Source organism: Schistocerca americana, chromosome 7 (genome assembly GCF_021461395.2).
Source record: "Schistocerca americana isolate TAMUIC-IGC-003095 chromosome 7, iqSchAmer2.1, whole genome shotgun sequence".
Lineage (NCBI taxonomy): Eukaryota > Metazoa > Arthropoda > Insecta > Orthoptera > Acrididae > Schistocerca > Schistocerca americana.
The window spans coordinates 109469035-109613213 of record NC_060125.1 but is presented as its reverse complement, the minus strand read 5'-3'; the positions used below and the strand labels follow the sequence as shown (position 1 = coordinate 109613213).

At 42.6% G+C, this 144179-nt stretch overlaps 1 protein-coding gene across 1 annotated transcript; it reads left to right on the top strand.

Moving 5' to 3' along the window:
- The first annotated feature begins 28752 nt into the window (after positions 1–28752).
- On the top strand, positions 28753–142869 carry LOC124622747 (zinc finger protein 771-like). The gene is made up of 6 exons (XM_047148536.1): positions 28753–28800; positions 72026–72610; positions 80833–80979; positions 118556–118942; positions 142387–142607; positions 142677–142869. The coding sequence occupies exons 1-6, from the start codon at positions 28753–28755 to the stop codon at positions 142867–142869; spliced, it is 1581 nt and encodes a 526-aa protein (XP_047004492.1).
- Positions 142870–144179: the final 1310 nt, after the last annotated feature.

Here is a 144179-nt window from a genome sequence, read left to right as displayed (position 1 = left end):
GTGCCACTCGAAGACTATGCACTCGAAGACTATGCACTTGAAGATCAAACATAAAGCACCCAGACTAACGTGCCGCTGAACGACGCGTCTAGTAGAGTACGGATAGCAGCGTAGCCCATCGATATATATCGAGGATAGCAATCCCAGCAACGGAGACACATGCCGACGAAATGACATCCCGCCGCACATAGAAGGTATTTCAAACTCAGGCTCGACAAACTACAACAGGCGAGATTTTGTTCCCCTTGCGAATCAAGTTAAACGGCACACCACGCCGCTGTCCACACTATTAACCGTAAAATCACGGCCCGGTCTTCCCATCGGGCCCCACTCGGCGTCCAGACGCAAACAACCCCAGTCGAGCCGGACTGTCTTCACGCCAAGGCAGCCACCTCTTACCTCTTCACACGCCTTCAGCTAAGCCCCGGCCAGCGATCACACACGGAAACAACCGCTTAACGCCAAAGCGCCTTCTGACTGAAAACTCAGCACTGAGATCGATACGGACTTGGAAATCAGCGAGCACCGTAACACCTCCTACCAGACTGTAGAGGCTAATGGCGCTAAGGCATGAAATCAGTGCTGCAGCCCAAGCCACATCCTGTCTGGACTACACAGGTACAAAACAGTCAGCCACTCTGTGCATCCACCTGAGCACGCAGCCTTGTAATGGAGGCATGTGCATCGCATTATAGTTTAACTCAACAACCTTAACTGCAATGAAACAATATCTTTTTGATGATGACTATTGGCCTTTAACTAAGACTGATTTTTGCTATAGGTAGATATGTGTATGATGCAAATTTGTCAGTAACTGTTTCATAAGAAAGGTCTAAGTCTATTTCAGTAAGTGTCATATGCTACCATCATAGACATGGGAGCAGTTGTCATACATGTCAGTTGAATGGAATGTTGTGAGGGTTAATATTAAGTAGTGCTAGAAGAATCTTATGGTGTGTGATGTGTCTGTGAATGTGGAACAAAAATAGCATAATATGTGTGTAGACAACAAATTTATTCCACGACAAGGGAAAACCGAAAACACAATAATAAACACCGCAATGATTGAGTTAGAGCAGCCCCTGGAACTGCAGTCAGCAGAGCCCTTGACAAAGCTGAGGTTAGAATGCTGTGAAGCAGAATCCCTGAATATTCCAGTTCCAGAGTGGGGCTGAAATCCTGTTGATGGTGAACCAAATGGTTTAGTATCATGTTATCAGTGGCACTGAAGTCCGAGATGAGACTCACTTGAGTGCTTATAGGGCCTGAGGTGGCTAAGGAATATGCTATGGCTATGGCACAATGTGACTGGTGTGGTATCATCGTTCAGCTACCGATACCAGGTAGCATTGCTATGTTACTGTGGCATTTGCAACTATTTGTAGGGGCAGTTCCTGGGCTCCCAAGCCCTCTGGTACTGCACATGTGCTAAGAACGCCTGTCCATGGGCTGTATGGCAGGTGACCTGTAGCCGCACGGCAGTAGGCACCATGGTGTAGGCGATGGTGATACCACACTCTTCTACCCCACATGATGCCCCACCATGGTGCTGGGGGAGACCTGGACTGAAGGCAGCGCAAACATTCGGACCAAGAGGTGGGGCTGTAGATAGCCAACCTGCGTTCTAGCACTCAGTATGTGAGCATCCTGAAAAACCGGAAGAAAAACCAGAATGCACCTCCCGCCTGTTCAGGTGTGAGCATGCCCACAATGGCATAGGCGTATCCACCGCCATGGGCACCTCAGCAGACGACAGTGAATAGGAAGGTGGCTGCAGCTGGAATGGAGCATCCGTGGTGGTAACAGCAGCGGTGGATGCACGACGGAGGTACTGAAAACTGGAGCTGTAGTGTCTGAGGCTGTGACAGTGACCGTGTTTGAGGTGACACGGATTTTAAAGCCTGCAGCAACAGCTATGGTGGTTGCAGTGTGGGAATCCTGTTGGTAGAACCAGGCAGGGTATGAAATCCACATTCAATAATGGCTGGGAGAGACATAGTCTGCTGGAGCATCTTCTGGAACAGAAATGTCTACATCAAGACTGGGAATATAGCGAGGGCGCCGCTGATTCTGGTGTCTGTTATGACTACATCCCGAGCCATAGGATACTCTGACCACAGATACGACAATTGTTAGAAACCCTGAAATACTAAGCCTGGAATTTCGAGGAGGATGGGGTAGAATCAGGGAACATGCAGCATAGTCCTGTGAGACCTGACGTGTAGAAGTTCAGTTGGCAACTTATGTCTGCGAGGTGTCCTATAGTATTTCGATAAGAACAAGAGTAGAGAATTTTCCTTGCAGTGCGACTGCCATAACTTCTACATTTGCACCTTGAAGAAGCCAGGAATCGTTCTGCTTCACCATCAGATTGTGGGGAGAAAGATGCTGAGCAGACGTGAGTGATGCCGTCGGACTTACAGAAATATGCAGATTCTCCTGAAGTCAGTTGTCAGCCACTGTGAAATACGATGGTGGTTGGTAATCGGTTCTGGCAGAATATGGATGCCAAAGCTCCTATCGAGCCGGTTGAAATCGTGGAATTTAGAGAAACCACAAAAGCAAATTTGGAAAAATATCCAATACAATAAACCACTGCCAACCTCAAAACAGCCGTGCGAAATCGACACAAATTTGTTGTCAGGGGGCGCCTGGTCGGGACCATTCGAAAAACTGTCGCTGAGAAGCAGGCAAGTCTACAGAGCATTCCTTGCAATGCGAGATCATGTGATCAATATCCTTGTCCATGCCCAACTAAGTACTGTGCTGCCTGAAAGTTGCTTCATATGGACGATGCCCCAATGTCGGTTATGAAGTAAACCCAAATCCTACAGCTACAAAGACGATGGGGTCAGTACACAGATCTGTTCATTGATGTGTGTAAAAGTACAACTCCACTTTGGATAGAACGGGTGTCGTGCTGAGAAAACCAACGCCAAAGAGACGGACTTGGAAATGACTTCTCTGAGGGCCAGCCAGCCTGATTTATTTATTTAGCGTATGGCTCATAACATCACAGTAAAAATTACAGAAACAACACGATTTAAAAAAAATCACATATGTATAAACAGAACAATAGATAACAGTTTGTATATAAGGACACCACCAATTGTAAATTTACACTCACAGAAGAGCAATCACAAGCAGACGTCCAGCTTAAATAATACGTATATACTCGATTGCCTCTTGGGTCGCCATTAGGAAATCCTGTGGGTCACCCACATATGCCCTCAGTGGGCATTCCTGCACGATGTGTTTGACCGTCTGTCTCTCAGCGCCACAGTCGCAAGTGGCCGAAGGAAGTTTACCCCATCTGTGTAAGGAGTCGGCGCATCTCCCACAGTTGGTTCTGATGCGATTAAGAGTTGACCAAACTTTGCGATGGCAATCAAATCCTCTGGGTTTACTAAAGATGTATGGCATACTGTGGCAGTTTACTGCTGTTCTGCTCTCCCATTCCTCTTTCCATCGGTCATTTACTTTAAAGTTGGTTTGGTGCAGAACCTGTGCGGTCTTTAGTGGAGGGTGCCTAGACCGGAGTCGGTTTCCTTGGATGTCGTGAGTATCTTCATGGATTTGTAACTGGGGGTTGGTCATGATTTTTTGAAATCATGAATGAACAGCCGAAGGAGCCGGAAAGTATCTTGATCAGTGGCTGTGGCGATTTGATGATGGCCAATCGTAAACTTAACCACTGTGGCCTCCTCGATCTGGTCAATGTGAAAGCAAGCCTCCTCGGAGGAATCAAATTCCGCATCTGATGCAGATAGTGTATCAGCGTTGGAGTGCTGGTGATAAAGCTACTTACTGCTGGTATTTACAAACGCAAGTGCTGACTGCCAAGGCGTTCTTCTCCAGTCGACTGTAATTCACTTGAGCTTTGCTAAGCTGTTTCCATGTGAAAGCAATTGGATGGCTTGCAGCACTGTCCTTGGGACGGCACCAGTCTAATGCTGTAAGAGGAAGCATCCACCATGAGGACCACAGGTTTCATAGGATCAAAGTGCACTAGAAATCTGTGACTAAGATAGATATTTCAAGGTCTGGAAAGCCATATCTTGCTCATGCAATCAAACGAAAGGAGCATTTTTTGCTGGAGAGCATGTAAGAGTGCTGAGATCTGGGCTGCGTCAGGAATGAAGCGAAATTAATAAGACATTTTGCCAGAGGGCAGCTTGCATATCAGTGACATTATTCGAGGAAAGGAGCTTTTGAATAGCTTCCAAGTGTTTGGCAGAGGAGTGAACACCGTGGGCATCGATGATGTGACTGTAGTATTCGATATGGGTACAGAAAAATTCACATTTCTCCCGACTGCATCTGAGTCCTACCTGAGTCCACATAATTAGAGGAGGAGGGCACCTTTGACTTCATTTTCTCAAAAAACGGTGGTATGACTGCTGGAACAGAAGTGCTACCAAAGAGGAGACACCGATCCTGGAGCAGTATGACGTGAGCGCTGATGACAAGGGAGTTGCAAATAGGCCTCCTTGAGATTCATCTTCGAGAAGAACACGCTCCATTGACTGTTCAGGGCGATGGACGGGGTACAAATTCGTGACAGACTGCGCATTGATGGTGGACTTAAAATCTGTGCGAATGTGAAGTTGCCCATTGGGTTTTCTGACTGTGATGACAGGTGACGCCAGATGACTGGTGGAGATGAGAGCGATACCCCCACGTCCTGCATAAATCTCAACTCTGCCATAGATCCCTCCTAAATTATGTGGAGGGCGTCTTGTGCTTTGAAAAATCGAGGATGGGTGGCGTCTTTCAAGGTGATGTGGGCACAAAAGCCTCTCGCCATACCCAGAGAATCCTCAAAAAGCTGGTGGTATTTGTTACAGAGCTTCATTGCTGTCATGGAGCACATGGGTATTGATTGTTATCACTTTATCAGAGATCTGGAGGCCAAAGATGTCAAAGGCGATGAGGCTGATAATATTAGGACTGTTGTAAGAATGAAGCACTGTGACTGGAACTATCATAAATGTAACTCAGTACTGCGTCTGTAGGAGGAAAGGACCTAGGATGGCGATGCGATCTCCATTGTACCTGGTGACAGCCTGTGTCGGAGCTTCGTGCTGTGCGGAATTGAGCTTTTTTTAACGTGCACTTACTGGTCATCGTCAGAGAAGCCACAGCACCCAGTTGGAATTGGACATCCTGAAAAGTTTCTTTGGCTTACATACAAAAACAGAGGGACACTGGTTGACGACCAACAACATGGAACGATTCCTGCCTAGTGGAAAAAATGTAGAAGTTCTGAAGCAGGAACGACTCGTCAGTAATCGAATGGTTCAGGGTGCGACATTGTCGACGTCGGCCTGATGGTCTTGTATTGTCTCAGAGCCATGGCTGACTGTGGGAAAAGGCGGGTCCCACAATTTCTGCCGTGGGCATGCCGTATGTTGACGAAAGAGTTCACGATTGAACAGCCGGGTGTTAGTGTCCAACGGGCACAATATTTCGGCAAGCGACCACGTTGTCATCATCAAGTCCACTGTCAAACTGACCGCCGAGGCGTGGCGCCGAGTTTTTATCTCCTCCGCCCCCCCCCTTCCAGGTGAGTACTGGGGCAACCTGTGTGTGAACGCACTCTCCATTGTTGCCAAATTTTTTCAAGATGGCAGTGATGACTCATCCAATATGGCGGCGTGTAGACTTGGCAGCAGCACATGACATCATCCAAGATGGCGGATTTTGGCGGGAAAATAAGGCAATTGTGCTATGTCCACTAACCTAACCCTCCAGTAAAATGTCGAGAAATTTGAATTCAAACAGGATAATGCATGCAGAACCGTACTTGCCTTTATTATTATTCATTATCATTTATTATCAGTTATTATTATTTATTATTATTTATATCATGCACGTGTGTATGCAGTCCAGCTGGGTTAGTTCACATCTCAACCACCACATAGCGCCACCATGATGTCATTCAAGATGGCGGATTTTGGCGGGGAGAAAGCCGACTGGGACACATCCACTCAAGTACCATTACGACCTTACATGCTCCTGCACATTCAGTCTTTGCTGAGCTGTCGTTGTCACACCATGTTCATGTGTTCGATCATCGAGATGAATGTGGGTGATATTGCAGCATTCAGTAGCTGCATTTCATGTAGACTTTCGAGGGAGGACTGTAGCCACAGTTCACTACATGAGGTGTGGAAGCGTATGATACTGGAGGAGTATTGGAGGAATAAGTACAAGAATTTTGTTCAGTAGATTTCGGAAATGCAGAGGGATGGAGCCAGGATGCATCCTGTAACCAGCATATGCTCATGCACATGCACAAACTGCAGAGATATTAACCATCAAGCATTCACTCTTCCAAAACGCGTCAATTCGCTTTGGTCTAAACGTATTCGTATACTCTGTATACACCATTGAAGACCATCCTGCAGAATGTGTTCTATCAATGAGTTATTGGTGTTTGACCATGATGAGTTTAACAGCTGTGTAGTTTGCAAGCATACAGCCGAGGACTGCCTCCATAGCCTCCTACATGTGTAATAGAAGTGCTCATTAATGCTCAAACATATGAACAAAAATACTGTCCTCCAAATAAATTCTTTGCAGCGAGATGCTATAAAAATGCATTACCCATCTCATGGAAACATTTGCTAGTGTTGGAACTGCTTGCCATTTCTAAAGTGTATGTATAAGCTCCCAGCCCAGAAGAGACGACTGCCTCTCATCCAGCAGAGTGAAGAACTGATCTAGTTCACGAGTTCACCGCTAGAGTACACTTCGATAGGTCATGTGGTCACATCATTCAGCCAATAGGAGCACAGCATCATGATGACATAAGTGTATATATGGAGGACTCGATCTTTGTTCCAGTCAGTCAGTCAAGATGAAGCGTCACTCGCTGCAGCAGTATAGGAGGAAGAAGCAGCAGAAAAGTAAGTCCCAAAATTATTATTATTATCATTATTTCTGTGCCAACGGCATATTATACTTATGAATATTCGTCTTTGTCCTGTAGCTGCACCCGTGACATGAGCATCAGTAGGTTCCAACTTGTCCCAGTCCTGTCCTCTAGCTCCACCCGTGGCGTCAGCATCAGCAGGTTCCAACCTGCCTCGGTCCACTCACGTGAAGACCGCGGACTCGTCCACGCAGGATCCTGTAGCGCAGCTTCTCAGCATGCTGGAGCAGGATAGCGAGGTGTTAATGTCGGTGCCGGAGGCTATGCTTGATGGAGCTCCACAGTACTGGGCTCCTACATATGCACCATCCATTGATCATCGGCCAAGAGACCTGCCACCATCAGTGCAAGAACAGCAGGCTAACCGCGCTGGTGTGGATGTCGTCAATGAGAAGATACCGATCGCCAGTGCACCTCAACCTTTATTATTCGCCTCAAGCTATGTATTAACAGTTAGTGCTTCAAAATGTCTTCATGTAGGACTTCAAGTTTCACAATATGCTAGCTTGTCAACTGTTTTAGTGCTGGAAAATGTGCTCAAAAATATTAAAGCGAAGTTTTCTGACTACAAGTGGCATGAACTGTGTCGTGTAAAAACAGAGATCAAGAAACATATGACTACCGAATATTATCCATCCCGCTCCTACCAGGACATGTACTGTGGCACTCTAACTGTGAGTATTCTATCAATGTATGATGATGCTACACTAAGAATTAAAAGTGCGGACGGTTCAGGTATATTCATGCAGCATTCGACTGTTGATAACTTGTACAATGTAGACATGGCTGTAACTACTACGATAGAGAGACTAAATAGGTCGTGTCCATATGTTCAAGCAGTATACAGTAATACCATTAACTGGCTTCACACTTGCAGCATCCACATAGAAGATATAGAACATTGTTTTAGTACTTGTATAACACCAGTGCCCAAGTCTTGTGCTATTCCGCGGTGTTGAAAATGTTTTAGTCAGATTTACTGATGGAAAACCGGACTATTGCAATGCACCAATAACATTACGAGATGTACGTGCTGAATTTGAAGTGTACAAAAAGCAGCTATTTTGCAAATACTGTACTTCTGATGAAACCTTTAAAAAACTATCATGTAATTTTTTCTCATGCTGATCATAGTTGTAAATAGTTTAATAAATAAATACATTTATAATATTAAATTTGTAGTTGTGATTTTATTTGTCAAGACAAAATGTTACCTACGTTAATCCATACGACACCTTTCCCTTTAAATATACCACCTGGAGTTCATTCTGTAGTGTAGCCGTTGTAGCTCAGTTGGTAAGGTGACTGCGCTATAAGGCTACACACACAAATATTGTTTATCGTATAAAAGCCTATTGCACGCCAGGACCTAGCACAGTAGGTATCATGGCAGGCTGGGTGAAACAACCTCACCGCGTCCTGTGATGGTGACCAAGACCAGAAGACCAATAAGAATGGACCACTCCTTCCTGACAGCATACGAGCGATAATTGTAGGCCCTTCCAACTGTGGTAAGACAAATGTCTTCATGGCTCTGTTAATGCACATAGAGTCCGCTTGGAGCACCTTTTCGTCTTCTCCAAAACACTCTTTCAGCCCAAGTACCAGTTAGTGAAGAAAATATTTGATGGTGTAGATGGTGTAACGTACAGAGCATTCAGTGAAAGCGACGACATCCCCGTACCTGAGGAGGTAAAGCCTAACACTGTCTTCATATTTGACGATGTCGCTGTTGAAAAGCAAGATAAAATCCGTAAATATTTGTGCTTTGGCCGTCATATGGGTGTTGATGTATTTTATCTGAGTCAGACGTATTCCAGGATGCCAAAACAGTTGGTGAGGGATAACGCCAACCTCGTTATAGCATTCAAACAAGACAGGCTCAATTTAAAGCAAATTTACCATGCTCACGAAGGAACCGACATGTCATACAATTAATTTGTAAAGATATGCGTTGATTGTTGGAACCACTCACAATAATGGGTTTATCGTTATTGATAAAACTCGCAAACTGAATGACGGTAGGTATAGCCGGAACTTCCAAGACTTTCTCCATATATAAACGTGCAAAATAGCTTAGTTCGTCAGTCGACACTACAGCGTGGACAAATTCGCACGCATGGCGCATGCTCAGTCTGAGAGGTTAGGTGTGCAGAGACAGAATGCTCGCACATACACCGATATCAAATTTCACAGTCTTGAGGCGAGACTCGTTAAGGCTGTAAGGGAATTAAAGCACACTCAGAAATTTCTTGCGATTAACCAAAACCGGATAGAGAACAGAATTTGCGCAAATGAGCGGCAGATAGAAGCCGAGGCTGTTGTTATTGAAGAAGGTAGTGTAGAAAACAAGAAAAAGAAGAACAAGAAAGCATATATAAAACCACGTTATATTCAGAGCTCTGATTAGTATTCTTGGAGACGTAGACAAAGCATAAAGTCATTCAGGCGCGCAAAGCAATTCAACATAAATTACGTTTGCTGAAGTTGGGACTTATCGATCGCGAGCAAACACTAAAATAAAGCACAACACTAAAAGATAGCAGAATTCACCAACCCGTATCCACCCATTAAGATAGATAGAACATTTAGTGTCAGCAGGGAGAGACCGTACATGGTAGGCTCTCAAACTATAAGCTTATCCCATAGCACAATATGCATCGGGGATACAGAGTTTAAAAGCTCGCCTGGCTTGTTGTTGTTGTTGTGGTCTTCAGTTCTGAGACTGGTTTGATGCAGGTCTCCATGGTACTCTATCCTGTTCAAGTTTCTTCATCTCCCAGTACCTACTGCAGCCTACATCCTGCTTAGTGTATTCATCTCTTGGACTCCCTCTACGATTTTTACCCTCCACGCTGCCCTCCAGTACCAAATTGGTGATCCCTTGATACCTCAGAACATGTCCTACCAACCGATCCCTTCTTCTAGTCAAGTTGTGCCACAAACTTCTCATCTCCCCAATTCTATTCAATACCTCCTCATTAGTTATTTGATCTACCCATCTAATCTTCAGCATTCTTCTGTAGCACCACATTTCGGAAGCTTCTATTCTCTTCTTGTCTAAACTATTTATCGTCCATGCTTCACTTCCATACATGGCTACACTCCATACAAATACTTTCAGAAACGACTTCCTGACACTTAAATCTATACTCGATGTTAACAAATTTCTCTTCTTCAGAAACGCTTTCCTTGCCATTGCCAGTCTACATTTTGTATCCTCTCTACTTCGACCATCATCAGTTATTTTGCTCCCCAAATAGCAAAACTCCTTTACTACTTTAAGTGTCTCATTTCCTAATCTAATTCCCTCAGCATCACCCAATTTAATTCGACTACATTCCATTATCCTTGTTTTGCTTTTGTTGATGTTCATCTTATAACTTCCTTTCAAGATTCTGTCTATTCCGTTCAACTGCTCTTCCAAGTCCTTTGCTGTCTCTGACAGACTTACAATGTCATCGGCGAACCTCAAAGTTTTCATTTCCTCTCCATGGATTTTAATTCCTACTCTGAATTTTTCTTTTGTTTTCTTTACTGCTTGCTCAATATACAGATTGAATAACAAGAGGGACAGGCTACAACCCTGTCTCACTCCCTTCCCAACCACTGCTTCCCTTTTATGTCCCTTGACTCTTATAACTGACATCTGGTTTCTCTAGAAACTGTAAATATATTTTTGCTCCCTGTATTTTACCCCTGCCACCTTCAGAATTTGAAAGAGTATTCCAGTCAACATTGTAGAAGCTTTCTCTAAGTCTACAAATGCTAGAAACGTAGGTTTTCCTTTCCTTAATCTATCTTCTAAGATAAGTCATAGGGTCAGTATTGCCTCACGTGTTCCAACATTACTACGGAATCCAAACTGATCTTCCTCGAGGTCGGCTTCTACCAGTTTTTCCATTTGCCTGTAAAAAATTCACGTTAGTAATTTGCTGCAGTGACTTATTAAACCGATAGTTCCATAATTTTCACATCTGTCAGCACTGCTTTCTTTGGTATTGGAATTATTCTATTCTTCTTGAAGTCTGAGGGTATTTTGCCTGTTTCATATATCTTGCTTGCCATAAGGAAGAGTTTTTCATGACTGGCTCTCCCAAGGCTATCATTAGTTCTAATGGAATGTTGTCTACTCCTGGGGCCCTGTTTTGACTTAGGTCTTTCAGTGCTGTGTCAAACTCTTCACGCAGTATCGTATCTCCCATTTCATCTTCATCTACATCCTCTATCATTTCCATAATATTGTCCTCAAGTACATGACCCTTGTATCGACCCTCTGTATACCTGTACTCCCCTCCACCTTTCCGTTTTCCCTTCTTAGCTTATTGCTGGGTTTCCATCTGAGATCTTGATATTCGTACAAGTGGTTCTCTTTTCTCCAAAAGTCTCATCAACTTTCCTGTAGGCAGTATCTATCTTACCCCTAGTGAGATAAGTCTCTACATCCTTACATTTGTCCTCTAGCCATCCCTGCTTAGCCATTTTGCACTTCCTGTCGATCTCATTTTTGAGACGTTTGTATTCCTTTTTGCCTGCTTCACTTACTACATTTTTGTATTTTCTCCTTTCATCAAGTAAATTCAATATCTCTTCTGTTACCCAAGGATTTCTACTAGCCCTCGTCTTTTTACCTACTTGATCCTCTGCTGCCTTCACTATTTCATTCCTTAAAGCTACCCATTCTTCTTCTACTGTATTTCTTTCCCCCATTTCTGTCAATTGTTCCCTTATACTCTCCCTGAAACTCTGTACAACCTCTGGTTCTTTCAGTTTACCCAGCTCACATCTCCTTAAATTCCCACCTTTTTGCAGTTTCTTCAGTTTTAATCTACAGTTCATAACCAATAGATTGTGATCAGAGTCCACATCTGCCCCTGGAAATGTCTTACAATTTAAAATCTGGTTCGTAAATCTCTGTCTTACCATTATATAATCTATCTGAAACCTTTTAGAATCTCTAGGGTTCTTCCATGTATACAACCTTCTTTCATGATTCTTTAACCAAGTGTTAGCTATGATTAAGTTATTCTCTGTGCAAAATTCTACCAGGCGGCTTCCTCTTACATTTCTTCCCCCCAATCCATATTCACCTACTACGTTTCCTTCCCTTCCTTTTCCTACTGTCGAATTTCCGTCACCCATGACTATTAAATTTTCGTCTCCCTTTACTTCCTGAATAATTTCTTTTATCTCATCATACATTTCCTCAATTTCTTCATCATCTGCAGAGCTAGTTGGCATATAAACTTGTACTACTGTAGTAGGCGTGGGCTTCGTGTCTATCTTGGCCAGAATAATGCGTTCACTATGCTGTTTGTAGTAGCTTACCTGGACTTCTATTTTTTTATTCGTTATTAAACCTACTCCTGCATTACCCCTATTTGATTTTGTATTTATAACCCTGTATTCACCTGACAAAAAGTCTTGTTCCTCCTGCCACCGAACTTCACTAATTACCACTATATCTAACTTTAACCTATCCATTTCTCTTTTTAAATTTTCTAACCTACCTGCCCGATTAAGGGATCTGACATTCCACGCTCCGATCCGTAGAACGCCAGTTTTCTTTCTCTTGATAAAGACGTCCTCTTGAGTAGTCCCCGCCTGGAGATCCGAATGGGGGACTATTTTACCTCCGGAATATTTTTCCAAAGAGGACGCCATCATCATTTAATCGTACAGTAAAGCTGCATGCCCTCGGGAAAAATTACGGCTGTAGTTTCCTCTTGCTTTCAGCCGTTCGCAGTACCAAAACGGCAAGGCCGTTTTGCTTAGTGTTACAGGGCCAGAACAGTCAATCATCCAGACTGTTGCCCCTGCAACTATTGAAAAGGCTGCTGCCCCTCTTCAGGAACCACACGTTTGTCTGGCCTCTCAACAGATACCCCTCCGTTGTGGTTACACCTACGGAACGGCTATCTGTATCGTTGAGGCACGCAAGCCTCCCCACCAACGGCAAGGTGCATGGTTCTGGGACGCCTGGCTTAATGAAGCTAATCATCTTAAGGCTATGAAAAAACTTAAACTACTCTGCAGATGATCGCAAAGACTATCATGAAATACTTTACTTGACTGATCTGTATAAAAATCCTTACAGAACACTGAGAAAGCCGGAAAACTCTAAATACACGACCATTATACAACCTTTACTGAATGAACAACCTAAAAGCATCGGTGAGGGTGTGGACTTCCAGCGTAAAGGAGTGAGCAATCAAGTCCCGCAGTATATATATTACGATGACCCAGATGAACTAATAGACAGACTTCGACTGTTGATGGCTTCGGCTGCTGCGGGCAATACAGCTCATTTGAATGAGGTTGTTTTGATAATCTCTGAGCTTCGAGAGAGGGGTATCATCGAATAAGTGGGAGACAATAGTTCGAGTATTGCACAAGCCAGCACGCAAAACATACCCTCGCAGGCACGTTATTATTAAAGGACTGGATGACTTGTGGCAAGCTGATCTTGCTAGATATGAGTCAATATTCACATGATAATAATGGATTCAAATACGTTTTAATGGTTATTGATACATACTCTAAATTCGCATGGGCATTACCTGCGAAAACTAAAGCTGGTAGAGATGTTGCTTCGGTGTTTGAGGATTTGCTGCAGACAGGAACGAATCGATGCCCGGACAATCTTCAGACCGATCACGGTGGCGAGTTTCACAGTGAACACTTCAAGACTGCTATGGAGCGGTACGGGATACGTCACTAATCCACGTTTACCCACCTGAAAGTTAGCACCGTGGAGCGTTTGGACAGAACAGTCAAAGTTCAAATGTGGATGCGGTATAATCTTCAGGGTTCGTACAAGTCGCTAGATATCCTTCCACACATAATTGCACGTTATAATCGAACCAAACATAGTACAATAAAAGTGAGACCGATCGATGTTCGCGATAATTCACTCATGGACCCTCGCAAACAGAGGCTCAATGTAGGCGACTTAGTACGTATTTCAAAACAGAAGACAGCGTTTGAGAAATCGTACTTACCAAACTGGTCCGCGGAGATATTCACAGTATCCAAAGTGCAGAGAACGAACCCTATGACATATATCTTAAAGGACGGCAAAGGTGATGAAATTGCAGGATGCTTTTACACGGAGGAATTGCAGAAGAGTTCTGAACCAGATGTATTTCTCATCGAATGCGTGATAAGACGTCGCGGGAATAGAGCGCTAGTTAAATGGTTAGGATTTCCATCATCAGAAAACAGTTGGTTGGTTGGTTGGTTTGGGGAAGGAGACCAGACAGCGTGGTCATCGGTCTCATCGGATTAGGGAAGGATGGGGAAGGAAGTCGGCCGTGCTCTTTCGGAGGAACCATCCCGGCATTTGCCTGGAGTGATTTAGGGAAATCACGGAAAACTTAGAAAACAGTTGGATTGACGCCGACAAGTTTGTATATAACAGGGAGCCTAGCCCTCTATCTCCTCAGTAGCGTACCATGCACGAAGGAGGCACATCATAATAAGAGGTGGAGGTGGGATTCTCGACAAATTGCCTGTTGAATTACACATCCCTGGATATAACTTCTGTGGGCCTGGAACAAAGCTTCAGAAACGCCTGGCACGTGGTGATAAAGATATTAACCTACTAGACGAAGCCTGCCTTGAGCACGACCTCGCATAAGCAGAAAATAAGGATCTCTCAGCACGCCACGTCGCCGGCCAAATATTATCAGATAAAGCTAAGCAAATAAGGCGAAGAAAAGATCTCCGGATAGGCCAACGCGTTGCTGCATTCGTGGTTGATAAAACAATGCGTGGAAAAATTAAGTTGGGCTTGGGGGTGATGAATTTCAAACGAATTATCAAAGCAGCGCGAACAGCTTTGAGGGTGAAGAACAGTAAGTACAAGCCCGGTTGCTTGAAAAACTGTATTCTCACTTCGATGTGTGCAGCTAAACGTGTGCTGAACGGTGGGACCAAGAAGAAGAACAAGACTTCAATTAAACCGCCTAGGGTCCTACCACTACCAAAGACTTCAGGTGGAATTATCCTGTTCCTCGTTCCAGCCCTTGCAGCCTTGTCCGCTGTAGGTTCGCTTACAGGTGGGGCCGCAGCTGTCGCCAAAACGGTGAAAAACGCGCAGAATGCACAGGCCCAACTAGATCAAGCCAAAAGACATAATCGTGCTATGGAGGCAGCGGCCATCGTAAAAGGTCTCTACTTGAAACCATACAGGAAAGGACTAGGTCTTTTCATAAATAAAAAAAAGTCCGTTAGTTTTCCTACCTGATGGAGCGCTCACGAATAAAGATCTAGTTAAAATTGTTAAAGAAAAACTTCACATTCCCGCATTCCGAGGGGTCTTTATGCGCGATACGTTACCGAAGACCATGTGGAGGACTAATGAGTGAGGAATTGTAAATTTAGATGTTGCTGGTGGTCCAGGGACCGATTCGGTGGCGTATGTTAAGAAAAGTGCAAATACAGTGCAGTATTTCGATTCATTCGGGGATTTACAGCCACCTGAAGAATTACAACGCTACTTCACCAGAAAAAGTCGCGTCTTCTACAATTTCCGGCGATATCACCTGTGTGGGCATGTCTGCGTTATGTTCCTCATTACAGCGACGGCGAACCCCCAGAATGCACGCTATGTTTAGACCGAGAAGTCCCGAATGTGCGCTTTCTCCTATCCTCGTCAGAGCAGGTGTGCGACGTGTAAAAGAACTGTCATTGAACGGATGGCCATCATTTGATGTTTAGATGCAATGTCGTACACTCTGACTTTAAAAGAGCGAGGGTGCAAATTACTTTCCACCAATTGATTTAATTGCAGGGGTGTGGAGTATTGCGCTAATTGATTTAGAGACTTATAACAGCATTCCATATCACAAAGAGCAACAATAAACTTCATCTTGAAATTGACGGCCGGAAGGAGATTCTACAAATACAACCTGGTTCCTATGATATTGATGATTTAGACGAAGTCTTAATACAGTCAGGAAAACGTATTGAACTACAGGCCAACATTAATACCCTTAAATCTGAAATACGGACAAATAGTGCTATGATAGACTTGACACAGAAAGACTCAATAGGTCCACTGCTAGGTTTTCAAAAGGATCGTGTTTTGGTGAATGACGCCAGTAAATGTTACACATCGGATCAAGCTGTAGATATACTCCCAATGAGCACAATCCACGTTGAGTGTAATATTGTCACAAACTCATACATGAACGATAAGTTGATTCACTCAATTTACGGATTCTTTCCTACAGTTGGTACAGGGTATAAAATAGTTCAAGCCCCCACAAATGCTATATATCTCCCGGTGACAGTTCAGACAATGGACTACCTAGAACTGCGTATTGTGGACCAGAATAATCAGCTTGTTAACTTTAGAGGAGAAGATATCATTGTACGCTTGCACCTAAGGCGAGATGGGAATAAGGTATAAAGCTAGCACACCGAGCTCACAACCCATCAGTGCATCGCGGAAGGGCAAGGTGATAACACGCCTTAATTACGAATTCCTCATTTCAGCAGGTTTAAGACCGCAGAATGACGTCGCTCAGCGTAACTCAGTCAGTAGAGTATGATAACCGAATTATACGTCATGAATACCACTCACACAAACCCTACGCTTCAAGCACATTTAACAAAAATGATGAAATCAGAATTGTTATCCAGCGTCAGGAAACAGTAACACTGTCTTGCAAGAGCTTCCTCTATCTGGACTACACATTTAAGAAAGCTGACGGGGCTGCGGTAGCGCTCCCGAAGCTCATTCGAAATGCTGTAGCATTCCTGTTTCACGAGATATGTTATGAACTCAACGGAATAGAAATTGACCGCACATGGAATGTCGGTATTACATCAGACCTTAAGACATACGTTTCAGCCTCACCCTCTGATTCAGACAGCTTGGAAAATGCTGGGTGGTTCATAGATGCGCCGCATTGTGAGGGGGGACACAGCCGATTTACCACGTGCGAACCACTAAAAGTGCTTATGGGTTATTTTGAGGATATGCAGCGAATAATTATCAATGCTGAACAGGAACTTGTTTTGGTACAGAGTGCAAGTGACGTGAATTGATTCTCTCAAACAGCTGCAGAGAATGTTCAAATCAAACGTAATAGCATAGCATGGAAAATGCCTCACATCACTGTTGCCGACGAGGAGTGCTTGAAGCTCTTAAAAGTTCTGAATGCTGGCACCTACCTAGCACTAATCTTCCGATCATGGGAGCTTTTTGAATACCCAGTACTACCTACAGCAGCCACACATACTTGGGCTATTAAAACATCAGTGCATTTGGAAGCACCTCGATTCATCATACTCAAATTTCAAACTCAAAGGCGTGGTAATGTATCATAGGACTCAACTGAATTTGATCACTGCAAGTTAACTAACACCAGAGTCTACTTGGATTCAGAATACTACCCATATGAGAATCTACATCTACAGTGGGACAGCAATGTATACAGTCAGGCATTTGACATGTATGTAAGATTCCAAGCATCTTACTACGAAGGCGTTGAAAATAAAGGATGCCTACCCAGTTCACAGAGTTTCAAGAAGCTAGCAACAATAATCGTGATTGGCTGTTCAAAACAGAATGAGATAATTAAATTAGGGCCTGTAGATGTACGAATTGAATATGAATCTTCAGCAAACTTCCCTGATCAGACTTTGGCGAAGGCTCTCGTTCTGCATGATCGTCTTGTTAACTACTGCCCAATCACGGGTGTAGTGCAACGAGTTGTATAAATTAATAGACACTCTGCTAGCTGTAAGGCAGATCATGATGTTACCTCAAGGTGTGAGGATCGTAGCTGACGTTCAAGAATTTTATTACGATGAGTGCAAGCAATTCATAATTAAAGACTGTGCATTAATAGCATTCACGCAAAGTGATGGAGTAATAGGAACATTTGCTTCAAGAGGTGAATCTCCGAAACCATTCAAAGATGTCAAGTGCAATAAGACGCTTAGAAGCGTGATGTGGTTAACAAGATTGTATCATGGAATTCACTGGGATGACCCTGGCAGGTCTTATAAAGATTAGGTGCAAGTGCTGCGAGTATTTGATCACAAGGAGACAATCATCTACGTTAAAGTCGATGAGAAGATTACCTGGCTGCGTCTAATCTTCAAGTATGCGGCTATTCGGAACCTGGAATACTATGATTGTCCACCTCTCCTTCAACTTAGACGTGAACGTGTGAAGAAGAAAATAGTGTTGTGTCTGCGTGTGAAAATGTAAAATTACTTTTAAAATGGCTCACAAATAAATAAATAATTTTTTTTTCTCCATACGAATTCTAGTTGTTTTCTTTCTGTGATACCTACATCCATAGAAGTAAGTTTATTGGTGATACTGTGCGTAAAGCGGATTTCACTGGAGCTGTCTGAGCCAGTCTACCTGCGTCCACCTTGCCTGCTCGGCGATGAAAGTGACAGGACCTGAAAGAGGGCAAGTGGTAGGGCCCTCTTCATCAGATGTCTGCCGTTTAAAGTGACAGGACCTGAAAGACAGTGCTGTTGTCTGTTTGTGACCAGCGGACGAAGTCCAGGACTCGTCATTTTGAATTCATTTCTGTCTAAAGCAGTAAAAACATTATAGGTCTCTCTGCAGTGCACTTGGCTCTATCACTGTTTAGTAAATAATTATCATTTTTTTAATAAGAAAGAATGATCATGATTGAGGGTGAAATTATAAGAACATTCGAGATTTTTTTACATTAAAATAAGTAAGTTTATTATTGAATTCAGAATTTTTTTACAGTGTTTGCGAAATATCAGTACAATCATTCAGGTTTTTTTCACACTATATGAGTTTACAGATACATTATTTCTTTTCAATAAAATATGAAATTTCTGTTCTTTTGCAGATACGTGTTTTACATTATTCATAAGCATTGTGCTGAGATAAGCTAATTACACTATCTTACAAGGTAAATAATAGTATCGCTAGTGAAGTTCCACCAGAAAGACTTTTTTCTTTTTCTAACTAAAGGCAAACGTATTTTTACTTCGAGTTAGTGGCTCTGAAACATTATCCACTACAAGGACCAATTGAAAATATATTTCATTCAAATAAGTTGGTCTAAAAATTTTTTTCCCACTACAACAACCAGGTGAACGTATATTTGTTGTTATAAATATTTGTTCCAAAAGAATAAACATAATGAATTTAATTGATGGAACTCACATACTTAAAACTAGTTCTGACTGGATGGATAGCGGCAGGCGAAACCTACAAACTAAAATCTGTAACAACTACTCAGATCGAAGGAGATATGAACTGCACAAAATTGTATTTCCTTCCTCTTCATTATAAAAGGTGGAAGTGAAAGTGTAAAATTTTATCTTTTTGCTCATATTTACATAAACTAGTAATACTCGTCAAGAATATATATATATATATATATATATATATATATATATATATATATATATATACAGGATGAGTCACCTAACATTACCGCTGAATATATTTCGTAAACCACTGACGAATCGATTCCACAGACCGAACGTGAGGAGAGGGGCTAGTGTAATTGGTTAATACAAACCATAAAAAAATGCACGGAAGTATGTTTTTTAACACAAACCTACGTTTTTTTAAATGGAACCCCGTTAGTTTTGTTAGCACATCTGAACATACAGACAAATACGTAATCAGTGCCGTTTGTTGCATTGTAAAATGTTAATTACATCCGGAGATATTGTAACCTAAAGTTGACGCTTGAGTACCACTCCTCCGTTGTTCGATCTTGTGCATCGGAGAGCACCGAATTACTTAAGGATCCAAAGGGAACGGTGTTGGACCTTAGGTACAGAAGAGACTGGAACAGCACATTACGTCCACTTGCTAACACCTTTTTATTGGTCTTTTTCACTGACGCACATGTACATTACCATGAGGGGTGAGGTACACGTACACACGTGGTTTCCGTTTTCAATTACGGAGTGGAATAGAGTGTGTCCCGACATGTCAGGCCAATAGATGTTCAATGTGGTGGCCATCATTTACTGCACAGAATTGCAATCTCTGGCGTAATGAATGTCGTACACGCCGCAGTACATCTGGTGTAATGTCGCCGCAGGCTGCCACAATACGTTGTTTCATATCCTCTGGGGTTGTAGGCATATCACGGTACACATTCTCCTTTAACGTAACCCACAGAAAGAAGTCCAGAGGTGTAAGATCAGGAGAACGAGCTGGCCAATTTATGCGTCCTCCACGTCCTATGAAACGCCCGTCGAACATCCTGTCAAGGGTCAGCCTAGTGTTAATTGCGGAATGTGCAGGTGCACCATCATGCTGATACCACATACGGTGACGCGTTTCCAGTGGGACATTTTCGAGCAAAGTTGGCAGATCATTCAGTAGAAACGCGATGTATGTTGCAGCTATTTGGGCCCCTGCAATGAAGTGAGGACCAACGAGGTGGTCGCCAATGATTATGCACCATACATTTACAGTCCACGGTCGCTGTCGCTCTACCTGTCTGAGCCAGCGAGGATTGTCGACGGACCAGTAATGCATGTTCCGTAGATTCACTGCCCCGTGGTTTGTGAAACCAGCTTCATCGGTAAACAGGTAGATCTGCAACGCATTCTCTGTTAATGCCCATTGACAGAATTGCACTCGATGATTGAAGTCATCACCATGTAATTGCTGATGTAGTGACACATGAAACGGGTGAAAGCGGTGACGATGCAGTTTGCGCATGACACTGCTTTGACTCAGTCCACCGGCTCTCGCAATATCCCGTGTACTCATGTGTGGGTTCATGGCAACAGCAGCTAACACACCAACTGTACCCGCTTCTCCTGTGATGGGCCTGTTACGGACCCGTTTGCATGCTACGACCATACCTGTGGCATACAGTTGGCGGTAGATGTTTTGCAATGTGCGGCACCTTGGATGCTCTCTGTCCGGGTACCGTTCTGCATACACCCTGCAGGCCTCAGCTGCATTTCGTCGACACTCGCCATAGATGAGTATCATCTCCGCCTTTTCAGAGTTCGAATACACCATGGTCACAGTTCCTACAACACTACACTATCACAGACGTCTGGTAACACGGTGTACTACAGTTGGTCTGCGTGCGGAGACGAATGCAGAATAACAATAGCAGCAAGCGCTACATGCGGACACTGCGACAGCTAGACCAAACCACAACAGTGCACTACAGCCACACTCGTAAACACGGTCGTCATCGTAAACATGTCCCTGCAGATGCTGCTCGCCGACCGTGGCCCGTGTTTGTTACAACACGCAACTGAACGTCGGAGGTTTCATCCGTCAACTTTAGGTTACAATATCTCCGGATGTAATTAACATTTTACAATTCAACAAACGGCACTGATTACGTATTTGTTTATATGTTCAGATGTGCTAACAAAACTAACGTGTTCCATTTAAAAAAACGTAGGTTTGTGTTAAAAAACATACTTCCGTGCATTTTTGTATGGTTTGTATTAAACAATTACACTAGCCCCTCTCCTCACGTTCGGTCTGTGGAATCGATTCGTCAGTATTTGATGTGGTTTACGAAATATATCCAGCGGTAACGTTAGGTGACTCACCCCGTACATATATATATATATATATATATATATATATATATATATATATATATATATATATATATAAAGACTTTTTTAATAATTTTATTTTGGTTTTCTGTTCTTTAAATTTTTTTGGTGTTTTTAAGGTTTTTTCTGTGGTAGAATAAATAATATTTATATTTACACACAGACACCCTTAACACAGGCTCGCACACATTCAAGCACTCAGACATACACGGAAGCACACAAGCTGATACACACCACAAAACACTCTCATCTAGTATTTACACTATGATAAAAGGGTCATACTGCTACTCTGCAGACACTCTCGCCATGTCTCTCTCCCTCTCTCTCTCATTATCTCTCTCTCCCTCTCAATCAGAGTCCCCCACCCCTTCTCTCATCACAAGTGAGTAGTGTGAGTACGGGCGAATTTCAATGCCTTTTATTGACAAGAGGCGAGAGACCGATTTTAAACTGCTTCACAGTGTAGACCTCGTGCGCTGTCAATCGAATACTTGTTTGCCGTACCATATGCGGTGGCTGCGGCTCAACACCGTGACCATCACCACGTAGGCATTGAAGATAGTCTTCGATAAATAGGGCTCTCAAGGCCATCCGCTGTACCCCCTTAGCCCGTCTCTGAGTGGGACCTTCCAATGTGCGATATGCATACATTTTGTACCAAAGACCTACAAACTCCATAATCGGCAATCCATTCGACTCGTCTTTCATGAGACTGACAACCTTCTTGTATTGTGGAACAGTACCATAAGGATTATCGGCTGCATAAGAAGACGTGTCGATTTCATTGCCGTGGTACCTAATTACTTCATATGGATCGCAGTTCTTCACCCAATAGATGAAACTATCTGTATCCATATGAAGTAATTTATGATCTGCGAAATGAATTTCCACTAACTCATAATGAAAACGGAACATGTGGAGTTTGGATAGGTCTAGTATGCATATCCCCACATAGATAGGTTTAATAAACTCTACTGCACTTTTAGCCATCTCCACAGTAACAATGTTCTTATTTAAAATGGTGACCCATTTAAAATTTGGTCTGGCAATGCATTTTCGTACGCCATAACGCCCATCCCTTTGCGTTCTAATAAAAATTTCACATTGTTCCCTAAAATTCTCCATAGTTTTACCAAAAATTGAATTATTCATTAATTTATAAAAATCTTTCCCAAAGTGAGATGACATGGAAGTTCTCTGTCTCGTATTCAAATCAATATACTCCTTCAACCAGGGGGACTGCTTGAAGGAGATGGCCTGGGTGATTTTAACCAGCTCCATACCCAAGCTGAGGCATTGCTGGAGGTTATGATAATGAATAATGTACCTCTGCTTGTCCCCCAGCGTTGTCATCAGTTTCGGTGTGGAGCCTCCTCGTGGAGCTAGTTGCTCTGGACACAGCGACAAATCGGTATGAGTGTCATGCAAACTAATAGGGTTTGTGAGTTCTGCCTCCACAACATACCCTATACCAGAATTGGTGGCCATACCCCCCCTGATTTTTCCACCTAATCCCTTGTACTCATCTTCGGACAGCCACCTAAACTCGCCAATCAGCAACGATTGCTCCATGGTGTGCCCGTATAAATAATTGACATCTAGATACATTATGTAACTTGAGTCAAGGGATGCTTTGAACTTGTCACCCATCCATGCGTTATTTGCTTTTGCGTGTCTATGAATACAATGGCAAAGCCCCCCATGGATCCCCCGTTCGTAGAAAAGAAGCATGTCAGGATCAGTCAATAATTCCATACTGCACTTCGTTTTGTTGATTATCGCGTCCAAAGGCAACCCAGGTGCTGTGTAATAAAAGGTGGGGTCCAGAGAACTTCTCGAAAACGTCCACACGCAAGCGCACATCTGTGTCCATGTAAAGCCATGCATACCCTCCTAAATTAAAAATACTGAATTCCCGCCAGACCTTCACAGCATGCTCATACTCTGCATTCTTTATGGCGTCGTCTGTGAGGTTGCTGGAGATTGCAGTTATGTCGGATAGCCTGGTTTCGTTGAGTTTGGCCATACTATCCACATACTCATATGGGAAAACTCCTTTCCTAGTTGTTGTTGTTGTGGTCTTCAGTCCTGAGACTGGTTTGATGCAGCTCTCCATGCTACTCTATCCTGTGCAAGCTTCCTCATCTCCCAGTACCTACTGCAACCTACATCCTTCTGAATCTGCTTAGATTATTCATCTCTTGGTCTCCCTCTACGATTTTTACCCTCCACGCTGCCCTCCAATACTAAATCGGTGATCCCTTGATGCCTCAGAACATGTCCTACCAACCGATCCCTTCTTCTGGTCAAGTTGTGCCACAAACTTCTCTTCTCCCCAATTCTGTTCAATACCTCCTCATTAGTTATGTGATCTACCCATCTAATCTTCAGCATTCTTCTGTAGCACCAAATTTCGAAAGCTTCTATTTTCTTCCTGTCCGAACTATTTATCGCCCATGTTTCACTTCCATACAAGGCCACACTCCATACAAATACTTTCAGAAACGACTTCCTGACACTTAAATCTATACTCGATGTTAACAAATTTCTCTTCTTCAGAAATGCTTTCCTTGCCATTGCCAGTCTACATTTTATATCCTCTCTACTTCGACCATCATCAGTTATTTTGCTCCCCAAACAGCAAAACTCCTTTACTACTTTAAGTGTCTCATTTCCTAATCTAATTCCCTCAGCATCACCCGACTTAATTCGACTACATTCCATTATCCTTGTTATGCTTTTGTTGATGTTCATGTTATATCCTCCTTTCAAGACGCTATCCATTCCATTCAACTGCTCTTCCAAGTTCTTTGCTGTCTCTGACAGAATTACAATGTCATCAGCGAACCTCAAAGTTTTTATTTCTTCTCCATGGATTTTAATACCTACTCCGAATTTTTCTTTTGTTTCCTTTACTGCTTGTTCAATATACAGATTGAATAACATCGGGGAGAGGTTACAACCCTGTCTTACTCCCTTCCCAACAACTGCTTCCCTTTCATGTCCCTCGACTCTTATAACTGCCATCTGGTTTCTGTACAAATTATAAATAGCCTTTCGCTCCCTGTATTTTACCCCTACCACCTTTAGAGTTTGAAAGAAAGTATTCCAGTCAACATTGTCAAAAGCTTTCTCTAAGTCTACAAATGCTAGAAACGTAGAATTGCCTTTCCTTAATCTTTCTTCTAAGATAAGTCGTAAGGTCAGTATTGCCTCACGTGTTCCAGTATTTCTACGGAATCCAAACTGATCTTCCCCGATGTCGGCTTCTACTAGTTTTTCCATTCGTCTGTAAAGAATTCGTGTTAGTATTTTGCAGCTGTGGCTTATTAAACTGATTGTTCGGTAATTTTCACATCTGTCAACACCTGCTTTCTTTGGAATTGGAATTATTATATTCTTCTTGAAGTTTGAGGGTATTGCGCCTGTTTCATACATCTTGCTCACCAGATGGTAGAGTTTTGTCAGGACTGGCTCTCCCAGGGCCGTCAGTAGTTCCAATGGAATGTTGTCTACTCCTGGGGCCTTGTTTCGACTCAGGTCTTTCAGTGCTCTCTCAAACTCTTCACGCAGTATCGTATCTCCCATTTCATCTTCATCTACATCCTCTTCCATTTCCATAATATTGTCCTCAAGTACATCGCCCTTGTATAGACCTTCTATATACTCCTTCCACCTTTCTGCTTTCCCTTCTTTGCTTAGAACTGGGTTGCCATCTGAGCTCTTGATGTTCATACAAGTGGTTCTCTTATCTCCAAAGGCCTCTTTAATTTTCCTGTAGGCAGTATCTATCTTACCCCTAGTGAGATAAGCCTCTACATCCTTACATTTGTCCTCTAGCCATCCCTGCTTAGCCATTTTGCACTTCCTGTCGATCTCATTTTTGAGACGTTTGTATTCCTTTTTGCCTGCTTCATTTACTGCATTTTTATATTTTCTCCTTTCATCAATCAAATTCAATATTTCTTCTGTTACCCAAGGATTTATTCTAGCCCTCGTCTTTTTACCTACTTGATCCTCTGCTGCCTTCACTACTTCATCCCTCAAAGCTACCCATTCTTCTTCTACTGTATTTCTTTCCCCCATTCCTGTCAATTGTTCCCTTATGCTCTCCCTGAAACTCTGTACAACCTCTGGTTCTTTCAGTATATCGAGGTCACATCTCCTTAAATTCCCACCTTTTTGCAGTTTCTTCAGTTTTAATCTACAGGTCATAACCATTAGATTGTGGTCAGAGTCCACACCTGCCCCTGGAAATGTCTTACAATTTAAAACCTGGTTCCTAAATCTCTTTCTTACCATTATATAATCTATCTGATACCTTTTAGTATCTCCAGGGTTCTTCCATATATACACCTTCTTTCATGATTCTTAAACCAAGTGTTAGCTATGATTAAGTTGTGCTCTGTGCAAAATTCTACCAGGCGGATTCCTCTTTCATTTCTTAGCCCCAATCCATATTCACCTACTACGTTTCCTTCTCTCCCTTTTCCTACTACCGAATTCCAGTTACCCATGACTATTAAATTTTCGCCACCCTTCACTATCTGAATAATTTCTTTTATTTCATCATACATTTCTTCAACGTCTTCGTCATCTGCAGAGCTAGTTGGCATATAAACTTGCACTACTGTAGTAGGTGTGGGCTTCTTATCTATCTTGGCCACAATAATGCGTTCACTATGCTGTTTGTAGTAGCTTACCCGCATTCCTATTTTCCTATTCATTATTAAACCTACTCCTGCATTACCCCTATTTGATTTTGTGTTTATAACCCTGTAGGCACCTGACCAAAAGTCTTGTTCCTCCTGCCACCGAACTTCACTAATTCCTACTATATCTAACTTTAGCCTATCCATTTCCCTTTTTAAATTTTCTGACCTACCTGCCCGATTAAGTGATCTGACATTCCACGCACCGATCCGTAGAACGCCAGTTTTCTTTCTCCTGATAAGGACGTCCTCTTGAGTAGTCCCCGCCCGGAGATCCGAATTGGGGACTATTTTACCTCCGGAATATTTTACGCAAGAGGACACCATCATCATTTAATCATACAGTAAAGCTGCATGCCCTCGGGAAAAATTACGGCCGTAGTTTCCCCTTGCTTTCAGCCGTTCGCAGTACCAGCACAGCAAGGCCGTTTTGGTTATTGTTACAAGGACAGATCAGTCAATCATCCAGACTGTTGCCCTTGCAACTACTGAAAAGGCTGCTGCCCCTCTTCAGGAACCACACGTTTGTCTGGCCTCTCAATAGATACCCCTCCGTTGTGGTTGCACCTACGGTACAGCTATCTGTATCGCTGAGGCACACAAGCCTCCCCACCAACGGCAAGGTCCATGGTTCATGGGGGGAGTGACGAGTTGAAACTTTTCCTCGTCGGGAAATGCAGCTCGAGTGATATGCATATCCGCTGGAGGTAGAGTTTCAACAAGTTTCTATAGTGGTGCCTGCATAAAACGTAGCGTATCAAGGAAGCGCAGCGTAATTCTTGACGTCATTCGTTTGGAGAATGAAATATATTTATCGACGCTCTCAGATAGGACACTGACCTGATCATTCTCCAAACCGAAATCAGCCAAGTGCTCAACTAGAAAGTGAGCGTCATACCCACTTAAATTGTGGAAGTAGACGGGTATGTGCCTAGGTAATTGGTACTTCAAATTGCATGCGTTGTGAGCTGTGCTGCAAAATTTCCCCGTAAGAAGGCAGTGATCCCTACGAGTAGTTTCCGCTTTTCTGTCTAACGGCAGCCCACAAATATGACAATCAGTGGCGTTATTATATAAATCTTCATACTCCTTCGAATTGGTCATAGGAACGTTGCCACTGTACAGCATATCAACTGCCCGTGAAAATTTTTCAAGCTCAGAGGGCAACCAAACAGTAGGATTATCCTCGACATAAGATTTGTATTGGTTAAGGTTCGAGTCATATGATGATACAATTTGGTACGCTGCCGCATATGGTACGTGTTTCTCTGTAAAGGTAGTGTCTGAGGTCGTAGGATCGCCTTCACAGTGGGCCACAGGAGCGAGGAGGCATTCAAAGTCGGCGTACGCTACAAACAGAGAATGCTCCTGGTGGTAGGCATTCCTAATCTTTACGAATTTATTTTCTTCGGTAGGTATGATGACATGTATCGCATCCTTGGATGTACAGTCTACTAGATGCATAGCTAATAACTGTTCAGAGGAGAAATAATTGAGGCACCTTAAACAAATATTCTTTTTATAGATATCTTTTGATAGTTGGGTGGAAAGGAGTCAGGACATGTCCTTGATCCAAACATAGTGATAATTGTCACCTTCAGAAAAGAGAAACATATTTACATGCTGCTCTCGCTCACCGGCAAATTTTGAGAAATGGAGGGGGGCGACTACAATATGCTTGTCTTGCTAATCTGACTTGCTTTTGTTCTTCTTCTCCAGGCCATAAACGTGTACCGATATTCTGGTATTCTGTGCCTCAAATTTAGGTATGTCCTGGATCTTGACAGGGAACTCAATACCATCAAAGTTATAATATGTGTTAATATCACTGACTTTGTAACTTGTTGGACGATAAGGGCAATCTCTGTAATTGTAGTTTCTTTTGCAAGCCGGGATTGACCATGCAAAACATGCCTGATCTTTTCTACTTTGGACATTAATGCACGCCCTCTTGTTAGCTATATCTTGAGGGAGCTTAATATAGCTAGACCTCCATTTAATGGATCGTGGACATGTATATGGATGTCCAGGAGTAGAATTCAGCTGAGTGCCTTAGCTGAGCTGTTGAATTCCATCTTGGAAAACTGGCCCAACATGACACTCAAGGTGGATTTACGAGACCACTCAGTGATTGATGTGCTCTGCGTTATCACACCATATTCCCCCCAAAGATAATGGATGCTGATCTCTCCATCACCAGACTCGACTTTGGGGGGATACGATAACTCAATGCATAGAACTGAACTGCATTTAAAAGCGGGATAACATGGATTATCGACTGCCTTGAGGAGCTCCATTTCTAGGACAGGGAGGCATGCATTTAAAAATCCAACAGGATCCCGGTACCCCCTGGTGGGTTTTCGATCCTAGTGATCGAGATTCGCTCCTCAAAGGTGTCCACAATCGCCGAGTACTGCAACGGAGGTATGATGTTACCGACCTGATCTACCTGACTAAAAGGGCAGGCGAGAGAACTGCCACTAACCACAGGATCACTAATACTATACGAGGCATGCTGTACCTTGCACGCTGGAGATGACGCACGCGGTGGCTGCTGTGAGGGATCAGCTGGTGTGCCCCAGTGTGAGTAGGTGGGGGCAGGGCCCGTGGCCTTGGTAGCTGCGTTGGCTGCCAAGTCCCACGCTGTGGGTGGAGGTAAAGGTGACGCATGTGGCAGCCGGGGCGTCCCCCAGCGCGAGCAGCCAGGGGCTGGCTGGCTCTATGGCCTTGGCGACAGATTTGCCCACAGTGAGCAGTGGCGCCTTGAGTGGGGAAGCACATCTCTGCAGGTGCCGCTCGCCGGATGGTTTAGCCTTACCCGGTATACGCACCACACCGTGCTGAGAGTCGACCACTGTAGAGATAAAGTAAATAAGTACATTGTCTACCATGGTGAATTCTAACGATCACACACATGGTTATAACTGGAGTGAGTAATTACCTTCTTGGCTCTGAGTCCATGGCATGAACAATTCATCAGGGCAGTCTACTGCCCCCTCAAAAAACTCCCCAATCCCATCATCAAATAAGTGGTTATAATCATCTAGAAGAAACAAGATACATATAAATGGAATTGTTAGAGAAAAACAAATAAGTATATTAATATTATTAGAGATAGGCAATTTTTTTAAAAAAAACTTACAAGTAGGCTTTTGTTGTTCTACTTGTCGCTGAATGGCCTCGATCTCCCTATCAACGGCATTAAGGTCGTCAATGGCGTTTCCTGTAACAGAAGGAGACATAATTTTAGTTACTTTGAAAGGATAGCTAGAGTGAAAGACGATAGAGATCGATTTTTTTTCAGTATACTTACATGAGTGGCGGTGTTCTGGGGCATATGCAGCTGGGGGCCGAATCCTATTATGTAGGGGGCTATGTGCGACAGCCCCCAGCTCTGCTTCCAACTCGAGCTGGATCTGTCTTAATTGATCTAGAAACAAAAATAATAAGTATGTAACAAGAAATGAAATATTTAAATCGTTAATATATCTGACAAACAGATTACAATTAAAATTATACTCACAAGGCAATTCCAGCTGTCTCTTGAGCACAGGAGGCTGGGGCAGCGAAGCCTGTTGGGCTCCAGTCCGCTCCTCGCATTCAAGAATGAAGCACACTATACCAATGAGATACATATAATTAATAAGTGGAAAATATAAGATGTACAGGAAAATGGAAAATAGATATTATTTACTTACTTTGTAATGGTGTATCGTGGACTCGAGGTCTCTTGGGTGTTGAGGGCATGCTGTTGCAGCTAACTCTCTTCATATTCGCAAATAATAATGACAAATTAGGGAAAAACAAATGCACAATGTGACGGACAGTGGACGAGTGAGAAAGATGACCAGGTGGTGACTCCTTATATAAGTGTGATGATGTAGTATCACGTGATCTTAGGATGAACTAATGGCTGTTGAGAATTTTGTGGGGGCGGTACATGAGTTCACTAGCACCCCTAGTAGCTGAAAACTGAACTAGTCAGATGTTTCCAGGACATTGTGGAGCACAGAGCATTTCATAATTTATAAAATTATAGACAAATAATTGATCATATTTAGAACAGAAAACGGATGATAAGTGAATTCAGGATTTGAGATCATAATGCGTGTGTATATTAGGAGATATTGTGTTAGGATGAATCATTTATTGTTAAAAAGTATATTACGTAAGTGTAATTGGAGGTTGATGGTATTAAGAATGGCTTTAGTAAGCGCTGAAGGAAATGATTTAGAAAGTCCGGAGATGAATATTGTTAGCAATTTTTTTTCTTGGTAAAGAGAGAATTTTGTGTGACAAAAGAGAAGGTTAAGTATTTGAGGGCCAATAAAGTATTTGGGTCAGTTCTTATTTTGTGTAGATAGGGATTTGAGTTGAGAACTTCGGGTTGGATTAAACTGGCGAGTGCGATGGCTCACGTATACAGGTGTTTGTTTTATGGGACGATTTTGGATTAGATAGTGGGATCATTTGGATTGAATAATGAGAGTCGGGTGATCAATTAACTTAGCGAGGGGCCTCGTGGTGAACAAACGTACTGTTGTACAGTCATGGAAGTTTCCAGTCTGAAGGAAACAACTTTGACACCAAAAGTGTGGCAAGGCATTCTTTGTTGAACCACGTGCTGGACCGAACGGCCAACTGCTGTGTGATGTGGGCGAAGATTCCACTCCCAGGCAAACAATTTTGGGCGATGAATACACGTGGTGAACAGACAAAATTCTGTTGTGAAGTCAGCATCGGCAAGTTCAAGCGTATCCAGCGAAAACATATTTACGATGTGGGAGTGATCGCTGGTCCAGCGGCAAGAGCAGGCTGGCCCAGCCGACCAGCCGCTTCAGTGCGCACCGCCAGTTCGGGGCGCAAGCAGCCACCTCACATGACAGCCACTGGCAGTGGCCCGCACACTGGCCGGCGGAGCCAGGGGGCGGCGACGACTTGAACTATTTCAGTTGGAGCGCTGACATCATGGCGACTGCACTGGGTGTTGCTGCGATCTTGAAGATATGTACTGATTGTGTTGGAGAACAAGCGATGACGGTACTGCTTGAAATAAAGACTTTGGTCCCTTTCTCCCTGCAAAATCAAAGGATGTGACTTAGGTTACTATAAGTGCACTTTATTATTTGACGCGATTTTGATAGCTTAGCAGTGAAGAAAGATAAGTGACCATGAAAGTTCGTAGGATGTGGACTGTTTCGTACGTGTCATCGATTATGGTGTTGGGATTTGAACTTGTGACAGCTTTTTGTTATGGATGTAACGCAAATGGCTTTCTCGCCACGAAAATCGGACATCTTGAATAAATAATAAGAAATTATAATACATAATAAAAAATAGAAGTACAGTTTTCGAGACATTATCGTGTTGGAATTTGAACTTGGCGCAATTTTCTAGTGGAGGTAGACCAATAATAATAATAAATAATAATAAATGATGAATGATAATGAATAATAATGAATAATAATAAAGACAAGTACAGTTTTGCACCCATTATCATGTTGGAATTCAAATTTACCACAATGTTTTCTGGAGGGTTAGGTTAGTAGACGTAGCACAATTGCCCTATTTTCCCGCCAAAATTCAAATTTCCCGCCATTTTTCTGGAGGGTTAGGTTAGCGGATGTAGCACAATTGCACTATTTTCCCGCCAAAATCCGCCATCTTGGATGATGTCATACGCTGTTGCCTAGACTACATGCCGCCATCTTGGATGACGTCATCGCCGCCATCTTGAGTAAATTTGGCAACAATGCATAGTGCACTCACACACAGATTGCCCCACCACTCAGGTGTTCTGAAAGCAGTCCGTGCCCTGGCACGGAGCATTCAGCAACTGTTCAGTTTGCGGTCCACACCCAGGGGCGTGTGTTACTGGCATCGTCTTAGTATCTCTGCCTGTTCTCTATGTCAGTTCGTGATGGGATGTCTTCTTTCTGCTTTTAATCAGATACAAAGCGCATTCCCTGCTATCTCCATTGTTCGGCATTTCCCGTCCTCGAGTCTCGACGGATTATTTAATGCACAGTCTCAGTATTTGGACGCTTGTGTCAGAACTTTGGTCTGGGCTTAAATCACTGTTTATAATTCCGAGAGGCAATGTTCAGCAACCGAGGACTTGTTAGGCTGCTGCAGTCTGATGTGCCGTTAATGTTCTTGGCAACAATCTTTGATAGTACGCAGCGTTTGACCTATGTAAGTCATGTTAGATTCGCAGGGGATCTGCTAGATTCCGGATTTCTGTAGTCCTAGACCATCCTTGACGTTATCAATCTGTGCCTATGTCTTAATTTATGGGCAGAAGACAGTCTTCGCTGGATGTTTTTGAAGAATTCGGCATATCATTCACAATAAATCGTACAGAACGGAATAAATGCTATGCCTCTGTCCCGCTGAAGTTCCTGTTTCGTTTCCTTCCATTGTACAGTCGGTGTGGGATGTAGAGCTCTCTGAATTTGCTTCTATGTATAGCCGTTTTTCCGGAAAACCGAACTCAGATGTTTACATTCCTGGTTAAGGCTCTCACTGTCAGACAGGGTACAGGCCCTGTGAACCAATATTTTGAGGACGCCATTCTTCCGCGATGCATGGTGGCAGCTGTTTGCATGAAGTAAAAGTTGGTTGCATCTTCGTTCGATACACGCTGTAAACCAACGCTCCATCTGCTCTTCTTACAACCAGAACATCTAGAAAGTGGAGCACTCCATCCACTTCGACTTCCTTGGTAAACATGATGCTCAGGTGTATGCAACTGAGATGTATGAGGGAACCACTCAACTTGTCTCTACCATGTGCCCAAATGACAGAAGTGTAGTCAACATTGCGGAAGAAACAGATCGGCTTCCACTGCGTTGAATCCAGAGCTTCCTTCTCGAATGCTCCACGAACAAGTTGGCGACGACTGGTGAAAGTGGACTCCCCATGGCTACCCCTTGCATTTGCTCGTAGCATCCACCGTCGAAGAGGAAGTATGTTGACGTCAGGATATGCCTAAAAAAGTTCCAAGGATTCTTGCAAAGGCACCCTCTTGAAGAGAGAGACAACATCGAAACTCACAAGGATGTCCGAATCACGAAGTCTGAAGTTGTTAAGACGCCCGACAAAATCCACTGAGTTGCGAATATGATGCGGATATTTTCCAATGTAAGGGCTAACCATATCCTTCAGGTATTTTGCAAGTGAGTACGTCGGAGCACCAATGTTGCTGACAACATGGTGGGTTGCCGAAATAATGTGCTCATTGGACACTAACTCCCGGCTGTTCTCCCTTGAACTCTTTCGTCATGAAGTACGCTGGAAGAAATTGGAGAATCACATGCCGTATGTTCCTTATGCTTCCCAGAAGAAGCACAGACCCTGTGTGAAGAAAACTAGTGGGTGGCAAGAGCAGCCACCACAGGAGACGACATTTCCAGCTCCGTGGAATCAACAGTTCCTGTGCTTCGATTATACAAATGACATCCTTGAGCAAAGTCTCTGAGAGTTTGAGAAACACCACCCACAGCCGGGAATCTAGCAGTTGATCGTTGTAAGTACTTTATTAATTTAATGCGTACATCTAAAGTTTTAGACACTGTTTACACATCAGCCTCATACATGAACACCTTTCCCAATAAATCTTCTAACATACCAAGATCCTAATTCATATGAGCTCAGCAACTGAAACTCTTAAACCAAATGGCGATGTTCTGAATTATAATACTTATCGTGATAAAGAAAAGCTGTATACTTCCTAGATTCTCTAGCAATGGAAAGCTACCAACATCCAGCAGTCAAGTCGTTTGCATTATGGTATCTAACATCTTCTTCATAGGAAGTGGTTGATCTCACTCAGTTTTCATTATTTTATTGAGCGTCCTACAGTGCACTACTCTTCTAAAATCCCTTGTCTTTCTCACAGCAATTATTGGGTTGTTTTATGGCCTATCAGACCGTTCAATAGTGCTCCAACTAATCGTTCGCTTTGCTTCATTACTTACTGCCTCATATACACATAATTCAATAGGATATGGTGACTTAGAAAACGGAAAATCTTCTTTTATTTTTAATTTACGTGCGTATCTTGATAATACTCTCGGTTTCTCACTAAACGGTAGCTCATTTCGTACCAACACTATTTCTACTTGATCCTTCTCCTCTCTCTGTTAAACTGGTTGTTTCGGCACACTTCCCTTAGCCTGATTTTCCGAATCTGTTTCTATATTATTGTTATTCTTGTTATTTCACTCCCCTTTTCCTTTTACTTGGCCTTCTTCATTTATTTTGGTATTCCAAATACTAATAGCCTATCGTATTTCCGATTTCCATTTGTAAAAGTTTTATTTAATTTTAGCCACAACAGTGTGTTATGAACATTTTTAAGAATTCTCTTATTTCAGAAATCTAGTAAACTCCATGAGTAACCAACCAGTTTATTCTTAGTAGAATGGCTAAATTAATATCAGCTATCATCAGCATAGACTGCTGTAATGTTAATAGAACATCTCTTTATACTTTGTTTTCTTTGGTTCCAGTTGGGCTTACAACTTGTTTATTTGTTATATCTACTTCTATTCTTCTCCCAGATTTTTTTAGATAACAAGCTGACTTGGCCACCAGTATAGAGTATAAAGTGTGCAGACTAACCGTCCACTGTGCCTTGAACCATAGTGGTGGATATATTTTGCATTTGTTCTTCTTTGTCTAAAAACAAGTCTTCATTTAAAGGCTCTTTATTTTAGTATCTAAAATATGCTTTTCTGAATCCAACATGATTTTGCAAAAGACCTCACACTGGAATACTTTGTCACTGTCCATAATGGCCTGTGAAACTACTCCATTATGAACTTGACTAAACATTGCATTGCTATCTAGAACAAGCATTTTAACGTCTACAGTAAATGGTACTGTAACCCATAATACTATCATGGTTAAAATTGTTATTATTTTATCTATCGATGTTGTTACGATTCTGCTCATCACGTCTCCATCGATTCGTTCTACCTCTATTTCAGAATCACTGTAGTTATTAAAATGCCCTTGCTCTTATTGGTTAGTTCAGTTTTCCATTCGGATCCATCCTTCCCATTAGTCGATCCTCTGTTAATGTCATGAAATTCCACCCAGTTATATGTTCCTCTATCCAATGTACCCTTACTCTATTAAGATAAATCTACCTCGTCCAACCATTGGGTTGTGTTTGTGTCCACTTCTCATCAATCAGTCTTTCACTTACTATGGTGGTAAGCAGGTTACAAGTACCTCTATTAAGTGTAATGAATTTGCCAGTTCATCTAAGTGTAAATTTTGATTCATGTGGCATTCCACAGTTTCTATCTCCACCCCAACCTTCATTGTAGTTTTGAGGACCAAAACGATGAATCCACAATTTTATTTGTGCATTTTCAGACAATATTTACCAGAAAAAGCATGTGTAAAGTTCTCGAAAGTGGAAAAACGACTCAAATTCCTCGTCGCCCACAGCGAGGTAATGACTGATTTCCACTACTGTCAAGTGGACTAGCCTCATCTTGACTGCATCGAGTTAAAGTTTATGGAATTCTATTCCTCGTCACCAGCTCAATTCCAGCTGTACTTATTTTCCCTCAGAGACTAAGTTCAGTTATATGTAAGTCAGCACATTTCACTAAATGATAGCATCACAAGCAAAGTTAAATTCTAGAAGAGATATGTAGATGGCACCCTCATTCTATTTGATGGCACAGACGATGAAGTGACAAACCTTTTTAACAAATTCAATAGCCTACATAAAAATATTCAATTCACCCTTGAACAGGAAGAAGCCAACACCATCCCTTTTATTGACATAAAAATATCAAAACAGAACCAAAAGGTAGCTTTCAATGTTGACAGAAAACCTACTGGGACTGACACCACTATACCAAACTCCTCAACACATCCCTCCTCCCACAAAAAGCTGCTTATAGATCAATGGTGTAAAGAGCACACGAATTTCCACTTCAACATACAGAACTCCAACAAGAAATAGAAACCACAACATATACTGCAATAAACAATGGATATGACCCTTCTCTAATTAATACCATGTCACAACAGATGAAAAATAAACTGAACAAACAACATCAAACTACACTCACAACTGACAGTGCCCCAGCAGTCAAAATGTAAAAATGCCATATCCTGAAATGGTATCTGACAAATTAGCAAGAGTATTTAAAAACACAGAAGTAAAAATCAGCTTCAGCACCAACAACAACCTAAGTAGGAAGCTTATTCACAATATAAAACCACCAGATACAGGTCTTGATGTATTTGGCATTTACAAAATTACCTGCAGCCAACGTAGTAAATATTATATCGTCCAAACAGGCAGAAATTTCAGAACCTGGTTCAAAGAACATTTTGACTGCTACAGGCCTGATAAATGTAACAAATCAGCAGTAGCAACTCACATTAAAGACACAGTCCACCCTTTGAAAATCGAAGACAACCTCGAAATTTTACACAAAATAGGGGAAAGTAAAAGAATGGATATCATGGAAGAAATGGAAATTTTCGTAAAGCATGGAGATAACATTCTTAATCAAATAACCGAATTCAAAAACTCAAAATTCTTCAACAGTCTGATGCCAGTTCTAACTTGATAGATTCAAGATATGTCAATGTAAATAATTGACTACAAATCTGTCAGTACAAAGAGTATCGATACAAAACCTCGATAATCGATACAGACTCAAATGCTACAGTCTGCCATCTTGTGTTGTGTGTATAACATCGAAGCAATTTGTGCAAGGAATTACGTTGGCAGTCCGTGACAAAATATGATGTGCAGTAGTGTAGTTTCAATGAACAGCTCCGCCGTTACACCAATGATGCAAGTGAAGCAGCAAGATGATGAAATTGTAAGTGATCAACTGTCACACAAAAGCCTTTCACACTATTTTCGTAACACATAACTGATTCAAATCTATCTGCATCCTACCACAAGGAAGAAAACCAGCAGAAGACATCACTGATTTCGATTTCTAGCCATACACTGCTCCTCTCCTTCCCCCCAAATGCCATACCAGCAGCTACAGCAAAAAACAATGGACAAAAAGTTCTAGATTAATCTAGTTTAAGACTGTTTATTTTTAAGTAACATTTCTCTATATGTGTGTATGTATGTATGTATAAACCCCTGAAGATGAACAGGGCATGTTCGAAACGCGTTGCATTATGTTAGATTAAGCATAAAATAAAAAGTGACTGGAAGCAGAAACTTGAAATAAATAATTATCCCACACAGTCACGGTGCACAAACATAGCCATTATGGCTGAAAATAATTATATTTCAATAAATGAAATGCACCAGTTTGCTCTTGTTCTACAATATTACTTTTATTGTAAACCGGTTATCGGCTTACAAGGCCGTCTTCAGACATTTACTGTAAGCCGAAAACCGGTTTACAATAAAAGTAATATTGTAGAAAAAAAAGCAAACTGGTGCTTTTCATTTATTGTAATGTTGTTCTACCAAGAACCGACGGAAGATTCTGTTAATATAATTATATTTAATTTACTCTACAACCCAGTTCTGAGTTTCACGTAATTTATTCCCCACTGTTTATGCTGTGCAAGGTTTGTATTACACTCTGTTCCATGGTATTACAACTCCCTTAATAATCGATTGGAAAGAAGTTTATTACTTTAATGAATTATCAAACAACACTACTCAAAATTTCAAGTTTGTGATTTCAGGTTTGTTTTTAAGCACATCCTGGGATCCCAGGGTCAGCGCTTCATGCATTGTGTCGGAATAATACCAAGGCCATTTTGCCTGAAACGTATCCCAGGCTGTGGATGCTACAGTTTGCACTGGCGGGCTAAAATGTTTCCAAACAGCAGGTGAAGCTATAAGTATTGATAGACAGCTAATCTTAGAGAACACAAATACTACACGAACTATGTCGGAATACAATGCGTAAGACTTGCAAACGTCTGTGAGGAAATACATATGTGCCCCACTCCTAACACTGACATTACCTTGTTCCAGCACAGGATTAAATTTTATTTATGTTTAATATGTAGTAGCAACTGTGCACAAGACAGAGCCTGTACTGTTTCTATACATTGTAAGTACCAGATTTCGTCTTTGAAATAACTGGTAATACATTCGCTACAGCTTCGTATATAAGGTACTATGTATTTGGTAAGCAGTCTTTATAAAGGACTGTATGATATGTTTACTATGTATTAACTACTAGCATCGTACTCAGTTAATTATTTGTGTATAACGCTAGGTGTCGACCTAACGTAAAAATAGTTCAGTTTAATTAATTAGTACTAATAGTCAATTTAAAATAATTTTGCAAATAATATTTAGTACCAGATATTAAATACACAGCATGTAATATTGCGCATTTCAATCACAGTTACATCACTGACTATTTCGAACGACGTAATCACATTATTTTGTAATTCGCAATAATGGTAGCCTCTCTGTAATTTGTGAATTAATGTCGTCCAGTATAACAAAAGAGATAATTCATCGCTAAGTCAGCGATATAATGTTAGTGGACTCCATTTCATCTGTTATTTCCTTCAGTAAACTAAATATATGCCTTTCTTTCTTCCTTTCTTTCTTTCTTCTTCTTTCTCACAATATTTACTACAAAGGTATTACTCAAGAACCTGTAGTGATAAAATTTTCCTTTTTTATTCTACCCAAATAATATCGTCAGCCAGATTTATTATTGATAAACTGAATCTTTGAACAGTGTTCCATTCGTTCAAGTCACTAACAGAAAACAAATAACATCTTTACATTCACATATTTTTTCAGAAGCATTCCTTTTTAAATTTTCGGTTTCTTAGACATGATTTTATTATTTCTCTCCTTCAAGGGCTTAAATGATTTTGGGGATAGCTTTATTTTCCCTTAGATATGATTGGAGGCTTTTTTTTAAAAAATGTACGAAACCTCAATTGGCTTTCTTCGTTTACATTAGAAATTGGCGGTAGGGAACGAGAGCCAGAAATCCTACGTCCCCACGTATACTGATTTGGAATTTTAAAAAATTCAAACAAAAAACTGAGCACCATCTCCACGTCAGCCCTGAGGTTATACAATCCAAACAGACTTATTCTTCTTCAGGTTTTGGCAGACTGCATGCCACCACCGTTTCGTACTTGATGGTCAGTCGCCACTTCATAGCAGAAAATTATAATACTGTAATGTGCTTCCATGAATGGTTCCAGTAGGTTACTATACACCATTATGGGAAAGATCTTGATAGATTATGGGTCATCTACACTACAACCAATATATAGTTTCATTCCGAAATTCGCTAGTACCTGTCCAGTAAGCTACATTGCAAATTCAGTCACTACTACTTAATACAAACCACTAGCCAATTCTCTACACTACCAATGCATCACACTATCCCCTTAGCGTGTGAAATTCTTGCAAATATACATCGCAAACACTTGATTCTTTCTGAATTTCTCATACATAAAAAAACACAGCATATACTAAGTTACCTCAGCTAAAGAGGAGCACTAGCCTAAAATGTATGGAGCAATTTCCATTTGCATTTGACTGTAACTCAACTCACGCACAAAAATACAGTCATCCCATAAAATTATTTAAACCCACTTTTTACACAGCTACTCAGAACGCTCTTCCTCTCTGATGGACAGTAGAAACCACTAGACCATAGGTCGTACTGATTGTTAAGAGCCGTCACCAGTCAGAACACTTTATTTGACTGCTGTCTGTTTCTGACTGCTGCCACCCTCAGCAAACCCAGAACTGTGAGGCTGCTACTGCCTGACGAACTGTTCTTGTGTCGTTTGTGGCGGTAGATGATTAATTGATTACTGACAGTGCTGAAATTATATTTAAATGCATTGGCTAATTTCAGACACAATCACAAATGATTTCTTGTAATTTTTCTTCTACTCACTGCACTGTGTTGCAACAGCCTCAATTTGTTTTCATTTTCCTTACTAAAACAATTACTTCATTTGAAGATGACGATCTCTGTAATGTCTCTGTAATGTGCATTCACAAATCCAAGTTCCTTCTGTGTCAAATTTTATACCATAGCAGTTGATTGGTATCGATCATGCACGCCCATGTCTTGTCAGTACTGCGAAACTCTAAAACATTCCTCCTCACATTTCCCAGCAGTGGCCGCACTACTTACAGCTCTCCTCCTGAGGTAAGTGGCCAGCTTTACTTTGTTCATGGCCGAATTCACCAAAGACAATTATTGCTAAAGACATTTTAAAATATTTCTTTCTCTAAGTATTTTTGTTTCTTATTGAGCATGAAAACGACAGTCTTGAGAAGCTCTAATATTATTTGACGTTTTTGGATTCCGTTGTCTGTTTGTACCTACATATCATAAAATATGGATGACAATTATGGGCAGAACGAACACTTGGTTTTGGCTGCACGCAGTCCATGGGCTGCAGTTTGGCGATCACTGCACTAGACAATAATTTACTTACAGAAATTCTAAGAACTAAGTAAATCGATTACATTGGACAAGCAGTCACAATGATCTGTAAGTACCCAAACTCTATTACTATTGCAAGTTCGACTACTCCACTGCAACTATCCATCCATTGACCAACTGTAACTGACAACATTTCTCCTTCACTAAGAACACCTTAGTGTGAACTCTGTATGGCACAACGCCTCCTATAGAACTGAGCATAACACCCACGCTAAATTAATTTGGAACCACTTACGGAAAAAATGTACAGCACTACCATTACTTTTATTGATTAAATCATTATTTCAAACCGCTGTCATACCTTCCTCTCATTGCTAGCGTTCACTGCTGCAGGATCATTGCTTCGCAAACTGTTATCGATGCATTCGCCGAGTCTGGTATTATCTTTGCTGTTCGCTTTTCTATTAATGCAGGTTATTGCTTGTGCATTGCTACTCTGCAACATACGAGGGTTGTTCAAAAAGTAAGGTGACTTCTCAAATTTCGCGGGCAACGTATATTCGATTATCGATCGTTTTTTTGTTATGTTGGTACACATGTCCCGAACATATGTTCACAGTTTCAAGTGTACAGCACACTCAATTTGTATTTGACAGAAAGGTTAGACGTGTGTTAGTGTGGTCGGCGATTTTCGATTATTATAAAAAATTAAGCAAAACATTTGCATAAAATTTTGTGTGAAAAATGGAATCAAATGCTGTAAATCACTTCAAATGTTGACAGTGGCATATGGTGTGTCTGCTACAAGTAAAGAAAATGTTTACAAGTGGTACAAGCTCTGCCAAAATGGCCGAGAAGATACCAATGACGAACCCGCTCTGGACGCCCCAGCACATCAACAACAGACATAGCTGTGAAAAATATTGTTTTGGAAAATCGTCTAATTATAGTAAGAGAAGTTGCTGAGAATGTTGGCATATCGGTCGGGTCGTATCACGCAATTTTTTAGGACGTTTTGGGCATGAGACGTGTGTCAGTGAAGTTTGAACCGTCGCATGAACATCGCTCAGGAACTCTTGAATGACGTCAATGATAATCCTGATACACTCAAAAGGGTCATAACTGGTAACGAAACATGGGGAGAGCCAAGAACGAAAAAGGACGCCAAGTTTGGTCAAATGTCAAAGTTTTGTTCACTGTTTTTTTTTTCAATTACCGTGGCGCAGTGCACCATGAATTTTTGCCTCAAGGTCGTATGGCCAATACGGCGTATTACCTTGACGTTATGCGCCGTCTGCGAGAAGCAATACGCAAAAAAGTCGGGAATTGTGGAAAAAAAATTCATGGCTTTTGCATGCACTCTCTCATTCATCATTGTTTGTGAGAGATTTTTTGGCCAAAAACAACATGACACCCATGCCTCAGCCACCCTATTCACCGGATTTGGCCCCCTGCGACTTTTTCCTGTTCCCAAATATGGAGATACCTATGAGAGGCCAAAGATTTTCAACCACTGAGGAAATAAAGCTGCATGGTTGGAAGTACTCAAGACTGCATCAAAAAGTGCTTATGAGAGGTATTTCAAGGATTGCAAGAAGCATTGGCACAAGTGTATTGTATCTGGGGGGGATTACTTCGAAAGGGATGACATGAGTATTGATGAATAAATAAATATTTTTTTATAAAAATATAAAGTCACCTTACTTTTTGAACACATGTCATCGTAAGACCTGCTACTGCGTCCGTAAGTTAACAAAACTACTGTGATGACAATTAAAACATACCAAACCTTCCTCTGACCCATCACAGTTGCACTATTAGGTAGTTTGGCTATAAAATGCTGCATGTTGTCACAATTTTACTGTATCATAGGTCATTTTGTTACAGTTATTGCCTCAGCAAGGTTAATATTGTTACAATTTGGCTGTAACATGATTCAACTTGTTACCTCTTTTGAGCGAACACGGGACAGTTTGTTTTAGTTTCACTGTAACATGGGAGGCAAGATTTTGTCCTTTTCTATAATATGGAGAATTTTTGTTGCAATTTTGCTGTAACATAGGCCGTTTTGTTATAGTTTTGCTGCAATATGGGTCACTTTCTTACAATTCCACTATGATTGGGGTATTACGCTACAGGTTTTGCTGCAGTGTGTAATAACTGTTTCAGTTTCAATATAACGTGAGAGGCAATTAGTTACAATTTCCAGTTCTCGCCTATCAGGATGTGAATATTCAATGTTTTAATACAGTCTACCTGCATTTCTCATTCTTGATTCTGAGTGTTTCTGAAATTAACAGTGTTTTTGGTTCAGGTGAAAAGTCCCTCATTATGAGTACAACATTAAAAATCCCCTTAAAAGTACATTGGTTCATTAAATTAATAGCTCTTTTAAATCATCCGACTGCATAGCTACTAAAGTCTCGTCCTACACACGAACAAATACTTTGAGTTCTCTAATATTATTGATAAGATTCGAAGTGGAAATGCGATGTACTTCTTGTAACTAATTTATTTCACTCTATAATAACGTGTTCGGCTGATTAAACTTTTGTCCACAAATCATTCTGCAGTTACAGATCATCAATAACTACAACTTACCAGTCACAACCCAATGAATTGCTATAAGAGGTTTTGCATTAAGAAAATACTTTTGGCTCCAGCTACGTCAAGTGCTTCAAACTCCACTTACTTCCATTCTAGCACACCCTTGCCATTGTCAAGTCAAACGACTGCCAATGGGCTGCTGGCTGTGACATCACTGGTGCTCATGACGTTACCATGTGTGGGGATACGTTGACTCAGAATTCGATGTATCCACTGTAACTTTATGATGGCTATATACCATATTGTGCTAAGTTGCTGGCGGTTGTCTGTCTTAAAGCTGTTATCAGTGACTTATTTTGAAGGCATTCTTTAATTACACAGTCTCGGAAGCTGTGTGTGTGAGTATGATACAGTTTCATCATACTTGAATTGGTGACCATTTTCCAGAGTGTGCCCATCTAAGCTGATTTTTTGGGCTAGAGTAGGAGATAATACCTCTCATGCGCCTTCCTGTGTTGGTCTATAGTACACACTGTTTGTCAGACGTAATATTGGCCACGTGAGAAGGTCTCTTGTGGACCCAAAGTATTCTGAGACCATCCATTATCTTTTGTAGTTCTCAGTAATTGTCGGGTTTTTGTTGAATGCTTGAAGAGGGATTTGATTTGGTCTCTTTTCAGCTGGTGACTTCGTGCAAACATATCTTATGGAGAATTTCGAGACTATTGTCTTAGATATGACGCCAGTACGGCATAGTTAATTCTCCTGAAACGTTTATGACGAATTTGACATCTGAACTGCATTGATAGTACTTACAGTAGACCATGGAATGGAAAAAAGGCAATTCATTGCTCTTTCTCAGTGTTCTCATCTGCTGCAAAATAATTGGATGTCTTGGTCTCAGTGTCTACAGAAAACCTATTCACACGAACCTGTACTTGCAGTCCAATTGGCATCACCGAGAACAGAAGTAAACTGTGTTACAAACATTGGTATCTTGTGGAAGAATGATATCAGACATCGATAACCTTCCCCATGAGCTGAACGACCTATGTAAGGGCTTCAGGAACACCTCCACAATGTTCAAAATTAAATAAATTAACCTCAACCAAGATTCGCAATAAGATGAGGAGAAGAAAAAGAAACAATTTTTGCCATTTTTGGCTCCGTTATGGGCAAGGTAAGCAGCCTGACGAAAAAACAGAAAATCAGTTCTACATTCAAGCCTCCGACAAATACCTGGTAATTACTAACACCAGATACAGATGTGGCAGGTGTCACAACACACAGGGCCAACAAGGTATCTCGTGAGTGAGCTCAATCTCACAATATGCGCTGCAAGGAACATGAGAGGTTTTATCGCATACTCTACCATGGAAAATCAAGTTTATATATGCTCCATGATCGCCATATCAAATCTGACGAAACCTATGTTGTGGATCGCACTAATGATTTCTGGGAGTGTGTAATCGAAGAAACCATCGAAATAAAGTCACTGATAACACCCTTAATGGAGATGGAGGCCAGTAGCTCAGTATGGTTTGGGATCCAGTGTTCCTAAGGTTGAAGCGGGCACATTGAATACCGAATCAACATACGCTTACATGTGAGCATCAAGACAACACAGCCGGCAGCTGGTGTAAATCTGCATCTGTACCACGCAAGATACCTTACCGTGTGAGGCTGAGGGTACATTGCGTACCAGCACCACTTCCTCCATTTCCTGTTCCGCTAGCGTATGGCTCAAGGGGAGAATGCCTAATGCTAAGCCTCCGTTTAGGGCCGAATCTTTCTAATTTTGTGGTGATGATATTTTTACGTGATTTATGTAGGAGAGAACTATATATTGGGTGATTCTACTAGGAATGTAAACACTTAGAACTCTAACAGTAGACCATTCAATGATGGAGAACGCAGTGTCTGCCACTAGAGTTGACTGAGCGTCTGTGTGACGCTTTCGTACTGTAACGAAACGTACTGCTCTTCTTTGGATCTTTCCTATTGCCTGTATCAGTCCTATCTGGTGTAGATCAGATACCGCTGCTAAAGGCCAAACGAAGCCTCGCTTGGTGTAAGGAGCGTAAACATTGGACGATTGAACAGTTGAAAAACGTTGTGTGGAGTGACGAATCCATGGTACACATTGTGGCGATCCGAAAGCAGGGTATGGTTGTGGCGGATGCTCGGTGAACGTCATATTCCAGCGCCTGTAGTTCTAACAGTAAATTTCGGAGGCGGTGTTGTTATGGTGTGGCTGTGTTTTTCATGGGAGGGGGGGGGGGGGGGCTTTACACCCATTGGTGTTTTGCGTGGCACTATCACAGCACAGGCCTACATTGATGTTTTAAGCACCTTCTTGCTTCCCACTGTTGAAGAGCAATTCGGAAATGGCGATTGCATCTTTCAACACCTGTTCACAATGGACGGCTCGTGGCGGAGTGGTTACACGACAGTAACATCCCTGTAATGGACTGGCCAGCACAGAGTCTTGAACTGAATCCTATGCAACACCTTTGGGATGTTTTGGAACGCCGAATTCGTGCCAAGCTTCACGGACTGACGTCGATACCTCTCCTCAGTGCAGGACTCCGTGAAGAATGGGCTGCCATTTCCCAAGAAACCTTCCAGCACCTGACTGAACGTATGCCTGCGAGAGTGGAAGCTGTCATCAAGGCTAACGGTGGGCCAGCACCATATTGAACGTGGAAGGTGCCATCAAGGCTAAGGGTGGGCCAGCACCATATTGAACTCCAGCATTACCGATGGAGCGTTCCATGAACTTGTACGTCATTTTTAGCCAGGAGTTCGAATAGTTTTTATCACATAGTGTACGTGGCTGGTAGAACAGTTAATGAAGGATAGGACGGCATATGTTTAGATTCACTGTAAAGAATCTTCTAAGCCAACAGACTACCGAGCAGTAGGTGCAAGCCTGCTAGAGTGGCCGAGCGGTTCTAGGCACGGTCGCAGGTTCGAAACCTGCCTCGGGCTTGGATGTGTGCGTGATGTCCTTAGGTTAGTTAGGTTTAAGTAGTCCTAAGTTCTAGGGGACTGATGACCTCAGATGTTAAGTCCCATAGTGCTCACAGCCATTTGAACCATTTGAAGTAGGTGCAAAACAATACAAAGGGCTTTACGTAGACTGCTATTGAATGAAACACTTTTCCTTGTCAAACGGTCAATGCGTGAAGCCTTCACCGACAAGCGTTGCGAAATAGTGTCGAAAGATATCTTACAAAACCAAAAGAATTCTTGTCATGTGTAAAGGCTGTTAATGGTACCAAAGTTAGTGCCCAGGCAGTCTTGGACGTAACAGGGACTGAAACTGAAGGTAGGAATGCTAAGTTGGGAATGATTAACTATGTTTCCAAACTTTTATTTAGAAATAAAAGTCTATGAGTAATTACCCAGTTTAATTCTCGCGTTACTTTACAGATTAGCTATAAAACTATTGGCGTCGGTGTTGCTGAGAAATGTTAAAATTGAACAAAACTCAAGGGCCTGATCCAATTTCTATCAGATCCTACAACGAATATGTGGCTGAGTAAGTCTCTTTGTCAATCATAATCTATCGTAGATACCCCCCCCCCACCAAAAAGCTATGCATTGTTGTTGAAAGAAAGAACATACATACGGGAGGACTAGCAGAAGTAATCCACAAAACTACTGCCAAAATGTCCTTAAATTAGTTACACAATCTTTCAACTTTTTTGAAGATAAATCTAATGAGGTATTTCGAACAAAGTGATCTTCATGCCATTCAGTCTGGATTCGGAAAATTTCATCTCACATGACGTCGTGAAATCCATGGAGCATGGCTATCAGGTTGATGCAATATTGCTTGATTTCTGAAAAGCAGTTGACACAACACCACACGCACTCTTGAAACGCCTGTTTAAAAGCGCAGGACGGAACAGGTAGTTGGAATTGTGGAAAGGGGCCAAAAACGAGCGGCTGTCAACTACACTCGAACACATAACTTTATTTAGTTGCCCAAACATTACAGTGCAAATTTCTGAACTTAACTATCATCTGAATATGTCACACAATCTTATGGCTTAAGGGCACAACCTCTTTAATTTTTAAAACGGCTAAAGGCCCATGATTTAAAAAACTACAATAAATTTTAAAAAGGCAGAAAGCGTGAGGTTTTACCCTTAAATAATATTTCAAAGGAGGCTGAAGGCCCAAACAATCTAAGACTTGGCAAGTAAGGAATTTTAATTTCAGAATGGCTGAAGGTCCATATTTAAAAAAAAAAAAACAACTACCATAAATTTTCAAATGCAGAAGGCCCAAAGCTTTATCCTTAAATAATTTTTAAAAAGGAGGCTGAAGGCCCAAACGATCTAAGACTTATCAATAAGGAATTTTACTTTTAAAACAGCTGAAGGCCCATGATTCAAAACAAAACCAAATAAATTTTTACAAGTCAAAAAGCCCAACGCTTTATCCTTAAATAATTTTTTTTTAAATGAGGCTGAAGGCCCTAACAATCTAAAATTTAACAAATGGCTCTGAGCACTATGGGACTTAACTTATGAGGTCATCAGTCCCCTAGAGCTTAGAACTGCTTAAACCTAACTAACATAAGGACATCACACGCATCCATGCCCGAGGCAGGATTCGAACCTGCGACCGTACCGGCCGCGCGGTTCCAGACTGTAGCGCCTTGAACCGCTCGGCCACCCCGGCCGGCTAGGAGTTAACAAGTTATGAATTATAAGCTCGCTGAAGGCCTATGATTGAAAAACACACCTACAATGAATTTTCAAAGGCAGAAGGCCCAAAGCTTTATCCAAAAAAATATTTTAGATGAGGCTGAAGGCCAAAGCAATGCAAGACTTGACAAGTAAGGAACTTTCAATTTTAAAGTGGCTGAAAGCGCATTATTTAAAACTCAACTAAAATCATACAAATTCAAACCATCGGCTATGAGCCCTTAAAATACACAATCAAACACCAATAAGAAAAGACAGTACAGCTAGCGGCGCTCATACGTTTCCGGTGCTCGGTCTGCACTTGAAATATTAACGTTCGCTTAGGAGAGACAGGTAGTCGGCCCAACTATATCCGATCCGACGACAACCCAACCAAGAGACAGTCAACGGACCCTTCGATAAGGCGACTTGCTTTCCACCCGACCAGTACACGAGGAACTCCAAACCAAAACGTAAAAGGCATAGCCGCCCACAACCAAGTACGCATAAGCTGTCAAAACTACACATACGTGTTGGACAGAGACAACACGGTGAGGAAAGGACACTGCCTGAATTATACGTCAGCGACCACGGCAGGTAAGCGGAACGCTAATGGCAACAAGGCAGAAAATTCCTCTGGTGCACTTGGACTTCAAATAACCAAAATACAGTTAAACTTCACCGGTTGGTGGCCAAACTTTCACCAACTCGAACACTCGCTGTTGCTCACAGGAATACCCCCAGCAGCCAACCATGAAAACCAACAGCACAATGTGAACAGTCTGGCTTCGGTAATTAAATCACCATTCAACTCTGATGTCCTGGGTCGGTGAGCCACGAACCTCGTAGCAATCAGAACAGCTCCCACACACTCCGACACTGCTTAGAGACCGCTAGAAGGCCCAGCCCACTGTGCCACGCAGGGATTTCCTAGCTGATCCACACCAACCGACCGATTGGCACACATCAGCACAGAGACAGGACTAAAATAACTGAGCAGTCGACATCACAAGCTACACACAGTTTCACGAACTCTTGCACGAAGTACTAGACAATACTAACGGCAGCGACTATACAGTAACAGGGATGAATCACGAGTCGGCACACGCAGGCAACCCACAAGCGATCGCCGGACAACATACACGTCGTCCGGCAAGACGACCGACAGACGACCAACCAAAGTCTTCCCCACCCCAATCATGTGTGTCGCCAACAGTCGGGCGAGTCATGGCGGTCCGGACCTCACTGCTGCCGCGCCCCGACTGGACTTGCGCCGTGTGCCAACTCAGACACTGCCAGGTCCGGACTAACTGCTGGCACGTTCGAACTGACTTCATTGCCCGGTCTGAACTAACTCCCAACACACGACGACTGGGAAGTAATAGAAGTCCAGCAAAGATAATATGGCAGGGCCTATATCGATAAGCGCTGCTGCTGCTGCTCACGGGCAGGTAAGGCAGTAACTCAGTGACACCAGCAATTGAAAATTAACATAACAAAGTGGCAGTACAGTAAAAACAGGGTGTCAAATAAGAAATGGCACGAACATGAGCCATGCACGGCTCAACTCTTAATAACGAAAGTGCTATGGTATGAGGCCTCAAGTGCAATTTATGACTGGTTTGAGGATTTCTAAGCAGGTAGGACGCGGCATGTTACCTTGGATCGAGAGTTATCGACAGATAAAGATTAGCTTCAGTTGTGCCCCAGGGAAGTACGAGGGCTATTCGGAAACTAAGGTCCGATGGGGTGCGAAATGGAAACCACAGTACAAATCCGATGACTTTGCACAGATGTATTGGGCAGTGTCTCTTAGTATGCCCGTCGATCGCGTCACGTTGCTGTTTTCAGTTCTGAGCGCACAGTGAGAAAGTAAAGATGCTTAGAACAACAGTGTCTCCCACGAAGTACGAGGACTTGGTGTTACATTTCGCCTGATGTCATGCAGCCCACATAACACAACTGCCATACGTTTCCTTCTCCATGATAAATCCAGGCCGCATTCTGAAGGGGCGACGAAGATGCTACTGTAGTGTTTTCGATGGGAAGAGTTTGTTCACCGACAATAGAGCCCATAATTGACTCCCCCTGAGTTTCATCTCTGCTCGCATGAACCGCTAGCTATGAAGACAACGTTCTGTCACAGACAAGGAGCTGTAGACCAGCCTAGAGAATTGGCAGGAAGCACAGGCGGCTTTCTTCCATGACGAGGGTATTGGAAAGTTGGTACAATGCTACGACAAATGTCTAAATCGAAGTTGCGACTACGTAGGGAAGTAGGCGGAAGATGTAGGTAACTTACTTTCCGGATAGGCGTCGTATATTTGAATCCTTGCTGTTCGTGCTGTATATTAATGATATTGCAGAAAATGTTAAAAGTAGCTTGAAACCTTTGTCACATGGCGCAGTTACTTATATTGAAATAATGCAAAATCATTCATTCGGTTCTTGATAAGATTTCAATGTGATACAGAGACTGGCAACTTACTTTAAAGTTCGGACTTGTAACACTGTGTACTTCACAAAACGAGCAGAATCAATTAACTGACACGTAAAGCATGGAGTAACAGGGATATGGAATGAAATGATGATGTAGGTAAAGCAGATGGCAGACTTCGGTTAATGTGTAGAATGTTCGGCAGTTGCAGTAGGTTTACAAAGAGATTGCTTACAACACTCGATTACTCCTTAGTGTGTGGGATGGATACCATGTGGGACTAACAGGGTATATAATGACATTCGACACTCTAAGCCTTGTCTTAGGGAAGTTCTTGGAATGTGTTTGGTCGATTTAATGGTCGGTTTTTGTGCGAGCAGGGGAAGAAGTGACACAGGTGAACAGAGAATTTACTTTCAAAACTTTTTCTTAAGAATTTTACTTTATGTACTAGCGATTCATCAAGAACACTAATATATTTAATCACACTATGTGAGCGTGGAAGTAGTTGCCAGTGAGTAACTGATGAAAACAAATTAAATTTCTTTGAACAAATGGAAATTTTATTCCTAAAAGCCCTTTTTTTAAAAAACAGATTTTAAATTATGATCACAAAGCACCCTCTAAATATCAAGTTACAATTTATTCAGAGGCAGAAAGAACAAATATTGACAGTATGAGCTTTCGGGCTGAGAACCTTGCCGCTCCCTTTTGACACAGCCATAGTCACGACCGCTCACAACAACCTCTGAAACACTACACTGGTGCAAATCTGCACACACCAGATTACTTTAAACTAAAAATTTTAACAACTCACACAAGCACATAAACTATGCACACTGTAGGAGGGATGGAAATGGTACGAAACACTAACATTAAAAAATTAACTTTCCACCGAAGGTGCAACTTGATTTTTTAAAAAAAACTCTTACGGTGGAAGGGTGGCAACTTTATATTCTAAAATGACCCTTTAAATAAAAACCCATGAAATATAGTCTTACATAAAATATACAAACATGCTCTACATTACATATATACCGCCTCTCAAGATGATAGGCAAGATAAAAACATATTTCAGGTATTCGGCAGTTACACTTCAGCAATAAATGCGTTAACACCGAATCCCACAAACATGACAGAGGCAGCTATTAAAGTACGGCAGGCCGACAGACAGACAGACAGACACTAACTGCCTAACAAATGCGGACGAGATACAGACGAGCAAGCTGGGGGCGAGAGACTGACCGAAAAAACAAGTTTAATTTAACAAGTAAATGAAACAACATATCACGAATCACTTAATTTCTAATAAACTGCGATGTCTGGCGAAGACCTGGCGCAGCACCCCCAAAACGCTCTCCCGAACCGTCCGCTGCGAGCCGCTTCAACGGACGCAGGAAGGCGCGCCGATCCCCCGCCTCACGGCGTCGCAGCTCGCAGCGGCCAGACCGATGTTGTGGTTTGACTCCTGTTGCTCACGTGTCGGCCGCGAAGTCACTACCCCTCGCTATACGGCGCGGCCCATTGGACTGACGTGGCGCCGACACTCAATACGGACAAGTCATCTCGTGTCTCAGTGCACGACCGACCAACCGATCGATCCAACAGCCGATGACCATTGCCTGAACAAACTCGAGCAGACTGGCGGCCTAACACATACTAGCACTCCGGATGACAGACAGACACTGAATGCCCCACACTGCCAGCTGACCAATAGACCAGACTCGATGAGTCTGACAGACTGACTCCCCTCACTCCGACTGACTGACCCGTGACGAGTTTTTTTTTTCCTTTGTTGAATTTCGATTCCCCCCGAAGGGGGCGGGCTGGCAGCAGCTTAGTACCCTGCTCTACAGCCTAAAGACTTTTTAAAAACGTAAGAAGAAAAGAAACAAGAAAAATAGGCGATAAAACGGTGACTTAAATTGTAAAACGGCGGAAACTGGTGGAAAGTTAAAACATAAAGCAAAGGGGTTGGCAATGTTAATAAAATACACAGGAATCAGAGAAGTAATATAGTAGACACACAATTAAAAAAACATGGCGACAGTTTGGTTTCTGTTCGCAAGAGATAAAAAATCACACCCAGCGACAGTATGATGGCTGTTCGCAACACTTCCCAAAAGCCAAACAATACTGAACACTGTGTAAAACACTGCACGAAAATGTCGGCACAAAGATGACACACTTCCTAGCCAAGGGCAGATGGGGGCGGGGGGGGGGGGGGGACCTGGATGAGGGGGAAAAATAAGGAGGGAGGAGAGGAAAAAACGAAAGGGGGGGAACCAAAGAAGGGAGAGGACTCATAAGGGGGGAGAGGGGCAGGGCAGACGCGAGAGGGAATGAGAAAAGGCAGAGGACGGAAATGCAAAAGGACTCGGGTGAGAGAAGGGGGGCAGAGAGAGGATAGGTGGGGAAAAAAAAGAAAGGGGGTGGAAGGGGGAGAGGGAGCCCGCGAAAAGGACAGAGGAATGGAGAGGGAGTGAGGATCAGAGTTGACCGTGACGAGCTCATAGTGCCCCTTAAATGCACGTGAACAGGCAACCTTTCCCTTTTCCCACCAGAGGGAGACACGAAAGCTGCGATTGACACAGCGGCGCCACCGCCAGAAACGGAGGGCGACTGCTTTACACTACGCGCTGCGGCGCGCTCTTAGCAAATTTTACCACGGCTCAACAGGTACGTGGAGGAAGGATGTAGACTGTGTGTGCGGTAGTTGCTGTGGGAGCTATGTGTGTGGAGTGGGCGGTGGATTGGCCACTAATGTTCGAAAAACTTTTGACGTCATTAAGCGGAAAGTGTTACTTCAACTGGTGGTCGGATTTGAGGATTTTTTATTGCATAATGGCTGCTTGAGTGTGAGCACTTTCCCGATATTCCAGTCTCCAGCAGTTTACAACACATAGTAAAAATGGTTCAAATGGCTCTGAGCACTATGGGACTTAACAGCTGAAGTCATCAGTCCCCTAGAACTTAGAACTACTTAAACCTAACTAACCTAAGGACATCACACACATCCATGCCCGAGGCAGGATTCGAACCTGCGACCGTAGCAGTCACAACACATAGTACAATGAGGAATAAACTAGTGTTTTAATCCAGAAACTTGTGTCTGTCTATGTTATTTTCTTGATGTTTCCCACTTCTCGCACCATACAGTGTATTCTCCGTCTTCCCACCCGTCGAGTCATTTTTCTTCAAACCCTCTGCTCAGATTTACTGGACTCTCCACGTTCGGTCCACCCTTAATGTGAGCCGAAAGCACTTGAGTCTAGACATTCTGAGTTGCTCTAGTGCTCTCTCTCTGTCTGCCTCTTCCTCAGATGATACTTTGCCCAGTTTCTGTTTCTGTATAATGGACCTCAAGATCATCACCGATGCTTGTAGTTGATATGAGAACCTTTGTGAGGGAGCACGTTTCTGCAGAATGTGTTGCTAGGAGTTTGACGTAGCTCCCTTGCATAATTGATTTTGATTTACTTGGCACCTCTGGATCCCATAGAAACCATATAATATTTTGGTAGAAACATTGGCTCTTCTGAACGCTATTTTCAACCTCTTTTGTGGCCATACTACATCTAGAAAATTTCAAAATTTTCCACATGGTGCAGGTGTTAATTATGTAGCGTAAATTGTGCTGGTCGCTTGTCGGTACTCATCACGTACCTATTTTTTTTTTTTTTTTTTTTTTTTTTGAGATTCAATTTCTTGAATTTGTCTGTCCATTTGTCTAGCCTCAATTAATTCCTTACCTAGTTATTCAGACTTACAGGGTGCTTCCATGATGATGTTACAAACTTCAGGGGTGATGGAGATGGGTAAATCTATCAGTCTGGGGTAGGGAAACGACCAAGTAGAAACTTTCAAGCGAAAGTCGTTCTGATAACTCTGAGAGTGGACCTTTCCTACTGTAAGTTCCCTGTTTTCTATATATTGTGAGGAGGCAGTATGGACTAAAGCAAGAATAAAATTCCAGTTAATGTGGGCTCTAAAGTGTATATATTAAGAGCTATGAGAACTTGTTCATCTTATCTCTTATATTAAACAAGAGCTCATAGCTCTTAATATATGCATTTTAAGCCCATATTTACGAGGTAATAGTTTCTTGTTCTTATCCATACTCACTTCCTCCTAAAATATGGAAAACAAGTAGCCCACAACAGAAGAGGTCCACCATCAGAATTCTCAGAATGATTTTGACTTATGACTTTCGACTTTAGACTCGGCCCTTTCTGGACCAGGGTCACTTACCTCAGCTTACCCTTCTCCATCATCCCTGTAAGTCTGCATTATCACGCAATTACCCTGTATACATATTGGGAACACATAGCCACAACGAGTATCAGCACAGGTAACAATTACATGAAACACACACGAATCTGAGTGGCAAAAATGAGTAAAGACATCCAGGAGAGCTGGCAGAAAATCATACAAAATATGACCTCTGCTACATTCTACAGGGTGTTACAAAAAGGCACGGCCAAACTTTCAGAAAACATTCCTCACACACAAAGAAAGAAAATATGTTATGTGGACATGTGTCCGGAAACGCTTACTTTCCATGTTAGAGCTCATTTTATTGCTTCTCTTCAAATCACATTAATCATGGAATGGAAACACACAGCAACAGAACGTACCAGCGTGACTTCAAACACTTTGTTACAGAAAATGTTCAAAATGCCCTCCGTTAGCGAGGATACATACATCCTCCCTCTATCGCATGGAATCCCTGATGCGCTGATGCAGCCCTGGAGAGTGGCGTATTGTATCACAGCCGTCCACATTACGAGCACGAAGAGTCTCTACATTTGGTACCGGGGTTGCGTAGACAAGAGCTTTCAAATGCCCCCATAAATGAAAGTCAAGAGGGTTGAGGTCAGGAGAGCGTGGAGGCCATGGAATTGGTCCGCCTCTACCAAACTATCGGTCACCGAATCTGTTGTTGAGAAATGTACGAACACTTCGACTGAAATGTGCAGGAGCTCCATCGTGCATGAACCACATGTTTGGTCGTACTTGTAAAGGCACATGTTCTAGCAGCACAGGTAGAGTATCCCGTATGAAATCATGGTGGTGAATCGAGGAAGTATAGTACATACTGACGAAACTAAAATGAGCTCTAACATGGAAATTAAGCGTTTCCGGACACATGTCCACATAACATCTTTTGTTTATTTGTGTGTGAGGAATGTTTCCTGAAAGTTTGGCCGTACCTTTTTGTAACACCCTGTATAGCAAGGCCCGACTGCCTGATTATCTTTAGCAATCAGTAAGGTGAAGTTCATGGCAGAGGGTCCTTAGGATGGTACTACGGGTTTTTCCCAGTGTAATGACGTATAAACCGTGGGAAAAACCACACCTTTAATGGCCCTGCACGTACTGTAATGAGTCTAGCCTTCCATTCATGCTCCATATCAACACTTAGGTGGCTCAAGTTTATTTCTGAATTCTTCATTTAGTGCTCATTCTCAAAATTTTATTTATGTGTTTCTGTAGGATAATTTACGTTTATCTTCAAGAGTTTGCCAGTTTGTCAATTCAACATTTTTTTTTCATTTCCCTGATGCTCTCCCGTGAGCCAAACAATCATGTGATTATTAGTGCCCCCTTTGTTTGTATACTAGGATCGTTAAGTAAGTAATGTCCCACTTTTTTTAAGAGCCATTAATATACATAGACAAACGTTCTTGTGGGTGCTTCACATTTGATGTTTGTTCTGTGCGCCAGTGAAGTTTCGAACCGTTCTGACAGTGGGCAGAACCGCAAACAGCGTCAAAGTGGCGTCTACATACGACTCACGTTACAAGTAGTGTGCTGTTATTGAATTCTTCTGTGCAGAAAAAAGAAAGCGTGGTGAACATGCATAAATGTTTGTGTGCAGTGTATGGCGATGCTGCAGTTGATAGGAGTACAGTTTGGTGATGGGTAAAGGAAGTCACAGCCTCAGGAAGCGCAGAAACAGAGCTCCATGATCAGCCACGCTCGAGACGTCCTATCACAGACACTGCTCCAGACATGCTGAATCGAGCGGATGCCCTCGGACGCCATCTCTTTCGGCCACTTAAAGATTCTCCACGGGGAACACATTTTGCCGGCGAGGGTGGTCGAGTTGTTCTAGGCGCTACAGTCTGGAACTTAGGTTTAAGTAGTTCTGATGACTACAGAAGTTAAGTCCCATAGTGCTCAGAGCCATTTGAACCATTTGAACACACTTTGAAGATGACGAGAGCTTCAGCAATACAGTGAAAACATGGCTACGCCTACAGGTTCAAATGGTTCTGAGCACTATGGGACTTAACATCTGAGGTCATCAGTCCCCTAGAACTTAGAACTACTTAAACCTATCTAACCTAAGGACATCACACACATCCATGCCCGAGGCAGGATTCGAACCTGCGACCGTAGCAGTCGCGCGGTTCCGGACTGCAGCGTCTAAACCGCGTGGCCACCGCGGTCGTACGCCTACAGGACAAGAGCTTTTACGAGCAGGGAATATGTGTTCTTCCACAACACTGGCGTACGGCCATAGAACGTGATAGAGACTACATAGAAAAATAGGACATGGGCAAGGTATGTTGGCGTATATTGTCACCAAATTCTGACACTTTACAAAAAATATCTTCTGAGAAAAAAAAAGTGGGGCATTACTTATTGAAAGACCCTCGTACATTCAATACCCACATTTAATTGAATTTAGTACGGTCCCAAAGGCTGAGCAAAATCTTAAGATGGGATGCACAAGGAATTTCTCTCTCACGTAACCTGATCCTGACGCTGAGTAATTGTTCGAGGAGACGAAACATCGAAGGTCAGTAGTCTCCTATTCACGCCCCCCTCCTTCCTTCCAGGACAGAAGCAGCGCTCCCAATTTCCGTGTAGTGTAAATTCGGTGTGCAAGTGAGACAATCTTCTAAATTGTGGGATGGTTTTTGTCTGAGGCGGGAATCATCCCAGTATTCATCTAGCGGGTTGTGGGAAACTGCCTAAAACCAGCATCTAGGTCACCTAGCACACAGACCCCTCGTCGTTATTCCACCGGGCGGACTCGAACCGCGCCCATCATACTTCTCCTTCCCGGAAGCCCTCAGGTTAACACGTGCAGCTTCCCGGGCGGGTCCCACTTAGTATGACTGCATTTCCATCAAAAACCCGATGTCTCCTACTTGACTTACCTACAAGTGAGCCCACACGATTGGGCCATTTCGTATCCCAACATTTAGCATAGCCCTGCCACAAAAGGACATGAAACTTATAAATGTCCCATGTATAAATACGCAATGTATCCTAATTAATTGCGAAAATTGATGAGGGTGAATGTATGGGATAATGGAAGCAGAAATGTTCCAGTAGATATGGGTCTGGAAACGAGTCGTTTGCGAGATCATAGCGAAATTACGAGGGTTAGTCAAATGAAAACCTTAAATTTGTAATAACAAATAGAAATTTCGCGCCGTTATCCTGTAAGTTGGTAAGTGTCCTACAAACAGCGTGCAGAATGGCCTGTAGGTGGCAGCATAGCGCAGATGTAAATATACTGTCGCAGTATCAGTATAAAGATGGCTGCCCCACTTGCGACTTGCACCAGAGAAGAACAGGGTTCTGTTATTCGGTTTTTGCGTGGTGAAAGTTTGAAACCTATAGAAATTCATCGACGAATGAAGGTTCAGTACGGTGATGCATGTTTGTCACAACAGCAAGTCTACGAATGGAGTAGGAAGTTGACAAATGGTGTGACTTCAGTGGAAGACGCTCCTCGTCCAGGTCAGGCACAACGAATTGTGACTCCACAGAACATTGCAGCAGTCGAAGCCATAGTGAAGGAAAACCGCTGAGTGACACTGAATGACACTTCAGCATATTTGCAGATTAGTCGTGGCTGAGCACACCACATTGTGCATGATGTGCTTCAGTTTCACAAAATGTCTGCAAGATGGGTGCCAAGGCAGCTGACTCCTGAAATGAGAGAACGACGTGTTGATGCTTGTGAAGAACTTCTTCGGCGCTTTGCACGGGAAGGTGATGGCTTCCTTGCAAGAATCGTTACTGGGGACGAAACCTGGGTTCACTTTCACCGACCGGAAACGAAGAGAGCGAGCAAGGAATGGCGCCATTCCTCACCTCCAAAACCAAAGAACAGAACCATCAGCAGGGAAGGTTATGCTGACTCTCTTTTGGGATGAAAAAGGCATCATTTTGAGCATTACATGCCTAGAGGGACCACTGTCACCAGTGCATCATACCCAGACCTCCTAAAAAATCATCTGCACAATGCAATCAAACCAAAGCAACGTGGATTTCTGTCAGCAGGTGTCCTTTTGCAACATGACAATGCAAGGCTCCACACTGCCCATACAACAGTTGCAACAACCACAGACATGCATTTTGAGTGTCTTCTTCATCCACCATACTCACCAGACTTCGCCCCAAGTGATTTCCATATGTTTGGTCCACTCAAAGACGCAATGGGGGGAAAGAAGTTCCATTTTGATGAAGAGGTACGCCACTCGGCACATGAGTGGTTGCGCGGACTACCAAAAGAATTTTTTTCTAAAGGAATTTATGCACTTTGTAAGCGCTGGAGGACTTGCATTGAGCGTGGGGGAGAGTATGTTGAAAAGTGATACAGCTTTGTACCACTTCTGCACAATAAATAATATTTAAAAAAATATTTAAGTTTTCATTTGACTCACCCTCGTACTTACTTCAATATGAAATATTGTCCTAGTTAGTACGAATGAATTTGAAATGCAAAATTTTTGATTAACGTCATGTGTAATTCAGCTCAAATTTCATCCATGATCTATCTCTTAGTACTTCATTGAGTTCATTTTGAAACACCCAGTTTCGGTAAAAAATGTATGTTTCCATATGCATTATTCCGACGTAAAATGTACCAAATATGGATATGAAAACGTACAAGTATATAATTTAAAACGTTACGGATAGGCAGATTCTCCACTACTGGCAAGTGTTCTTCAGGACAAGAAGTGATTCCATTTCACACTGTTGAGAACTGTGGTGAGAAGGAAAACTGGTAACGTGCATAAGTTCTTTTTACTTTAATGACATAAACAAGAAATGACCTCCTAACAAAATAAACTCCAGAATAATGGTTACGAGAAAGTGAATGTATCGATCAGTTGGGACAATATCGATTCCAGAAGAACTTCGGCTGTAAAGATGTTTCTAGCGTTATTCGGTTTGTAAAACAGATAATATTCCTGCGCATCCTTTCGTCGTCTTTTCCGAAACCCAGACGTTTTGTTGTTCCTCTTCGCTTAGGAAATACGTGCCTCTTGTGGTACTACCTGAACCACATTCTTTATTCCATTTAATTCAGGTAGTTTGCTGAACCATACGATGTACAAGGAGTAGGCTGTCGCACATTTGATGTTGTTTTCCTAAAGTGATGATCGTAAACTCTGCAGCACTTACCAAGTTTCTCCAATGCCGATTACTCAAGTCGAGAAGAGTTAAAAAATAAAAGACAGGGTGAGTGAATATACGGCCTGAATCGTGGTAACAAAAGATTGCTGCTCCATTTGTAAATCTCGCTGACAAACCTAAGCATCCGTATGGGTGTAATCGTTGTAAAATTGGGTTGCCTATCGTATATCTGAGTTGAAATCACCAGGAGATAAACCGCAGCGACAGCAGTTCATTTGCCGTGCATATTGAAAAGCCTATCAGACTTCTCCCTGAAGTGCTGGGACATCGTGCCCTAGAATGCATGACATGAGTTCCATACGCCGCAACGCCAGCAATTTCAACGGCTGGAGGAAGGCGTAAGACAACTATTGAGAGCGTAAGACGAGGTCGCTTGCGACAATTTCGGCAGGAGGTACAAATCATTTGTGCAACAATTTCACCTGCGTCAACGCGCTATGCGGCAATTACGTTGAGTCGTATCACATAATTCACCTTCCTCTTACGGTCTGCCAGCATCAGAGTTAAGTAACGGGTTAAAAGCGTCTGAGACTGCCCTGTGTTGCTTTGCTCAGGCGTTACCATCAGTTTAGTGTTGGAAGCAGTTCCTCAGTTTCGCCTCACTTTATTGCTTTATTCTCTTTCCGTCTCACTTCACTTGTTTATATTCTACAGGGTGGCGCACGAAATTTGTTACCAATTGTTTCTTTCACAATTTACGACGCACATTAGATATCCCACTGGGATCTCTACAGCAGTACCAGCAGAGCTTGGAAAAACAAATGAGTTACGAAATGACGTGTAATTCACGATACTGCAGCTAGGAGACTAGTAAGCAGCAATGGCTGACAATGGAAGACAGAAGACACAGCAATGATCGGCAATTGAGTTAGTTTTTCATGAAACGAAAAACCGTGTTGTGACAGAGGCGTTTTCGACAACAGTTTAACACACGATGGGTTTCTTGCAAGAAGACCATCCACAGGTTGTACTATAAATTTGTACAGGAAGGAACAGTATTGGAAGCGAAGCAACCTCGGTCTAAGCCTGTTTGTTCACCGGAGAATATTGAAGCAGTACGAGTTGCTGTACAGAGAAGTCCCGGGAAATCTTGTAGAAAGGCAGCAGTGCACCTGGGAATATCCAGACGCTCTGTTCAACGCATTCTTAAAAGTGACCTCCATATGTACCCATACAAGATGACCTGTGCATAGAAGCTCACTGAAGAACACAAGTAGCAGAGACTACTGTTTGCTCAGTGGGCGGAGGATAGGGAAGCAACTCTCAACAACGTTTGGTTTGCAGACGAAGCAATTTCATTTAGACGGTGTGGTTAACAAACAAAATGTACGCTTTTGGGCCACTGAAAACCCACAAGTGCTTCATGAACGACAACATTATGCTCCGAGGATTACAGCGTGGACAGCAATTTCCGGTCACGGGCTTACTGGACCCTTTTTCTTTGAAGAAACTGTGAACAGCGAGCGTTATTTGAGCATGCTTCGCAATAGCTTCATTCCACAGCTTCTTGCTACTGTCTTGCCCTTCAACACGCAGTGGTTCATGCAAGATGGTGCAAGGCCACATACTGCAAACACTGTGTTGAAGCATTTCGACATGCGGATCATTTCGTTCAGGTTTCCAGGTCGCTTCAACGACAGACAAATTTGGCCCCCCAATAATCCAGATGTCAATCCATGTGACTTTTTCTTTGGGGGTACCTAAAGGAAAAAATTTTCCCGAAACATCCCTGTGATTTAATGGAGCTCAGAAGACTTATTCTTCAAGCTTGCAGTGAAATTACGGAATACATGTGCCGTAGGGTAATCACTAACTTCAGTGTTCATTTGAAGGAAGTTAGGAAACGAAATGGTGGACATATTGAGCATGTGCTGAGTTAGAACAAATCTCCATGGACGGCTGTTCATTGAAGTATATGTTCCTTTCAGATGGTATTGACGATAAAGTTTATATTCAAAAACAAAATGGTAACACATTTCGTGCACCACCCTGTAGAAAGTGATGCTTTGTAAGTACTGTACACGTGACCTGTTAATGCAGCTGTGTTCTGACAAAAGAACGTGGCGGTACTGATAGTTGGTTGAATTTTTGATGGGAAACTGTGTGACCTCTGATTCTCAGTTAACAGGTGTATTTAGTCTTATCTGTTAATTTACTGCTATCACGACAGCGGACAACTTCCGATTGCTAAACAAAAGAGAGTTTGGAGGCAACAGGGAAATTCAACAGATCGGAAGTCCGACAGATCTGATAGAACGTGTCTACATTGTTTTAAAAAAATGAATTAAAAAAATACATGACAATGGGACGTCGGATGTAACACATTCATTATGATTTATCCAGACACAGTCGATCGATCAGCCTCGACTGAAAATTCTCGCTAGAGGACAAGACTGAAGAAATATGTAACAGAAACGTAAACCACCGTTTTCATGACTCGTCCAGACTCTGATGAGGGAGATATTACTCTGACAGCTTCGTCAAAATGATTAATAACCACAAGAATTGAGGAAACTAAAACCCAGGCTGGTGCAGTGCAAAGTACCATCATGAAAGCACGGCTAATCGACTGAGATGAGAACTGTTGCATTTTTACGAATTCACGACCGAAATAATCGCGATTGTACTGCAGTGAATGCGAAACTGCACTGATGTAAGGTGTCAGATCCGTGGGTGTTACTAAGAATGGTAATCAAGCACGAGGACGTACGAATAGCAGCAACACATGCACTGCTGAAGACCACAAACAGTCCCTAGCTAAGAAATGCAAACGACTGAGAACGAGACGGCCTCTCCCACGAGTTTTGTTACTGATGGCACTGCGCCTCAGTATGCGCACGCCGGCAGGTAGAGCCGCCCCTGGGCAACCCAGACACGGTGAAAGTTAGGATTTGTTCTGGCCAGTAATTCCAGGTCTCACAGTTCAGAGTCTGAGGTTCCTGGAGTCGTAGCAGTTGCGCTGGGGACGAGACGGACTAGTGCCCCTGCACCGCGAAGAAGCCGCAGCAGGAAATCCAGAGAAACATATCGACCAACTTTTGTGACTATTCGCCACTTTGCGAATTATTATGAATAACGTTCAAATGTTCAAATGTGCGTGAAATCTTATGGGACTTAACTGCTAAGGCCATAAGTCCCTAGGCTTACACACCACTTAACCTAAATTATCCTAAGACAAACACACACACCCATGCCGGAGGGAGGATTCGAACCTCCGCCGGGACCAGCCTCATAGTCCATGACTGCAGCGCCTTAGACCGCTCGGCTAATCCCGTGCGGCTATGAATAACGTAACCGAGGCTAGAAAAATTCCTCCGCCCCCACGAGACAAACGTTTTCTGTCAGGCAAGCCTACAGTGTTCTCTAAATGCCGGGAAAAATTAGTTTGATACCAATTAATCATTGATTAGTTTAATCGACTTTAGGAATATTATTCGGCGCGACCCATGGCATATGCCAAAGTATTCGTAAATTTTCGTATAACCTGAACCCACCACCGGAAATGAAAGCTGGGCTACTCTCTGTTTGCCAGGAAGGCAAGACAGGGTGACAGTCGTTCCTGCTGCACTATTTGTGAAGTGTAGGGAAAAGGCTGTCCTGTGCAACGCCTGCACGAAGCGACGTGACTTGATAGACGCATTTATGGTACACACTCCTTTATCGTACAAACCATATGAGGAAAGAATAACAATAAAAAAATAACAAAGACATTCAATGAAACTGCAGACACATTTCAAATCACTCATCAACATCGACATTATTTACAGTAAAGAAATTCTATTCTACAGAGTTACCTCAGTATGACAGGAAGACATTTTTTTTGCAAGCTAAGCCATTTACAGTTTAGGGATGGATTTCCTTGTGTGTCGATTTACCAACAGATTTACCTTTTTATTTTATTTTACGCTTTCTTCTTAGTTTTATTCACCCTCCGCACTGGCATCTGACCCCAAAGATGTCTTAAAGAAACATCTAAATTATCACTACAATATGTTTGGCAACACCTCTCGCACTCTAATCGGAGGCTTTTCTTTGTTCATTTTCCTAATATTAGATTCGCTGTGCTACACTACTGGCCATTGAAATTGCTACATCAAGAAGAAATGCAGATGATAAACGGGTATTCATTGGACAAATATATTATACTAGAACTGACGTGTGATTACATTTTCACGCAATTTGGGTGCAGTACCCAGAACAACCACCTCTGGCCGTAATAACGGCCTTGATACTCCTGGGCATTGAGTCAAACAGAGCTTGGATGGCGTGTACGTGTACAGGTACAGTTGCCCATGCAGCTTCAACACGATATCACAGTTCATCAAGAGTAGTGACTGACCAGACGTTTCCAATTGGTGAGACATCTGGAGAATGTGCTGGCCAGGACAGCAGTCGAACATTTACTGTATCCAGAAAGGCCCGTACAGGACCTGCAACATGCGGTTGTGCATTATCCTGCTGAAATGTAGAGTTTCGCAGAGATCGAATGAAGGGTAGAGCCACGGGTCGTAACACATCTGAATTGTAACATCCACTGTTCAAAGTGCCGTTAATGCGAACAAGAGGTGACCGAGACGTGTAACCAATGGCACCCCATTCCATCACACCGGGTGATACACCAGTATTGAGATGACGAATACACGCTTCCAATGTGCGTTCCCCGCGACGTCGCCAAACGCGGATGCGACCACCATGATGCTGTAAACAGAGCCTGTATTCATCTGAAAACCGTCGAACTGTTGTATATGAGAAATCGGTTGGAAACTTTCCTCATGTCAGCACGTTGTAGGTGTCGCCACTGGCGCCAACCTTGTGTGAATGCTCTGAAAAGCTAATCATTTACATATCAATCTTCTTCCTGTCGGTTAAATTTCGCGTCTGTAGCACGTCATCTTCCTGGTGTAGCTATTTTAATGGCCAGTAGTGTATTTTAGCTGTCACTGATAACTCTACACAGCACTAACACGAATTCTGCCCAGTAAATTTTCCATTTCTAGCCTTACCTCTGACGTTTTCACTTACTTGCGGAGTAGCTGCGAGCCGAGTCAGTTGCTGAGATGTTGACCATTGAGCTGGGCGGTGGGGCAAGCGTCGTGGTTTTAGCTTAGCGCTTCGCAGCCCTGTAAGTGTCGCCAATTGCGTGAAAATACTGTTTAGTACTGACCTGGAATCTTGAGGAGCTACCGGTTAACAGCCAGCTGCCATCGCTCCACCGACGGAATAGCAAACCTACTACTTCTCTGCCTTGAGGTAATACAATCCCGCCGCCTTCTCGGCATGCTATGCTGATTATGAACAAAAATGTTGGCTCTGCTATAAGTGAACATCTCCCCAGGATTTCAGTTGCACGCTCCTTAAGATACAACACACAAATCTTAACCTTAAATTCTTACTCTAAGATTTAATATGACGCAATAAAAATTTGCATTCAGGTGGTAGCCTTTCTATATTAGTGTCACCACTCTTTGTGCCTAGAGCACCTTGCCCCTGCGACTTCAGTTTACGATAACAGTGGTACTATAGTGTCTCTTTTTCTCTTTAAAGGCCACAGCACCAAAACAAATTACTACTGAATTATTTCTTGACTTTTCTCTGTCCTTTTACTCTTTTTATTGGCGGGGGAGTCTTCCTTCCTTAGCTTCTATGTGAGTCGTAATTATACAAAACAATAAGCTGCAGGTTCAACGAGTAGTCTTTCCTTGACAATGTTTTTCTTTTGCCTCTAACGAACGTTAAGAATCGTTGAATGGATCTAAAATGGTGATCGACACTAATGATAGGATGTGCGGGTTTCAATCATCCTTTGAATACTTTTTTTTAAACAATTACCTCGGATCACTTAACATAACGCCCTGGCTGTCCTTCCCTTTTCTATTGACACCCTCTGTTTCACATTTTACGCAGAGTGAATGTCTCTCTTCTCTTGACCCGATTTTACGTCAGTTTGTATACGTAGTTTGGCTTCCTGCTAGACGTTTCATATCCATTTTCTGAGTCGTGCTGTAAAACAGATTCATATCTCAAGTGGTTCAGCTTAGAGAGGCGAATGTAGTGTTACCGCGTGTGTGTTTTGGTCGTCGTCTATATGACTAAGGAACAAACGTTGGAAAACTGTTGATCAAAGGTGATGAGTTTCAGCATCCTAGCTCGATCAGTCAATACGAATCACCTACGGCTAGTATTTGCACGGCGGGGTTTGCTGTTGCGTAGGTTGTGTCCAGTACCTCGGCAGACACTTCTAGAGTGCACCCTGCCTGTGAACAGCCAAGCCTACAGCGATGTTTAAATGCTAGAGTAAATTCGTATCTTACCTTTTCATAAACGATTAATTTCACCGACTTTCAAATATTATTCAGAGCGACACATGACATATATTCGTGAATTTGAGTCCAATCTAAATCTATCATCGGGAATACAAATTATACTTTATTGGGATTCTGCCTCACTCTTTGTCAGGAACGATGGACAGGACTGCACACACTGCTGCAGGTTAGAGGAAAGTCTCGCTCTGCGTACCTACACGACACAACTGTAACGCTGTAACTCTCTCCTGCCTGCTTAATATGAAAGAACCTTCCTGCTGAAATTCTGGTAGTTCAAAGCGTGATAGTGCTTGTATGTACGCACTGATGGCTGTTCAACTAATAGAAAGTTGTCCACGAAGTGATGTAAAGACTGTTTTTTGGATGGCGATCGTTACGTTTCTTCTTTTTATCGTAACACCTGAGATGTATCCATTCTGTTTCATGTCACTTTGTTTCAGGCTCGTGGTTACACAACAATATCTTTTTAGCAACCAATCATTTTCTCCTTGCAATTCGTTTTCCTTCTTTTATATATCTTCGTATAAAATGTCGGGCTTCTCTGACAAATACTTCTAAATGTCCGTTAACAACTGGCACAGTTGTTACGATATGGGAGCCGTGTTCACTTCATATCCCCATCCAGATATAATGACATAGATTTCCTCCTGATTTCTACAATAACGGTATGATACGCGCTGGCACCCCAATTTACGCCTCCATTCCTATCAAATTATACTTATGTTCCATCTCGTAGGTGACTTCGACTTTACTTCGTTTTAGGGACCTACCTTTCTCTGTGCGTGGGATTGCACCGAATACCAGATAAGCCGAGATGGTTACTTATTATACCTGTAGTTCTAATAGCAGCCGTTCAGATTGAAGTTATCTTCACTTGCTTCTTCAATATGTCGGCTGTCGGAAGCATTGCAAAGTACAAAGGAAACTAAAGTCTCTACTGAGAAAACGGGGTAGACTTCATTACATAAACCCTATATCTTCTTTTGTCTGAAAGTTTTCTACGCAATACGGCGTCTCTCGCATGCAAATTTCCATCTCCTATCTTGCAAGTCCTCTTCTTGCATGGCCCTGTCCTTCATCGCACGCCTCACCCTATCTTTCACCCCATCTTTCCTCGTTTTCTGTGCCGTGGAGGTGTCCAGCGCCATATTTTAGAAGGGCATCTTTCCTCTAGCAGTCTTCTAAGAAGTCCATACCGTGTTAGCCGTTTATTTTCAATTCTATCCACAACATCCTTTGTAACTCCCATCTGTTCTTGTAGCAATTCATTTCTTATTTTGTCTCTCCTTGTTACTTTCATAAAATATGTAAAATAATCTCCAGGTCATAAACAGGAATCTAAAATCGTAAAGATCCTCGACCTTTGATTTGATGCAAAGACATAAACTAGACTGATAGTGGAATTAACAGACGTATTTGATCTTCGGTATAATCTCATTACGGTCCGAACTTTATTGCCACATTGCAGACTCCAATGAACCACTAAATGCGAAGATTTAGAGCAGAATGTCTACTATAGAGCGTTGACGTGCACGTGTCCCAGGCACTCGATTCATTCCTACATAACCGAGCTTTACCACCCATTACATGGAAGCCAGGCTCATAATGCAAAAGAATGAAGACGCACACATTCCCTTGCAGATTGCTTCTTTGTATGCCATTTCCTTTTCCCTGAAGCTGGAGGTGATGCCTCCAGTGATTAACCTCTAGCACACCAACTATCGGCCATGTATAACATCACCCAAAAATGCATTTGCTTTGCCACTCTGATCCGCTACGTCCGAACACTTTGTGTCTAACGCACCAACGCGCCAACCGCTGCCCCTAAGCCGCTCGTCACGTTAGCGGTCACAGGCACGTTAAGGGGTCTCAAACTGACTTGCAATTAACGTGACGTGTGTCCGCGTTGTTCTAACACAACTTAAGTCCATAATGTCTTCCCCGGAGGCAATTAATTCAGATGGCTGCGGACTATATCTCAGATTCTCGAAATTAGTCTACATCCTTTCCATTTTATAATACATTGTTTATGTTGTTGTTGTGGTCTTCAGTCCTGAGACTGGTTTGATGCAGCTCTCCATGCTACTCTATCCTGTGCAAGCTCCTTCATCTCCGAGTACCTACCAAAACCTACATCCTTCTGAATCTGCTTAGTGTATTCATCTCTCGGTCTCCCTCTACGATTTTTACCCTCCACGCTGTCCTCCAATAGTAAATTGGTGATCCCTTGATGCCTCAGATCATGTCCTACCAACTGATCCCTTCTTCTAGTCAAGTTTTGCACAAACTTCTCCCCAATCCTATTCAATACTTCCTCATTAGTTATGTGATCTACCTATCTAATCTTCAGCATTCTTCTGTAGCACCACATTTCAAAAGCTTCTATTCTCTTCTTGTCGTCTTTATCGTCCATGTTTCACTTCCATACATGGCTACACTCCATACAAATACTTTCAAAAATGACTTCCTGACACTTAAATCTATACTCGATGTTAACAAATTTCTCTTCTTCAGAAACGCTTTTCTCGCCATTGCCAGTCTACATTTTATATCCTCTTTACTTCGACCGTCATCAGTTATTTTGCTCCCCAAATAACAAAACTCCTTTACTACTTTGAGTGTCTCATTTCCTAATGTAATTCCCTAAGCATCACCCAACTTAATTCGACTACATTCCATTATCCTCGTTTTGCTTTTGTTGATATTCATCTTATATCCTCCTTTCAAGACACTATCCATTCCGTTCAACTGCTCTTCCAAGTCCTTTGCTGCCTCTGACAGAATTACAATGTCATCGGTGAACCTCAAAGTTTTTATTTCTTCTCCATGGATTTTAATACCTACTCCGAATTTTTCTTTTGTTTCCTTCACTGCTTGCTCAATATACAGATTGAATAACATGTGGGAGAGACTATAACCCTGTCTCACTCCCTTCCCAACCACTGCTTCCCTTTCATACCCTTCGACTCTTATAACTGCCATCTGGTTTCTGTACAAATTGTAAATAGCCTTTCGCTCCCTGTATTTTACCCCTGCCATCTTCAGAATTTGAAAGAGAGTATTCAAGTCAACATTGTCAAAAGTCTACAAATGCTAGAAACGTAGGTTTGCCCTTCCTTAATCTAGCTTCTAAGATAAGTTGTTGGGTCAGTATTGCCTCACGTGTTCCAAAATTTCTACGGAATCCAAACTGATCCTCCCCGAGGTCGGCTTCTACCACTTTTTCCATTCGTCTGTGAAGAATTCGCGTTAGTATTTTGCAGCTGTGACTTATTAAACTGGTTGTTCGGTAGTTTTCACATCTGTCAACACCTGCTTTCTTTGGGGGATTGGAATTATTATATTCTTCTTGAAGTCTGAGGGTATTTCGCCTGTTTCATACATCTTGCTCACCAGATGGTAGAGCCGGCCGGTGTGGCCATGCGGTTCTAGGCGCGTCAGTCTGGAACCGCGTGACCGCTACGGTCGCAGGTTCGATTCCTGCCACGGGCATGGATGTGTGTGATGTCCTTAGGTTAGTTAGGTTTAAGTAGTTCAAAGTTCTAGGGGACTAATGACCACAGATGTTGAGTCCCATAGTGCTCAGAGCCCTTTGAACCCCCCCCCCCCCCCCCCAGATGGTAGAGTTTTGTCAGGACTGGCTCTCCCAAGGCCGTCAGTAGTTCTAATGGAATGTTGTCTACTCCCAGGGCCTTGTTTCGACTCAGGTATTTCAGTGCTCTGTCGAACTCTTCACGCAGTATCGTACCTCCCATTTCATCTTTATCTTCATCCTCTTCCATTTCCATAATATTGTCCTCAAGTACATGACCCTTGTATAGACCCTCTATATACTCCTTCCACCTTTCTGCTTTCCCTTCTTTGCTTAGAACTGGGTTTCCATCTGAGCTCTTGATGTTCATGCAAGTGGTTCTCTTATCTCCAAAGGCCTCTTTAATTTTCCTGTAGGCAGTATCTATCTTACCCCTAGTGAGATAAGCCTCTACATCCTTACATTTGTTCTCTAGCCATCCCTGCTTAGCCATTTTTCACTTCCTGTCGATCTCATTTTTGAGATGTTTGTATTCCTTTTTGCCTGCTTCATTTACTGCATTTTTATATTTTCTCGTTTCATCAATTAAATTCAGTATGTCTTCTGTTAGCCAAGGATTTCTACTAGCCCTCGTCTTTTTCCCTACTTGGTCCTCTGCTGCCTTCACTACTTCATCCCTCAGAGCTACCCATTATTCTTCTACTGTATTTCTTTCCCCCATTCCTGTCAATTGTTCCCTTATGCTCTCCCTGAAACTCTGTACAACCTCTGGTTTAGTCAGTTTATCCAGGTCCCATCTCCTTAAATTCTCACCTTTTTGCAGTTTCTTCAGTTTTAATCTACCGATCATAATCAATAGATTGTGGTCAGAGTCCACATCTGCCCCTGGAAATGTCTTACAATTTAAAACCTGGTTCCTAAATCTCTGTCTTACCATTATATAATCTATCTGAAACCTGTCAGTATCTCCAGGCTTCTTCCATGTATACAGCCTTCTTTTATGATTCTTGAACCAAGTGTTAGCTATGATTAAGTTGTGCTCTGTGCAAAATTCCAACAGGCGGCTTTCTCTTTCATTTCTTAGCCCCAATCCATATTCACCTACTGCGTTTCCTTCTCTCCCTCTTTCTACTACCGAATTCCAGTCACCCATGACTATTAAATTTTCGTCATCCTTCACTATCTGAATAATTTCTTTTATTTCATCATACATTTCTTGAATTTCTTCGTCATCTGCAGAGGTAGTTGGCATATAAACTTGTACTAATGTAGTAGGCGTTGGCGTTGTATCTATCTTTGCCACAATAATGCGTTCACTATGCTGTTTGTAGTAGCTTACCCGCATTCCTATATTCCTATTCATTATTAAACCTACTCCTGCATTACCCCTATTTGATTTTGTGTTTATAACCCTGTAGTCACCTGACCAGAAGTCTTGATCCTCCTGCCACCGAACTTCACTAATTCCCACTATGTCTAACTTTAACCTATCCATTTCCCTTTTTAAATTTTCTAACCTACCTGCCCGATTAAGGGATCTGACATTCCACGCTCCGATCCGTAGAACGCCAGTTTTCTTTCTCCTGATAACGACATCCTCCTGAGTAGTCCCCACCCGGAGATCCGAATGTGGGACTATTTTACCTCCAGAATATTTTAGCCAAGAGGACACCGTCATCATTTAACCATACAGTAAAGCTCCATGCCCTCAGGAAAAATTACGGCTGTAGTTTCCCCTTGCTTTGAGCCGATCGCAGTACCAGCACAGCAAGGCCGTTTTGGTTAGTGTTACAAGGCCAGATCAGTCAATCATCCAGACTGTTGCCCTTGCAACTACTGAAAAGGCTGCTGCCCCTCTTCAGGAACCACATGTTTGTCTGGCCTCTCAACAGATACACCTCGATTGTGGTTGCACCTTCGGTACGGCTATCTGTATCTCTGAGGCACGCAACCCTCCCCACCATTGGCAAGGTCCATGGTCCATGGGGAGAGACATTGTTTATATAATAACATAATAACTTCATATAGCTGAACGGCTTGGTGCAAGTACGCTATTTCAGAGACTTGCATGTCGTTAACTTACACCAATAATCCTTTGGTATAAGGTAGATCTAGATCTTAGCTTGGAATCCTAACCACATGTCGCTGCGAGCGACTCTTCATACTAGATTAAAGGCACACGGAAAAGATCTGTATGCCAATCAGGATTCGATCCCATGGCCTCTCACTTTCCGGGTTTAACCGCTAGCTTTCCCACTACTCCACCGAACCTGGCTGTAGATCTGGCTCAGGACTGAGCGTTTCCCACCGTCACTCGCTTGTTCCAACTTTTGACTAATAATCTTTGCAGTCTCGTTCTCTCCCTGTAGTAGGTCCATTGTTTGTGCTGCAATTCATGTAAGACTTTCCATATACAGCAGTGTGGAGGCTCCGGTGCACCGACAGCGTGCCAGATTGTGCAGGAGGAGGACAGCCTTCTCCTGAAGCGGTTGATAGGCATAGTACCTGCAGACAAGAAGATATGCCCAAAAACCAACGAAGTGAACAGCAGAAGCAGTAGTGGCCAGCCCTGCAGGCCGAAAGCTGTGACGTCACCTCAACACCTGCTGCAGCGCCAGTGCACTCACACAGTTCAGCAGCAGCCACGCCCCCCATCACCACCACCTGTGCCACCTCCCGGTACTCCTCCACAGCAGATCCGCCATCCCACTCGCGCCACGCTGCCTCCCCCGCCGTCACAACCGCTCCCGCCGCCACCGTCACACCCAGCAGCACCATCAAAGCTTCCAGTGGACTTCCAGGAACTCCAGCAGTCCCAGTCCCCTCTGTTGCAGCCTCTGTGCCCTCGGCAACAGCAGCCTACAGACCAACAAGAATCGTCACAGAAACCTGAAGAACTGCCAGCAAATCAAGCTTTAGCCTCTATTACCGCCACCGACCAGCAGTGGAAACATAAGAGCGGAGAGTGTGACAAGCTCTTCAGCACCATGACGTCTCTCAAGGTGTGTCTTCGCCGTATTATACCTACCTGTGATAAGGGCTTGTACCTGTAACTGTTTCTTCTTTTATTTTTATTTACTGCTAATGGACTGCCACACTTAACTTCAGTTCGTTAGCAAAGTTACATTGATAAGATACATCTAAAATTTTCTGCATACGCATAACACCGGAAATCTGTATAAATATCATAATTTTGTACATTTACTGCTAGTAGAACTGTTGCATGCCGCAGAAGACTTTATTACTGATTGGTTCCACAAGTTACAACATATCTTCGAATTTATGAATTATGATAATCAGGTTTTAAACTCGCTGGCTCTATCATCAACAAATAAATATGTAAGCTGTGTAGTTAATTTCTCCTTAAAATCTGCTTCTATTTCGTTCGTACATTAAGACGTCGATTTCTTTAAACGTACTACTGGTTCATGTTACACAAACACAGCTACATTACTTTGCTGTCAAGGTTTTCCGATGCACAAAGGTATTTGGAAAGAAGTCTCGCCTATCTCACCTACATGGTGACTTACGAAGATGGTGAGTGATGCTACAATATCTACCTTCGTTAGTTTCGGTAAGATCGCGTGGATCCTTTCTTGACTGAACGCGAATATACAGTAAAATGATTATTACTGTCTTGGGGGAGAAACTAACTCAAATCAAACTGCTTTTAAGAAAAATATAAATAAATTCAGAGCAGTATAGGAAGGAATAGCCTAGTGGGACCTGTATCCGTGGGTGAACGGGGTGTCAAAGGCACTTCAACATTCATTAAATAGTTAAAACATCAACATATTTATATACACTATTTACAGTACAGACAGCTTCATATATAACGTTGTTATCCTTGTATGTAGCTGGTCCACAATTCTATTATACTGCGGATCAGTAACTGGAGTCCAAAGTTCAATTACGTTTTGATTGTTAGGAGGTGAGAAGTGCCGTGACAAGTGCGTCGAGTGTCATGGCAAGTCTTCCGAGATCTGAAACGGAGCTCAGTGTGTGGCGACTTAAAAAAAGATCTAATATGTTAGATTTACTCACAATCGCCGATTTTCAGTCAAAACGGATTGCGATGTCCGATATATTGTTGTATGGGCGTGATCCTTTTCTAAACAGACAGTGTATATAAGAAAATCAGATGTAGTATAGTTTCACATAAGCATTCCTTAGTAATTAATCATTCCTAGCTCTAATTCAGTAAAAAGCCGCATTGCTCTGTCATTTATAGCTCACACATCAGCTTCTTCGCGTTCCTGCTAAATCTCAATTTTAATCACTTCGAGTAACACGTTATTTATGCCATTTTATACACAATTTTCTCTATCGGTTGAGTCATTCAGATTCTCATTTTCATAATTCCACAGTTTTCCCTCTTCCATCAACTATTCATTTTTCGGATTTTACGAAGATATTAATCTCTTTGCGTGCAGCACTTATGCAAAAGAAAGTCTATGAGGACCACAAAAATCAAAGGTTCTAAATAACAAATTATTGTTCGAGACAACTCAAATCACAATTGACAGTTTTGGTAATAGGGAAAATTAGAATTTCAATATTTCGACCGTATCAGATGAACACTAGCTTCCTGAGCTTTTTATTACCAATGATAGTAAATAGGAGGAGCATCCGTTTTATGTTTGATATGTATGAAAGTGGAAATCGGCACATAGACCCCTTTACCTCTTACTTAAAATAAACAGAGTGATAAAGCTCATTGTACATAATGAAAATAACAGGCTTTAATTGTTATAGAAAGTTACAGCACTGCGTTATAATTTTACTTATTAGAAGATAACACTTTTCAACATGTATTACAATCATCATATGTGTCATATGTAATAGACATTGCTACCCAAGTCAGTAGCGGCATCATCACCTGGATGAGTACTAGGGGATGATGGTTCACTGATCTTTTTTTCGTGGGATAGGCTTCGATAAAATTGGTGTGTATCGGTGGCACAAATTACAAAAGTTCCATCAGGTCTTATTTTTTGTGTTTTGGCTTTCCAACAGTGTATTGAAGGATGGGAAGTTGCACTAACATTTTACCTATTCATTGCTTTCTCATTGGCAGTTCCTAGTGAGGCAGAAGACCTTCAGCAGATGCTGTCTTATAAAGAAGAGTATTTGGCTTTGTCTTTTCATAATGAAGTACCTGCATTCCGGGTACCCCTGGCACAGTTTTCCTGTAATACTGGTGTTTTCTTGTAATACTAGTTTAGTACTTGAGGACCAGTGAAGTCTTCATCCGTTATCTAAATAACAAAAAAATTTATACTACCTGTGGCACCCAGATCCATCCAGTCTTCTGGTACATGCAAGTCACATTGGTTCTGTTTTCTTTTTTTTTTTTTCTTTTTTAAAGTTCAATAATCCCAAAGTCCTCATCACATTCATTGTATGAATGTCCAGAAATAAGGAAATGCGGATCAACAGTTTTAATTTGGACGTTCTTAACAATATAACACCAACATTTTACCATTAGATGGTTTTTTTCTACCTGCCACAGTTGTCACTGAATGCTGAGATGCGGTTTACAGCGTGAGGAAGACTCTGGATGTACTTCAACAAACAAGACGCTATCTTCTGGCAATCCCTACTCACCTGTTGTTCACACCCCATAAACATATAGGCAATACCACTGGTTACATTGTGAATATTGAGGCTGTATGTCTGAAGCTGTCACAAATAGTAGCCTTTCGGCATCATCTTTTGAAGATGAAAGCATATAGGGACATGATTGTTGTCCTTTAATTCCTTGCATTTCCTTTTCGCTTCTTTCGCAACCACTGTATTCCTTAGAAGAACTTCTTTTTCAATTCCAGCTCCATTTTTTTCATTAGACTTGTCGTGTGTGATTTTAATTTACAACCTGCCACAAGTTACACAGGTATGAGGCCTGTGAAAGCTTAGATTATAATTTGTTTTGAATAAGTGTCTATAAAAACTTTAACTTCCACGTTTCACATTTCTTTTTCTTCTCGACAAAATGTTTCACACTTCTGATACGATACTGGCATACGTAAGTTTGGCTGCAAGTACTTTCGGTTTGGAGCTTTTGCACTACTATAATGAATAGATCGGAATTTTCTTGTAAGTTCACTCGTTGTTTCAATTCTCTTTGCTGATATTTTATTTGGGGGTTCTTTCTTTTCTCGTTTGTCACATGGTGAAATACTAGATGAATTTTTATTTTTTAATGATAACCATTGTTATTATTTTGTTGGACATGTCAAGACGTTTTTTTAAAAAAGGTTTTGCACATTCTAAAACCTTTTGAGTTTATAAATAGGCCTAGATGAATCGTCTTCGTGAGTAACAGCTGGGGTTTCTTCCTCAACACATGCTGTATGTCCAAGGTGGTTCACTGGTTAGATCATCGTCATCAGAAGGATTATAATCTCTATCTTGATTAGAAGTACGACCATCTCCAAATAACAGTGCATCACTGCAACTACTTATAAAACTACCATTGTCATTATTTGTGTCTTTAGGACTGTTTCCTTTAACTTCCTCAGCCACACGATCTGGAAACAATTACTTTTTTAAAAATACAGTATACACAAGTTCATCGTCTCTTTTTAATTGCTGATAGATCTAAATGATTTATGTACTGCTACTACTAAATAAATAAATTGTTACTCGAATATAAATAAGAAAGTAATTATAATAAATTGGTGTTGTGTTTAAGTTTTATGAAAGGGCCGGCCGAAGTGGCCGTGCGGTTAAAGGCGCTGCAGTCTGGAACCGCAAGACCGCTACGGTCGCAGGTTCGAATCCTGCCTCGGGCATGGATGTTTGTGATGTCCTTAGGTTAGTTAGGTTTAACTAGTTCTAAGTTCTAGGGGACTAATGACCTCAGCAGTTGAGTCCCATAGTGCTCAGAGCCATTTGAACCATTTTTTTTTATGAAAGGCTATAATATGACTAAAAACAACATTAACAGCTCACTTGTCTTCTTGTCCCATAAGAAAGGTAATATGGTGGAAAACTTTTTAAACAGCACTGGTGGCTGCTTACACTAATAGAACCATCTGCGGTGTTTTGCAGTAAACGGCTTCACAGTGATACTGGACCTCTGGTGCTGCAAAGTTGAACAACAACCAACCAATATTTAAGGGGCACGGTGCCAGGCAGCAGAGGCTGTTGTGAAAATCACTTGGCTCTCGTTACCACCGAACAAATCAGTATTATCACATCCCATTCTTGTACACAGCCCTTTTTTTAATGTGACGTAAACCACTTGACATCTGGGATGCATAGGTATGTACAACACTTACAGACATACAAATTTACGTACGTCAGTTAAAACAACAAATATCATGTTTTACATAAACACGTCAGTAAAATTCCGTTTCAGGCTCATTTTCTAACCAGAGATTGAACATTTCAACATTTTTATGTAGTAGTGTTATGATGTGTATTAAGTAACTAGATCTGTTCAGAGAAAGCTATACAGGGCTAATATTGAGAAAAACTTAATTACCTACAGGAAGTTAGAACAAAAATAGAGATAATGGTTTTAATTTGGACAAAGCATGGAATCCGGCTCTTGCAGTGATTAAACGGCAGAGAAGTCGTCGTGGTGTCACTGCCGATGAACATACATCGATAAGCGAATTGAATGTTGTACACCTTCGCCACAGGCGGTGCGTGTGTAAGCGTAACTCTTGGCGCCAACGAGCGTCTGTGACCAGCACGCGCGGTACCGCCGCGGTGGAGCATAGAAGGCCGCGCTTGGCACCTTGTCGTCAGTCTTGTGACGAACTCTGAGGATGGCCAGATGATGCGCGGCCGAAATATCAGTGGAAGAAAATTTTAATTGCGCAGCTGCATTCCCGAAATTTGACGGACTAAGAACAAAATTGTTGTTATCGACATACGTCCGCAAACTGACAGTGAATCTGTAACCAAGCAATTAGCATCAGCCACATTACTTGTCATGTTGGTTAACGTACAGCAAATGAGACAGAGTCTTCCTACGTCGCAAAGCAATTAGGTGCAAGTAAGTGGCCAAGCCTGTACACTGATGCTAACCCGTTGATAATACGACTATTCAACCATTCCCGAGGACCTTCTGTGGCCCAGAGATGTCAACTGTGTTAGATTATGTTGGCATCTCGCTTCATCAGTGAAAACTGCTGACGAGGTGATTATACAGTGCTAGTGGTCTGTTGCAACAACGAGCTACCAACCTTCTCTCGTTGAGGAATACCCACTGGCGATAATCCTTACACACGTTGTCAAATAAACATTAATTAAATAAGAAATTTGTAGCACATAATGTGTAATGTAATATACCAGCACTGTTGAGAATACTACAGGCTCAGCGTCCGCTTCCGGACGTTGATGTGAACCATTTTGAATTTTTTCCTGAATCGCCTCTTGAAGTATTTCCGCTAACTTTATATCCAGCCTGCTCTCGATGCAGTAAACTGGGAAGTAGACAATCGAGTATTACCACTATCACAACTACCAGTATCCAGTGATGCGCCTCTGTTCTGATGTGAACTCCTGTGTCTCTTACAGGTCGACATTATGATCCGATGGACTGACGATACAAGTACCGATTTTGTTAGCGATTGTGAAATAACCATCACACAAATAGGGACACAGCTAGAAATGAGGAGTAGGAAAAGGCGGTGGTAATACTGTTTTTCTAGAAAAGCAATGGGACAGAAAGAGTTAAATATCAAGTTGTAATTTTGCGGAGCAGTTGATTTCTTTGGGTAAAAGGTATATTTCATAGTCCTGCAAATATATCGAAGAGCAGAAATGAATAGTACTGACTACATTGACATCTCTAACATGAGTATTGGTACTTAATCCATACGTTTTCTAGTCAGAGATTGGACATTTCAACATTTTTATTTAATAGTGTTAGTATGGGTCTTTAACAGAAAACTTTGTGAGACACCAATTTTAGATCCAATTAAATCTTTTGGAACAGTCCTCTCTCATATCCCTGAAGCCTCCAATACACTTCGTAGAGATTGTTCATTTGAGGATTTAATGTGACATTTTTCCGTGTTGATAAATTCAGGAAGTTTCTGCAGTTTTGTTTTAGAAAAACTGAAAGAGTTCTGTGAACAGAGCGACCATATAAAATTAAGGTGTCCTGTTGGAACGCTAACTGCCAGTAGGGGAAAAGCATACACAACGACACTGTCGAAAGAAAATATTCCTCATTTATCGGTATGCACATTTTTTGACAAGAATCCATACAGTAGAGGAAAAACTAAACGTAGCGAAAATTTACACTAAAAAATAAAGTACGCATGAAGCACTGACTGTCTCAGTTACACTTATCCGACAGTTACTGCGAAATACAGACTAAAAAACATTTACCTCAAGTGCTCGCAACACAGTAAACTTTAAACGACGTGACAGAAATAATTACACTACGTATGATACAACAAGAGGTACTATTCAAACATGCACAGGAACTAATAAGTCCATTTGGCAAGAAAAGTAGCAAGACATGATAGAAAGAGGAGGAGGAGGAGGATATTAGCGTTTAACGTCCCGTCGACAACGAGGTCATTAGAGACGGAGCGCAAGCTCGGGTGACCGAAGGATGGGGAAGGAAATCGGCCGTGCCCTTTCAAAGGAACCATCCCGGCATTTGCCTGAAGCGATTTAGGGAACTCACGGAAAACCTAAATCAGGATGGCCGGAGACGGGATTGAACCGTCGTGCTCCCGAATGCGAGTCCAGTGTGCTACCCACTGCGCCACCTCGCTCGGTATGATAGAAAGAAAGAGATTGTGATAAGAATCCACTTCCGAAACTCGAAAGGATTGAAAAGATAATATAAGAACCATGAATATGGCTTTAAGAAACTTCTAACGTTATCGTGACCTTCCTAAAATTAACACAATGCCGGTATCAATTAAATTTAAACGTGGAAGTGAGAACGAACATTCACCGTTCTTGACAGTACCAGAATCACACCCCGAATTGCTCAAAGAACTCTACATCTCTGCCTCTGCTCTTTGCCAAAGTCGGTTCTAAATTACTGGCATCCTATGAAAGAAAAGACTGTGACAAAACCATAGGCAGCCGACCACTGTGCTCGGTTATTTGTTGACCTTTCATAGTTGAGGAAATATGCACTAGAATCTTCTTCAGTTCTGTTATGTTCACATGGAAAATTCACCATTAACATTAGCAGACAATCAGAGCTTGAGGCCCTATGTTAATCTAGGAGAAAAGAAGAAACGCTTCTGCCTACCCCTGAAGTATCTTACCAGACAACTGTACACAGACAAGTGCCACTGCTGCCACTTCCTTGTCGTCTGCAGGCGCTCCCATCGTCAGTCAAATGACTGACACCTCCAGTACGTTTCGACCCCCTGCCTTTGAAACCCTAGCGAGAGACCTACATATATTATGTGTCTGAGGAACGAACGTGATGGTGTCTCAAGAGGCACAATACTCAAGTGAGATTCCTTCCTTGTGAACATGATGATACTATTTTCATAAAATTTGACTTACATATTCCTTGTCATGTTAAGAGCAGCATGTAATTGTGTACGAATGGTAGGTAATGACGGGGCTAGCAGCTAGTCGCACTACAAATTACTTCTGTTCTAACTGATATCTGCTTATGCTTATATTGAAATGCATTTAAGAAATTAATCTCAACCGATGTAGCATCACAGCAAGGGGGCTCTGACTCACAGTGCAATTGCGGGACACATCCCTGGGTCTTCCTATGTTGACATTATTAATATTTCTCTTCGTCATCCATTATGATAACGAATTGCAATATTATCTGCCTTGGGAAAGGGTTAGGGGGTGAGAGCTCATATTACCTATCAGGAAAATCTAGAGAATACAATGGCACTCTTTCTTCTGATGGGGTTTACTACATTCGAAACGGGTAGCGAATGGAGCTACAAATATACAGTCAAAAAATGCGGAAAGGTAGATGACAGGGATCTGACGGTTTGCGTTCATCACACCAGACTTACAAAATAGGAAAACTTCTGTGACTGCCCTCACAGTGAAAGGTTGGTTCCAAATATTTTTTTAAGGAAAATTACATTTATTTCTTTCACAGTGGCATCCCACTCGGGCCAAGCCGCCTCTCCCGCCATCACCACCGCTCCCGCCGCCACCGTCACACCCAGCACCACCGTCAAAGCCTCCAGCCCACTTCCAGGAACTCCAGCCGCCCCAGCCACCACCGTTGCAGCCTCTGTGCCCTCGCCAACAGCAGCCTGCAGACGTACCAGAATCTTCACAGAAACCTGAAGAACCGCCAGCAAATCAAGTTTTACCCTCTGTTACAGCCACCGACCAGCAGAGGAAACACAAGTGCGAAGACTGCGGCAAGCTCTTCGGCAGCAAGGCGTCTCTCAAGGTGTGTCTTCGCCGTATTGCTTGTACCTGTAACCGTTTCTTCTTTCATTTTTATTTACTACTAATGGACTCCCACACTTAACTTTACTTCGTTGACAAAGCTTCATTGATAATATACATCTAAAATTTTCTGCATACACATAACACCGGAAATCTTTATAAATTTCATACTTTTGTACAGTTATTGCCAGTACATCTGATATGTTGCATGTCGTAGAAGACTTTATTACTGATTCGTTTCACAAGTTACAGGATATCTTGGAGTTTATGAATTATGATAATCAGTTTTTAAACTCGTTGGCTCCATCATCACCAAAGAAATATATAAGCTATGTAGTTAATTTCTCCTTCAAATTTGCTTCTTTTTCTTTCCTACATTATGATGTCGATTTCTTTAAACATCCTATTTGTTCATGTTACACAAACACAGCCACATTACTTTGCTGCTTAGGTTTCTCGATGCACAAAGGTATTTTCAAGGAAGTCTCTCCCACATGGTGACATACGAAGAAGGTGAGTGATGCTGCAACATCTACCTTCGTTAGTTTCGGTAAGATCGCGTGGATCCTTTCTTGATTGAACGCGAATCTACGATAAAATGATTATTACTGTCTTTGGCGAGAAACTAACTTCAATCAAACTGCTTTTCAGGAAATTACAAATGAATTCGGAGCTGTATAGCAAGGAATATCCAGGTGGGACATGTATCCATGGGTGAATGAGGTGTCACAGACAATTCAATATTTACTAAATGGTTAAAATTTCATCATATTTATTTGCTCTATTTGCATTACTGATAGCTCCATATGTAACTTTGCTATATTTGCGTGTAACTGTTCCACAGTTCTATCGTACTGTGATCACTGGCTGGAGTCCCAAGTTCAATTACTTTTTGGCTGTTAGGAGGTTAGTAGCGTCGTGACAAGTGCATCGAGTCTGATGGCAGGTTTTCCGAGACCTGGGACAGAGTTCAGTGTGTGGCAACTAAAAGGATCTAATATTTTAGATTCACTCACAATCGTCGATTTTCAGCCATAACCGACAGCAGCATCCGATATGTTGTACTATGTGCACGATCCTTTACCAAATAGAAAATGCACGTAAGAAAATTAGATTTGGTGTAATGCCCCGCCTGGCGCTACCACAACTTTGGCTTATTGGCTCATTTCACATGAATCTTTCTTAATTATTACATCCATTTAAGTTCGTTTACAAAATACTCCACAAAAAAGATTATTGTCTTTCCTAGTATTACAGAAATGAGAGTATTTTAATGACTCATTCAATTCCATTTTTAAAAAAATGAAATTAATGCTAAGAAGTACACAGCTGGAGTGGGTACATGAATGGATATCTCCTCATCATATCCTCATTACAGTAACAATGTATCCTAGACATAACGGTGATATGATTCAATTTTGGGAACTAACACTCAATGGGATTCAATAAATATGCAGTCGAAGCGAGTGACAAAAATCTCCGCCAGGTCACCACCATGTGAATTACCCATAGCTAAGCCATCTGGCTATGAGTGGAATTTGTCGCTAAAGGGAAAGGCATTGGAAAACAAAGACAGTTCTAGTAACTAAGTTAATTCTAAAACCTCAACATGGGAAAGTTTATTATGGGCCAATAAATTTTCTATAATTACATCAAGAGTTTCATTAATTGGTATGCAAGAGTCGAAGTTGACAGTATCCAGTGCAACTGAACAGGTGCCACGTGCTACATGAAGGTTTCTAATTTTGTCCAGCAGTTAATAGGAACTTTATACACACATCATCCTGGGAAACATATAAGCTTCTTTTAATATTTATTTAAAAATCTATTAAGTTTATGGTTAGGGCTGCTACATTATTCACAATCGCCTTAATTCGAAAAAATGCCTTACCCAACTTCAGTTGAGATTTACGATTTGGTATTTTTGGATTCATCATAATAACGTTTTATGTCTCAAAATCACTTTGAAAAATAAGTTACAGTTTTTGAAAAATACCTTCATGTGACTATGAAACTCGCTCACCAGATTGCTTTTACCTTAATTACTGCCGTGACTTTGAAGAAATTTTTAGTTTTCGTTATGTAATCGGTGTCAGAAAGAAGAACCACAAAAAAAAAATGGTTCAAATGTCTCTGAGCACTATGGGACTCAACTTCCCAGGTCATTAGTCCCCTAGAAGTTAGAATTAGGACATCACAAACATCCATGCGCGAGGCAGGATTCGAACCTGTGACCGTAGCGGTCTCGCGGTTCCAGACTGCAGCGCCTAGAACCGCACGGCCACTTCGGCCGGCGAAGAACCACAGAATTAAGTTTATCTAATTTCGTCAAAATAACATGCTCGTCATAGAGCTTTTATTAAGGTGCTTTAAAAAGCAATTGCTGTCTATAAGTAAAAGAAATCTACAATAGGGCCAGTGGTGTAGTTACATGTTCTGTGCACAAATGTTGTCAGTATTTACTGTGAGGTAAGATGGGAGCAAAAGAAGGTGTGTCGGCTGCTTATGTTACGCAGCCAATGAGAGAGCATTATGCACACGACGTGTTTCGATGTAATACGTTCGGAAGAAACGGTGAAGCATTGCATAAATGAGGTTGTAGATTTAATTGCTCCTTGTTTGAGTCGTAACTATTGAAACTATGCTGGTAGGTGCAAACGAAAGACAGCGTCACAACCCATGATATATTCGAAAAAACAGTGAAATACTTCTCTGCATAGTGTTGCTATGCAATCGATCTGCGTCAGGACACTGAATGAATGCATCTATGTTTGGTAATTAAATCATGTTCTTCAATTAAATCATGGGAGATGATAGGTGGAATCCTGTCCTTTAATCAAATCGTACAGCAGTGTAGGAGGAACACTGATTTTTAATTAAATCACGGAGAAAGTAGAAGGATCAATGTTTATTAATATGTCGAACATGCTACTCTGTTATGAATAAACACTGATCCACGAAACTTCTCCCATGATTTGATTAAAAAACCTTGATCAACTTACTCAGTGTGCTTTCCCAAATCGATTCCATAGTCATTTCACCACCACATTTGATACACTTTCATGTCTCTCCAATTAATCCACGAGACAAGCACCAACCGGCGACGTCACCGCGCAGAACTAAATAATTTGAATTAGTCAATTTTATAGCACTCGCTACCATAATCGAAAAATATGTCTCCCGAAACTCAATAATGCACCGAAAATAGTAAACAAAACAATGGTTTCAATTATGCCACTAGAAATACATTACCTCTGATCTCGCCTCTCGTTGGTTATGTCAAAGAACCATCCCACTGGCTATGTGTAACTCACACGGTGCCAACCTATGAGCAGTATAAAGCAGCACCGTGACTACCGCTGGCCCTGACCTAGGCTAAGCCCTGTCTGTAATACTCATGGGTAAAGTGTTGAAGCCGGCCGCTGTGGCTGAGTGGTTCTAGGCGCTTCAGTCTGGGACTGCGAGCCCGCTACGGTCGCAGGTTCGAATCCTGCTTCGGGCATGGATGTGTGTGATGTCCTTAGGATAGTTAGGTTTAAGTGGTTCTAAGTTCTAGGGGACTGATGGCCTGAGATGATAAGTCCCATAGTGCTCAGAGCCATTTGAACCATTAAAGTGTTCAAACTTCTGAGTGCCCTACCTGACGCTATCCCAACTTTGGCTTACTGGGGTTTTGGAAGCTTGGCATACTTACACACTGTTTTAACCTCTGCAGTTGTATTTTTCTACAAGCTGTTTATTCATATGGGGAGGAAGGTAATGCCTGATATATTTATTTAAGGTATTTAAACTCATCTGGGGGAAATTTAGCATTTTAAAGATTAACTACACGATCTGCAGAATTATGAATGTTTGTACTGTGGCAAGCATAATATTTGTTGTAATCACACAGTCTGGACAATTTACATTCCAGTCCATGAAAAACCTTATCTTTTTCATGCACAATAGCATAAGATAACAAACTACTAACCCTACAGAAGTCTACCTGAGGACTCAATTGCGCTAAAGAAGAGTGAAGATCGAATCCTTTGCGACAGAACCGCCGAATCCATCCGTCAGTAAATTGGCTATGTTCTCAACTGACTCGGATGTTTTAATCCCCCCCCCCCCTGACGGAATGACCTGCTTCCTAATTCCGTATGTATATCACCAATACGAACTTGTAGCTGTCACGCCTTTGCGCTTACTGCTACGTATTTTAACAGTAAATAGCTCAGTCCCAATGGTAAGAGGTAATAGTGAATTCAAGTTGTTAATATTTGAATACAGCCCAGCTGCCACACACTCAGTTCACTTGTACTCCGCTCCTCCCCTCGCCATTGCACAACATTAACTTTGTGCCACTTGGACCTTGCTAAGCTATTAAATTCACTTGCGTGTACATTTTGACCATAACTCGCCAGTATTTACCTAATGATTAAAGCTCACTCCTAACCAGACTATTTCCCAAAGAGCTGTGATGATTGAATGGGTTCGATCCACGGCCTACAGTGCCCTACAGTTCACACAGTAACACTGCCTACCTGACCCACTTAACTTGGTAGTGAGCTCATGTATCCAATCATCACTGCTAGCAGTAGAGGATAATCCTATCAGCACGACGAGAGCAGCAGACTTACCGTCGAATCCTCCTGAAAATACTTATAACTACAGTCGCCAGCTCTGAAGGAGCAAAAGAATAAATCAATTTTTGGCTCGTTTCAAAGTGAAACGGCGTAAGTTGAATTTAAACTTAATTTTTAATATTACTATTACTAATCATTCAAGGTAATTCAACAAAGCAAATACTCTTTCAATTTCTGTGTGTTGACTTGGTAATTACTACCAAGACTATTTATGCAACTTGGGTAAACAAAATTCTATCCTTCAACTTTATGTAATGATTTTGGATATTACTCTTTGAACAATTGATATAGAATTACTTAACTGACGTTACTTAAAAAGTTACTCAGAAAAATTTAACTTAACTATAAAATGGCGACTCATTCTGGTGTGACCATTGCTCTTTTCAGCATTCTTATACGCTAAAGTATTCTACAACAAAAGAATTGTAAATGAAAGAGGCGGTGATGGCCTCAGTCTGATTTCACTATACTATGTTTGAGGGTACTACACTTTACAATGAGCAACATGCGTCATTATTTTAATCATAACTGTCCTCTGCACTTGCATAAAAGAAAAACTGGTATTCTCCTTTTACATTTCTACAAAGTTCGAATTAACAATTACAAGCAGTCTTGCCTTGGGTAGACGTGCCGGTGCTGGTGGTGAGATCTATGAGGATAACGCAACTCTTCACACCTCATGACCTTGATGGCGGCTGGAACCACGAGCCGTAGCACTCGTATAAGCTACTGCGCGTTCGCCAAAAAATCTGGGTGCAGGAACTATTACAATCAGCCCCAGTGGCATAGAGGCGGCTTCAAAAACCATTCGTCGCATTTTACTCCACAAACGGCGACGATATTCGCCTCTTCGCCGTTGCACAATCACTTTTGCGTTACACACATCCGATCACGTCAACACTCCTCAGCCCATTCTATTTTTCTGTGATCTGTCCCTGTGTCTCCAGCTACCACAAGTGACGCTTGTATCACCAAGAGTGGGGGCCTTCCCCTACCACATTTCTATCGAAATCATTTAGTGTTTGAGAAATTTTATATTTATTACCCTGGAGTTCATACCAGTCATAATGATTTACTACTAGCGCTTAACAACATTAAATTATACAGTAATAACTTATAATTAACAAGAAAAATAATACATTTGAGTCCGAAAGCTTAGTGCACTGTCTGACAGGTAGCGCTAATTCCCGGTTTCGCCAATAGATGGCATCAGGGTGCACTCCCTGGCAGTCTCACGCCAGTGCGCCCGTTTCCGACGCACGGGCTCCAAATTACTGGCAGCCTACCACCATTTCAGTTCCGTTACACCTTTCTGAGTCTAATGATTTTTATCCTGTTCAAGTGGCACTTGAACCCTATATATTATGATCCGAAAACTTTCTGAACGAATTTTACACTTAATTTCTGCATAGTTAGTATAACAGTGTAAGATAAACATTTCCTTTTAAGATGCCCTTTCATGAACGCCTTTATCCTAGAAATACACCACAACATCACCCCATTCATAGCTCTAAGACGCAGCAGTTATATTACTTGATGGAGAAATACATTCATGGGAGAGATAGGCGACCGTTCAGATGGACACAACTTTGGAATCTGGAAAGTTCTTGATCACACACTTTATAATTAAGCATTACACATTTCAGAATTTCATCCTTAGAAAGAAGGTTCAGGAAAAGGTGAAAAAAGGGAATAACGATAGCAGCAACACACGTACTCACAGAACTATGCATATTACTGATCCATACACAAAATTTTCAATTTGTATTTTGCTTACATTTAAATATAACTTTAGTAAAGGGCTCTCGAAAATGAGAACATGGACTGAATGTAATAGAGATCTCATCTCACATAGGCATATATGACAGTGTCATTGGATATTTCAAGTGAACTAGTGCCAAACTGACCGTGACAATTAAGCCATCTAAGAAGTAACCGAAGAGCGATAGGTGGCAATCGCATTGGCCATACCAATGAAATCAGTGAGAAACATTACAAAGAAACAATGTAAGAAGGACATATTTCATGTCAGAACATCGTGGAGAACATGACAGAGATACTTTAATGATACTCATATAAAAAAGAAACTCATACTGACATTAGATAAAATTTTTATCATAAGGCAATAATTGGTAATAATTGTTCCATCTCTAATTATGAACTTAATAGACAATTGAGCATAGGAATTAAAACGACATTATACTTTTCCAAATGCTTTTTGTGTGAAAGATTCCTGTGAATTGATGGACACAACCCAGCCCTTCATTTAACAAATGATACCGTTGTAGCTTCACTGGATATTGTCAACTTGTACTCATTTATACAAATTAATGGAACTCTTGATACATTTTGAATGAATTTATTGGCTTTTAACGTGCTTTCCCATCACGAGGCGGAGGAATTAATTGAATTAATAGAATTGTCTCGGTCTTTCAATGCCGTTACGTTACCCTTAGTGACAAAACTCCACTCACAGCGAATGTCTTAGCTATGAGTAATTCACTTTCTGCTATCGCGGCAGATATTTTTGTCGCGTTGTTGGAATGCACATATTTTCTTTTGTGTCTGACTTGCTATACAGGGTGTTACAAAAAGGTACGGCCAAACTTTCAGGAAACATTCCTCACACACAAATAAAGAAAAGATGTTATGTGGACATGTGTCCGGAAACGCTTAATTTCTATGTTAGAGCTGATTTTAGTTTCGTCAGTATGTACTGTACTTTCTCGATTCACCGCCATGATTTCATAGGGGATACTCTACCTGTGCTGCTAGAACATGTGCCTTTACAAGTAAGACACAACATGTGGTTCATGCACGGTGGAGCTCCTGCACATTTCAGTCGAAGTGTTCGTACGCTTCTCAGCAACAGATTCAGTGACCGATGGATTCGTAGAGGCAGACCAATTCCATGGTCTCCACGCTCTCCTGTCTTCAACCCTCTTGACTTTCATTTGTGGGGGCATTTGAAAGCTCTTGTCTACGCAACTCCGGTACCAAATGTAGAGACTCTTCGTGCTCGCATTGTGGACGGCTGTGATACGCCATTCTCCAGGGCTGCATCAGCGCATCAGGGATTCCGTGCGACGGAGGGTGGATGTATGTGTCCTCGCTAACGGAGGACATTTTGAACATTTCCTGTAACAAAGTGTTTGAAGTCACGCAGGTACGTTCTGTTGCTGTGTGTTTCCATTCCATGATTAATGTGATTTGAAGAGAAGTAATAAAATGAGCTCTAACATGGAAAGTAAGCGTTTCCGGACACATGTCCACATAACATATTTTCTTTCTTTGTGTGTGAGGAATGTTTCCTGAACGTTTGGCCGTACCTTTTTGTAACACCCTGTATAACGGTGAGGAGAGGTGGGCTACAGAGTGATGTGGCAATTGTCATCATAGGGAAGCTGGACAGGAGCAGAAACGATTAGCGAACAAGTACCGCAGCAAGCAGAAGATTTACTTAACTTGTATTTCTCGAAGTGTACAAAGACTCATTACATATAAGACAGTAAGAAATAGAATCCAGCTCTTAGTGTCAACAAGGAAGAGACTCTCTGAACTGAACACGAATGATGGTGTCAGAGCCGTGGCTAGGGGGCGCCTGCATAGAATCACATACCGAAGAGGCTCCAAGTGCGAGTGGGGTACGTGGCTGCCACTAGCAGATCTACACTCCTGGAAATGGAAAAATGAACACATTGACACCGGTGTGTCAGACCCACCATACTTGCTCCGGACACTGCGAGAGGGCTGTACAAGCAATGATCGCACGCACGGCACAGCAGACACACCAGGAACCGCGGTGTTGGCCGTCGAATGGCGCTAGCTGCGCAGCATTTGTGCACCGCCGCCGTCAGTGTCAGCCAGTTTGCCGTGGCATACGGAGCTCCATCGCAGTCTTTAACACTGGTAGCATGCCGCGACAGCGTGGACGTGAACCGTATGTGCAGTTGACGGACTTTGAGCGAGGGCGTATAGTGGGCATGCGGGAGGCCGGGTGGACGTACCGCCGAATTGCTCAACACGTGGGGCGTGAGGTCTCCACAGTACATCGATGTTGTCGCCAGTGGTCGGCGGAAGGTGCACGTGCCCGTCGACCTGGGACCGGACCGCAGCGACGCACGGATGCACGCCAAGACCGTAGGATCCTACGCAGTGCCGTAGGGGACCGCACCGCCACTTCCCAGCAAATTAGGGACACTGTTGCTCCTGGGGTGTCGGCGAGGACCATTCGCAACCGTCTCCATGAAGCTGGGCTACGGTCCCGCACACCGTTAGGCCGTCTTCCGCTCACGCCCCAACATCGTGCAGCCCGCCTCCAGTGGTGTCGCGACAGGCGTGAATGGAGGGACGAATGGAGACGTGTCGTCTTCAGCGATGAGAGTCGCTTCTGCCTTGGTGCCAATGATGGTCGTATGCGTGTTTGGCGCCGTGCAGGTGAGCGCCACAATCAGGACTGCATACGACCGAGGCACACAGGGCCAACACCCGGCATCATGGTGTGGGGAGCGATCTCCTACACTGGCCGTACACCACTGGTGATCGTCGAGGGGACACTGAATAGTGCACGGTACATCCAAACCGTCATCGAACCCATCGTTCTACCATTCCTAGACCGGCAAGAGAACTTGCTGTTCCAACAGGACAATGCACGTCCGCATGTATCCCGTGCCACCCAACGTACTCTAGAAGGTGTAAGTCAACTACCCTGGTCAGCAAGATCTCCGGATCTGTCCCCCATTGAGCATGTTTGGGACTGGATGAAGCGTCGTCTCACGCGGTCTGCACGTCCAGCACGAACGCTGGTCCAACTGAGGCGCCAGGTGGAAATGGCATGGCAAGCCGTTCCACAGGACTACATCCAGCATCTCTACGATCGTCTCCATGGGAGAATAGCAGCCTGCATTGCTGCGAAAGGTGGATATACACTGTACTAGTGCCGACATTGTGCATGCTCTGTTGCCTGTGTCTATGTGCCTGTGGTTCTGTCAGTGTGATCATGTGATGTATCTGACCCCAGGAATGTGTCAATAAAGTTTCCCCTTCCTGGGACAATGAATTCACGGTGTTCTTATTTCAATTTCCAGGAGTGTATATTGCAGCGGCAGGGACTGCTCGTAGTACCAAGCCACTTGAGTGTGGCTTGTCCGGCGCACTCCGTTGGATCCATCAGACCTGCATCACTGCTGTTGGTGTCTGATGGAAACTTGCAATTCTGATGCCAACTTTGATGTCCATGGGATGGTATTGATAACGTGATACCACATCCCTCCCCCAAAGCCTCCTCACTGTCGTTGTGTAGTGTAAACGAGCGAACGAAGATGGAGGTGGTAATGAGGAGATGGGAACTGAAAAGACCGATGCCGTGCACCTGCCCACACCCCCGTATGTGTCCTGAGTCCACTTGGGAACACCATCTGAAAAACCGGGCAGACAGCATGCACCCATAACCATGAGCGGAGTAGCAAATAAAGACAGAGGCATCTCGACAACTGCAGAGGGATCTGAGGAAGCACCTGGGACAGTCACCGGGAAGACAGGCCCATTCCCAGATGACGGTGGTTGTCGAGGCATCGATGGTCTAGAAAGGGCGTCGATTTCCATCGGCTCCAGGACCGGCATTGATGGAGCAGGGCCTGCAGGAGCCGGATGCAGTGAGGGCTGTTGTGTCCAGGCAGGCACGGAATCTGAAAGCACAAAGCCTGTGGCAGGACCACAAAATTCACATGTGGCATCTAAGCAGTCCTCTCGGCCCCTGCAGTAGAAACATAGAAGAAAGCGTATAATGGTGCCTCCGACTAATTGCCTCTATCCGTCATGCAATCTGTAAAAGACCGAATCATTAGTTTGATATATTGCCTGTCTGGGTGGAGGGGGCGCCGCCTGCTGTGGCGGGTGCTGCAACTAAAACAAGGTGATGGTCCATCACGGGGCTGGGAGCGCTAGGAAGACAAGAGCAGCAACAGAGCTTGATCTCGTGTGTTGGAGGCACGACATTCGTCCATGTGTTGCATAAATGTTCTACAAAACGTTCAGTTTCGCCTTTTAATTGCAGGCAGAATATTGCATTCGTGATCTGCCTGATGCCAGATGTGATGCAAAACTGTTCAAACTGTGGTCCATTGTCAGTGACAATCACTTCAGGCAAGCCCTCAAGGAAACATATCGGTGACAAGGCCTGTATTGTGCAACGAGCCATAGTATAGTGCATAAGAACCACAGTGGGAAATTTGCTGCGAGCACAACAGCAATGAGTTAGGCCTGACAATGATAAGTCAAGTGTTCAGTCAGGACACAGAGAGCGTTCCAATTGCAATGACGCTGCGCCAACTGCTTTCTGCGAAAGATGCCTCAGTCACCTTGGTGTAGCAAATGAATCATATAAAGCTGGAAAGCCTAGGGAACCACAAATGTTACAGCTCATTATTGATGCAAATCAAAATGATACATTGGTGACCTGCAAGAGCGTGCCGATGGGCTTAATGCACACGAACCACAGAGCTACAAACAGGTCGCGCTGAACGTCGCCAATCAGTGCGAATGTAGTGCATCAGAATCTGCAAATCATGATCCGCTGCTGTGGTCTGGGTAATTTTCCGGTGATGCAGAAAGCTATGCAAAACATCCGTGTTCCGTGCGTCAGTGAAGCAAACAAGAAGTAGAGGACTCGTCGAATGCGAGTTCAGCGCAGCAGGGAGGTGAGAAAGAGCATCTGTGTTGGCATGCTTAGATGTGGGTCGATTTTGACAGAATAAGAGCCCACCGTTGCAGCTTCTGCATTGTGTAAGTTGGCACTAACTGAGAAGGGCTAAGCAAAGATTATAGAGGCTTATGATCAGTCACCAAGTAAAATTTTGTGCCAGAAACATACTGGTCAAACTTAGTGACACTATAGACATTGGCGAGAGCCTCCTTTTCAATATGCAAATAATTGCACTGAGCTTTCTTGAACCACTTAGAAGCGGAGGCCGTCGGCCTGCCAACAGAACCGCACTATGTGACAAAACTTCCCCGATGACGTAAGAGTGCGCATCCACAGCCAAGACCACTGGTTTGTGTGGATCAAAGTGAACAATGTATCTGTCACGAAGCAGAGTATGTTTCAGCTTCTGCAAATCTGACACTTGCGAGCAAACAAACGGAACGTTTTTCCTGCGCAAGCGATGCCAGAGAGCTGCGATTTCAGCGGCGTTGGGGATAAACCGTATGTAATACGTGAGCTTCTCTACCACAGACTGTAATTCTCGCACATTGTGTGGAGGTGCAAGGCCACAGACAGCAAGCAAATGTGTTTGTAATGGGTGAACGCCCTGGCCATTAATGAGATGTCCTAAGTACTAAAGTTCAGTCTGAAAAAACACACATGTGTCTCTTCTACATTTGAGAGCAGCTGCAGACAACACTTGAAGCAGTTTGTGAAGATTGATTGCTGAGGTGTTCTTCAGGAGTGCGACCTGAGGCGGCAACATCATAAATGCGCAAACTCGTAACTTACAGCTTACATAGGTATATTCTGGGAGATATTATAGGTTAATACATATATTGCACCAAAATTAAACGATATGTATAAAAATCTTGAGTAGGTGTTCTGTCGATAAATTTTCTACACCTATTTTAACATGTTTTACGAACTCTCAAGAGAAAAACTACTTTGAGTAACTGGGTTGACTTAAGCAAAGTGCATTTCAATTTTCTGTGCCAACAACAGGTACTTTTCTTTTTCTATTCTGAAAATTTTGATGCGTTTTGAGTTCTAATAAGTCATCTATTTCCATAAATATGTTGTCTACGAATGATTTCCATATGTGTTAGGCTTATTACAACGTGTCTTTCCAAGCTAATGTTTTTTATTTGTCACCGGTGTAGACCTTGTATTGTGGCGTAAATTACATGTTACAGAGTCAACTATAATCTAATAATGTTTTGTGCTCTCTGTACAGCATGGGATAGCCACTGCACTAGTAGTCTGTGTAAAAAACAAAAATGTTGCTAACATCTTGTCAGTTGCTATGCGCTATCTGACACACCTCTGATACGCACATGATACTCACCTGTAGCAGAAATATTTGTCAATGTTTTATTTCAATTATTTCAATACTCAACAGCATCTATAATGATAAAACAATGCCCAAACCCAATATTTCCAAAAGTGAGCAATGTCGAGCTGCGTTTTGGAGATTAAATGAATTGCACTTAGTTGTGCAGAGGAAAGCTGTGGGGCGAATTTAAACTTATGCAAAAATTGTACAGTTTGTATTATAACCATTTATATTTTATACTATACTTGCTTAGCTTTTGTTTACTTGAATCAACTGTTTGTTATCGCAAGATGGAAATATATTGTCAATTGTGAAGAGAATTGGCGTAAAATTTAAATTTTAACGCACAGTCAACCAAATGATTACAGTTTCAGAAAATCTGGATGATTTTTTCAAGCCGGCCGCGGTGGTCTAGCGGTTCTAGGCGCGCAGTCCGGAACCGCGCGACTATTACGGTCGCAGGTTCGAATCCTGCCTCGGGCATGGATATGTGTGATGTCCTTAGGTTAGTTAGGTTTACGTAGTTCTAAGTTCTAGGGGACTGATGACCACAGATGTTAAGTCCCATAGTGCTCAGAGCCATTTGAACCATTTTTTTTTTTATTTTTTCAAGAGCGAGAGCTTCAGAAATGCCAACAACACGATGGTACACCTCTGGCTTTTATGCAAGCAATTATTCGGCTTAGCACTCATTGACAGATATGTTGATGTCCTCTTGGAAGATTTTGTGCCCAGTTTTGTCCAACTGCATTGTTAGATCGTCGACATTCCGAGCTGGTTGCAGGGCCTTGCTTGTAATACTCCAAACGTTCTAGGGCGGTCATCCGACGACCTTTCTGGACAAGGCAGGGTTTGGCAGGCACAAAGACAAGCAGTAGCGACTCTCGACATCTGTTTGCAGAGCATTATCTTACTGAAATGTAAGTCCAGGATGGCTTGCCATCTAGATATCATTGTGCAGTAAGGGTCAGACGAATCGTGCTATGAAAAGAAATGGCTTCTGGTTGTCCAGTCGTATGGAAGGGGAGAGGCAGGTTGGTATCCCGCCACTGTCTGGGGCGTCTCCAGATACATATTCGCCTGGGAATCTAATTCGCTGCTGTAGAATTTTCAGTGATGACTCCAGCTGAGACCTGTTGATCGGCGAAGGCGCCGCTGGAAGCGCCCCAGACAGAATACCAACCTGACAGTCGCCCACCATACAGCGCGACAACAAGGAGTGACGGTCAGGGGTGCCGTTTCTTTTCGTAACAGGATCATTCTGGTTGTCATCTGCGACACCCTTATAGAACAGCAATACCTCGACTATATTCTGTGCCCCATTTTGTTGCCCATCATAGGAAGCTACCCTGCGCTTACAGTTCAGCATGTCTGCCCACACACGGCGAGAGCTTCTGTTGTTGGTCTTAATGTATGCCAGACCCTGCTTTGGCCAGCAATGCCACCAGACCTCTCTCTATTTGAAAATGTTTGGAGCATTATGGACCTCGAGATTTTCACTACCTAACGCGCCAATTGAACAGACTTTATGTGTGATCTGAGGTTTTCCCGGTGTACAGAAATCTTGAAAATTTCTCGGGTATTCAGCCAGGTAACGTCGTTCAACAGGCGCGATATTTCGGCACGCCGACTTCTTGCCATCTTCAGGCATTCTTGGGGTCTGATTCATCTCTGATGGTTGGCGACTTTATATATCTCCACCCCTCTCCCGCAGCCTCCGTCTGGGCGGTGGTGGGTGAAGCGCTTCCCCTACCACCCAGCGCCGCCCTTCCCCCACCACCGCCCAGACGGAGGCTGCGGAAGAGGGGTGGAGATATATAAAGTCAGCATCCATCAGACTCCAAGAACGCCTGGAGATGGCAAGAAGTCAGCTTGCCGAAATATAGCGCCTTTTGAAAGACGCAACCCAGCTGAATACCCAAGAAATTTTCAAGAATGAACAGACTTTGTCACGATCTCCCTCAGGAGGGCAATGAGCAGCACTATCAGTCAGTGTCAAGACGATTAACTGCTTACACAAGGGCCAGAGGTGGTCAATGACTTGCTCAATTTGTGAAACTCTTTCTCTTCAATAAATCATCGAATTACTTCTGACATTGTAATAATTAGTTTGTCTGTACATGTACATCACATCTGCCAAATTCTGTCCCATCTGGGTAATTACTTTGTGGTACTTTGTGTTTCTCTTTTTTTTTCTTTTTTTTTGTAGGGTTACATGTTAATAAAGAATGTGTAATTGTTGACGTGCATTAACGAATTTGTATTGTGAGAATTCAGTCCTGTTGTAATAATATACAGTACGTTATTTGTCGCTTGAGCTATAAGTATGTAGAACATAAACTGTAAGAGGAATAAAAATTGTTTGTAAAACTTGGTAGTATAAAACACAAAATAAGTTAACTCACTATGCAATTTTAATTTGAAGTAGCTGCTGGCTGAGTGCCAAAGAATGTTTTGTTCACAACAACTTTGTTTTAAACTCGGTAGCTCCCGCAAAGTAATACCTTCATTTATCACTTTAAGGAATATGAACACTTCTGCTGTGTAGTACTCTTTAGTCTGATGATGGGTAATAGATTTATTATTGTATGGCTGAGCAGTACAAATGGCGGCAGATTGTTGATGGCTGAATTCAGAGGCGTCACCTCAGATGCTACCTACCTCGTGATGACTGTAGCGTCATCTCTGGAATCGACTCTCTGGTATTCCGGGAATTTAGCTGAGCTGCTGCTAAACTGGTGAAGGCAGCTTCGTGGATTTCGAAAATATTCGCCAAAGCTGGAAATAAAATATTACTGAGACTCTGGCATACTGTTCCATAGCAGAACACATTGTAAATTGAACTTAAATTTGTTTTGTAAGATGCAGAACTGAAAATGGTGAATTAATATTTTGCACATGAGATTTTCACATTCAGCAATGAAGGACTGCTTGACTGCCAGTTTAACTAGAAAGCTGTAGAGAGTGAGAAACAGTTACAAGATGTACAGAGGCTGCGTAAAGAACCACATTGGAGTTTTACTGTAGCAGATAGGTTCGAAAAAGGTGACTCATTTCCAGATATGAGACTGCCACGAATATGATTTACTAGTGGCTGTAATCATCAAAAGACATCTCCATAGAATCCAACGTAGGTATGTGGTCGAATGGAAAGACTTGGTTCAAAACTGCAGGCAGCAATTCACCCAGAAAGCGTAATAGTATAGGTCTGGAAGCCAGTGTACATTTCTGATGACCTAAATCTGGCGTTGCATTTTTTAATGTGATTAGTCATTGGAAGTGATCATTCTCAATCAACCGCCGTCCCCTCTCGCCTACAACCCAGTGGATATATCGCAGAACCTGTGTCATGGCATGGAGATAGAATGTGTTACAAATACTGGAGAAATATCTAGCAGCGGCGTAAGGGAGTTGGAAATATCGGCTTCATACCATGTTCCTCAACGGAAACACATACTAAATTCGTTGATTTTATTACGAGCTTACACTGTCGGCAACGTGTAGTCCACACTTTCGGCCTTTTAATACACACCCCAGCGATCTCCATCTATATACAATGTCGCGATATTGTGTGGAAGACCACTTTATTCAGGAGCAGTAATACCATACCTCGGTTTATAAACCGTATATAGTTTTTAACATGGATATCGCTAGTGATACTTGCCTGCACCGTTAGAACCAAGACTGCTTGTGGAAGTAACATAGCCGTTGCAATCGTGTCTTCTTCGTAACTGGTCGACTGTAAGACGATTACGTCTCTGTTCCTAAGACACACTGGTACCACTCGCAAGAAAAACAAAAGAGACATATTCATCCATCACGGATTTTCACTCAGTATCAGAAACTGCAAAAAGGTGGGAAATTAAGGAGGTGGAACCTGGATAAACTGAATAAATCAGAGGTTGTACAGAGTTTCAGGGAGAGCATAAGGGAACAATGGACAGGAATGAGGGACAGAAATACAGTAGAAGAAGAATGGGTAGCTCTGAGGGATGAAGTAGTGAAGGCAGCAGAGGATCAAGTAGGTAAGAAGACGAGGGCTAGTAGAAATCCTTGGACAACAGAAGAAATATTGAATTTAATTGATGAAAGGAGAAAATATAAAAATGCAGTAAATGAAGCAGGCAAAAAGGAATACAAACGTCTCAAAAATGAGATCGACAGGAAGTGCAAAATGGCTAACCAGGGATGGCTAGAGGACAAATGTAAGGATGTATAGGCTTATCTCACTAGGGGTAAAACAGATACTGCCTACAGAAAAATTAAAGAGACCTTTGGAGAAAAGAGAACCACTTGTATGAATATCAAGAGCTCAGATGGCAACCCAGTTCTAAGCAAAGAAGGGAAAGCAGAAAGGTGGAAGGAGTATTTTTTTTTTTTTTCAGCAGTCTACTGGCTGGTTTGATGCGGCCCGCCACGTATTCCTTTCCTGCGCTAACCTCTTCATCTCAGAGTAGCACTTGCAACCTACGTCCTCAATTATTTGCTTGACGTATTCCAATCCCTGTCATCCTCTACAGTTTTTGCCCTCTACAGCTCCCTCTAGTACCATGGAAGTCATTCCCTCATGTCTTAGCAGATGTCCTATCATCCTGTCCCTTCTCCTTATCAGTGTTTTCCACATATTCCTTTCCTCTCCGATTCTGCGTAGAACCTCCTCATTCCTTACCTCATCAGTACACCTAATTTTCAACATTCGTCTATAGCACCACATCTCAAATGCTTCGATTCTCTTCTGTTCCGGTTTTCCCACAGTCCATGTTTCACTACCATACAATGCTGTACTCCAGACGTACATCCTCAGAAATTTCTTCCTCAAATTAAGGCCGGTATTTGATATTAGTAGACTTCTCTTGGCCAGAAATGCCTTTCTTGCCATAGCGAGTCTGCTTTTGATGTCCTCCTTGCTCCGTCCGTCATTGGTTATTTTACTGCGTAGGTAGCAGAATTCCTTAACTTCATTGACTTCGTGACCATCAATCCTGATGTTAAGTTTCTCGCTGTTCTCGTTTCTACTACTTCTCATTACCTTCGTCTTTTTCCGATTTACTCTCAAACCATACTGTGTACTCGTTAGACTGTTCATTCCGTTCAGCAGATCATTTAATTCTTCTTCACTTTCACTCAGGATAGCAATGTCATCAGCGAATCGTATCATTGATATCGTTTCACCTTGTATTTTAATTCCACTCCTGAACCTTTCTTTTATATCCATCATTGCTTCCTCGATGTACAGATTGAAGAGTAGGGGCGAAAGGCTACAGCCTTGCCTTACACCCTTCTTAATACGAGCACTTCGTTCTTGATCGTCCACTCTTATTATTCCCTCTTGGTTGTTGTACATATTGTATGTGACCCGTCTCTCCCTATAGCTTACCCCTACTTTTTTCAAAATCTCGAACAGCTTGCACCATTTTATATTGTCGAACGCTTTTTCCAGGTCGACAAATCCTATGAAAGTGTCTTGATTTTTCTTTAGCCTTGCTTCCATTATTAGCCGTAACGTCAGAATTGCCTCTCCCGTCCCTTTACTTTTCCTAAAGCCAAACTGATCTTCACCTAGCGCATTCTCAATTTTCTTTTCCATTCTTCTGTATATTATTCTTGTAAGCAGCTTCAATGCATGAGCTGTTAAGCTGATTGTGCGATAATTCTCGCACTTGTCAGCTCTTGCCGTCTTCGGAGTTGTGTGCATGATGCTTTTCCGAAAGTCAGATGGTATGTCGCCAGACTCATATATTCTATACATCAACGTGAATAGTCGTTTTGTTGCCACTTCCCCCAATGATTTTAGAAATTCTGATGGAATGTTATCTATCCCTTCTGCCTTATTTGACCATAAGTCGTCCAAAGCTCTTTTAAATTCCGATTCTAATACTGGATCCCCTATCTCTTCTAAATCGACTCCTGTTTCTTCTTCTATCACATCAGACAAATCTTCACCCTCATAGAGGCTTTCAGCGTATTCTTTCCACCTATCTGCTCTCTCTCCTCTGCATTTAACAATGGAATTCCCATTGCACTCTTAATGTTACCACCGTTGCTTTTAATGTCACCAAAGGTTGTTTTGACTTTCCTGTATGCTGAGTCTATCCTTCCGACAATCATATCTTTTTCGATGTCTTCACATTTTTCCTGCAGCCATTTCGTCTTAGCTTCCCTGCACTTCCTATTTATTTCATTCCTCATCGACTTGTATTTCTGTATTCCTGATTTTCCCGGAACATGTTTGTATAGAGGGTCTATACAAGGGACGCTGTACTTGAGGACAATATGGATATGGAAGAGGATGTAGATGAAGATGAAATGGGAGATACGATACTGCGTGAAGAGTTTGACAGAGCACTGAATGACCTGAGTCGAAACAAGGCCCCGGGAGTAGACAACATTCCATTAGAACTACTGACGGCCTTGGGAGAGCCATTCATGACAAAACTCTACCATCTGGTGAGCAAGATTTATGAGAGGCGAAATACCCTCAGATTTCAAAAAGAATATAATAATTCCAATCCCAAAGAAAGCAGGTGTTGACAGATGTGAAAATTACCGAACTATCAGTTTAATAAGTCACAGCTGCAAAATACTAACGGGAATTCTTTACAGACGAATGGAAAAACTGGTAGAAGTCGACCTTGGAGAAGATCAGTTTGGATTCTGTAGAAATGTTGGACCACGTGAGGCAATACTGACCTTACAACTTATCTTACAAGGGAACCTCCCCATCGCACCCCCCTCATATTTAGTTATAAGTTGGCACAGTGGATAGACCTTGAAAAACTGAACAAAGATCAATCGAGAAAACAGGAAGAAGTTGTGTGGAACTATGAAAAAAATTAGTAAAATATACAAACTGAGTAGTCCATGCAAAGATATGTAACATCAGGTAGACAGGCATGCAAGCTGCTCCGTGGTCCCGTTGTTAGCCAGAGCAGCTACGGAATGAGAGGTCCTAGGTTCAAGTCTTCCTTCGAGCGAAAATTTTAATTTTTTATTTTCAGTTTATGTGACAAACTCTTACGTTTTCATCACTATTTTGGGAGTGATTATCACATCTACAAGTAAAACAAAATCGGGCAAGGTAGAAGAATCTTTTTACCCATTCGCTAAGTGTACAAGTTAGGTGGGTCGACATCATATTCCTGTCATGTGACATGCCGTCACCAGTGTCGTGTAGTATGTATCAGACGTGTTTTCCTGGGGAGGAATCGGTTGACCTATGACCTTGCGATCAAATGTTTTCGGTTCCCATTGGAGAGGCACGTCCTTTCGTCTACTAATCGCACGGTTTTGCGGTGCGGTCGCAAAACACAGACACTAAACTTATTGCAGTGAACAGAAACGCCAATGAACGAACGGACAGATCATAACTTTGCGAAAATAAAGCCAGTAAAATTTTCATTCGAGGGAAGACTTAAACCAAGGACCTCTAGTTCTGCAGCTACTCACGCTAACCATGGGACCACGGCGCTGCCGAGCTAGGGCTCTCCTTGATGTTGCCTATCTTACATATGGACTACTTAGTTTGTATATTTTACTAATTTTTTTCACGGTTCCACATAACTTCTTCCTGTTTTCTCGATTGATCTGTGTTAAGTTTTTCAAGGCCTATCCACTGTGCCAACTTATAACTAAATCTGAGGGGGGTGTGATGGGGAGGTTCCCTTGTTAGAAGAAAGATTAACGAAAGGCAAACCTACGTTTCTAGCATTTGTAGACTTAGAGAAAGCTTTTGACAATGTTGACTGGACTACTCTCTTTCAACTTCTGAAGGTGGCAGGGGTAAAATACAGGGAGAGAAAGTCTATTCACAATTTGTACAGAAACCAGATGGCAGTTGTAAGAGTCGAGGGACATGAAAGGGAAGCAGTGGTTGGGAAGGGAGTGAGACAGGGGTGTAGCCTCTCCCCGATGTTATTTAATCTGTATATTGAGCAAGAAGTAAAGGAAACAAAAGAAAAGTTCGGAGTAGGTATTAAAATCCATGGAGAAGAAATGAAAACTTTGAGGTTCACCGATGACATTGTAATTCTGTCAGAGGCAGCAAAGGACTTGGAAGAGCAGTTGAACGGAATGGACAGTGTCTCGAAAGGAGGATATAAGATGAACATCAACAAAAGCAAAACGAGGATAATGGAATGTAGTAGAATTAAGTCTGGTGATGCTGAGGTGATTAGATTAGGAAATGAGACACTTAAAGTAGTAAAGGAGTTTTGTTATTTGGGGAGCAAAATAACTGATGATGGTCGAAGTAGAGAGGATATAAAATGTAGACTGGCAATGGCAAGGAAAACGTTTCTGGAGAAGAGAAATTTGTTAATATCGAGTATAGATTTAAGTGTCAGGAAATCGTTTCTGAAAGTATTTGTATGGAGTGTAGCCATGTATGGAAGTGAAACATGGACGATAAATAGCTTAGACAAGAAGAGAATAGAAGCTTTTGAAATGTGGTGCTACAGAAGAATGCTGAAGATTAGATGGGTAGATCACATAACTAATGAGGAGGTATTGAATAGAATTGGGGAGTAGAGGAGTTTGTGGCACAAATGGCTCTGAGCACTACTCGACTTAACTTTTGAGGTCATCAGTCGCCTACAACTTAGAACTACTTAAACCTAACTAACCTAAGGACATCACACACATCCATGCCCGAGGCCGGATTCGAACCTGTGACCGTAGCAGCAGCGCAGTCGCTCGGCTCCAGACTGTAACGCCTAGAACCGCACGGCCACTCCGGCCGGCGTTTGTGGCACAACTGGACAAGAAGAAGGGACCGGTTGCTAGGACATGTTTCGAGGCATCAAGGGATCACAAATTTACCATTGGAGGGCAGCGTGGAGGGTAAAAATCGTAGAGGGAGACCAAGAGATGAATACACTAAGCAGATTCAGAAGGATGTAGGTTGCAGTAGGTACTGGGAGATGAAGCAGCTTGCACAGGGTAGAGTAGCATGGAGAGCTGCATCAAACCAGTCTCGGGACTGAGGACCACAACAACAACAACAACAATCATTTGGTGTCAGCAGAATTCAGTTGCTGGCGAAGTAGGGGATGTGTGATAGATTCACTGTGATCAGCGGGGTTATAAAGTATGTTTGTGTTCTGACATGTGCAAAGAAAATGACTATGTCTTGTCATGAGGAAGGTATGTATTTGAGTTGGAAAACTGTGATAGCTGTGTGAGGAATGAAAGATTTTTTTACTTGAAAAATTATGTCCAGTCATAAGAATGCTATAGATATTTATATTTCCACAGCCACATTCGCCAGGAGAGGGGTATTTCCAATACTTCGCTCATTGTCGAATGTCGTCAGATTGAGACTGCATTTGTAATCTATAATTGTAAGTACACTGATAAAGCATATGTGCCCAGTTTCCTAGCACGGTGCTGCCTGGTGTGCGAGGAGCGCGTATCGGTGATGCCCTGTGGCTGGAAATATTGACATTTCCGACTTGCTGCCGGCCGATGTGGCCGAGCGGTTCCAGGCGCTTCAGTCTGGAACCGCGCGACCGCTACGGTCGCAGGATCGAATCCTGCCCCGCGCATGGATGTGTGTGATGTCCTTAGGTTAGTTAGGTTAAGTACTAAGACTAGGGCTCTGATGACCTCAGATGTTAAGTCCCATAGTTCTCAGAGCCATTTGAACCATTTTTTCTGGCTTGCTGTGGGAGCCGTCCATAGTGGAGACGCCGGTTGGGGCACAGGAACGTAGCTGGCCTAACCCTGACCCCCTCTAGGCAGGTGAATAGCAAACTAATACTCAGTACATGTGTTGGGCAGCTTTAGTGATCGTATGTGTTTTCTGTGGAAATTTAAAAAGATTCAGAATGGGCGTGTATCTGTGCTGGACAGTACATTGGTAGGGGAGAAGGTATATGCATCAATTATCGGGAAGCCGCACCAAAAACTGTCTGCGCAGAAAAGTGCGCAGGCATAAATGTGTTCCAAAAAATTAAATAAATGTTAAACTCGTAGTTTTAAATTGCGGCTTGGTAATTCACCTTTTCACCCCAACAATGTACAACATTGCCGGCGTGGTTGCGGAGGTTATTCATTTTTCGAGTTGACTTCCTCTGTGAAGAGCTGAATATCAAAATGCAAGTCTTCGTCGCATCGGGAGAAGGAAATTAGGACATAACTCGATAGTAGGATGACAGACTTGCGACTCTCACATATTAAAACATTTACTTAATACTGAGGTAACTCGATTACTTACGTCTTTCTCGCACCAGCTCAGAAGGCCGACAGAAAGCGAGGTCGATGAAAAAAAAAATGAGATACATAAAATAACTGATATTATTTCTTCAACTTTTATTTGTCAGCGGGGATATAATCACACATCCCCTCAATATCTTTGCCGTACGGAGACGGCGCGAATATTTATTTATATGTTTAGGCCATTTAAAGAACCTACACAGCTGCCCCCCCCCCCCCCCCCCTCTGTGTACTGGCGTGATCCATATCACTGGCCCGTCAGTATACAGTGGTGATGCATTACAGTATTTGCATCTTTGAGTTCTGAGACCTTCATTTGTGTCAAAGGTTACCTAGTTTACTCCTGGAACATGTCATTACATATTATAAATATCTAATTTTGCTTACTTTACACTTTACAAATTATTACCACTACTATTTACAAAAATGTTTTAAAGGTTGCGTGAACAGGCGGATTTGAATTCGGAGTCGGAAGTTTGAGCGTTGTAATTTACCCGCTCCTATTGCGGCATTGTCCAGCACGCACTCCTCGCTTGACGCATACTTCGCACTCACTTGAGTTTTTTAAGGCAGCAGTTCAGTTGAGCTGCACATGAGTGTGCTCCAGTTTCACTTGTATACCCAAAGTCGATAGAAGTGTTCATCCGATTGCTGCAGTGTGGTGTGCTGAAGCTTGTGCATAGTGGGGCCATCGATGCTGTGGCGAGGAGGTTCGTGATTTACCGCCCAGACATTTGTTCCTGTCGTAGTGCACATGTTTCAGTGGTCGAAAAAGGCCCGCGGCATCAGCATGCCGGGGACATTTGAATGGGTTCAAGGTAAGTCTCCAATGCCTTTATTCGTTTCCATATGCTCTCCGTCGATACCTGAGTTCATCGAGGATATAAATATTTGTTATTCCTCAGCACTGCCACACGTTTTTTCACAGGAACACATGGAATTACAGATTTCAGTCCTTCACAAAATGTTCCTAGCATATTTTCAGTTATTAATTCATGTAAATCCGTCGCCCGCGGTCTCGTGGAAGCGTACTCGCTTCTCGAGCACGGGGTCCTGGGTTCGATTCCCGGCGGGGTCAGGGATTTTTATCTGCCCCGAGATGACTGGGTGTTGTGTCGTTTTCATCATCATCATTACGGTCGGAGGCAGGCAACGGCACACCACCTCCTTTATGTGCTTGCCTAGTACAGCGGAGCGGCTCTCCCGCATCATTCCCGTAGGCTCTGTCAAGAAGCATGGGACTTCATTTCCATTCCAGGTCACATATGCAGTCCTGGAGAACATAGTCAGCTTCACATAGTCTTTACAATTCATCACTGTTACTATAACCTAACTATTTACATTTTAAAGTATGTTGAAACTCGGGGTTTGCGTATTTCGTACTCCGTACGTGTACATTTTCATATTGCATTTATATTTCTTTACATAAATATTATACAAAAAATTTCATAAACACTGTACGTAAATTATACACACAAGACATCTGATATTATGTACATCTCCTGAGTTTTTATGTCACGAAACATCTTTCAGTTTTTGCATTATCATTTTTATCTCTTTTCACTCTCAGGCATTAACCATTTGGATGTTCCTTTGTGAGCAATCTGTATTCATAGTGTCACCTCGCTTTAAGATTACGCAGCTTGTCGTTTTTTCAGTCTCATTTTACTGTATTGACAAAATAATTGCATACAACATAATTACATGATGTGCATAAGTTTTGTATTCATACACCTCACCTGACGCAGAGGAAGGAAAGCTTCATAACATTAAGTTGCGATAAGCTACATAACTACGCTAGCTACGCCTCTGAGAAGCAAACTACGATGTGTCTACTACTCTACAGGAATTGTTGTGGACAGGAAGAGGGATCCAGTTTTTACTGTACTACTGCAATCCTTCGGTCATCAAAAGAGAACCATTGAGTACATCATTTCGTGTTAATCCACTTACTTTGTGTTTACTATCTAGTGATACATTCTGATAGTACAATATTACGTTATACAAATGTCATCACCGACTGTAAACAGTGTACCTCAATGTCGGTGACTTGTACTTCATTGTACTACAGGATATCACTCTTGTATATTCTGTTGTGCACGAATATGTCTCCACGATAATTGTGTCAATGAAGAAGTATAAACAATGTTGAGGCAACTTGTCTTAATTTGCGAATGTATTGTAATAATTCTTGCTTGGCGCTCCCCTCTGTCACTTGAACTTACAATGCGTGGGCTGACACCTTTTCAAATGGTTCAAATGGCTCTGAGCACTATGGGACTTAACATACGATGTCATCAGTCCCCTAGAACTTAGAACTACTTAAACCTAACTAACCTAAGGACATCACACACATCCATGTCCGAGGCAGGATTCGAACCTGCGACCGTAGCGGTCGCGCGGTTCCAGACTGAAACGCCTGAACTGCTCGGCCACGCCGGGCGGCCGACACCTTTTCATTCGGTATGACACCTGTTCATTCGGTTGCACAAGATCTAAATTCAACCATTTTATCCATTTGGCGCACTTTAGCTTTTTCATACACGCATTCACACCATCATACACATATTTTCATATATACAGTTATTCATTTTCGGTGCGGCCCTAATGCTTTGGTACCAAACACCTAGCTATTGTGTTGCCTATTTTACCCAGGACGTGACTCTGGATCGTTCGCTGGAAGGACACTTAAATACTAAGTTAAAACTAAGTGTATAGTTGGTCGCTGGCTACTAATGCATCACGCTTCCAGTATTCATATTTTCAATTTCTAACAAAAAACAATTCATTCTTTACCAGTTTTTTATATGAGTTGTAAGAGCACACATATTAGTAGAGCGGTTGTCATTTTGACTTACCTTTTTGTACCTGGAAACAAAAGCGTTATCCTAGGCGGGGCACAATCCTATCTCTCGTAGAATATTCAAAGCTTAATTTATATTCCTTCACTCCTTGTACTGGTATCCTCTTTCGTGGAGCTTGGAAATAGCCACTTGTGGAAATGTAAATAATGACTCTGAGCACTATGGGACTTCACATCTCAGGCCATCAGTCCCCTAGGACTTAGAACGACTTAAACCTAACTAACCTAAGGACATCACACACATCCATTCCCAAGGCAGGATTCGAACCTGCGAACGTAGCGGTCGCGCGGTTCCAGACTGAAGCGCCAAGAACCGCTCGGTCACCAGCGTCGGCGGATATGTAAATAACTTGTACATAGTACCATAGTGTGTAGCTAGTTTTCTATAGATAATGTTTACTTCGTCCTCTGTATGTTTGTGTTTGTGTGTGTGTGTGTGTGTGTGTGTGTGTGTGTGTGTTTGTGCGTATAGTTCTTCCCAATTTGGTAATCTTAGTTTAGTTGTGTAGTGTAGACGTTTTATTTCCCTACTAGTCAACACAGTTCTAAGCAAAGAAGGGAAAGCAGAAAAGTAGAAGGAGTATATAGAGGGTCTATACAAGGAAGATGTACTTGAGGGCAATGTTATAGAAATGGAAGAGAATGTAGATGAAGATGAAATGGGAGATATGATACTGCGTGAAGAGTTTGATAGAGCACTGAAAGACCTGAGTCGAAACAAGGCCAGGGGAGTAGACAACATTCCATTAGAACTACTGACAGCCTTGGGAGAGCCAGTCCTGACAAAACTCTACCATCTGGTGAGCAAGATGTATGAGACAGGCGAAATACCCTCAGACTTCAAGAAGAATATAATAATTCCAATCCCAAAGAAAGCAGGCGTTGACAGATGTGAAAATTACCGAACTATCAATTTAATAAGTCACGGCTGCAAAATACTAACGCGAATTCTTTACAGACGAATGGAAAAACTGGTAGAAGCCGACCTTGGGGAAAATCAGTTTGGATTCCGTAGAAAAATGGGAACACGTGAGGCAATACTGGCCTTACGCGTTATTTTAGAAGAAAGATTAAGGAAAGGCAAACCTACGTTTCTAGTATTTGTACACTTAGAGAAAGCTTTTGACAATGTTGACTGGAATACTCTCTTTCAAATTCTGAAGGTGGCAGGGGTAAAATACAGGGAGAGAAAGGCTATTTACAATTTGTACAGAAACCAGATGGCAGTTATAAGAGTCGAGGGACATGAAAGGGAAGCTGGGAAGGGAGTGAGGCAGGGTTGTAGCCTGTCCCCGATGTTATTCAATCTGTGTATTGAGCAAGCAGTAAAGGAAACAAAAGAAAAGTTCGGAGTAGGTATTAAAATCCGTGGAGAAGAAATAAAAACTTTAAGGTTCGCCGATGACATTGTAATTCTCTCAGAGAAGTGAAACATGGACGATAGCTAGTTTGGACAAGAAGAGAATAGAAGCTTTCGAAATGTGGTGCTACAGAAGAATGCTGAAGATTAGATGGGTTGATCAGCTAACTAATGAGGAGGTACTGAATAGGATTGGGGAGAAGAGGAGTTTGTGGCACAACTTGACTAGAAGAAGGGAGATCGGTTGGTAGGACATGTTCTGAGGCATCAAGGGATCACAAATTTAGCATTGGAGGGCAGCGTGGAGAGTAGAAATCGTAGAGGGAGACCAAGAGATGAATACACTAAGCAGATTCAGAGGGATGTAGGTTGCAGTATGTACTGGGAAATGAAGAAGCTTGCAGACGATAGAGTAGCGTGGAGAGCTGCATCAAACCAGTCTCAGGACTGAAGACCGCAACAACAACAACAACAGTCAACTCATGTTATAAGCTTTCTCTTCATGTAGATTGCTTGACGTTTCTTTGCTAAGTTATCGTCGTGTGGCGGCGATCCGTCGGTTTACGCTGTGCTGTGAGCATTCGAGGAGGTTACCAACCTGAAAGCTTGGTAGTGCGCGTGTGCATTCCTCTCCTCGCTCCATTTCGCTATTTACATGCGCTGCGTCTCAGTCGCATGCCTACAGTGCGTTTAAACAGTATGAAGTTAAGGTATTTCTCACGCTCTGGCCCGTATCTACATCTACATCTACATGGATACTCTGCAAATCACATTCAGGTGTCTGGCAGAGGGTTCATCGAACCACTTTCACAATTCTCTATTATTCCAACCTCGTATAGCGCGCGGAAAGAATGAAACCTATATCTTTTCGTACGAGCTCTAATTTCCCTTATTTTACCGTTGTGATCTTTCCTCCCTATGTAGGTCGGTGTCAATAAAATATTTTCGCATTCGGAGGAGAAAGCTGGTGATTGGAATTTCGTGGGAAGATTCCGTCGCAACGAAAAACGCCTTTCATTTAATGATTTCCAGCCCAAATCCTGTATCATTTCTGTGACACTCTCTCCCATATTTCACGATAATACAAAACGTGCTGCCTTTCTTTGAACTTTTTCGATGTACTCCGTCAGTCCTATATGGTAAGGATCCCACACCGCGCAGCAGTATTCTAAAAGAGGACGGACAAGCGTAGTGTAGGCAGTCTCCTTAGTAGGTCTGTCACATTTTCTAATTGTCCCGCCAATAAAACGCAGTCCCTGGTTAGCCGTCCCCGTAACATTTTCTGTGTGTTCCTTCCAATTTAAGTGGTTCGTAAAAGCAGAAGGTTTCGTGTGGATACACCTCCATTTTGTATTTGTATCCTTTGATTATGCTAGCGAGTCGTTCAAAAACATGAGCAAAACGCAATAAAAGCTCCGGCAGTTCTTCTGTAATACAAGCTGACTCACTTACCTCAGTGCGCACGATCTCAGGGGATATTTCCTTGCTCAATCCCCTGCGTGTTTACAAACATGACGGTAGGACAGAAGAATTGCATTCAAACGTCACCAGTGCATTTTCGTTTGCTTTCTCTGGCGTTTGACTTCCCTAGGGCTACTGAATATTACAATGAAATGAATACCCATAGCTGCTTACAGGCGTTGATATAAATCAACGGGGACATGTGTGCCCCGACTGGGACTCGAACCCCGGCTCTCCTGCTTACATGGCAGACGCTCTATTCATCTGAGCCACCGAGGACACATAGGATAGTGCGACTGCAGGGACTCATCTGTGGCACGCCTCCCGTAAGAGCCACATTCGCAACTTATTATCCGGCACTATATTCATGGAGCCCCTGCCCATTATTATTCGCGGCTTTACTGCCGATTCCCGTAAGAGTTCGGGCACTGTTTGTGCATCTGCACAGAAGAAGATGGTCAAATGACCGGTGAGCCTTAGCTATATCTACAGGGTGGTCCATTGATAGTGACCAGGCCAAATATCTCACGAAGTAACTGGTCAAACAGACCCTGTGAAATTAGTGGCAGCTCCAGTGTCCAGTATTATGGGTACCCTTAAACCAAACATTTGTGCACTGATTACCCCATGGACTGTGTCTTCATTTCTGTCTGTACGGATGGTAATATTCTCCTGACGCAGGTCATCTTTGATATCACCACAGTCGTCGTGTTTAAAAAACAGCTATTAACTAGTTCCATGCCCCCAGCCTCTTTACTGATCATGAACGGGGGTCTATCGAGACCGGTTCGTGATTTCCCAATTGCTCTGAGCACTGATCTGTTCGTTAGGGGTAACCACAACTATGTGCACATTACACGTCTGGTTTCGCCAATTAATATCTTGCACGGTTCTCGATTCGAAATGTCGTTGTCCCTGGCCGCTATTCGAAACGTAATTTTGATTGTGCTGATTATAACCAGATGGCGACGGATTACTTTGTCGCCTGATTGTGTTCTGCACTTGCCAGTGACCATTCGGATCATTGCCTCCGGTGGGCGGCGCATTGTACGCTTGCTGACTATGATCTCTTTCGCCGCTAAATCCTGTCCGACTGAAATTCCGTCCCTGGTTATTTTTATACCCTCGCCTGAATTTTTGCCTCTTTCCGTTATCAAATTGGTTCCTGTTGACATTTGACATTGTTGCCGTGGGGATATGGCTGCCAACCGTGTTGGTTGTTGTTGCCACTCCCGCCATGTTGTTCATTAGTTCGTGTGGGTTCTGCCTGCGCACTATCATTTTGTGGTTGCACAGGTCTCTCTCCGTAAATAAAGTCAATGCAATCGAAAACTGAAAGGATTCCTCAAGGGCAGTGATTAATTTCTCACATATGTTAGCCGGTGGCAGCTTTTTAATATTTTTAGAACATCTACGTGTGATATCGAGTTCGTCCAGTAATGGGTTTTATTTAGATACTTCTCAGAGTATCTTCTGAGCCCTCTGTGCTTACACTTTGCGCCTCAGTCTCTCTTATACTGCGATGGACCAGGACTTGTCTAAGAATGCGCTTTCGAACTGGTCGTAGGTGTGCACCTTTCCGCCATGTCAGCGGCCCACAGAAAGAGATCGCCCTGTGTATGAACTACCACAAAGCTTATCATCTGTTATTCGGTCTAATTTCTTGGAAAAACATTCCGGATGACTCTCATGAACACTACTGGGTTAGTTTGCTTATCTTCGGAAGAAAGAATCGGAGACTGCCTGTGTCATAATAACCCTTCATCTGATAGCAAAGTAGGAAGGCATGCAGCACTGTCCCTTGCCGGCGTGGCATTGTTTTGATGTATAGGATCGTATTCCGATACAGGCTTTAACTGTCAGTCCCATATGACTGCTGTATGTTTTCCCGATCTGTACAAAATACTTTTGCCAATGAGTCTTGTCTGCAGAAAATGGTGGACAGTGCTTCCACAGCAGCAGCAGCAGCAGCAGCAGCAGTTCGGCGAATAAATTCAGTAAGAGCTAATCAGAATGCTCCATTGTGCTCTCAGATAGCTGAGTGGTCAGCGTGACGGATTGCCGTCCTACGGGCCCGGGTTCGATTCCCGGCTGGGGCGCCGGCCGCTGTGGCCATGCGGTTCTAGGCGCTACAGTCTGGAACCGCGCGACTGCTACGATCGCAGGTTCGAATCCTGCCTTGGGCATGGATGTGTGTGATGTCCTTAGGTTAGTTAGTTTTAATTAGTTCTAAGTTCTAGGGGACTGATGACCTCAGAATTTAAGTCCCATAGTGCTCAGAGCCATTTGAACCATTTGAACCCGGCTGGGGCGGGGATTTTCTCCGCTCAGGGACTGGGTGTTGTGCTGTGGCTCTGAGCACTATGGGACTTAACATCTATGGTCATCAGTCCCCTAGAACTTAGAACTACTTAAACCTAACTAACCTAAGGACATCACACAACACCCAGTCATCACGAGGCAGAGAAAATCCTTGACCCCGCCGGGAATCGAACCCGGGAACCCGGGCGTGGGAGGCAAGAACCGCACGACCACGAGCTGTGGACAGTTGTGCTGTCTTCATCATCATTTCATCCCCATCCGGCGCGCCGTTCGCCCAATGTCACGTCGAATGTAAGAAGACCTGCACCGAGGCGGCCGGACCTGCCCCGCAAGGAGCCTTCCGGCCACTGACGCCAAACGCTCGTTTCCGTTTCAGAATGCTCCATTTACAAGCCATTCTTTGTACAGGGCACATGATCCTCTGGAGACTGGTTCGAATAAGAGGGAGAAAGTTATCTACTGAAAGTTCTGTGAGTAACATGATATCTTCTTTGTTTGAGTGTTCAGTGACACGTCCAAGCAGACCATCCACCTCTGAAGGGATGCTGTCCCTCAGACGCCATTGTGATTTTAGAGCATCTCCAGACCAAAAGCTGTAGGACATCGAAAATTCACCGAAAACTCTAGCCATTTTTCTCGTCTGTAAGACAGTACTTCAAAATTCTGTTTGAGTAATTGTTCCGACTTTCCCGTCTGTGACTCGGGAATTGAAGAAAGTAATGTCCGTGACTCCAGCAGCAGCAAATGTAAAACTAAACCCACTCACCGTTTCAATAAAGTAATGAACACAACAGGAGCTGTAGGACTCAGAAAGTTTTTGCTCTCTCTGGCAGTGTCTTCAAACAAGCGGCTAAAACTCAAAAAGTTGTGCGCATCCGGTTTAGAGTTACAGAGACATTTATTTAGACTTCCAAATATCGTCGTTTTGGCGTGTAAAATCAGATCCTGCAGCTGATATTGGTATCGGGATCTATTTCCCACAAAAGCATTTGAAGTGTCTCAGGGAGGTTTCACAGGTATGTCGCAATCTTTTTAGAGTCTGTGTTCAAGTGTACCTCTCGTGATACTCGTCAGAATAAAATGTGTAATTGTTTAAATATTCTCACAACATCTGAAGGGCTGTCTCTCTCTCTCTCTCTTTGTGCAGTAGTACATTTAGTTCCTGTGATACCCTCGTTATGTATGTGACGATATTCCACAGCACCACATGTAATAACTCCTGAAACAGTTCATGTTCATTAACAATGGTTATTCATGCACCAGGTATGGGAAGGAGGAGGGCTGCGCGTATTTCCAACACGACAGGAAGTGCTTATCATGTGGCCTTACGGCTACCGCATAGTCGTGCTGTAAGCCGACACGAAGACTTTGGGGGGCAGGGAGCTAAGCGCATTGCCTCTCTTCCAGCGGGGTGCAGAAACTCTGGAGTGAATGTCTTGCCTCTTATGCTTTGGAAGACTGACTGGACTTTTATCGACTGGTCTACAGTTACAGCACACGCATTTATCAGTGTCAGTTGTGAAATGTAACTTAGTCCATCTTCATTATTTCATGAAGCGTATTCTTCTTCACCAAATATCATTGCTCTCGAAAAAGTCCGCAAATGCATGCTTACAGCTAATATGCTCCTTCATCTCCAGCACAAACACGTCATCTATTGAACACAGTAAACAATTACATTCGTCCCAGCCCAACAGCTAGCCACAGTCTGAATACTCATATCTCCATTTTTTCCCTAGAACGCAATCTAGGATTACATCACGGGATGGGTGAGGGCCGACAGCGTCCTCTGGTGCTGGTGTTGTGAACCAGATCAGTTCAACTCTGGACCTCATGGTGAATACACCAGATGGAGCTACCATCTATGACAACTCAAATTGTTTAAATAAACATCCAACAGCCCAGCACAGACTAAGTCCTTTTCCCACCAATTTCCAGGTAGGGAGGGGTGGGGAGAGGACGGTTCAAATGGCTCAAATGGCTCTGAGCACTATGGGACTTAACATCTGAGGTCATCAGTCCCCTAGACTTAGAACTACTTAAACCTAACTAACCTAAGGACATCACACACATCCATGCCCGAGGCACGATTCAAACCTGCGACCACAGCAGCAGCACGGTTCCGGATTGAAGCGCCCAGAACCGCTCGGCCACAGCGGCTGGTGGAGAAGAAGGGGGGGGGGGCGGGAGGGGAGGAGAGTAGGTTAGTGGAAGTAGCCCAGTTGACCTACTTTCCTGCCAAAATTTGATCTCCCATAGGACGTCAGTGTGGCATGCCACAGCTATGACCGCCATCTTGGATCGGCCATCTTGAATAAATCTGGCAATAACGCAGGGTATCGCAGGCCCCTGTGGTCGAGCGGTTCTAGGTGCTTCAGTCCGGAACGGCGCGACTGCTACGGTCGCTGGTTCGAATCCTACCTTGGGGTATGGATGTGTGTGATGTCCTTAGTTTAGTTAGGTTTAAATAGTTCTAACAAGGGAACCTCCCCATCGCACCCCCCTCAGATTTAGTTATAAGTTGGCACAGTGGATAGGCCTTGAAAAACTGAACACAGATCAATCGAGAAAACAGGAAGAAGTTGTGTGGAACTATGAAAAAAATAAGCAAAATATAGAAACTGAGTAGTCCATGCTAAAGGTAGGCAACATTAAGGAGAGTAGAAGCTCAGTAGCGCCGTGGTCCTGTGGTTAACGTGAGCAGCTGTGGAACGATAGGTCCTTGGTTCAAGTCTTCCCTCGAGTGAGAATTTTAATTTTTTATTTTCAGACAACTATCAAAGTTCAGGCACTCACACACAATCAACTTCGCTCTCCAAAATTCCATGACATGTTCAGATTTTCTTGGACATACGCAGGATTTGACGGTCTACACACGGAAAAATTTGAAAAAGTTAAAAACATATGTTTTGACAGAGCACAGGGAAAGCTGTGCGACTGTGAAACTGTTGCATTCATTTGTTGCAGTTTATGTGACAAACTCTTATGTTTTCATCACTTTTTTTGGGAGTGACTATCACATCCACAAGAAAACCTAAATCAGGCAAGGTAGAAGAATCTTTTTACCCATTCGCCAAGTGTACAAGTTAGGTGGGTCGACAAAATATTCCTGTCATGTGACGCACATGCCGTCACCAGTGTCGTATAGACTATATCAGACGTGTTTTCCTGTGGAGGAATCGGTTAACCTATGACCTTGCGACCAAATGTTTTCGGTTCCCATTGGTGAGGCACGTCCTTTCGTCTACTAATCGCACGGTTTTGCGGTGCGGTCGCAAAACACAGACACTAAACTTATTACTGTGAACAGAGACGTCAATGAACGAACGGACAGATCATAACTGCGAAAATAAAGAAATTAAACTAGAGGGAAGACTTGAACCAAGGACCTCTCGTTCGATAGCCGCTCACGCTAACGACGGGACCACGGCGCTCCTCATCTCACACTTTCCTTGTGTTGCTTATCTTGCACATAGACTACTCAGTTTGTACGTTTTGCTTATTTTTTTCATAGTTCCACACAACTTCTTCCTGTTTTCTTGATTGATCTGTGTTCAGTTTTTCAAGGCCTATCCACTGTGCCAACCTATAACTAAACCTATAACTAAATCTGAGGGGGATGCGATGGGGAGGTTCCCTTGTAAGTTCTGGGGGACTGATGACCTCAGATGTCAAGTCCCATAGTGTTTAGAGCCGTTTGAACCAATGCAGGGTATTGCCACACCGGCTTCGACTGCTACTCTGGATACCAAAGGATGGCCAAAGTTTCACCATCACACACGCTTCCCAAATTTTAATAATTAACTGTTGATATGTAGGATTTCCTGTAGTTACCTAATTGCATACATGAGATTCCAGAAAGAGGGTATGAGGCGAGTAATGGAGGAAATAAATCTTTGAGGATGGGTCGTAAGTCATACTTCGATAGCTCATCTGGTAGAGCACTTGCCGACGAAAGGCAAAGGTCCCGATTTTGAGTCTCGGTCTGGCACACAGGTTCAGTCTGCCAGGAACATCCATACATTACATTTACAGAACTGTATTCAGATCCACAAACGCTAACGTATTCACTCCCTCTCTTCAATTCCTGCTGTCGATTTAATCGGTGCGCCGTGCCCGGTTCATAATGAGCGACCCGCTGCCTCTATTTACAAGCACTGCTGGCGTGGCAACTATCAATCTTCTTCACGTCTCGCGCGGTATCACCGGCTGTGTAGGCTCACGTCCGCTTGTTTACCAACAGGTCTCCCCAGCAGCTGGCTGTACTACAGCGCGTAGATCAATGGTTCTCAACCTGGGGTAATTTACCCCCTCTAAGGGATAAAAAAAATAGGTTCAGTAATGTTTGTGACTCGAAACCGAACTATTTTCAAATTATAATTATTATCATCATCACTATTTCGAAAAACTGTAATGCTGATTACATAAGGTACCAATAATTACATTTTTTATTTCAAATACTAGCATTAACGCATGAGACAATGAGGTGGAGGTTACAGCTTGTGAAACGAATGTATGAACTTCGTCCTTGTTCCTCACATAGTCCACCTACTGTACATATACTTCGTATCACACATCTGCGACAGAAAAATTGATACACACATGCTTAAATACCTCATGAAAATGCTTTCTCCCAGTTGTATGTAGTTCTCACAGTTGGCCAGGAACTGCTTCATTATTTACTTCACTGTAATAAGCGATTTTATTGAGATTACTACACAGCAGTAATTATGTATTAGCTACTACATTACTATGCTAAAGTGGTCAGACGCAAAGCATTGCCAGCCTAAAGTCTTCTAATTTCTACCATTTTAGGGGCAAAGAGACCAGGAATGTAGTGGTACACAAGCCGTAGGTATAGTATGCCCCCTGTGACTTGTTTGTTTTTAAAACTGGGTTGTAGGGTGTGAGTGAAGCAAACGTCACCAGGAAGAGGAGTGGTGCCGGGAAAGCACATTTTGTAATAAGTATCTACGATCAATGCGGGTAATTAGCTTTCTTTTCTGGGAAGGAGTTGTAAGTAACATTCGCGTTACTTCATCTGTCTATAAATAAAAATAAAATGTTGTTAGAATAAAGCGGAACCAATTGCCTCATTGACTCATTATTTGGGGGTTTAATAAGACACCTACGAAAAGTAAATATCATCTTGCATCATCAAAAAAATAAAATCATTCAAAGAAAATTCTTTCTCATTGTCAAGTTTAGTTCGGCGCTAATGTTGCAGATGGTTGGTGGAGGTGAGTGAATACTAGCCAATATCTGACTGTACTCAGGGCTAACAGTCTCAGAAAGATTGGGAACCATTGGTTGGTTCAAATGGCTCTGAGCACCATGGGACTTAACATCTGTGGTCATCAGTCCCTAGAACTCAGAACTACTTAAACCTAACTAACCTAATAGGTTAGAACCTGCGATCGTAGAGGTCACGCGGTTCCAGACTGAAGCGCCTAGAACCACACGGCCACACCGGCCGGCCGTGAATCATTGGCATAGACAATGTACTACTCGTCTTCAACTATGAATGTTTGCTCCAGCTAATAATCACCCTTCTCCGTCGGTGTGTGACTGTCGTAAATGTAGTGTGCGCTCTTAAGTTCACTGAACTACATTCGTGCATCACACAAAATTCATATTGTGACATAACACGTAACACGTAGAAAATGACTTACGAGAACACAATGTCTACGCCAGACATAGCAAAACCTCGCCTCTTAAATAAAATCCCCAGATATATTGTACTCTCGTATTATATGGGCCTTCTTGATCGATCTTTCTTGCTTATTAATTACTGCAGTTCGTTGGATGGTTTCTTCTCTCGTTGCTTAGCTATATGCAGTGGCATCTTTTCCTTCGAGTCAGCATTATCTTCCACTTCTCTTTCTCCTGTTTCGTTTCGTTCAATCAACAAAAGAATTCTTGCGCTTTCTACAAATGCTTTAACTCCCACACATTTGAAAGTTTTGACTCTGCCAGCTTCGAGTAACATATAGCAGATGCTTCCTTGAGCTCTTGCCTCTTTCTACATAAATATTCGCTGGTAGATCCTCTTACAGCAGCAGAGATTTTCGCTGAAGTATTTCCTGTCTCTTCTTACCTCCCATGGTATTGTACGTATATAAAGCTCCGTTTATGGCTCTGAGCACTATGGGACTTAACATCTATGGTCATCAGTCTCCGTTTATGCAAAAGTTTATGTTTACTAATTACATTTTCTGTCGCATCTGTGTTCTTCGCTGTAACGTTTTCTTCATCACTCTGCCTTCCAGCACATAGCACGTTTACTAGATCTTGTTTCTTCTGAAAGGTAAGCTCGATAACAAAATTCCCTATTAACGCTGATCTCTGCACTGTAATCTCCTTTGCTTCACCTTCCTCTGCCCCTTCGCCTTCATTTTTGTCTACATTCCTTTCTCTTCTTATTCTCTCTTGAATTCTTTCTTCTCTTCATCTCCCACTACCATTGTATCTACTATACCTTCGTTTCACTCATTCTACTGCATTCATATTTCCATGACAATGTCTCTGCATCATACATCAGTATCATCACCTTCTCCATTTCCATCTTTTGCAACATTACTATCTCCAAACTCTTCGACAAATCCCTCACTCTTTTCTCCATTCTCAGCTCATCTCTTCTTCTCTTTCGCTCAGCCCACGCAGGTTCCGCTTTCGGCCACTGTACACCTTTGCAGGTGCACGCGCGCACGCACACGGGGGAGAAGCCGCACCAGTGCGCCGAGTGCGGGAAGTCGTTCAGCCAGCTGCGCAACTACAAGTACCACGTGTCTGTGCACGCGGGCACGCGGGAGTTCGCCGCCGCCTGCCCCGAGTGCGGCAAGGTGTTCAACGACCGCGGCTACCTCAGCTCGCACATGAAGATCCACCGCAACCGCAAGGAGTACGCCTGCGCCGACTGCGGGCGCCGCTTCAACCAGCGAGTCGCCTACAACATGCACGTGCGCATACACACGGGGGAGCGGCCGCACGCGTGCACGCTCTGCGACAAGGCCTTCACGCGCTCGGTACTACTCAAGCAGCACTTGCGTAGGCACACCGGTGAGAAGCCCTTCACCTGTGAGGTACGTTTTGGGAACTAAGTATACTTCCGGTTTACTCTTACTTTCCCTGACTAACCTTTTCGTGTACATCTCCAAACCGGACCTTCTCGTATAGGGTAATGGGCAATGAGATAGTTTGCAGGGCACGGATATGGGCCAGATTCGGATCCAATCTGCACAGTGGATTAACAACTATCAGGCAGTTTCCCTCCCTCGTCTAGGCAAATGCTGTTGACATGATACACAGACAGATGGTACACAGGATTTCCCTAACATAGATTACCTTAGCAGCTGTGGCTTCAGGAAAGACATCACACGACGAAGTTATACAATAAAAACATAATTATTCATTCCTGAAAAAGTAGACACTGTACTAGACGTGAAAAGAACAGAATACCTTTTAAAACCAGTTGGATTGCTTTCTAATCATTTCGCTGTATTTATTGTTATGTGGATTAACTAGGACGTAAATCACTGAAAATATTAGAAACTTTAAGATGGCCTTCAGAGTATGGACGTAGATGTAGGTTTCTGGCGCTACATACTCTGAAAAGCCAAAGAAACTGGTACACCTGCCTAATATCGTGTAGGGCCCCTGCGAGCAACACGACGTGGCATGGACTCGACTAATGTCTGAAGTAGTGCTGGAGGTAACTGAAACCACGAATCCTTAAGGGCTGACCATAAATCCGTAAAAATACGAGCTGGTGGAGATCTCTTCTGAACAGCACGTTGCAAATAATCTCAGATATGCTAAAAACTATTCGTGTCTGGGGAGTTTGGTGGTCAGCGGAAGTGTTTAAACTCAGAAGAGGTTGCTGGAGACACTGTGTAGCAACTCTTGACGTGTTGGGTGTCGCATTGTCCTGCTGGAATTGCCCACGTCCGTCGGAATGCATAATGGACAGTAATTGGTGCAGGTGATGGTTCAAACGGCTCAAAGCGCTATGGGACAACATCTGAGGTCATCAGACCTCTAGACTTAGAACTACTTAAACCTAACTAACCTAAGGACATCACACACATCCATGCCCAAGGTAGGATTCGAACCTGTGACCGTAGCAGCAGCGCAGTTTCGGACTGAAGCGCCTAGAACCGCTCGGCCACAGCGGCCGGCGATGTAGGTGATCAGATACGATGCTTACGTAAGAATCACCTGTCAGAGTTATATCTAGACGTATCAGGGGTCCCATATGACCCCAATTACACACGCCCCACACCATTCCAGAGCCTCCACCAGCTTGAACAGTCCTCTGCTGACATGTAGGGTCCATGGATTCATGAGGTTGTCTCCTTACCCGTACGCATCCATCTGTTCGATACAATTTGAAACGAGACTCGTCCGACCAGGTAGCACGTTTCCAGTCATCAACAGTCTAATGTCGTTGTTGACGGGCCGAGGGGAGGCGTAAAGCTTTCTGGCGTGCAGTCTTGAAGGGTACACGAGTGGGCCTTCGGCTCCGAAAGCCCATATGGATGATGTTTCGTTTAATGGTTCGCAAGATGACAGTTGTTGATGGCCCAGCATTGAAATCTGCAGAAGTTTGCGGAAGGGTTGCCCTTCTTTCATGTTGAACGATTCTCTTCAGTCGTCGTTGGTCCCGTTCTTGCGCGATATTTTTCCGGTCGCAGTGATGTCGGAGATTTGATATTTTATCGGATTCCTGATATTCACAATACACTCGTGAAATGGTCGTATGGGAAATCCCCACTTCATTGCTACTTCAGTGATGCTGTGACCCATTGCTCCTGTGCCGAATATGACAGTCCGCAGCTCGTGGTCTCGCGGTCGCGCTCTCGCTTCTCGAGCACAGGGTCCCGGGTTCGATTCCCGGCGGGGTCAGGTATTTTCACCTGCCTCGAGATAACTGGGTGTTTGTATTGTCCTCATCATTCTATCATTATTCATGAAAGTGACGAGATTGGACTGAGCAAAGGTTGGGAATTTGTACGGGCGCTGATATTCGCGCAGTTGAGCGCCCCCAAACCAAACATCATCATCATCGAATATGACAGCGCGTTCAAACTTACTTAAATTTTGATAACCTGCCATTGTAGCAGCAGTAAGCCATCCAGCAACTGCGCCAGACACTTATGGTCTTATATAGGCGTTGCCGACTGCAGCGCAGTATTCTGCCTATTTTCATATCTCTATATCTGAATACGCATGCCTGTAGCAGTTTCTTTGGCGCTTTAGTGTATTTAAACATCTTTTTCAATAGCATTTATTTGCGCAAGACATTGAGATGATAAACGGGAGAGGTATTCAAATCTCAAACCTAACATTATCGTTTAAGTTTTCATTGGTTACCTGAAATGACTTCAATGAATTTTGGAATGGTTGGCGAAACAACATCACTATCACTATCCACTCTCATGCTGTATGAACTGAAGTAACACATGGACTCTAATCTTTTTCCCCTATCGTTGAAGTTCCTGATACGAGGTTGGAATGTTCTTCTAAGTCATTACATTTCAGTTATAAACCGGAACACATTGGTGATGAAGTTCAACAACTGTATTGCCTTTCACAGTATTGCATCGGATGTCAGTGTGAACATCACTCTTGTCTCTTATTACTCTCAGCACAGCCATTTGGAACTCAAATTGAAAATTAATTCTTTTAATGCCAAATAGATTGACTTCTGTTCAATTTGCAATATTTCTGAAATGTGTGGGTTAACGCGAATGTAAACCACTGATGTACAATTTGTAAAGTGGCTTTTAGAGTGTAGATGTAGGTTTTTTGGCGCTAAGTATGTAAAACTTTTTTGCATTAAAATTTTGTTTGCGCCAAAGACTGGGGTGATATATGGGTGAGGTATTCAGATCTCAATTCTGACATCGTGATTTTAATTTTTATTGTTCTCCGAAAATCACTTCAGGGAATTATAGGACTGGTTGGTGAAAGAACATACTATCGAATTCAAAATTAATTCTTTTAATGCCAAATAGATTGACTTCTGTTCAATTTGCAATATTTCTGAAATGTGTGGGTTAACGCGAATGTAAACCACTGATGTACAATTTGTAAAGTGGCTTTTAGAGTGTAGATGTAGGTTTTTTGGCGCTAAATATGTAAAACTTTTTTGCATTAAAATTTTGTTTGCGCCAAAGACTGGGGTGGGGGGTTCAAATGGCTCTGAGCACTATGGGACTCAACTGCTGAGGTCATTAGTCCCCTAGAACTTAGAACTAGTTAAACCTAACTAACCTAAGGACATCACAAACATCCATGCCCGAGGCAGGATTCGAACCTGCGACCGTAGCGGTCTTGCGGTTCCAGACTGCAGCGCCTTTAACCGCACGGCCACTTCGGCCGGCTAAGACTGGGTTGATATATGGGAGAGGTATTCAGATCTCAATTATGACATCGTGATTTTAATTTTTATTGTTCTCCGAAAATCACTTCAGGGAATTATAGGACTGGTTGGTGAAAGAACATACTATCGCTTTCGTTTTTCACCCTCCATGAACTTAAACACCACATGGACTCAAACCTTATTCCTTTATCATTTAAGCACCTTGAAATTAGTGATGTCAACATATTTGATAAACATGTTCCTCATTTATGCAGAGAGGCTACTAGCTGTATATGATGAAAGGACACAGTTTTTCGTCTAAAGGACTATATCGATTTCGTTGGGATACACAGAGGTCCTACACAAATACTGTTGTACTGTAAACCATTTCTATACTGGAACATTCATCACCATCTGTTTTGAGTAATACAAACCAATTGCTAGTGTCTCTCAGGAGATGTAAACATTGGTAGTGTGTATTCAACTGAATCGAAAATGTAATGAGCCTTCGTCCTTTCCTGTTTCAAAAACTCATTGTCATGATTAATTGCTATTTAGGGTAGGCCACTGTTCATTAATTTCAGTTGAATCAGTTTTTCGGTGCAGTAAGTAAATTGACCAGTGAATGTACTTTTTACTTTCAATTTTTAAAGTTGCTGATACAAAGTTGGAATGATGTTCCTCACAGCATTTTAGCTATAAACCGGAAGATACTCGTGATGAACTGTAGCAGCTGTATTGCCATTCACAATTTCAAATCGGATCTCAATGCGAACCTCACACTTGTCCTTTATTACTCTCAGCACAACCACTTTGATCCCATACTTAAACTTAAAAATTTTAAAACCAATTATATTGATTTCTACTGACTTCCTTGTATTTCTAGTTATCTGGATTAACTAGGATATTAATCATTAAAAAAGATTTACAAACTGCAGGATGGCTTTCACTGTATAGATGTAGGTCTAGGTTTCTGACGCTGAGTATTTATAACGTTTCTTTGCAATAAAATTTGTTTGTGCAATACACTGTGGTGATATATGGGAGAGTTACTGAAATCTCAGTCCTAACATCACGATTTCAATATTCATTGGTCTTCTAAAATAGCTTCAGTGAATTCTGGAATGGTTGGTGAAACAACATCACTGTCTCTTTCCACTTTCATCCTTCGTGAACTGAAATAGCGCATGAGTGGTAGGGCAAAGAGAGCATCAGGCAACTTTGTTAGCGTGGCTTGCATACATTCAGAGGCAAACTCGATTGATTTCTAGACCCCTCCCCTTAATTTATTGTTCTGCTATGTGGTTTGTAGCCCCCCAAGAGTAATCCATATGAGAAAAAACCCACCTGTCCCCCTCCCCTTCCGCCTCACCCATCCTCTGGGAACTTCCAACCCTCCCCTCCTCCCCCTGGCTGATACAAGCATATTTTCAGGCCTGAGTTATTCAAATAACCCCCTCCCACTTTATCAATTTGATTGACTAATTAATCAAATTGATCAATTAAATAACGCCTCCTCCTCTGGGAAATCCTCCAGCCATCCCCCTCCCCTTCCGCACCTGCAAATTGGTGGGAAAAAGACTCAGTTGATTGGCCATTTGCTGGGATATCGATTGCAGTGTATGGGACATTCTTTAAAGAATTTCTGGTAGACAAGGCAATGTATGGAACATTGTGTATTTTAGCAATTTGTGGGATACAAGGTGGTATATTAAATATAGTTTATTTCTTTATTTATTCAAAGAATTTGTCGGGAAATCAGTTGCAGTTATGTGATGTTGTTTATACAATTTCTAGTAGTCCAAGTAATGGTGCAATATTGTATATTTTTAAAAAAATTATGGGATACAAGGCATTGTTTGGAATATAGTTTATTTATTTATGTAAAAAACTGACTGCAGTGTGTGGAACACTGCTTATTTATACATGTTGTGGGTGACAAGGCAGTAAGAGATATTTAAACAATTGGACTTTTTTCTAATTTCACGATGAATACCATCAACATAACCCACCAAATGTAATGACACTGTTAAAAATCTTCCACATCGAATGCAGGGCGTTTCACGCTCACGCCTTGACCACTTTGTCTGGCCAGCCACTTCACATATTCCTAGATACATAGGCCACACTATGCCCACTCGGACCTCCTGACCACTGCCGGCTGCACCACCCGCCAGCTGCCTCATGTCACGTGCATTCTGGATGTCACGCTAATACCCAAACAAAGAGTCAGGTGGCGGACACCCTTTGATATTTGATACCCAAGATATTCCGTCAGAATACACGCTCTCCCTCCCTCTCTCTCTCTCAAGTGGATGCCTCCTGTTTGTATGTACCATCATACGCAAACACACACAGACCATCAGGTCTCCCCACCCCTCCACCTTTCCATCTCTCTCTCCTGTCACTTTCACCCCTCATGCAGACGTGGCACGGGTAGTCCGTACATTCTTTTGTTCTCACACTTCCATTGCTGTGGAAACCTGCAGCGGATGGAACAAAGACATTCTAGAAGAAGTAGGTAGAGTCTGTTACGTACCACACTAAACCCAACTTTGTCCTAAACGAAGTAGTGGATACCACATCCTTTGTGTGCGGTCAGTTTTTTTTCTTGCGTCCTATTGGTGGATTATTTTTTGTCATCAGTCTTCTGATTGGTTTGAAGTGTCCTGCCACGAATTTCTCTCCTGTGTTAACGTCTTCATCTCAGAGTAGCACTTGCAAGCTACGTCCTCAATTATTTGCAGGATGTATTCAAATCTCTGTCCTCCTCTACTGTTTTTGCCCTCTACAGCTCCCTCTAGTTCCATGGAAGTCATTCCCTCATGTCCTATCATCCTGTCCCTTCTCCTTATCAGTCTTTTCCACATATTCCTTTCCTCTCAGACTCTGTGTACAGCCTCCTCATTCCTCATCTTATCAGTCCACCTAAGTTTCAACATTCGTCTGTAGCACCACATCTCAAGTGCTTCGATTCTCTTCTGCTCCGGTTTTCCCACAGTCCATGTTTCACTACCATTCAATGCTGTACTCCAGATGTACATTCTCAGAAATTTCTTCCCCAAATTAAGGCCAATATTTAATATTAGCAGACTTCTGTTGGCCAGGAATGCCTTCTTTGCTATAGCTAGTCTGCTTTCGATGTTCTCCTTGCTCCGTCCGTCATTGGTTATTTTGCATCCTAAATAGCAGAATTCCTTAACTTCATCTACTTCTTGACCATCAATACTGATGTTAAGTTTCTCGCTGTTCTTATTTCTACTACTTCTCATTACCTTCGCCTTTCTTCGTTTTACTCTCAATCCATACTGAGTACTCATTAGACTGTTCATTCCGTTCAGCAAATCATGTAATTCTTCTTCACTTTCACTCAGGATAGCAATTCGTGAATACTAGCACTATTATATTTGGAGGATTTGATGCCGCAAATGCCTGGTTTTCAACCCTACTTTTCCTCTTCCAGACTTTTTCCCTTTGCCTCCTATTGGTTTATACTGGCACAATTATGTCATTTAGCAGGAAGTCCATTACGTTGGAGGTAGCTGAAAATTTCAGATTTCAGCTCAGTTGCATACTATGTCCTTAAACAATTTGCGCCACGCGGTGTAGCCGCGCCGTCTGAGGCGTCTTGTCACGGACCGCGTGGTTCCCCCCGTCGGAGGTTCGAGTCCTCCCTCGGGCATCGGTGTGACTGTGTGTGTGTGTGTGTGTGTGTGTGTGTGTGTGTGTGTGTGTGTTGTCCATAGCGTAAGTTAGTATAAGTTAGATTAAGTAGTGTGTAAGCTTAGGGACCGATGACCTAAGCAGTTTGGTCCCATAAGATCTTACCACAAAATTACAAACAATTTGCGGGAGCGGCTGGATAGACGAGAGCTCGCAATACCGCTATCGGAAACAACAAATTGATAAATCTAGAATTTGATGTTGCGATTGGGTTTTTAAACGACTGTACAATTCCTAAATTGGTTCTCTCCCCTACATTCAGAATGGAGAGGAAGGTCCTAGTGCATGATAGAATAGAGACAACGACAACGAGAACAACAAATACCACTGCAACACAGAGTCCACTGCAGTGTATTGCAATCCAATCCGTTGGATGTTACTGAAACACTCGTGCGTCCCCTGCACTCATGTCTCGATATCCACACGCAGCGCCACAGGCCAGAGAGTTGCACAGAGTCGGTTGCCCCCAGGGATACATGTCTCAGCGATTGCTCCAGCTCAGCAGCCGCACTCTGCCCACTGGAGAGGAACGCCTGGCCATGGAGAGCATCTGGGTGTGGAGTTGGCAGAAGAGCCAACACCGTGTTACGAGTGGAGGCCGAAATGCACGCGTTTTAGCTCACGCAGGCTGGCGTGAGGAGGGAAGGACTATACTGACGTGTGGTCTGGAACATGACAAGGAATTAGAATTCAGAAAGCGGACGTAATCAGTTTGATACTTAACTTTAATCCATTAATGATGAACGTCGCTCTTGACGGTACATGATGCACAATATTATCTGTTCAGAATACATTCATAGTAACTGAATATGGCGCCTTGCTAGGTCGTAGCAAATGACGTAGCTGAAGGCTATGCAAAACTGTCGTCTCTGCAAATGAGAGCGTATGTAGACAATGAACCATCGCTAGCAAAGTCGGCTGTACATCTACATCTACATTTATACTCCGCAAGCCACCCAACGCTGTATGGCGGAGGGCACTTTACGTGCCACGGTCATACCCTCCCTTTTCTGTTCCAGTCGCGTATGGTTCGCGGGAAGAACGACTGCCGGAAAGCCTCCGTACGCGCTCTAATTTCCCTAATTAAAAGTAACGATATACATGTCCGAAAGAACAGACATCATATCCATATACTAACAGTGATACTGGGCTGCCATACAGTGGGTGTCAGGCTATCCTGGAACAGTGGAAATATAAAAAATCGATAATATCATGCGGTGGACTCACTTTCAGAAATCTACATTCACAAACTAGCATTTATCAAGTTTGTGAATATATATTTCTAAAAGTGAGTCCACCACATGATATTCTCGATTTTTTATATTTCCATTGTTCCTGGGTAGTCCCCAACACCCATTGTATAGCAGTCCAGTAACACTGTTAGTATATACAAGTGATGTTTGTTCTTTCAGACATGTCCGAAAGAATAGACACCATTTTTGATGCAGCAGCCACTATGAATAAAGACAAATGAACTGCTGATATTGACTGCGAGTGGCCGTTGATGTAAATCAATGAAGAAAATCGAAAATTTGCGCCGGATTGGGATTCGAACCTAGATCTACATCTACATCTACATTTATACTCCGCAAGCCACCCAACGGTGTGTGGCGGAGGGCACTTTACGTGCCACTGTCATTACCTCCCTTTTCTGTTCCAGTCGCGTATGGTTCGCGGGAAGAACGACTGCCGGAAAGCCTCCGTGCGCCCTCGAATCTCTCTAATTTTACATTCGTGATCTCCTCGGGAGGTATAAGTAGGGGGAAGCAATATATTCGATACCTCATCCAGAAACACACCCTCTCGAAACCTGGCGAGCAAGCTACACCGCGATGCAGAGCGCCTCTCTTGCAGAGTCTGCCATTTGAGTTTGCTAAACATCTCCGTAACGCTATCACGGTTACCAAATAACCCTGTGACGAAACGCGCCGCTCTTCTTTGGATCTTCTCTATCTTCTCCGTCAACCCGGTCTGGTACGGATCCCACACTGATGAGCAATACTCGAGTATAGGTCGAACGAGTGTTTTGTAAGCCACCTCCTTTGTTGATGGACTACATTTTCTAAGGACTCTCCCAATGAATCTCAACCTGGCACCCGCCTTACCAACAATTAATTTTATATGATCATTCCACTTCAAATCGTTCCGCACGCATACTCCCAGATATTTTACGGAAGTAACTGCTACCAGTGTTAGTTCCGCTATCATATAATCATACAGTAAAGGGATCCTTCTTTCTATGTATTCGCAATACAATTACATTTGTCTGTGTTAAGGGACAGTTGCCACTCCCTGCACCAAGTGCCTATCCGCTGCAGATCTTCCTGCATTTCGCTACAATTTTCTAATGCTGCAACTTCTCTGTATACTACAGCATCATCCGCGAAAAGCCGCATGGAACTTCCGACACTATCTACTAGGTCATTTATATATATTGTGAAACTGGGGCGAGTGCTAGGGAGTCTCTCTAAACTAGACCAGCCGTGTGGCGGCGCTCGGTCTGCAATCACTGATAGTGGCGACACGCGGATCCGACGTATACTAACGGACCGCAGCCGATTTAAAGGCTGCCACCTAGCAAGTGTGGTGTCTGGCGGTGACACCACTGGAGTGGTTGAAATTTGGATGTTACCAACATACAACGCCAGCGTCAGTGATCGATATTGAATCAACTCAAATACCGACACAACAATAGAAGAATACTCGAAACACGCGCGATCGCGAGCAAAGCCCACCTACTGAGTATTGGTTCACTATTCACCTATCCAGAGGGCGCAACGGCAGAAACTTGCCCCAATAGCTGCGGCCAAGAACCGATTGGCCGGCCGGCTGGCACTTTTCTTTGTACCCCCCAGCTCACGAGGGCCTTAAGCTGGAAATGCCCATTCGTTCCGGCCTCAGGTTACCTCTGCCACACACCCCGGACGCTAAACGATGTCGTCCTACGAAAGCACCCACATATTTATCACTGTATTTGCAGTTAAATATCACGCTTACAGTCGCAATTTGATGGCATTCGACAATGAATATCACTATTACCTCAAGAGATATACAATACAATGTTGTTAAAAAAAATACAATAACTGTTCTGTAATGTGAAACTTCCTGGCAGATTAAAACTGTGTGCTCGACCGAGATTCCAACTAGGGAACTTTGCCTTTCGCGAGCAAGTGCTCTACCAACTGAGCTACCCAATCACGACTCACGGCACCTCCTCACAGTACCTGGTCTCCTACCTTCCAAACTTTACAGAAGCTTTCCTTGGTACAGCACTTGCCAGCGAAAGGCAAAGGTCAGTTCCAGTACAGCGGTATGGGGCCGAGGCAGTTTCAGATAAGTTTTACAGTCTGACAATAATTTATGGATTTGTAGTTTTAGCTTGACGATGTCCACTATGGACAAACGGTAGTTACTGTTATTCTGAAGAAGGTTGGGTTATCCCGACTGAAACCTGGGTATGACTGGGTGTTGTATGATGTCCTTAGGTTAGTTAGGTTTAAGTAGTTCTAAGTTCTAGGGGACTGATGACCATAGATGTTAAGTCCCATAGTGCTCAGAGCCATTTGAACCATTTGAAACCTAGGTAAATTCTAGGTAAACGGTGCAACTGAGGCTGTTGATCATTAAAATTTAAATTTATTCTCAATACACTACGTCCAGGATATGGTTCGAAGGTGGATCCACCACGCACTGTATCCTGAAATGTATTCCATGACCGAAGGTGGATCCACCAGCGGGAGAATTAGGTCATGGGAGCCATCTTTGATACATACACAGACATAGCCATACATAACATAGAGAAAATGCACTGCAACTGTAGAATATGTGGTTGGAGGTGACTGGTTGGAGGTAACTGGATGTATTTGATACAGTGCCATAATATACCGTCCAACCAGAAAAATAGTACATTTGTGTCAGGTGTTGACAAGCAGTCTAAGAATGCGTGGCGAAAAGTGATCATTATTGCATGGGCAGAAGGGGCACAAAATCGATAAAATGACGAAAATTGATGGAAATACATATAAATTCAGGGAAAATATGTCAAAGTGCGTAGAAATTGAGGGGGAGTGAGGGAGTACTTGCATATGTTCTGCTTGTTGCAGCAACATTCTTGTATATGGGGACGAGTATGTGACAGCAGTAGGAAAAAGAGAAAAAGTACACATGTACGGATACACGTCTGGAAAGCTATATTGGGGATGCGTCACGAAGACTGTTTTTCTTTGGTGTGGAAGGAAGTAGTTTTACCGTATTACAGTTTGTCACTGTAGTGTGTGGGATAGAAAACTTGCAGGGCGGATGTATGTAACATTGGGGACATGTATATCCTATGCTACACTATTAAGAGCTTTGCACTCCTAATGACTATTATTTCAGAAAACACAAGGCTTTAACACTACAGCGTATTTAAGTGCAGAAACATGCATGTGTTTATGTCCTACGATCATTTCTCTCTTGGCAATACCTCCTTGGTACTAATCCCAGATACTAGAACAATACTTTATAATGCTAGCACAGTTGATTTACGTAAAATGCTTTAAAATCTGTCCATCTGGAGCTCCATCAAGCGTAAAGCACATGTTTCTTCTTAACCGACTGTTATCACAATACTCTTATATCTACTATCCCCCAATATGGGGTGCTAACATCCTCAACGAACGTGCAGCTGAAGAGATCTGGTGCACCTGAATGGGTGCCGTGAGTAAGGTTGGTACAGAACAGTCTTCGCTAAACAGCAGCTACAGGTTTAGCTCGCTCTGTCCCTTCATGAGACGTGGAATGTTGTCAGTATAGTACCCTCCTACTTCTAGTCAGCTGCTAATTAAATCGGAATGTTGGTCAAAGACAATGTGGGGAGATCTTTCAATTTCCAACTTTATCCTAACAATGCGAGAATGCTCTGAGATTCCCGTCCACATAGGGAAACATGGGGAATCATAATTGCAATTTGTTGTCTCACGAATAAATACAGGCACAGGTTTGCGAAATTCTTATAAATTTCGTGCAGCTATGGCTGGAAGGTAGTAGTTAAGGGACCGAGTGGTACATCGGATGAAAAACGCAGATGATATTGATATTTAGCAACCTATTCTGTGAGGCAGGATTAAGACATTGTTCGCAGGCGATAAGGCACAGCCCAGCGGGCACTGTAGACAAGAGCGAAGTATTCAGGGCAGCAAAGGGCACTGATGTGCTGTGAAGAACCCATACATTGCAGTTAGTACAGCGCTCAGTGACCTGTGTGTTCGGGCTGAAGCGGGCTGAGGTAAGCTGACGTAATTACACTACTGGCCATTAAAATTGCTACACCAAGAAGAAATGCAGATGATAAACGGGTATTCATTGGACAAATATATTATACTAGAATTGACATGTGATTACATTTTCACGCGATTTGGGCGCATAGATCCTGAGAAATCAGTACCCAGAACAACCACCTCTGACCGTAATAACGGCCTTGATACGCCTGGGCATTGAGTCAAACAGAGCTTAGATGGCTTGTACAGGTACAGCGGCCCATGCAGCTTCAACACGATACCACAGTTCATCAAGAGTAGTGACTGGCGTATTATGACGAGCCATTGCTCGGCCACCATTGACCAGCCGTTTTCGATTGGTGAGAGATCTGGAGAATGTACTGACCAGGGCAGCAGTCGAACATTTCCTGTATTCAGAAAGGCCCGTACAGGACCTGCAACATGCAGTCGTGCATTATCCTGCTGAAATGTAGGGTTTAATAGGGATCGAATGAAGGGTAGAGCCACGGGTCGTAACACATCTGAAATGTAACGTCCACTGTTCAAAGTGCTGTCAATGCGAGCAAGAGGTGACCGAGACGTGCAATCAATGGCACCCCATACCATCACGCCGGGTGATACGCCAGTATGGCGATGACGAATACACGCTTCCAATGTGCGTTCACCGCGATGTCGCCAAACACGGATGCGACCATCATGATGCTGTAAACAGAACCTGGATTCATCCGAAGAAATGACGTTTTGCCATTCGTGCACACAGGTTCATCGTTGTGTACACCATCGCAGGCGGTCCTGTCTGTGATGCAGCGTCAAGGGTAACCGCAGCCACGGTCTCCGAGCTGATAGTCCACGCTGCTGCAAATTTCGTCGAACTGTTCGTGCAGATGGTTGTTGTCTTGCAAACGTCCCCATCTGCTGACTCAGGGATCGAGACGTGGCTGCACGATCCGTTACAGCTATGCGGATAAGATGCCTGTCATCTCGACTGCTAGTGATACGAGGCCGTTGGGATCCAGCACGGCGACCCTCCTGAACCCACCGATTCCATATTCTGCTATCAGTCATTGTATCCCGACCAACGCGAGCAGAAATGTCGCGACACGATAAACCGCAATCGCGATAGGCTACAACCCGACCTTTATCAAAGTCGGAAACGTGATGGTACGCATTTCTCCTCCTTACACGAGGCATCACAAGAACGTTTCACCAGGCAACGCCGGTCAACTGCTGTTTGTGTATGAGAAATCGTTTGGAAACTTTCCTCATGTCAGCGCGTTGTAGGTGTCGCCACCGGCGCGAACCTTATGTGAATGCTCTGTAAAGCTAAATCATTTGCATACCACAGCATCTTTTTCCTGTCGGTTAAATTTCGCGTCTGTAGTACGTGGTGTAGCAATTTTAATGGCCAGTAGTGTATTAAAGAGCACTCCACTTGTCCCCTCCAGAGGAGCTACTAAGAGGAGTAGGGAAAAGAAGTATAAATGAGGCCGGAGGCTAAAATCGGGCAGTCATGCCGCCATTCCGCCCGGTTTTAGAACTGGAGAGAAGACGATTGTTTAATTTGCAGGTCAGTCAGTGTGAGCTTCTGGTGATGGATATGGGCGGCAAATTGGCTTACGGAAACTACCTCCAACATTCGCTGCACAGGTACATTTCAGTTGTGATTGGGAGGCCGCACATTGGAGCTGCACCAATGCAAGTAGCGAGAGGGCTGCTGGTCTCCACATTCTGAATGACATAGTCTGGTGGTCTGGAAGCTGCCATCCGCACAGGTGGGGCTGAGGTGCGAACTCGCGGTCTCCCCCTTGCAGAGCTGCCTACAGCCGCTGACTGAACTGGCTGATGGTCGGAGCTGCCGAGGTTCACTACAACGACGGCGGGCGGCTGTTTACCTTCAGCGCTCTACAAGGGGTTCACGAGCTGTGCTTGAGGGAGCAGTTAGCTGTGTTAAGGGCCACGGGTGCTGCCAATACATGTGGCGGCCACGTAACATGAGCAGGAGCGCTATATCAGCAAGACTGGGCGGCCAGGCGCCGATGGTGCAGATTCCAGTAATGGCATTGCCCGCTGGGCGGCGCTATTAGCGAGTCCAGCCAAAGGACCGGTGTGTACCTTCGATGCAGTAAAGTTAATGACACACTTGCCAGTATTTCTCTGCACGCTTCGCCGTGAGACACCCCTCTCTCCCAAATCACACCTCTCTGTCGTTCTGACAGATTATAAGCCCTGAGCTTCAGGGGTTGTAACAATTTGGTGTCACGAGTGGTCATTTCGGGATATGTTCGCTATGTTTTGGTGAGAGAGTTGGTTTCAGTTGAGTGGCGAAAGGCAATGGCACTTGATGTAGGTACCAGCTCAGCACAATGTGTTGCGGTGAATCTAAGTTTTATTTACGCTATTTTTGATGTCTGATGTTGTTGTCAGAGTTAGTTGTATGAGCTAGGGTACATAATATTAGTTACTTTTGTGGAGCCACAGGAAGCAGTGAGCTTATCTTCGTCTAGAGATGATGGAGGAAGTGAAAATTTAGTGCCAGTGGGGTGTTCGTTTTGTAATTTGTCTGGGTACGAGTTGCCGCGTACCAGAGCTGTAGCAGCTGTTTGTTCTGTATGTAGTCGTACTGGTCATCTGTCTAGTAGCTGTAGAGTGTGTAGATGGGCGATGAATCCCCGGAGGAATTAATTAGTGTTTACATTTTTTTGTGTAGGGTTAAACGGGAGTTTGTCTTTTGCCTTCTTTTAAAAAACCATCAGTTGAATTAAGTTGGGAGCAGAGTACGTAAAATGGTGGAAACACGTCCTACTACCGCGGTCGCAGTTACTGCCTTAACTCGGCAATAGCAAGCATTAACAGAGCAGTTTGAGAACATGAAGCACAGAAATTTCGAACTTAATCGTGAGTTAGAGGCTCGTAAAGAGAGTCACGACAAGTCGCAATCACAGTCAAGGGAGAGTTAGTCTGGATTGAGAGTGCCCTTTTTTTCATATGACTTGGCATGGTTGTACTGATTAATCCCTTCTCAGGCAACACAACGGAGGACGCATTGCATTTGGTAATTTTATTTAACTGAAGCATTATTAAGTAACGCCTGCCTGTTTTCTGTTTAGTAATTTCAACCCAAGCTGTTATTATTGAAGGCCTGCCTGATATTTATTTGGTAATTTTACTTAACTGAAACTTTTGTTAAAGAATGGCTGTCTGTTTTTAAAATAGCAATTTTGTTTAACTCAAGCGCAGTAACAGGAAGTGATACATGATGTTAATTGGCCCCTAACCTTTCGCCTAACATCTCTTTCTCCATAATAGTAGTTTTCAATGTTATTAATATACAGATACAGTAATAAAATTGAATTAGTTTACAAATACTAGTCATGTACAAGCTGTGATTATTGAGTCATACTGACAATTTTTAGGTGCAAACCTATTGAACTGAAATAACTAAATACATCAGATTAACAAAAAATATCGTATGATGTGGGAAAACATAAAAACTATAAATTACGTGACTTACATTTACTTGTTATACATTAGAAGGTTACTGTGAACAAACTATGTTTTAGGTGTAGACTATACCACAACACACTCATTATGCAAAAAACATTTATCATGACTCATCATCTAATTTCTCCTTACTGACACAATCATCACACATTGCTACTAAATGGTTCATACATGAATATTTGTCACATCTCTTGCAAGTATATTTATTTTTCGGTCTTCATTCCTTGGACATTGGACAAAATTACTTGTTTTAAATTTGTTAGGAGGTCCTTGAGGCAAACGTTCTGTCAAATGTTGTCGGACACTTGAAGCGAGCTGTGTAGGAACATCCACATCTTGTCTCTGATTCACTTGGCTCCTAATAAGAGACAAATTCTTCAAGAACTTCTGACGTATATGTTCCTGTTTTGTGTTAGAATCATAAATTATTTGAGCTTTAATTCCTGCCATATTGATTAGAGCAAAGAATAAGATCAGTTTCCACAGTCTGCTGTTCCTTCATCCATCATATGAGGCAGAGAGTTCATCTACATCAACACCACATTCTGTAATATTGAAGAAAGTATTGATCTCTGGTTTATCCATATCACCTGTTAAATCATCAATGGCGGCATCATGGTACATTGTTGACATCAGTGACACCATTTTATTGTTTTTGGGGACGTATGAAACCAAAATTTTGCTCTCCCGAAAAGTGAAAATGCTGGCATGAACTCTTCGAACTCATGTATTTACAGATAATGGTGGAATCTCTGTCTTGTTCTTCCGCATTGTACCAACCATTGTAAGTTTATGTTCATTTAAAACTTTGGAGATAAGGCTGCAACTTGGGAACCAGTTATCTGTCATAACATCCCTACCAGAACTCGAAATTCGTTGTATAAGTCGTTCCACTAAGTCTTCTATTTTATTTCTAAGTTTGAAACGCCCAGCTGTCTACTGACCTACATAGACGTCTAAATTCACAGAGTATCAACTAAGTCATCAACTAAGGCCAAGATTTTCAAACCATACTTTGCTGACTTTGAGGGTATGTACGTTCTGAAAGAGCAGTTCCCATAAAACGTTTCTAACTTTCATCTAATGTAACATATTCACTGTCAGAGAAATGTTTCTTACAGTTACCCACAAACTGGGTGAGAACATCTCTAATTGGAGCCAGCTTGTCTACTTCTTGTCTTGCTGCTCGGGTATCTTGGTCATCAAAGCGACGATACTGCAAGAGTTATCGGAATCTTTGGACTGACATAGATGCCCGAAAAATATCTATCTTGGTTCCATAAGATGCTCAAAAATCTTCCACTCTTCCTTGCCTTGTGTGTCCCTGTTAAATACAGGAGTCCTAGTACTGCCATCATTTCGTGTTTAGTTCTTGGTTTCAGTAGGTATTCCTGTGAATACTTCTCACTTTGACTCTTTATGCACTTATTTGTACATAAAACAATTTGTTCAATAATATCAGGACATATAAATAGACTGAAACGTTCTAATGGTGTAGCATAGTGTTTGGTATTACCAATGACACTTGGAAGGTGGGTAATAATATTGTGCAACCTTGTTCTAACATTAGATCACGGGAATTCTTAATACCATTTGATCGTTCCATATTTTCTAAGATAATAACTATCACTGAGCCCATTTTCATCTTATTCCTGCTCTAATGATGTGTCGTGATCACTTACAACAGCAGCAGCTTCTTCATCTTCATCACTGGAATCGATAGGTTCCACATCAGGTACATCATCAATAAATATTCGTAGTTGGTCCACTTCTGGCCCATTAGGTTCCGTCTGTAACAATATTTGCTATTAATTACACAATTCATTGTTATATCTTACAGATAATACGTTCAAAAATGCAATGAAATTGTTACCATGACTTTTCTTCTTGCGGGACGAGTGTGGTGTGTTGGGATCTCACAAACCCCAATGTGCTCCATCTTGTTTCAACAGCACCTCACGAAGTTATGGAAACTCACTTTTACCACTCTACCTCGTGACAGCTACCTGGAACTAGACAGCAGTGCGACGTGCCATCTAGCAATTAAAAATAGAAACACTTTGTATACCACACCACTACACTCCACTGCCAGATTAAATAAACACTGCTCTGTATCCCATTCATAGTCTAAATAAACAATATTCCACACATTGCCTTATCTACCAGAAATTGTGTAAACAATATTCCAAACACTGTAATCAATTTACCGTCAAATTCATTAAATAAATATATGAACTATATTCTATACACTGCCTTGTATTCCATAAATTGTTTAAATAAACAGTATTCCATAGATTTCCTTGTCTACCAGAATTTTTTAAGCAATATTCCATACACTGCAATCGATTTCCCGCCAAATGGCCAATCAACTTACTCTTTTTTCCAGCCAATTTCCGGATGGGAGAGGAGAGGGGGTTGTCTGGGGGATTCCCTATAAGGGGTAATTAATTAAATGATCAGTTTAATTAATTAGTCAATCAAATTGATAGAATAGGAGTGAACTATTCTGATAACTCAGGCCTGAAAGTGCGCTTTTATCTGTAAATGGGAGGGTGGGAAGGTTGAAGGTTGCCAGAGGAGTGGGGGAAAGGAAGAGGAGGGGGAAGGTTGGGGGAGTTCCTCTGAAGGACAGATCATCCCCAGGGGCTACATACAACTTAGAAGAACAACAGGTTACTGGGAGGGGGTCATAGATCAATTAAGTTTGTCACTGAATATATGCAACCTGCACTAACAAAGTGGCCTGATGCTCTCTTTGCCCTACTGCTTGCACAGACTCTGTTCTGTTATCATTTAAGTTTCTGACACAAATTGTTAATGTTTTTCCTATTCATTCCGTTTCATCTGTAAAACAGAAAGTATTGATGATGATTTGGCAACTGCATTGCTTTTCACAATTTTAAATCAGTTCTGAATATGAATATCACTCTTGTCTGTTATTACTCTCAGCACAACCACTGTGATCTCACATTTAAAGTTAATTATTTGAAACCAATTAAACTCATTCCTATTGATTTTGCTGTATTTCTTGTTATGTAAACTAGGATGCAAATCTCTGAAAAAATTTACAATCTGTAAGGTGGCTTTCACAGTATGGACATAGATGTAATCCTTTTGGTGCTAAATATTTATAACTTTTTTCAATAAAATTTCTTTGCTCAAGACACTGGGCTGACATATGGGAGAGGTACCCAGATCTCAATCCTAACATTGTGGTTTATGCTTTCATTGGTCTCCTAAAATCACTTCAGTTATTTGTGGATTAATTGGTGAAACAACATTGCTATAAGTTTCCATTTTCTTTCTCTATGAACTAAAATATCACATAGTCCCTTATCATTTAAGGAGCTAATAATTAGTTGTGTTGATACTGCTACTAAGAGCATATGATAAATAGATCCTGATTTTCTTCTAAAGGATTATGTCAGTTGCATCAGGCTACAGACAGTTCCTGTATATATACTGTTGTACAGTAAACCATTTCTCTACAACAACATCCCTCACCAACTGTTTTGAGTGGCACAAATCAGTTTGCCAGTGTCGCTTAGGAGATGTAAGTATATTTAATGAATGATCAACTGCATCAAAATTTAATTATTCTTCCTCTTCTGTTCCAAAACCTGATTGTCATCATTAATTGCTACTAAGTGTAAGATTTTGGGACACTGTTCAATAATTTCCGTCGAAACAGTTCTTCAGAGTAGTAGGTAAACTGACCATTAGATGTATTTTATGCTTTCAATTTTTCATGTCTGTGATACCTAGTTGTAATATTTATCCAAAACATTCCATTTTAGCTATGAAGTGGAAAGTATTTGAGATGAACTTCAGCAACTGCATTGCCTTTCACAATTGTAAGTCGGATATCAGTCTGAAACTCACACTTGTCCGCTCAACCACTTGGAACTTGTCTTTAAACCGATTACTTCTGAAACCAATCAGACAGAGTTCTGTTCGTTTTTCTGTAATATTAGTGATGTGGATTAACTATGATGTAGGTCACTGGAAAAATTTACAAACCGTAAGGTGGCTTTCATAGTATAAATGTTTATGTATGTTTTTTGGCACCAAATATTTGTAACATTTTTGCAACAAAATTTGTTTGCTCAAGACACTACAGTGATATATGGGAGAGGTATTCAAGTCTCAACCCAAACATCGTGGGTTAAGTTTTTATTGGTTCCTTAAAACCACTTCAGTGAATTTTGGAATGGTTGGTGAAACAACATTACTATCACTTTCCACTTTCATCCTAAACTGAAACACCACATGGACTCTAACCTTATTCCCTCATCGTTTAGGTTCCTGACACATAGTTGTAATTTTTTTCAGTTCATTACATTTTAGCTATAAAGCAGAACGTATTGTTGATGAACTTCAGCAACTGTATTGCCTTTCACAACTTTAAATCGGATCTCAGTGCGATCCTTGCAATTGTCGCTTATCACTTTCAGCAAACCGCTTGGAACTCATATTTAGTACTATTACAGCTGCAGCTTGATGAATCTCTGTATGTCACGCAGACAATAGACGGAACGTCATTTCTGCCTTTGTCCTTTCCTTTCCATTTTTTAAATAATAGAATAATGTAAAGCACTTTCCTTTAGTTTCGATAGGTTTCAGCCTTTACAATCTGAATGTCCCTCCGTTTACTCTAACATGTCTTTTTGAGAGTTGTGAAACGTTGGAGAGAATCGTCATGTATATTAACCAGTTCTATAGCGGAAAATCCCAGGGCTCTAATGGACACTGCCAGCTTTTGTGCATTTCGTGCTTTTCAGATCCTAAATCTACGAATTTAGGCCTTTAAAGAAAAACATCATATTTAGACTCTGCATGTAACCAGCCCAATAGTTTTACAGCAGGCAAACACTGGTTATAGTTAGGCGTAACTTTTCCTGAACGTATCTCAGTTGCGTGTAAGAATGCATTTATTCTTTTTTAGTCTCAGAAAGTAATAGACTGAGTTTCTAAATGTGACGGTAGACTGTAAGTGTGAAGTAATTTCTGAAAAGCGTTGACAAAAAAATGTTCAAATATGTGTGAAATCTTATGGGACGTAACTGCCAAGGTCATCGTCCCTAAGCTTACACACTACTTAACCTAAATTATCCTAAGGACAAACACACACACCCATGCCAGAGGGAGGACTCGAACCTCCGCCGGGACCAGTCGCATAAAAAGCGTTCACAGATTTGGGACACAATAAGTATTTCGCTATCTCAAATACGTACCCTTCTCATTTTATCTCCCTTGTTTGAAACAAGTAATGAATGAGTCTCCTTCGAAAAGAGACAATTTTCTGTGCCCTTGCTTTCTTGTGAATACATTGTTGCTGTTTACAACTACGTGAAATGCATATGCAACCATCATTTTTGCAGAAATCTTGTTCCGTGTCTCCACAACGATTTCACACGAAAAAAAAGTCAACTGTCTTGGTCTTAGTCCATGCATCTGGCGTTGCACCGATTTGTTGAGATTTTAAGTGAAAAATACGTAGGTTCGATCACACACATGTACGAAAACCGCACTAAGTAGCCACACTACGTTGCCACAAATACTTCTAGGTATGTGACATCGTTTCAATAAATTAGCTACATCCTTTGATTCCTTTTATTGCAAGTGCTTCTTTAAATCATAGGACATGTAGATCCATTGTCTGCGCTGCTGTGGTACAGGGCTATCCATTACGGAATATGTTATGATGCGTACGATAGTTAATTAAAATGGGGAAGGAAACAACAAATGACAATAAATGTCTTTATGCATCTTCTGTTTGCTATCAAACTTTTACCTAAATTGGCTATGTGACATCGCAGAACCATTGTAAAATATATTTTCGTCATGATGATGGAGGTTTAATTGTCATGTCACATACTTGACGAACTAAATACTTTGTGACTGGTGTAGAATTATATTTTCCGTCTATACAATGTTGATCCTAATGTCAGAAGCTGTAAAGTTCTTGCAAGGCAAGCCTCCATGTCACCGACTTTGCTCATCTTTCGCACGACTGTAGTAAATACTTAGACGTAACAAATGCGGCTCTAGTACGCTGTGTTTCTCAGGCGTTTTTGAAAAATCGACATTCGAGGTGTTAATAGCCCGTTGCAAAAAACATGAGAGCATCGTCTGTCGACCGGCGGCGCCACTGCGATAAATTAAGGGGGCAGACTGGAAGTTTGCCCGTCCTGCGTTACAGTCTAATTTTTATCCTAGTCTACCATCAAACACTTGTATGGGTATTTCTTCGGAAAGGAACAGTAATAAAAATAATAATATTTGCGGTACATTTGCAGTGAAGTGCAATCAAGAAATAATAAAGGATCATTAATTTATCGATAGTTTCATGTACCTAATGCAGTGAAAGTATACCGATCTGCACCTGATTTGAACAAGGTATCTGGTATTTGCAATAAGATATTCAGTAAAGGAAACAAAAGAAAAGTTCGGAGTAGGCATTAAAATCCATGGAGAAGAAATAAAAACTTTAAGGTTCGCCGATGACATTGTAATTCTGTCAGAGGCAGCAAAGGACTTGGAAGAGCAGTTGAACGGAATGGACAGTGTCTTGAAAGGAGGATGTAAGATGAACATCAACAAAAGCAAAACGAGGATAATGGAATGTAGTCGAATTAAGCCGGGTGATGCTGAGGTAGTTAGATTAGGAAATGAGACACTTAAAGTAGTGAAGGAGTTTTGCTATTTGGGGAGCAAAATAACTGATGATGGTCGAAGTAGAGAGGGTATAAAATGTAGACTGGCAATGGCAAGGAAAACGTTTCTTAAGAAGAGAAATTTGTTAACATCGAGTATAGATTTAAGTGTCAGGAAGTCGTTTCTGAAAGTATTTGTATGGAGTGTAGCCATGTATGGAAGTGAAACATGGACGATAAATAGTTTAGACAAGAAGAGAATACAAGCTTTCGAAATGTGGTGCTACAGAAGAATGCTGAAGATTAGATGGGTAGATCACATAACTAATGAGGGGGTATTGAATAGGATTGGGGAGAAGAGGAGTTTGTGGCACAACTTGACCAGAAGAAGGGATCGGTTGGTAGGACACGTTCTGAGGCATCAAGGGATCACCAATTTAATATTGGAGGGCAGGGTGGAGGTAAAAATCGTAGAGGGAGAGCGAGAGATGAATACACTAAGCAGATTCAGAAGGATGTAGGCTGCGGTACGCACTGGGCTATGCAGAAGCTTGCACAGGATAGAGTAGCATGGAGAGCTGCATCAAACCAGTCTCAGGACTGAAGACCACAACAACAACAAATAAACTATACAATACCAATATTGTACCACGATGATTACCATGATTCCTTTCCAGAGAAACATGATTCGTTGAAGTGATATGGGTATTTGGTGGAAGTTTAGGAAAAATAAATAAACGAAAATGACTTGGCTGGAATGCAGTATAGGAAGACCTACAGTCTGCCATATTAGCCTGTTGTGTCCGCGCCTCTGCTCGGCGGTTTGTACCCTTATGATATTCAACAGGATCGTGATACTTGGAAACGCTTATGAAAGGCATCATACTACAGTATTATTTATTGCGTCTAAGTATTTGAATAAAACCGCGGGCGAGGTGAGCAAAATCGGTGACCCCTTGAGTGCAGGACTCCACTGTGAATGAGTTTGGTGCACGAGCTGAGAGCTGTTGTTATTATTGGCGCAGGTGTGTGGGAAGCAGTTCGCGGACCGCAGCAACATGATGCTCCACCTCCGGCTGCACTCTGGCATCAGGCCGTACAGCTGCGGCGAGTGCGGCAAGGCGTTTACCAAGAAGCACCACCTCAAGGCGCACATGTCCTGCCACACAGGACTGCGGCCCTACGCCTGCGACCGGTGCGGCGCGCGCTTCAGCCAGTCCAGCAACATGCGCACGCACCGCAAGAAGTGCACCGCGCCGGGGCCGCCTCCTGGAGGCGGCGGGGGCAGCGGCGGCGGCGGGGGCGGCGGGGGCAGCGGCGGCTGCGGCGGCGGCGGGCCCGCGGTCAGGGCGGCGGGCACCAGCGTCATCATGCGCGTGTCCGGCGAGCTGGTGCAGCACGTGCTGCACTTCACCGACGATGCAGACGCCGCCAGCGGCCGAAACGTCGCGCTAGCTGGCGACGCCGCCACGTCTCTCCGGGCTCCGTCAGCCACCCACACAGCATAATATGAGAAGGCTCCACTCTCGCATTACAATCGCTCACATTCTGCCTCAGTCACCACTAGCCAATATATCGAGGCAGCGACAGTTACTAAATGTAAGAGACGATTACGTAGCAGCATCCACATTAAGGATTGTTATCGTATTTTATTTTTACTTACCAGTGTTGCTTTTGGTGTATTACTGTTCTCTACTTTTTTTTTTCAAGCCCTTCCATTGTTCCCCATAGCTTTGAGAGCTACCCAGTCGTAATTTTATGTTTTCTTACCTAATTTATGGCTCAGACTGCACGATTCCATATTTATTATTTTACTCCACATTATCAAATTCAGGGAAATTCTGTGCCATTATCAAAAGTGTCCTGAAAACGCAAGCAAGTAAATCGAAAATAAGGTATATCTCTTGCGTAAATCGGACTATATTTTTTGTCACCATTCAGAAAGGGCATCAAATTGAATTTCATCAAACGCCAAACTGCCACTTCACCATATCCAGTTTCTTTTAGGAGAATATGTCATACTGGGGGGAGCAACAAAAAGGTTAGTGATGGGATGTAAATAATAAATAAACCCATCTCATAGATATTTAGATAGATTGTAAAAAAAAATGGTTCAAATGGCTCTGAGCAGTATGGGACTTAACATCTGAGGTCATCAGTCCCCTAGATCTTAGAACTACTTAAACCTAACTAACCTGACATCACACACATCCATGCCCGATGCAGGATTCGAACCTGCGACCGTAGAGGCCGCGCGGTTCCGGACTGAAGCGCCTAGAACCGCTCGGCCCACTATCCGGTATAGATTGTCAACGGTTATTTATTTTGCTAACCAGAGTCGATCAAAACACTTTACATGAAACTGTGGTGCTTTTCATTCTTATAGCATTTACAGACTTCGCGTCAAGACAGTCTCATCTTGAGAAATTCTTTGCCCACTTTCTCTTTCGTCTTCTTAATGTTCTAGTAGGTCTGCTTTCCTTTATATCAAAACGACAGAGCAAATCAAACAAATTTGCCTCTTTCTACACTTTGCTGTAGCACATTGCATTGAATCCTTTGTAATCCGATACAGCTCGACGTGTCGTATGAATTTAGTACGCTGCACTCTTCTTCAGGCGTTCAGTATCTACCTCATTGAATTCTGCATCATCTCTTCTCTATGAACTCTATTAGAATCTTAGCAGTATTCTTGTCAGTCATTGTTGTACGTAAATTTCCATAAGAGTGGCTTCTAGAGTCTATCTTGCAGTAATATGACATCTTTGAAAATATATTAACACATTTCCACATTCATTATGTAATTAATTATAAATAT

Bases quoted from the DNA above. Each gene is read 5' to 3' on its own strand.
- LOC124622747 (XM_047148536.1), top strand. From the start codon at position 28,753: ATGACGCACGCGGTGGCTGCTGTGAGGGATCAGCTGGTGTGCCCCAGT. The intron at 80,980-118,555 runs GTGTGTCTTCGC...ACACCTTTGCAG, and splicing joins GCAGCAAGGCGTCTCTCAAG to GTGCACGCGCGCACGCACAC. The intron at 118,943-142,386 runs GTACGTTTTGGG...TTATTGGCGCAG, and splicing joins AGAAGCCCTTCACCTGTGAG to GTGTGTGGGAAGCAGTTCGC.